Here is a 103,349-nt window from a genome sequence, read left to right on the forward strand (position 1 = left end):
TAAAATAAAATAAAATAAAATAAAATAAAATAAAATAAAATAAAATAAAATAAAATAAAATAAAATAAAATAAAATAAAATAAAATAAAAATTAAGTTTTTATTGTTTTTTATATAAGGGGGCTTTTAGGGGGAAAAGGGGGGGAGGTTTAAAAAAAAAACACGGGTGGGATTCGAACCCACGCTTTTGTATAAAAAGATACGTATTTTGACTTTTTTCTCGAAAGTGGGGAATCTGGTAAGACCCGTTGTTTTGGGAGGATGCACCCAATAAAAACGCTCCAGATCTGCGCACGGACGAACTTCCTATCTCGAAAAATGGCCAGGCAAAAAGATCGTCTGACAATATCCCTCGTAAACTCGGGCATAAGTGGCAATATTATAGCGTCTATGAGCAAGTTCTTTTGTAGCACAACGGTGCTTACTATTTTTTATACATCTATTACCTAAGCCTTTTATTTTTATTTTTATTGCTAACCTGAACAGTGACCTGGCAACAAATCATAACAGATCCATTGCGAAGAGAGAGGACCAATTATTCCTCCAGTGTCGGATGCAGAATCTCGATATGGCCAATGATTTAGTTTCCGTCCACCAGAGTTAATCCATACTTCGTACCGCATATAGGTGGCCAGTCAGTTTGAACCTGAATTCGGTTCTATTTACGAAATCCTAAGTATGCATCATCTGTAGTCCATCCTGTTCAACCGTATACGTTTAACCACGTTGGTCGGCATGAACCTTCTACAATTGTGTGAGGTACATATTACCCCTGATGTAGTGCATAGTCGGTTTCCATCCGGATCGTCCTTATTCGCGTCTTTAGAGCTTAGTACCGACCAGGAGTTCCATGGAACCTCATGACGCGGCATTTGACATCGTTTCGGCCCTGGTCTCCAGGCCGTTCAGCTTTCTAGTAGATGCCCTACTTCTCCGAAGTAGCCGAGTCTCTGACCGCTCAATAATAGTATTGATACCTGTGTGGCAGCTAACCCGAGTCATCGCCATTCCATTGGGTAGCTCGGAGATTTTAGATTTGTAAGATCTTCCGGCCAGGTACCATCATGTTCAGGCAGCCTCTGGGCAGGAGATCTGACCCCTTCGGCATAGAGCTCATGCATGGCTATGACATGCAATCATCAGCTAGGAGGTCGATATACGTAAGAGGCGCCAAATACTTCTAAATACGGAATACGTCAACGCTGTGATTAATACGAGGTACCTGCAGCAAAAGGTAAGCGACTTATCGTACAACAACCGGGGAAACGAGGTTCTACCACGAAGAGGCGTCCTTTGAATCACCCTCCAACACGGCCTTCGTTAACCAATCTTATTTCAGGTACTCATAGCACAGCGAGTAGAATACGGTAGCGAGCATCGACGTGGAGCTACTTATTGGAAGTATAGGCATCGTGTCTACTTCTGATCTCTCATCGTTGTTAAGCTATCACTTCACTTGACTTGGAACAATATACCAGGTCCCAAATTTTCACGGATGAGGGATCGAGCCGATCTTACTTATGCCGAACCGACGGGCAGGAGATCAAGATGCCTTTAGCCTAATGGAGGTCTTACTTCCGGCTCTAGAATCGTAGCGGTTGTGTTACATGTAAGGTACGCGTGATCCGTGATTGGCCAGTATCTTTTGCAAAGGGATAAATAGGGCTTGAGCTACTAGTCCGAAGTCAATCAGTCGAGACCTATCCATGTTTACTCTAGAATGCAACGAATGTGTTGATAAGGCATACTTCCTATGATATCGAATGTAGTAGGGGTGAACCTACAATGTGTTAAAACCGCCCGTGCTAGTACAAGGAGTGTCATATCCCGCTATAAGAAATCTGTTCGCAGAAAATAAAGAATCGAAACCGACGAGACTTGGTATGGAATAGTATATTACGAGGGACGAAAGTATCATGAGTATAGTATAACACCACTATATTAAGACGATAGCAGGGGATAACGGATCCAGAATATGCGCAAAGAGGCCTTCACTATGTAGAAACGCAAGAGCTACCACCAGGGAAATGGCCAGCCATGGACAACTTAGAGAAGTAATGAGAAATGCCGAATAGTATACGTGAATAGGCCACCAAATAAATCGATTTACATCCACTTAGATTATAAAATCCTTTTGTAATTTATTTATTTATCATTACAACACAGACATACTCAGCAATACGCCCACCCCATCAGGTATCTCACCTCATTTTATCATATATCTACCTACCTATCTACCAACTTAGGTATCTCCTACTTAACCTTACCCATAATAGTCTCCGCGCCCCTAACGACATCCATCTGCGCCGCGCGCGCCTTAACCGCATTCAACATGCCCCTCTCGAAGTCGTCGCGGGACCTAAGCACCGCCTCGACCCACGTGATCTGAAGGTCCCAGTACTTGGTCTTGAAGTCCTGGAACACGTCGGGCACGCTCTCCTTCGGGGCGGTGAGCAGGCCTAGGAAGTCCTCGGTTACGCGCCAGCTCTGCGTGATGTCGTTGCTTAGGTCCGCGTTGGGGAGGGAGCGGAAGTACTCGAAGGCCGTGGACACGTCGTTGAAGATCTTGTCTTGGAAGGGGTCTGTCCGTCGGAATTTGGCGCCTTTGTTGCGCACGCTCATTAGGTACTGTGCTAGGAGCTCGTCCGCTAGGATTTGGATGAAGACGTCGACGAGGGAGTGGTGCAGCACTTGTTGGTAGTCCCCGATGTACTCTTCGATTGTGATTATCATTTGTTTCATCGCGGTCGTCTCGTACCATCGCGGCGTGAAGAACGTCGGCATCACGGCCTTGAAGTCGACTGATATGACGAGCTGGGCAAATTTGTTGAGACACCAGGTACTTAGGTCGATGTAACTCTCACTGAGCGAAGCTATCTCGTTCTCGGCACGCTCCATGTATTGCGGCGTGACTAGCGGTTCGAACTTCTGCTTGAAGCTCGAAAGGTAAGCAAACCGGCCCTCTTCTTCGTTATCATCGATACACGCCATCTGGTCGTTGGCAGTTGCGATGAGCCAATCCTGTAATGCCTGGAAACCCTCTAACTCGGGTATCTTGTCTGCCTCGTATATTGCGGCTTCATCCTCGAGCATCTTCTGGAAAGACTGCTGGCGGCCGCGCAGCCGGAGGAACATGGCGTCAATAACACCCTCGGCGACATCTGTTCTCTGCGAGTTCGCAGCCGCGTCGACCTGTTCCCGTAACATGCGCCACATGTCGACCAGATTCTTGGTTCGGAAATAGCCATACTCATCCGTATCCAAGTTCGAGCCCTCCACGTTTCGGTCCGCAAAGTCGCGCCTCTCCTGCGCGAAAATCCGCTCGATCCACTCGTCGAGGAATTTGATGATGAGCTGGCGGAAGTCTTTAACCAACTCTTGCTCCCGGTTGTCGATCACGTGGGGTCTGAGATCGCTCTCCGAGAAACCGAGTTTCCGCATCTTCTTGTAGTACTTCTCGGGCCAGTTGATGATCTCGAGCGTGTTTGCCGAGCTCGATTCGGGGTCGTCTATCATGCCGACCAGGAAGTCGTGCATTAGTTGGTGGTATATATCGCCATACGTCTTGAGTATCTTCCACTTCTTGGGCATCAGGGGCACCATTCCTTGCTTAACGGCATTGAGGTCGTTGAAGAACCACTTCAGTATTTTGTCTAGCTTCGTGGGATCATCCAGGAACTCGCCCCTAGCTTCAGCAAATTGTCCTTCGCAGTTGACAGAAATCGCCTTTAAGAATTTCTCCTTATATCCTCTGACCTTCTTGGCGCCATCCGTAATACTTTGGAATCGCGTGGCCATTTCCTTGTGGTCTTTTAACGCTTCCTGTAAAGCTTCGACTCGTTGATCGCTTTTCTCCTCGGCCTCGACGATGACTGCTAGACGGACCACGAGGCTATTGTTGTCGGCGATCAAGAGGTTGATCATGTTCAACGCAATGAGACCGACGTGCTCGTCGAACCAGTCTATTGCGTCGTCTAACCTCGAAAAGTAGTCTTCTAGTGTGGATTGTAGGCTAGGGTCGTCGGCTCGTTGTATCTGTTCCATAGCATCGTCTCGAATATTTCGTAGCTGCGTTAATTCGTAATGAACTGAAAGGAGATTCGGCATGTTCTCCTTGTCCTCCTCGTCTTCTCTCAACATACTCTCAACCCTATTAAGGCGATCGTTAAATGTCTGGAGATTTTCCACCATGAGTTCTACCGCACCAAAATTCCTATGGGCCTGTGATACTAAATTTATGCTAGTAAAGTCTTTAATCATGTCCTGCGACTCGGAGCAAAGCTTGTCGATCTTCATCATCTCGTCCCTAATCGCTTGTAACGTCTTTTGGCCATCGGTAATGCCACTCATACCAGTTTGTGTCATCTCTAATTGATCCCGCAGTCCTCCCCTTAACTGCGAGTCGACGGCAGCCTTCTTGCGCGTGAATTCCAGCTTCAACGCGGGGATCTTGTCGAGGTCATCTGGATGTCGGAGGAGCTCCGAGAGCTTGACTGGCGGCGCGTCCATGGTGAAGTCGGCGGGGCACCGCTGCGACCGTCATGCGGGTTTTCGTATTTCAGATCATTCCGCAGTAAATCTACGGATTCGCCACGTTAAGAAAATCAGTTGCGTTCGCTGTTGCTGTTGCTGTCGTCGCTTGTGGTATAGAAGGATTCGCTAGATTACGTGGAAAGTAATCGCTAATTGGCTGTGATGCGCCTTCAGCCTGCGAATTGACGTTAAGATGAACCCTGGTATTTTATTGAATAAGCGCATAGCCGTTAGTAATATGCAATAATCCGATTTAAGTACATTACCTAGGTACCTACCCTACTAACCACCACTGGTCATGACGTTTGTCCCCCCCTATTCACAAAAGCATAACAAAGTCAACTTTGCTCTATCCTAGTGAATTGGGTTGTCTCATTATATAGAATATATTATAACAGGTACACGTGGTATATCCTACTTAGGTTGGCAATAGCTTCGTTTCATCAAAATCTCAATTATCCTACTTCGACTAAAAGAATCAAGGCCATGGTCAAACCAGAATGTCCATTCCGGAAGTATCACACTACAATCCCCAACGCCTTGCAAAATTCGTATAGCAATAGATCATTATTTAGATATCATTAAATAAATTAGACGGAGCTATTTTTTGAACGCCGTGACCAACCCATATCACCGCCGCCCTTTAGTAAAGAGTCGCTGCGATCTAGTCTTTCCGTTATACTCCTTAGCTCATCGTGATGCGGCATCAGTGCCTCGTTAAATGCTTTTGTATTCTCCTCCCCATCCTCTACGCGGTGTTTGACTTCCGTCGTGACCGTAATAGCACCCATCTGATCGCTCTTATGCGGGAATATCTCGTCCTGGCTGCCGTTCTCGCTGATCGCGTCCATCCCTGTGGCCGTCACCCGGCTTGTCGTCCCGAACGCTTTCGACCTATGCTGACTTCTCGTCTTCGACTTCTGTGATTGTATGTACTCTTTGCGGCTCCGACTCTTGAGTGGTATCGAGAGGTTCTTATGTCCGGAGTGGCCATGCGAGCCCCCGCCGGATGAGAGCCCGAGGGCGCTGTTGAGCCCAGGGATAAATGCTGCGACTTGTCTGAGCGAGGGGATGCAGGAGCATATTATGAGCGCGCATATCTCCACCATCGACCATATAAGGGGCTCTGCAAGTTGGTCTGTTATACTGTTACTAACCGTCTATCTGCCATAGCTATTGAGGTACTTACATGTATCATCGTCGGCTATGGATGTAACGTAGACAATACGAATTATAGATATGGACGTCACCCTAGACCCATGTTTAGCAGAAGTTTACGAGCGCTCCAAGTTCAGTTACTCACAGTACGCCCAGTGAAAGCATACAGATTAGTCCTAGTCTTTTGACAAGAGGTAGTTGAAGCTTCCACGCCGAGGGTATAGGTTCAAGAAATAGGGTGAGATCAGTGATTAGGTTGAAGATGAACTAATCGGTCGAAGGCATACCTCTCAGCACTTTTAACACAGCGAGTCGGATTTGAACTACTTACAGTAGAATACCAAAGCGGATGAAGACTGAAGCACGAGCCCTCCAGCTTGAAGTCCCATGATTTTCGAACAGGACTGCATTTGAATAGGACAACACACGTTTCCTCGGTGGCCTGCGCAAAGAGAAACGCGATCAAAAACTTGTTAACAACCCTGAACCCGCCTTCGGGGAATATTCTGAGGTATAGCACCGCAAAGCTGGCCTTCGCTGCTACAACACCCCAGCTAAACGTAATCGAGCTAGCGATTTGAAGCTAGAAGGAGTCAGTTTAGGTGTGAGCGACAGGATTATCAATTGGCTTCCCACCTGAAGATATTTGTTATAATCGTCGTCGCCGACTTCATCACGATGGACCCCGAGTCCGTATCGCGTAGCTTTGTTACGGTTAGCCTGAAGCTATATAGAGGAAATAGATCTATGCCATACCAAGCATTACGGAAGAACATATCCCTATTGATAACATCTACAATGGTTAGCTAGTGGTCCATTAAGGAGCCTTGTATATGGTTTAAATCCCCAGGAAGTGACATACCCAACTCAGGAAAATTAGAACTGCGAGAGGTAAGTAGATATCCATCAGAGAATTTTAGAAGTTATAGAAAAACTAACCATCATCCACTCCCATAGTCTTATGAAGCCATCGAGCCGTAATCCTCGAGGCCATAGATACCGCCGTAATCGCAACCAACGCCGCTCCGACGCTGACGATTGAATGTGCCTTGGAAGCGGCCATTATCGCCGATGTCAAACGCGGGTCGTCGCCGGGGAAGGTATCTTCGACCCAGAGTCGTAGGTCGATAGAATAGATGCCACACTTATTATAATACACAGTAGGTAAAACTAAGATCTCCCTGGGTAAATACACTACTTAGAGCACGTTATATTCTCTGTAACAATCCTTCTTTATTATGCGAGCTAGTTAAGTACATGGGAGCACACGCTAGACCCTCGATTGGGCTTTTCGTTCCAGAAGCTTGAGACTAGGGCTGGGGCCTGAGGCTTGGATTATGCTAATATATGCCAGGTACCATGAACAATCCTGCCGGTAGACCGGTGCTAAGTTGTAGCTGAAGACTAGCATTGGTTTAAGGCATAGGATTACTCCTGGGGAAACATGTTCTTCCATGTAATTCGGGGGTGTCTAAGTTAGGTGAGTTCGACTCGGCGGACTCCCTATTTAACATGACGGCGTTCCCACATACTTGTGCACTTGTATGCGCCTCTGTTTTGGCGATGCCTTTAGAGTGAACTCGATCTATTCGGGTCAAGACGGTAATAGGAGACTAGGACGTCCTAGATGGGTTATTTCCCAGCTTGCCACCTACAGTCAGTTACAGAGTAGAACACGTGAGTAACACGTTCAACATAGATGGACCTTGGGGAAAGATCACTAGATTAAGTTATTCGGGTTGCTCAAAGACACTGCCCACATGTATAGACCCAAGAGTATCTCTTAGAGACCCAAACAGGGGCCTGTAAACTAGCGCCGCTCGCTACCAGCTGTTCTATCTGCTTTCTCCATCAAAATTACATATTTCTAAGATTAACCTTCGAACTGGCGACTTATAGAAATAGATCACTTACTATGTAGATCTATATAAAAACGGTTGGTAGCGAACAATGCTAGTTTACAGGCCCCTGTTTGGGTCTCTAAGAGATAGTTAAGCCAAGACGACCCGATCTACCTACATAGACGAGATCGAGGAACAACTAAGTAACTGATCAATTCTGAGGGTTTACCTACATGTCTGACCACATACCATTCCGAACCCCACAGCCTGTCTTTCTCCAAGGGCAACCATATCGTGCATGCAGCCGATGCACCGCAACCTCAACATTCATATCATCTGGACCCAGAGCCATACATAGTAGGCGAGAACCAGGATGCCGCTGACCAGCCAGGGATGAACCGGGGAAGCGTTTAGTCGCTGCGCTAGTGCCTGACTGGCAACCCCGAGTCCCCGACATACACTATGTGATCTGCAGTTGATGTAGTTTCATCATTACCTAATGGCTGACGACTACCTATCTTATGGTCTGGGTATAATTAGCCGGGAGATAGTAATGTAGGTATGGCCCTTTAGCGATGATATAGGGAACCTATTCGCAGTTCTATAATATAGCCTAACACGTGCAATTGCTCTCATGTATAATACAGCTTCGTATACATAGATCCCCATGTGGGCCTCAAATGCACGTTGTATAGCTAGGTAATAATAGGTTATACTAGCTCGAGTGGAAAAAGAAGGAAACCCGAGACTAAAAAAGTGAAGACCGAACTGAATTCTAGTCGCGTACATAGACTACGAACGGCTTCAAGCCAAGAATAGACAGGTACCTTACCCATCCCCATAAATCAAGCTGCTAACTCTCCCACGAACGAACTATCTTCATCCTCGCTTATTTATCTCTAAACACCATACTATTACATAAATGCGTAGTGAGCTGAGCACTCCAGCTAAACTCCAAAGCGCCTAGGCACTTCCATCGCGACAAACCGGCTATCTTCCGCGCCGTCTAAGCGCTCCTCCCAAATTGCCCCTTAAAGCATAGCGCTATGTATTACATATTTCGAAGAGAGATCAGCCTTTCTATACGGATAGTGTATCTTTATTTGGTCAAAGACGAAACTTGTTTGATATTACACTAGGTAGTTGTCATTTGCATCGGCGTAAATAATGTGACGCTTCATTTTCTGGGGTAGATGCCACACAGACGCGAACTAGAGTACCTAGCAGAAGCGAATTTCGAGAAGCGCCGAAGGAGGTCTTATTTTAGAAGCAGGTATGGTTTATGGCGGTGAGTGGATGGCGACGGCAAGCTAGTACCTATGAGATGATAGTAGTTGGCTAGGCCCGTTTCCCAGCTTCAACTAACTACTACGTAAAAGAACTAAAATCAAAATTACAATCACGGCACTTGAACTCATGGATCTAGGAGTACAAGTTTATTGTCTATGGTCAAACGATAGTGTCAAGTTATGTTATTGAAACTAAATACTAGGCTTAGTCAATATCATCTCATCATTATACTATAGGTTACTTCAAGCTGGATCTAGGTAGGTACGGATTACTCTGTTGCAAGTAAGACATCATATTCTACACATCCACCTCTCAATCAGCCTCCAGCCTCGCAACCGGTGCGTTATCATTAACCTGTATCCCACCACGCTTCTTCTCATCCGAGTCCCAAAACGGCAACCTCCACCCCCCTTCGTCCTGCGGCACAGCCAGCCACAGCCTCAGCAGATGCCGTCTCGGCTTGCCACTATCGGGCCCGAAGTCGCGGTACGCCGTTCTAGCGTGCAGCGTGTGCGAGTTAGCCACGAACTGGATATCGCCGACAGCCAGTATCATGTGCAGCTTTACTCGTTCGCACGTCTCCTCGAGAACCCGCGTGGCTTCCTGCTGCGCGGGCGACAGCGGCGGGATAATGCCCTGGTCCGAGAACCGCGTTAGGCTGCGCACGTAGTACGGATCCCACTTGCAGTAGACGCGCTGCTCGCGCTCGGGGTGGGCCGGGTCCGGCGTCTCGAGGTAGAACACGGACGTCCGGATATACGGCTCCTCGCCCTCCGAGACCTCGCCTTTGCGGTCGAAGTACCAGATCGGCTGCGTGAGCAGCTCCGCGACATCTGGGCGCTCCACTTGCAGGATGTTCCAGACGTTGTGGATGGACGCGACGTCTGACTCGCCGCCAAACTCGGCTTTGTGGAGACATAATAAGCCTACGATGTCGCAGTCGTCGGCGTGGAAGAACTGCCGCGCGTTGGTCCGGTATATTCGCACTTTGTCGATCTGTGTGCTGTCTTCGCCGAGATCTTTGACGTGCCCTAGGATGTGGCCGTGGCCGTTTTGCGATACCGGGTAGCCGATGTAGACGCCCAGGCCCATGTAGGCGACGGCTGATTTGGGGATGCCCCATTCGTCGACGGGGAAGCCTTTGTATAGGATGAATCCCTTTCCGTTTAGTAGCTCTCGACGCATAGTCTCTAACGATGGTTCTAAACCTGGAAGTCGGAAGTTTTCTTTCGAGATTCCAGTTAAGGGTAGACCTAATTGGATGAAACTATCCGCGGCCTTGGATATCTCATCGAGTTCATCTTCGGCGAATTGGTGAACCCATCTCTCCGGGTTGTTGGCATAATCCTCTGCCTTCCATTCCGTAGGTCCCTCAATGTGCTTAGGAAAAGCGCTGTAAGGGTAGAGCTTATCATACAGCGGTGGATGTTGACCTATATAGCAATGAGTAACTAACTCGGTATAGAGATTTGGCAAATAGAGATTGCTCTAACCTGTTGTCTTTAGTCCATCTGGAAAGATCGAGTGATCAACTTGCTTAGCCTTGGCCTTTAGGCCCTGAATGACATCAGCCGGTGTCTCAATATCTACGGCGGGAGCCATGACTAGGGAGTCTTTCTCTGGTCTATCCCGATATGTCCAAGGGTGAGGTAGGTCAGGGTGTCTGGGTTGGAGGATGCAGGAGGGTGACTGATTAAGAGATAAGGTATAAATTCATTCCGTGTGGTTAAATAGCTACCTCGGTGTACTACCGTCACCTTTATCATCTACAAGATAGCCGAATAATGGCATCATATATTATCTCTTACCGCCGTCTTAGCCGTAAGGGGGAATCAAGATTAGGTTAAAGGCACTGTAACCTTTTCCTTTCTCCCTATCTTCCCCTCTACGGTCTACCTATCGCGGGGCTTCGATCACGCAATACCTAGCACGCAATCCTAGGCAAGGTTGCACCATTGTGTATCATTCGTATGTGTTTACTATACGCAAGATACAGCAGTGATTGGCCAATTCCTTCTGCTTTCGTGTATGTATTCCGAAGTCCAAGCATCGAAGCATCCATCTACATGCGTGTCGTCGGCCTTGGCATCATCATGTCGAAGATGATTTGCATTTCTCGGAGCGATCCGAGTTATAAAACAAGCAATTTTGCTATTGTCTCGAATTAATAGAGTAATATGTGGCCCGGTTGTTTCTAGAAGTCTTGGAACAATAGAATTCTCCAGCACGCAATCGCGGGCCAAGATAGCAGAAACGCATTAGTAGGAAAATATCTCGATGAAGTCCGACGACATCGGAGTAAGGGGATAATCAATCGGCCACAATACCTTTTTTTTTATAGCTCGAGGCGCTTATTAGCTTTATAGAGTTAAGTGTTATTAAAGATTTCCCCTTGACGTCTCACGATAGCTTCTCATTTCGTAATCAGTCCAGGATTCTATTCGACAATAAATAAGAAGTTAATTATTCTGCAACAATATCTCCAATAACAATACATAGGTTAGGTAGCTTCAGGCACGTAAATCCAATTCGCTCCTCAAAGTCTACTTGATCCGACGTTGCCTTTGTCAAACTAGGTGATATAATGTAAAGCACTAGCATTGCATTCTTCGAAGCTGGCGATATTTAATAACTAAAATGGATTAAAGAAATTCACAAGTCCCCTCCAACCTGTGCTGTCATAGGTATGGATATAATATGTCACTTAGACGTAAGTAAATATTTAATAGATTATGTTATTAGATATAAGTCGCGGGCTCATCATTCCAAGACGGCCCATAAGAGACAAGAAATATAAAATATAAAAGGGGAAACCCGATATTATCTATTCATTCGCGTAAGGGGTATCTCTCATCTCGCTCATCAAGCGTAAAAAATCATATGCCAGCATTCTCATTCTCTCTCCTTTTCTTCTTTCCTTTCCCTTCCCTTTCAGTTCTTCTCTTCTCCTCCCATTCCTCCTATTACTTCTTATGCAAAAGACTCGACACCGACCTCGAAAGCGGACTCGGCTGGAACCCCGGGCATTCCTGGGCCTGCAAATCCGACTTTAACTCCCGCGTCTCCCCTTGTTCTTGCCCCTGCCCCTGCTCCTCCTCATCCAACAACCGACCCTTCCCCTCATCATCTCCATCGCTCTCCGGCGGCGCGCACTTAATCTCGCCCCTTAGGATCTCGACGACCGTCGCCAGCGGCAACAGCAACATGCCCACCGAAAGCAACTGTCCGAAACTCCACTCCCGCTCGCCGCCGTCGCTCAGCCGGATAGGCGTCGAGTGCGCGAACGCATCGGCGAGGTACGCCACGCGGACCGTCGCTCCGACCGCAAACGCCGCCATGAGGACCAAGCCGACCGCTTGCACGGCGGCGTAGAAGCGCCGCGTGCGCGCGTGCAGATACCATATCGCCAGCGCGAAGATAGCCACGTTCCCCGCTATCACGGCCCCGGTGCCTACGTACGAGACCGCCGCGTTGCCGGCCGGTGGCCCGTTCTGCGTCTCGGGCCGCCATGCGCATTCGACGGGGAACGTGGCGTCGTTGATGCCGCGCTGCACGGAGCGCAGGATGAATATCCCGTATGTACACGACAGGACCAGGTTAACAAGCATAAGCAGCTCGCGCATCCAGCGGAGCACCCAGTCGCGGCGGAAGTCGCGCGCGAGAGCGAGCAGGGTGGCGTTATGTACGGCCATAGATAGTAACGAGAGCATCCACACGAGGAAGAAGTGGTACGGGACCAGGCTCGTTCGTTTGGCCAGGCCGACGGATTGGATGCCGATGCCGGTGAGGATCTGCTGGTCCGAGTACGAGTTGAGCAGTTTGCGGCGGAGGATGGAGGGTTTCTGGACGTTGCGCATTTCTTGGAAGACTAGGGAGGCGCTGATGAGGAGGGATATTGCGGCGGTGACTATGAAGGAGAGGAGCACGCCGATGCCTGCGATGCCGGCGTCGCTGGGGACGGCGGCGGGCGCGTTGGTGCAGTTCATTGTGAGTAGTGGACGATTACGAGATGCACTACGGATTCCTATCGAATCGTCGAAACAGGTAGGTATAAAAAAAAAGAAAGAAAGAAAAAGTAACTTCAAAAATCGTAGTAACACTCCCTCGCAACGCAGCGACTTTCGAGGGCGGTGGTAAATATATCAACACCAAGCCCACAAACAATAACCACGTTTCAGAAAGAACCAACAAGAAAGCGAACAAAGAATACTTTCCATTAACCTACCTAACCAATTGTTCTGGAATCCCTCCCGCCCTTTGTAGCTATGTAAATAATGACTTGCGCCCCTCCGTTAGAATGTACAAGCCTCCCCCTCCCCCCTCCCCCCTCCCCTTGTCTTACACAGTGACGTCGCCCTCGATGCCAATATAAGCGCCCCGGATGAAACGTCGCGCAGATCGCTTGGACCCCTGTTTTTGGTTAATCGACTGGATGGGAGAAGTTCGTCGACATGTCTAAGTGCGGCTGTGCTTTTCAGGCTTCAGTTTCGCCTCTGCGGCTATGTATTTCCAGGACAACTTTTTCTTTAACGTTCTGATTACCATCATTAGGTACTTTATCTACCTAACGTGACATAAGTGAGTTGAGTTAGGAATACACATACAAATAGTACATATCAGATATCAAGCGACGAGAACGCATATGTAAGAAAACAAGTCATGGATTCAACCTCCAAGTTGAATCTGTCCAATAACATCAACTATAACTACCTAACCTCCTAGGAAAGTATCGCGAGCCCGCGAGTCTAAAATCTATTAAAATGTCGTAGCTTAGCTCGTGTCATCAATTTCTCCGCCGTATCTGTTCCTCGTATCGACGAGGCCTTTTGTCTTTACGATCAAGAAAAAGGGAAAGACCCGTTGGGATATCAATGAAAATAAACGATTGCTGCCTCCAACTCCGTCCAACTCCGACCACCCCGCGACGCCGAGACCTTGCTTTAAGCAGCAGGGGCGTGCCCTCAAACCTCCGTCCGTGTTAAAGCCTCCCGAAGAGCTGGCTCTGCTAGAGCGTTTTGTTAAAATTGTAAATACTCTAATGCACCCCCTTTTTCTTTTTTTCGCTTGGTTAGACTTTTGTGAATTCGTAACATGCCGTTTGTCCGCCAATGTAGTATCATGCCTTCCTTTGCCTTTTGGCAGCTCGGCCAGGGCTATCGTCTAAATCATTTCGCAATATCTCCTCAGTGCCGCTCGGACTTGGCGACTTGTGGCTTGGCGAGTTTGTCTCTACAACCCGTCCAGTGTTCAGACCATCCGTGACAGGAAACTCGCTGCCGTCGGCATTCCAGTCAAAATTCGTGCCGTCGTTGAAGGTTGTGGTATCAAAGTTGAAGTCGTTTCCGGATGCGTCAGCGGTATATGCATTTGGGTCTAGGTATTGGTTCAGGTCGATGTTATCATCAAAATAGGCACTTGAATCGTCCAGGCCAGGTATCCGGCCTGATGGGCTCAGGGGACCTAGCAGGTGGTTGAGATCATCTAGCTTCTGGGCCTGTTCACTTTGTAGGCGTTGAAGTTGTTCGAGCTCTTCCTCTGTTTGCGATATCTGTTGGATCGACGGTGGAGGGTTTGACGATAAGATAGGGGCTGGTGAATTGCGCCCGTTCACGGCTGGCATACCTCCAGCTAATGGAATTCCTACCGAGGATGGACTTGTGGCTGTCGGTATTGGGGGCGAAGAGGCCGAGGAGAGAGGAGTGGAGGTAGCGCTGTGATGACCGCCAGACATGATGCTTAACATGCGGTTCCGCTGGTCATTTGTCAGAGTTGCTGACGTATGAGCAGCAACATTGGGTAGGTCAACGGAAACATTGCCCGCATTCGTGTTCGCGTCTTGAATGATCTTCATCATGCCCTCCTGAGGATTCGACTCGAGTTCTTGTTTGAGGTAAGCGGGAGTAGACGACTCTATCGGAGTGTCAAGGACTTCCGTGACATGCCCCATCTGTGGTGATTGCTGCTGATTCGAATAGTTTGAAAACGGCGCGGGAGTGCCGGTAGTGGGAGTCACCACTGGGGGTGTTTTAATGCCTTGGTTCTGAGGAATGGGAGGCAAAAGGCGGTGCTGTCTCTTCGGTGTACCCGCCTGTGCCGAGTTGTTGGGCACCTGCTGTTGCACCCAATCTCCTAGATCAACCACACTACCTTGGCCTTGCGCCGTTGGCATCTGAACATTGGGTATGATGCTGGCTAGTAGGTCATTCACATTCTGCACGCCTCCTTGCTCCTCGAGCGACTTTCTAAAGACGTTCGCTAGGAAATTTAGGATGGCATTGATGGAGTTCTCGTGACGATCATGCATGTTCTGGAACATAATTGCTTGTTGATAAAGCTGGTTATGCTCCTGTCGGAGCCGCTGGATAGCTTCGCTAATTTGCTTCTGCCGCGTCTGCAGTGCCGCCATCTGATCTCTGACGACCGCCAACTCCTTCTTTTGGAGGGGCCCTGTCTCTGGCGCTGGCAGTGCTCGGTTCTGCGCACTTTGCTGAGGAAAAGGGTGGCCGATGGCTTCATCTACCACGGTAGCATCCTCGTCGCTCTCACCCTCACCTTCATTTTGTTTCTTGATAGGCTTCTTGGGGCCACCGCTTTTCGGCTTGTTGATTAGCCAGAGCAGATTCGGGTGACCACGCTTGAAGTAAGGGTTGTAGTATTCGCTTGGGCTCTTGTTCTTACGTTCGCTAGCCTTCATAGAATTATCTGAAAGACCAACTTTCTTGTGGAATCCGTACATGTTGAGTTGCCGAACAAAGGATGCGTAGTTATTGTGCTTAAAGAGCTCAGGAATTAAGGACTTAGCAAACTCATCTTCGTCGAGAACAATAAAAGAGTCACCCTTCTCTGACCACCTAATCAGATCTGTATTCTTCGATTCTTCCAAGAAGCTGTTGAGAATGTTAGCAGTGTAAGTATGGCGCTGGGGGGACATCATGCGTACCTGTTCAACTTTTGCACGAAAGGAGGGATCTGCTTCCGCTTCGCCTGAGCCTCCCTCTTTGCCCTCTGGGCCTTCTCCTCAAGTAACTCTATGTTGTCGTGTTCGTCGACAGTCCCACTAGGCTGGCTTGCAATCAAGTTCTCGTCAAAGCCCGGCCATGTGTCGTTCTGTTGCGGGGTGAATGCGCGATTAGTGGCAACGAGAGCATTGTTCATGCCTCGTCTCGCAAGGACGTTCGAAGGGGCAGCTTGAGGGTACTGTGATGGTGTCGAGGGCGGCATAACGCCGTAAGAGTTTACTCCATTCGAAGTGTTATCAACGAAGGTCCCCGGGTTATTCCCATTCCACCTCAACAACTGGTCTGGTGTACTATACGGTGTCGCCATTGGGTGCTGTATCGGTATACTACCGGGTGCTGGCCTTTTTCGAGGATTCGGTGATGACATAGGGTGGTAGTAACTGTACATGAACCACGACCAAGGGAAGTGGTTATGTGAGCGCGGGTAAGTGTAGCTACCGGTCTACTTCGCCAGAAGACGATTATCAGTACCGTATATCCCGTAGACGAGTAGCTCGTAGTACTATATGCCGCTAGATCTAATAAGATTGGAATACAACTATGGCGGGGATGGTCGACGTGGGCCAAAGTTGGGTGTCAAAGAGGGGAAATCGTAAGAGCGGGGAGTTGGAAGTTGGAAGTTGGGAGAGGGCGAAGATTGGGAGAGCGGTGGCAGGACCGTGTATGAAGCCGCAAGGCTATCGAGAGAAGGTAGGCGGTCGGTTTAGGCGACTAGGCTGGGCGCGCAGGTTTTTTTCTGCCGAATAGTTGTCGCCGCGCAAGGCTGTGATATCGTTTCGGTGAAAAGGAACGCGATGGTTAGGTATGGATCAAGGCGACCAATCAGACGTGAAAAGGTTATGCGCGCAGATTTTCAGATTTCGTGGCAGATTTCGTAGCAGATTTCGTAGGCAATGTCAGGTTCTGGCAGATTTCAATTCCGATGGAGTAAAATGGTGGGTTCCAGGCTTTCCTGCGCATTCATAGCTCTGCCTATATACCGGCCGAGCTTCATAAAGAGCTTGAACGACAACAGAAGGAATTGAGACAGCACTAGAAGCTGTAAAGAGCCTTCAAGACCCCCGATTAAGCTGTCTCTAGTAGTTGCGACAGCAATCAAGTGAACAGCCTGAGAGGTGGGAGTCAGTCAAGGGTAGAAAACAAGGGTAAATGGTAAAGCCCGTTGTTCTCGAAGTCGCAAAAGAACAGTTCGATGTCCCAGATTGTCTAAGATAGATTAAATAAATTGCCGGCATGTATCTGGCCTAACATTCTGGAGACGTGTATTCAAGGTGACGTAGCTGGGCGGAGTTGAACAAAGTTGAATGTGCAGACGCCAGCGTGGTCGTGGTCGTGGTCGAGGGGACGGGAATGTAAATGGGAATGTAAAATGGGAATGTAAGTTTTTGATGGGATTTTTAGAATTGACCGGCCTTCCGGCTCACAAGCCGTGACACACCCAAGACAGAAGAATTCGTTCTTTCCGTGTCTTGGCTTAGTTCTTTCTAGGTACTATGCACACTGGCACGGAACCGAACCGAGAATTGAGGAAACGACCTCCTAAGAGCAATTAGCCGTACCGGCGGGACAAGGGAGCAATCGGAAGAAGGTTCAAAACAATTTAAGCCAAGCTTCAATTATAGTAACTGGCATCGATGTTTATTGTACGGAATAGATGCTCAAGTATAACACAAATATAACACGAACTGTATGTAGGTAAAAGGTAAAATATATATTTATGAAATCTCGATATAGCGTCAGCTTACATAGCATATACACTAACTTAGGTACCTAACAGACTTGCGCTAAGTACCGTACCTTTGCTAAAAATTTGATGGATGCATGTGCGTTGTTGTTTAGAAATGGGCTTAACAGAATTAACATGGCCCACTAGCATGTCCCTGGTTAGTAAGTCGACGGGACATGCGCTACAAGCCGACATCGTGGTCTACAAATCGCTACTGCATACGCTAGTACATACATACAGCTATCTGGCCAATCAGTAGTGAAAATGATAAGATATTCTTGTATAAGACTACCATCATCATTCATACGATCGGATGATTCTCTCGTCATAAAGTGTCTAGCTTATACACTATGCATGTTCTATAGATTCATCTTATTGGATATCAGGACCCTCGGCTCTTTATACTTATATCTCTTAAAGACCCAAACAAGGGTCCGGAATCTGACCCATAAAGCTAAGCCTCGCTACCAGCCATATTTATTAAAATCTTATTCGGAAAATGGCATGAGTAGCTTTTTTCTATAGTTGATCTTAAGCATAGACATATTTGATGGAGAAGCTATTAAACATGGCCTTTTAATACGTCCCGCAACACTATAGAGCAGGATAGACGCTAGTCCCGGACCCCTGTTTGGGTCTCTAAGAGATACTATCACGATGTCTATCGCCTTACGGTCTTCAAGTTTATTGATGCTGTTTAGACTGCGGATAATTGTACAACTATAAGGATACCATACATTAGTACGAAGTATGGTACGGAGCATTATGAGCGAAACCATACCCAAAGCTGTCAAACTGTGGAGTTATTAATAAGAACCATGTCCCGAACACAGGTCCGGACCATCATCTCCAGTCGATGCGACGCTGGACGCCAAGCCGAAGTGCTGGAAACTTGCAGGATTCAATCTGACCAATCACAAATGTCCAGACGCACCATAGCTCTCCCCATATTCTACCCAAGTAGGATGAAACTTCGATTCTCAGCGTTATGCACGATTGTATCGCAATATCTAAGAAGCTTAGCAAAACATAGACCTTCACATTTGTACATGTGTTTGTAGGACCCACGCAGCTTGTCAAAATGCAAACCTCCTTTTTTAAACGAAGACCAAGAGGAAAATACCCATGCCAGCTTCAACCTCGGAAGGGGATAGACCTTTCTAAAATCAAGGGGTATCAATGGTCATTTCAAGCCTCAAGAGATACGGGGGAAAGGTTCCTATGGTTAACGTGTTACTTAGCTCCTCTGCCAGCCAGCGCCGATGCTCTCGCTAATTTGGCATTCCTCGCTTGGTCCCATTCCCTTCCGGAGTTTCCAGCCTGTGCCTCTCTTTGCGCCCTCTTCTCCTCCTTAAGCGTCCGGGCCTTTTCTCTCGGATCAATGACAACCAATTCCTCTTCGGCCTTCTTCCGGTATGATAAGTCTTTACCGAGCTTGTCGGCTGCAAAGCTCAAGACGTGGGACATCCAACCCTCATCGTCGCTCTCTTCCTTTTCAGCCTTGTCCCACGAGTTGCAGCTTTGGCAGTTGGCAATAAAGTGTAGATCGCATAGTTCCGCCTCGTCGTCGTGCTCGCCCGAACCTTGCTCAGCGCCGCTCTCCTCCGTAGGCACGTTTGGTTGTTCTTTCTCGGGTCCTGCTTGGCTGAGCTTGGAGCGAAAGGCTTGAAGCTTTAGTAAATCATCGTTTACGGCAGGTCCCTCGCCTCCTCTTCTCCTTTTCCGGCCCCGCGTAGAAGTCTCTGGTATTAATTGCTCCAGTGCTGTTTTCTTAACCTCCTTGATCGGCTCAGAATGAATAGTCCGTTTCATAGATGCCTTCAAGGCTGCGATCTCTTCATTTGCTTGCTCTAGTGCGGATTTCTTTGGCGGCTCTGGCTCTGGAGATGATTCATCCCGAATGGGGATAGGTACGCTCTTCGTAGGTGGTGAGGATGGTTTTGTCTCCAATTTCGAGTCAGTCCGAAGTTCACGAACCGGTATAGAAGACCCAGTCGCCTTGGCCTCCTGCTTACCACTACTCTTCGGCGGCTTGGCGACGGGTGTTGGCTCTTCGTCTACCTCCATGACAATACGCGAGTCGAATTTTGCCTTTTTTAAGACCGGCGCGTCATCATCGCCTTCTTCGTCTCCAAAACTCAATAACTTCTTCCCCGCTTTAGATTTGGGTTTCTTCTTTTTCTCAGTAGCAGGTGCCTCGTGGGTTCGTTTAGCAATCCTTTCTCGCTTTTTCATATCATCGAAAGGATTGACAAGAATCTCCACGCTCGTAATCCTTATAGGGTAGAGAGGCCGCTCGGTTCCTTCTGCTATTTCTGCCTCACCCATGCGGGCCAAGTTGTAAATTGTATCGCCCACTACTCTCCCAAACACTGTATTCTTGTTGTTCAGCTCCTCGGCTTTTTCCAGTGTAAAGAAGAATTGGCTGGCGTTTGTATCCGGTTTGCTCTCGTTGGCCATACCCAACAGTCCCCTTCGGTTGAACTTTAGTCGCGAATGAAACTCGTCTTTGAAGTTTACACCCGTAGGTCCAGCATTCTTCCCACGGCGCTGATCCATGGGCCACGGATCCAGATCGCCGCTATATGCGCCGCCATCATAAATGGATTCTCCCCCGTTTCCTGTCCCAGTGGGATCACCTCCTTGTATGATAAAACCGGGAACTAGGCGATGAAATATCGTATTATCGTAATATCCATCGAGACATAGCTGGAGGAAGTTTCGCGATGTAAGCGGGGTCTGTTTTGCGAATAGCTCGACCGATAAGTCGCCCAGTGTCGTATGGAGAATCAGCGAAGCGGTAGGCTGAGGCTCGAGATTGTAGATGGAGGACATATTGCGCAGCGACCTCAAATAACGGTCAATGGAGAATTTGAGCTGCTAGAGGAAAAGCAGACTTAAATTTGGCGAAGCTGTTTTTAACGTTGAAATAAAAACATGGAGTCTGGAAGCTTGATTAGATGTAGCCAACGTGCGAGTAACTTCCTCGCCTACTCGATACAGCGCGTTTCTGTTTAGGTAGTAACCTACCTGTAGGTACATACCTTGAACTTTGAAGGTAGGTTCCTTGGCACTTAAGCTCCCGGTCTACTGCTGCCGACAAAATAAACCTTATCTTATCAGGTTCTTGCCTGCAATCTACAAGGTACATGTACATAGGTACCTCTCGTGCGAAAAGAAAGTTCAAACTCTCCACCCGTAGGGCAATCAAACAGGGGTTCTATTATGTACCTAACCTATTCGCCTCAACGTGCCATCGAAAAGGTTTTTAGATGCTAACATAAATACATACATCGGCCATATGGCCCAAATTTATAATAAGTCGTCAAGGGGGAATTATATCTCATCGCACATAAGGCGATTTTATCCAAGGTTGGCTACCAAGCCGTGAGAGTCAACTACTTAACCCTCTGAACGACTTACACCCACAAACCGGTTGGGCTTGGTGTATAGATAATTGTCACTAGACCCTCTAAAAACTAAAAGCTTTCTACTACACAAAGAATACGTGAAAGCGCTACTTGATAATATGGCGGCGCAGGAGCCAAACCCGAATTTACCGCCTTCGGAGGCAACAAACGCTGTTCTTGTTCCATCCGATGAACTACCAGAAGGAGCTCAGAAGGTTGAGGAGATCGATTTTAATGCTTTCAAGGGACGACCGATTACTGTGGATGATGTGCTTGGAGGCATGAAGCATATGGGCTTCCAGGCATCTTCTATGGCCGAGGCAGTACGGATTATCAATGACATGGTTAGCAAAAGGAAAGTATTCATCTCTTGGCATTTAACTGACAAATCTCGAAGCGAGCATGGCGTGACCCGGAGACGGGCGACAAGACGACGATATTTCTTGGCTACACGTCTAATATGATTTCATCTGGACTAAGAGGCATATTTCGGTACCTGGTAGAGAACAAGCACGTCTCATGCATTGTCACGTCTGCAGGTGGTATTGAAGAAGATTTCATCAAGTGCCTCGGCGACACATACATGTCTTCCTTCAGCGCTAGGGGGGCCGAGCTAAGAGCTAAAGGTCTCAACCGAATAGGCAATCTGATGGTTCCCAATGCGAACTACTGTGCATTCGAAGACTGGGTCGTGCCCATTCTAGACAAGATGCTCGAAGAACAAGAAGCAAGCAAGGGAACTGAAAAGGAAATCAACTGGACGCCATCCAAGGTTATTCACCGGCTCGGAAAGGAGATCAACGACGAGAGATCAGTATATTACTGGGCCTACAAGAATGACATTCCCGTGTTCTGTCCAGCTTTGACAGATGGTAGTCTAGGTGATATGCTATACTTCCACACGTTTAAAGCCTCACCACTGCAGCTGAAGATCGATATAGTGGAAGACATTCGACGCATCAACACCATCTCCGTACGGGCAAAGCGGGCTGGAATGATTATATTGGGCGGTGGAGTTATCAAGCATCATATCGCAAACGCCTGCTTGATGAGAAACGGAGCCGAGTCTGCCGTTTATATCAACACTGCCCAAGAGTTTGATGGTAGCGACGCGGGTGCGCGGCCAGATGAAGCGGTCTCCTGGGGAAAGATTAAAGTGGGAGCAGATCACGTCAAGGTAAGGAACTAAATTTCTTGAAAAGCTTTCTTCTAGACTCATCCGGTCTAATATTTGTCCTAGGTCTACCTCGAGGCTTCTGCGTGCTTCCCTTTTATTGTAGCCAGCACTTTTGCCAAGGACGGCTAGGTAGAAGATGTGATACAAGGAGTCAATGATATTGGCATACAGCTAAGAAAGCTCAACTTTATCTAACAATCACATGGCTCGTATCCTCCCAACTATTGTGCTTAAGTGCCTAGTTTGGCAGTAAAGTTTACTGCTAAAAGCAGCCATTGGTAAGAGGCCTCCCAATTTAAGTGTGTCTGAGGGGGTGTCCTTGCGAATAAAAAATTAGGTTAGTCAAAGCATTCTTGTTTCTACTTGATGAAATCGTCCCCGTCGAGGATTGCCAACAGATCGGAATTGAATGCAGCTTTAGTAGTCGAACTTCGGCTTTCAACAGATAGTACAGACTCGGTATACCAAGCAACGCTTTATAGCCCAGGTTCTCCCGCCATTTTTAAAGGACTGCCCTCAGCGTGCATGGGTATTGAAAGATGTTCTGTTGTAATAACCACCAATTCGACTTGAAGTTGGAAACGGATGATATTAGTCACTTTAAGAATCCTAACAGGATCTTCGGACGAGCCCCCTTTCACTACTAACCCTGGCAAGGACATGCTTTGGGCACCTTTCTTTACCATTCTTCATTCAACTTGCCCCCTATACTATTATCCTATACTAGAAGAAGGTCCCGACCGTTCCCTACAGGCCGTCTAGATGTTTCTAGTGAGGATCTCCGGAAAATCTCGCTCCCTGTACGCGACTGCTCCTTTTTAAAGAGCCATCTAACAACATTCTATCTAATGGGATTTCACCATGCTTCCCCTTTTTGATACAGTCCTACAGATGAACAAGGGTGAATTAGGTATAGTACCAGCCTTGTCAAGACATGCACCAAACTCTATAACTATCCCTCCTGGGTTAAATCGTCCCCTATCTCGCCCCGAGTCACCAAATAATCGTATGCACGTCCCGTACCAGTCTATGGAATCAAATAGCGACCCCAACGCGTCCCGTGCAACAACATCAATGCCTGCGTTATCATCTACACAGTCACGGTCGGATCGTCCACATATTTGTCGGGTCCAATTTCGGGCTGCACAAACTCTCCTCCGCTTAAAACATGCAAAGACTGAGGAAGGTGCTCGGGCGGTAATGCCTTGCCTGGAAAGCGCAGCCAATATTAACGTAGCTGTGAATGACAATTTCAAACCATCTCTTTCCTCTTCTTCAGGTAACAACGTCTCCCAGTAAGTTGAAATTTCCTATACTAAAGTCCTCATTATAATGCACTTTCATCGTAACATCACAACCTTTTTATAGTAAGTGTTTTACTGCTGTTGTTGAATTCCTTAAACTTCATACCGTGATTAAGTTTAACAATAACTATCGCATTGTTCAACTAAACTGAATAAAATCCATAGAACTCTCGGCTTTGTTCCTATTGGCAAGAAAACAAGCTTGTTTCGTCGGCAAGTAGGTCGACGGAGTAGACAAGAATACGCCGCAGGCTTGGAATTTGAAGCCTCGATAGTCACCATGAGTCCACGCAATGACCAAGTAGACTTACCAAAGCCGAGAGCCAGAAACAGGAGCGATGCCAGGTCATCAGTAGATAAGCTTATGGACGAAGTTAACGATACAGTGGGAGGTGAGCCAGCTGACGATGCTACGAAGGAGGAATGGGATCGCTACTTGAGCACTTACATAAATGAACTGGATCGGAGAGCGGGGTCGAGCTCATGGCCTCAACTTGAAAAGGCTGAACGGTTTGTCAAGAGAATGGAACAAGCACCTTTTAGAAGGATGGACTATAGCAGTGACGAAGACGACGCGCCCAAAGCTGGCGGATCGACAGCACTAGGCCAACAGAAAGTTCAGACTGGAAAAAGCCATCATAGGGCCACGGCTACGAATGGCAAGCCTCGGGAAAGACGTCGCGAGACAACAGAGTCGAGAAAGAACGAGGTGCAGGCAGCTTCCGCGGGAAAGCAAGCAGCAAAGGATCTTCATGAGTTGGAAGGCGCAGAACAGTCAAGCAGCGGCAATGGAGTGAAGGCTTCCACACCAAACATTATTCCACCAGGCCCGAGCCCGATGACGGATCAGGATAGTCCGCAACATAAAAAAAGATGCCGGAGAGCAGTAGAATCCCTAATGTCGGAATTGGGCAAGAACTGGCAACCTCATGCTGACGAACAAGGACGTAGGCCAGTCAGGGGGAGAGCTAACAAGAATTGATTAGTTACCTCTTAGATATGTTCACGAAGTACATTTATATTATCTAGCAGAGCTCTAGGGTACGGGGACCTATCATGACGGGGAAAGGTGTATTCTGTGCATAGCGAAGGTTATCTTACGTACTGAGATATGTTCATGTACGTTGAGCAGCTATTTCTAGCAACTATTTCCAGTGATAAAATGGAAAAAGTTCGGAGTAACCAGAGTTCTGAAAACAGGTACCTAGGTACTTTATTTCAGCATCTAGCAACATGTATTTCTAGCCGGCATTGAGTTTCGCTGTTCTCGAAAGAGCTAGCGCAAAGACTATTTACAGGCTTAGTTTTAGTTTGTATTACAACTGCTCTAATCCGTATGTACATGTAAATACTAAATACAAACACCAAATTATGTATCCATTGTGCCCTAAAGTTTTAAACTGGATTATCCATAAAAGTACCCGCAGAGACTTCCAGTCAATCGCATTATTGATATGAATTGAATTATGGAAATTGCCGCACGTTGTACTATACTATACTATATCAACCTTAGTGTACGTAACCCTCCGTACATAGTACAAGGACAATTAATTTTTTTTGTTTATTGAATAGTGCGTTTTGACTGTTTGTACATATACGAGAGTTGCACGCGGAGGATCTTCGTGCTACATATATACATGTACATAGGTAGTACAGATAAACTTGATCATGCATGTCTGTAGCTGGTTAACTTGGCAGTCTCAAAATGCGCGGGTAGTCATGATGGGAACAGGTGATTGGATGTTTAAGAGGCAGGTGCAAGGCTTGGGACAAGTTGTAGATTGAAGATGGACCCCGATTGGGTCTTCATGGGGGGGGCCTAGCATCTTTAATGCCAAATGCTTAACAGGCGTTGCAGGCCTACATTAACTAGCGGCTTATGAGTTCCGGGCGTCCTGCATCCCTGCTCGGGGTTCGGTTTAGTCTAGCCTGTCCTGGATTTCTCTGGTCATCGTCCCAGCAGGTGCCACGCGAAGTTTGTGTTTTCGAGGGTCTCCAATTTCAGCCTCTTCAACCCTTCTCGTCTTCAACGTTCCTATCGAATACAGCGTTTCAACTCATCTGTCATCCTAAGCATTTGACACGCGCCTGTCGCATAGCAACATCCGAGTTTACAGGGCTCTAGACAACCAATCAAATTTAAGTTAAGAGCACAAGGGAGGGGCTGTGGTTGTAGCGTCTTCTAATTCAGAGTGCCGTCTGTCCGCATCCTATCCTCGCCAAAACTCCAACCGTATTGAAATCCCGTGCTTGCTAAGCTCTCATGATCATCCGAGCCCATTTCCAGCCTATGACTCTATGACAAGTTCATAGACTACTTAAAGGCGGGCCTGTTCTGCCTCGTGCCAGACATGTAAGTCGAATTTCTCTCTCCAGCGACCCGTCGAATATTCGATATCGACACAAATTCCGTTAAGAAAATTCCGTTAAGCACTCATCTCGCACTAAATACTAAGAATCTACCACTTCTGCTTTACACGGCACGAAAAATACGGTAGAGGTGCCGCAAGATTACAACATGTTTAAAATGTTATGCAATTTCGTTATAGACCTAAGAGTGATGGGGGAGGTTGTCCTAAACCTATGGCGACCTCCGAATTTTCCGATAATTATCTAATTCCTTCGCGTAGGGCTTCCCGCTATAATGGATCGCGGTATGATGGCGATTCGCGCCGCTCTAGGTCTCGAGATCGCTCGCCAGATCGGAGATCATTGTATAGTGACGGCGGACCGCGACGCTCTTCTGCCGAATCTCGAGTGAATACCTCTGCGTTTCAGACCAACCGGGATAATTTTCGCGATGCCCCCCTATCAAGAGACCCCCCTCGGGGCCCGAAAGCCTTACTCGATGCGCCTAGCGGGCCTCGCGGAGGGGGATACTCTGGAGATTTCCGCGGTAGAGGTCGCGGAAGGGGTAGAGGTTGGCGAGATGATAGCCGGGACCGCGGGAGGGATAGAGATATTGATTTCAGAGATCGGAGAGACAACTCTTACCGTGATGAACGCAGCCGAGAACGTGATCGCGGTGATTGGCGGGATCGTGATCGAGACAGCTTCAGAGGACGGCGACCATCACCCCGTGGACGATCGCCCCCCGGCAGGGATTTTCGGGATTCGAGAGACTTAAGAGATGCTCCACTAGGCGTCGATGCGGAGCGCGCTCGACGTGGATCGAGGGACGGACCACTTTCGGCTGGATCATCTTCATCTGATCCTCCTTTTGGGCCTTCGTCCTATCGCGGTGGATACAGTAATCGGGGTCGCGGGAGAGGTCGTGGCGACTGGGATAGAGGCCGCGGACGGGGGTTTTACGACGATCGTGATAGATACGGCCCGGCTTTTAGGTCGCGTTCTCAAGAGGGACGATACCGAGATCGAGACGACCGCGATCGCGATAATAGATATCTCGATCCCGACTTGCGCCCACGTGATCATCGAGATGACCGCGATGTACGAGACCGCGAGGTTCGGCCCAAACTCGAGAGAGCATCGCACGAGCCGCCCCCATTACCGCCAAAAGACGTTTCGCCCCCTCCAGTCGCTCCAGCCGCGCCATCCTTTGGATCGGTACCTAACAGAACTGCATCAACGACTGAGGTCGGACCGGCCACGGGCAAGGCGCCGCCAACAGGACCAAGAGCACTCAAAGAAGAGCGACCAACAGCGCCTGGCCCTGTGCCTAATACAGATTCAAGACTACCACCTATCGGTCCATCTAGATCGTCCTTCCTGGAAATGAGCCCTACTACTATTCCTTCTGGTCCACGCTCCCAAACACGGCCGGGACCCTCGAGCAAGCAATGGATCAACCCTAATATTAAGAATCGGGTCCCTGAGTCGCCGAAGCTAAGTAGATCTCAGAGTTTAGCTCAACCGCGACCTGCCGGATTCCGTCCGGACGGAACGCATTCGGATCAACCGGTGGATAATGACCAACGACCGCCCAGTGGCGATGCAAAAGCAGACCCACAGCCGGCCTCGGTAGACAAACATGTTCATGACTCCCATACCGCCGACCTAGGTGAGGCGGCTGTTAGACATGACCAGCCACCTCGGTCTGATAGGTCGTCTTTAGACCGAGAACGTCCGTCTCAGGAGCGACCTGGTAGCAGAGGCAAGAATGAAGACGGCGAGATAGACGAGAGCGGTCGCTCTGTGGAAGAGGCGCCCACTGTGGAACTGAAGGCCATACCGGTGACAGACGTGGCAAAGCCAAAACCAGAGCGAAAGCCTATCCTCAAGGTCTCCTTGAGACACGTTTCCTTACCTCAGAAGGAAGTGAAGTTGCCCATTTTAGATCAGTCGTCGGAGTCAGACGATGAGGAGTTTGGCGATGTCATTGAATCGCAAATGGCTGAAGTAGAAGCGAAGTTAAAGCGGCTTGAGGGGATTGAGGAATCTATACCAATGACCGCTATAATGCGACATGCGGTGGTGTCACTCGAGGCTATTACGAAAATTCTGAACGAACCTGAAAGCTTAGGAGAGATGGTTGGCCGTGTTCCGGATGATGTTTCTCCGCCTGGTAAAATATCTGCGGAACCAGAACCCCAGGTTGAGAAGGCTCCGGTGGTCGAAGATACTAAGGATGTTAGTGATGCTAAGGAAGTTGTTAAGGAGAAGACGCCTCAGCCGGCAGTGGAAGAACCGACCCCAGCGATTGCAGCTCCAAGCGCAGAGCTTCCTCAGCCATCTATCGAGCACGATATCGATGTACCCACGACTCAGGAGGCGTCCCTCGACGAACACAGACCAAGGAATGACGATGGAGATGTACCTATGGAAGATGTATCAGACGTCGCCCAGGTCGATTCTGAATTACAGGCCCCGCTCCGAACTCAACTATCAGTTCCTCATAAGCAATCTATTGAACCGCCGTTCGAGGAAGTTCATATACAATCGCAAGAAATCAGCAAAAGGGGCTCTAGCACGCCATCTCCAGGGGAGGACGAAGACGAAACGGATATCGAGGATGTCGACCTTCAGACGATCGAGATTGTCCGTGAGCATATGGCAACTCCTCCAATTGAGAGTCTACCCTACTTTGATGAGAAACCGTGGTTTAAGGACGCGGCTTTTCTAAAGTCGATGGACGCTCAGCAGTCAAGCCTCGATTCATTCATCTTGGAAAGGCTAAGAGACCAAGCACAGCACCGGTTCGTAGAGGAGACGCGGATGAAGTCGATCTACGACGTAAACTACAACAACTATCTACGATTCACCATGTCTAATGATCCTGTTGCTGTTAAGAGCCGGGAGAAGTTTACTTGCATCACTGGAGTGGAGACCAATGGCCACAAGCCTGGTTTCCACGAGTCGAAGCCTGAAGGGACAAGGCGTAGCAGATACGCATCAGAACGTGATCTGGAACGAATCTTGGAGGAGTCGCGACGCGTAGAGGATGAAAAAAGGGAACGGCAAATGCAGGCAGAAAGAGAAAGATACAGGACTGAGAAGGAAGCAGTATTGCCTCGTCAGTATCAGGCACCTACAGAGCGAGAGAACGATTTCTACCGAGATGTGACTGGGTTTATTCAACCCGAGAAAATCGTAGCAGCTTGGCAAACTTTACCCCCTGTGGATAATTTCACCGAGGAAGAAACCGCAATATTCGAAAAGGCTTATCTTGAGTTTCCTAAGCAGTGGGGTCGCGTCTCTGACCCGTTAGCGAATAGGGACTTTGGAACTAGTATCCAGTTCTATTACCTCAAGAAGGAGAAGAATGAACTCAACCTAAAGGAGAAGTTGAAGAAGCGTCCGAGGCAGCGTAAGAAGGGCGGACGCGGCAAACAACGGTCTAGTGCACTGGTCTCCGAACTTGGTAATGGTGATAACGAGAACGAAGAAAACCAGGAGACGGGCGAAAATGGCGAGCGGCGCAGACCTAGGCGTGCGGCCGCTCCTACTTTTAACTCAGAGGCCACACCGGCCACGGACGGCGAAGGAACACCGGTCGGTACTCCTGGACGCAGAGGGGCTGGCTCTAAGGGAGACGGAAGCTCCGAGAAGCCAGAACGCAAGCCTAGAGGGCGCCGGGCTGCTAAGGACAGAGAAGCGAAACAACCCCGGGTCAACCAGACACTTGCAGCAGCTCCGCCTGCGGTGGTTAAAGGTAACCGCTCGCGATCCAGCTCTCGGGTTCATGGTCCGGAATGGACCTCTCAGCAAGTACCGAACGAAGCAGGTAGGGTTCCAACTCAGTACGAGTTGGCTCCAAGCACTACGGCCGTTCCACCGGTTACCATTCCCGCGCCATTCCCACACGCGCAGCCGATACTCAGTCCCGAAAGGGGTATTCCTCCTCCGCCTCCACCACCAGTCTCGATGTCGATGGACGCGATGGGTCCTCCGCCTTTGCGCCCCGAGCCGCCGCAACAACCCTCAGTTGCTATGCTTGACCTTGGCACTCCTACAGTATCCGATCGTAGAACCGGCACGCAGGCATCTAGTTACTGGAGCGTACCTGAAGCGACTGATTTCCCCCAGTTGCTTCGTTCCTTCGGAAGCGATTGGGCAGCTATTGCCACGCACATGCGGACCAAGACTCCAGTCATGGTGAGCTCCCAATCAATATCTGACTTGGTACCATTACTAACTCCGACAGGTAAAAAACTTTTATACTCGAAAGAAAGACACTAACGATTGGCAAGACATCGTTAAGGAGGCGGATGCTAAGAAACAGCGAGGAGAGAAGAGGCCCGCGCCTCCAGCACCTAGCTCTGGTGTCAAGAAGCGCTACGAAACGTCTAGCAATCGACCACTCGCGGCCGCTGATGCGGTCATGGAAGATAGTCCTGGTGCAAAAGTCGAGCATCCTCAACCTCCACAGCCGACGACAGGTCGTTTCAACGTTCCAATCGCAGCCCAACCGCAGCCCACGCTCTTGCAGGCATCGTTCGTGCCGCCTCAGCCTTCGATGGCTCAGAGCCACGGCGCTACCCCGCCTGGATCCCAGCCTCTAGCTCAGCCAGTAACGCAGACCATGTCTCCTCGGCCTATGAGGGCACCTTTTTCATTCGCCGAAAGAGAACGGGAAATGCCGCCTCAGCAGACTCCTCGCGTTCCATTAATTCAGAAGACGGCCCAGCAAGGGCCTCCGGCGGCACCCGAACCTCCTATGGGGAGGCATCCTTTGCCTACGTCCCTTATCGAGCCTCAGTCGGAACGGCCTAAGGTTGAACATAAAATTCCAAAGGAACAGCCTCGTCACCAGGATCGCCAACACCTGCGTGTGAAGCAGGAACCGGACCTTATCCACCAATATGACCCGTATGCTTCCCAGGCCCACCAAAGTATTCGAATGGCATCATCTCGTCCGGATAGCGTATCCATGTCTCGTCCTCCAGACCCTCCTCGTGCCGTAGCGCCAGCACCAGCGCCGGCCCCACAGGCGCCTTTTGCCACCATTCTTCAGCATCACGGCCGAGCATTATCAGGCGAGGGTATTCCATCTCCACGCTCTCGTCCTATGCCAAACCTTTCACGGCCGACATCTGGGGCTAGCAGTGGGACGGAGCCGTTCAGCGCTCCGCCAGCGCAACCTACGCCGTCTGCTGTTGTCTCTGCGCCCACCCGCCCACCAGAGCGTAAGACATCTAGCTTGATGGCACTTCTAAATGACGACCCGCCTCCGCCTCCCCCCAAACGGGTGACCGAGGTACCTGCAGCCGCGAAGCCGTCCTCAACACCTCCACCTCAATCCAGTCTATCGCGCCCTCCTCCTCCTCCGCCGCCGCCGTCTCATGTTCGGAGAGAATCAGAGCAGAGTTACGGATACGGTCGGAATCCGCCACCAGCACCGTCCGCAATGCCCCCTCTCAAGCCATATGCATCCGCGTCGCCTCAAGCGCAGTCCTTAAATGCTCCCCGACATATGCCGTTAGATACGGCAGCGGAGCGAGAGTATTATGGTGGCCGACCGCGATCTTTTCCCACTGGGCACCAGCCTCCAGCGACAAATTCGCCCCAGAACACACATCACTATCCACCTCCGAATCAGCCGCCTCAAATGCAGTACCAACCACAACCATCGTACCAATATGGTGCGCAAGTTCAGCCGCCTAATATAGCATCTCCCCCACCTCAATACGGAGGTCATCCTGCTCCCAGAGGCCACGAGTCACAGTCCAGTCGGGATATGGGTCGGGATATGGGTCGGGATATGGGTCGGGATATGGGTCGAGATATGGGTCGAGATATGGGTCGAGATATGGGCTGGCCCGGAACACATCAAGGCCACCCGCTGCAACAGCAACAGCAGCCGCCGCCGCAGCCGCAGCCAACTTGGGTATCACACCCTCCCCAACCACCAAAGTCCACGCAACCCCCGCCAACCCAGTCGGCATGGGCTGCACAACATGCTCCTACGCCAAAACCGCCTCCGCCTAGCAGTTCCGTTCCACCGCAACCTTCTTGGGCTTCTGCTCCGCCACCGCCGAGAGGTCATGATCCCATGGCTCTGCGTGATGTTCGAGACGTCTACCCGCCGCATAGGATGCAACCTCCCCTACAGCAATATGCACCTGCTTCACGTGCCCCTGAACCACCTCCCCCGCAAGCACCGGCGGCATACCCCCGCTATGCAAATACACCGGTGCCCGGGCGAGATCCTCGCGATCCTGGTCCCCCGAGGAGTTATACACCTGTAAACGCCTACGACAATAGAGGTTATCCACAGCCTTCAGCTCAAGACATCCGCGAAGCGCAGTTGCGCGAGCAGCAACAACAACAACAGTCAATGCTGCAGCAGTCGTTGAGACCTCAGGATAGACATAGTCTATACGACCGCCCACCACCTGCGCCCGATAGGTATGGGAGGTAGGAGTACCCATATTCACGAGAGCTGGCGCTGTTACCCAACCGCGAAGATATAGAAGTAGGTAGGATCCAGCCCGAACAGGGAGGAACCGGAGTCCTTCGTCCCACAGATACTGGAGACCCGAACAAGAACCGTTGAAGGCTGCCAACCTGTTCCTTTTTCTTTCGACGAATTCCAAGGTTTTTGGCTATGCGGACATGCCAATGCTTATTGCAGCGTGGCATATTAGCAGGGTATAGTTCGATGCTCGGGCTTACCTAGTTGTCGCTCAGAGGAAGTCGGCATCTTTTCATGTCGTGCAGACCGCTCGTCTATCTCCTACTAGGTGTTCGTTACCAAAAATATTAAGATTAGACTAGAGCATGTTGGTTGTTTGCTGAAATTTTTTCGTCTTCGGTCCGCATTCGATTCTTCATCTTATCATCACACGACCATCTGACGTAGGCGGGACTTTGTTTTTTTTTTAATGCAATGTGACGATCTGACGTCCACCGGAGGGAATGGATGGCACATGTTTTGTCGGCGGAGGAGGGAACGAGGGAGGAATAGGAAGCTGGCTTGTTCATCGGATCGGTAGGCTGGTCGTGAGAGAGAGCGCGTATAGCATAGGGAGCATCACGAAGGCAGACAGCCCTTTTTTTTACTTTTCTGAGAAAATCACTTGTTAGCTTGTTGTACATATATGAGTTCCCGCGATGTGCGAGCCTGTCTGTATCGATGTGCTGTAGTCGCTGGAGTGGAAGTATATATGCTGAATCCTCTTCGATGAATTGACATCTTGGCTTTTTAAATGTGCGTCGTCTCTGTGATTTGTTAGTTGTTGTAGTGATCCTTAAAGGTGGGCAAGTGATAACGTAGCTATAAATAATAGGTGTGTCCCGATGTGTAAGTGTATATTCGGACATAGATTAGTATATATAGATGGATGGATAGAAAGGAATAGCTATGTGTTGATCAGAATTGTATGTGGTATAGGAAGATTGAAGATTTACAGGTTCGACCTTCGGGTGGCCCGGCTAATTAATGAGTTTATACTCGGACTTCGATTCGAAAGGGCTCGGATCATGGACAAAGTAACAGTGAGTCATTCTAATGTATAGCCACAAACCTCAAACCAGACTATACTCTTCAGGTAGTAACTTGTATAGAAACTAAGGTTATAGGATGTTAGGCACGCGACATATACTAATTTACTCAAACAGTCTAAGATAGAGACTGACCGAGAATCGAATGATGTTTTGTATAGATTCTGAATCCGACTATGTCAAAAGCCCTCTCTATAGAATATCAATTACTCTAGAGATCATATACTATGAAAAGTCAACTCGATAGACACCAGACATAAAAAGCTAGGTGGATAGGTACGTATAGGGGTGGGTATCCATTAAATTCACTCGCAGCATAGGCTTTCCAAGCCCGTCCGTCAAGCTATGACATCTAACCATCTCTTCTGTTTCTTCGACTACCTATTCGACCTATAGAATGTCCATCCAACCCGCTAGGACGACGATGATACCACAACAGCCCTCCCCGCAACCGCCAACACAGCCCCCAAAACACCCACGGCCCCCAGCCCAAGCGCCGCTGCTGTCGGCCTCCACGACCATTTCCGAGGTGCGGCCAGCATTTGTGCCACGATGTCGTCTAGCCGTTTCGCCATGTGCGCTTCGCCGAAATTCTCTTTTACCCGGGAAATGCCCGCCTTTGATAAAGCGGCGAGTTCGCTGGGAGATAGGTGATTGAGCACTTTGTCCATGACCTCGGTCCACGACGCCACGTCGGCAGGCGATCTGAGCCACCCTGTCACGCCCTCGACAACGGTCTCGGTCGGCCCGCCTGTGTCGGCGGCTAGAACTGGGACGCCTGCGAGCATGGCTTCTAGGGGCACGATGCCGAAGTGTTCGTTCGCGGGGGTGTACACGAGTAGACGAGCTGAAGCAAGTAGCGCTGCTTTCAGCAGATTCGGCACTGAGTGTAGGAACAAGACTTCTACGTCGTCGGGGATCTCGAGGGCGGTAACGTGCGTCTTGGCCGTCATGCAGCGCAACCCGAGAGACTCAGATAGCTCAACAAGTTCCTTATGGTAGCCCACGTTCTCCGCAACACGCGGATCATACCCTCCCGCCACAACCAACCGCACATCTTTACGGGCTTGCGGGGACAAGCCAGCGAAAGCGCGTATAGCAAGCGCGATATCCTTCTTGCGCTCGAAGCGGTTTATACTAAGAAGGAATTTCTTGCCGTTCCACAGGGGCTTCCCATGTTCCCGCATATCTTTCTCCTTGGTATCAACACACGGATACACAACCTGCAACTCCATGCCCCCCTCCACCAACGCCGGCCAAGTCCTTCCCACGACGCCCTTCGTAAACGCGGAGTTGACAGCGACCGCGTCGGCAAAGCTCATGCTCCACTGCTCCCACGCGTCGAACGGCACGCGGTACGCGCGCTTCCACCAGCGCCGCCGGCCCTGCGCCAGCAGCAGGTCGGGGAAGTGGCAGTAGAAGAGGACGCGGGCGCGCGGGTACACGAGTTGCAGGAGGGGGACGCCGGCGCTGAGCTGGTCGACGAAGAAGGCGTCGGGGGAGAGGGAGTGCAGCTCGGAGGAGAGGAAGATCTGGATGATGAGGTGGAGTTGTCGCAGGATGGAGCATAGGATGCTGAAGCGCGAGAGGATGGACGGCGGGACGATGGTGTTGCCGCGGACGCGGACGTCGAGGGTTCCTATTTTTGGGGGGGTGGACTGTTAGATTTCATTCTATTTCTCATTCTCCTCTCCTCGACTTCAATACCGTGCGTGGAGAGAGAGTATATAAGCATCTCCTCAAACAAACATACCATCTCTCGCCTCATCAAAGCAATGTTTCGGATCGCAATGACTAGTAAAAATAACCACCTTATGCCCTCGATTCTGCAATCCAACCGCCGCATCAACAACTAATCTCTCCGCGCCGCCAATCCCCAGGTCAGGGTGGAGGAAGACGATAGTCTTAGCCGCCCTTGTCTTTTCCGTCATGTCGGATGATGTTTGTTGACACCATCGGGTGAAGTTGAGGGAAAGTTGCGGCTCTGGGACTTTGTCGATTTTTAAGGGTCGGAGCTTGACATTCCTTCCTGCCGCCGACCCCCAGTACCTACCTCAGCCCTACCAGGTTACGTATGTATGTAATACCCCACTATTTACCCACCTGCCGTCCCCGCAATGACAGTCACTTGCATTGGTCAATATGTCATTTCATGTGATAGAGAAGTACATGCATATTCTCATTTATAGTCGAGTTGATACAGCAGACATCTATTCAAAAATAGACAATCTGCATGAAGAAGCCATGAAGGAGTCGTGAAAAATATACAAGACACAAACACAAAGGACTAAGTCATAAACTCATTATTTATTTTATCTACTACTCTTAATACCATACCATACCATACCATACCAAACCCTCTAAACACAAACCAGCAGCTACATAAAACAAATAACATCGTGGGTAGCGTAAGCCAGCTTTATCTCATTCTCATTCTGATATCAACTCTCCCGAGACCCCATCAACCAACTGACAGCCTTGTTCTTGCTATCATTCAAGGCTGGTGGAAAATTAGCCACTATCAAACCCCTCCCTCCGGCTTTGTCTCCGTTGCTTTTCTCGTATCGCAAGACGCCTCAAACATGCGGGTATGTTAAAAAGTAAAAGTAACAAAAAAGAGGTAAAAATAAAAATAAAATAAAATAAAAACATCATGACTATACTTAGCCCGACCAAAAAAAAAAAAGGCGCCAGTTTGCGGACCGATGACCTAGCACACCGGTGCGCCATTCTAGGAAATCCATCCGAAAACTATAAACAGAGAAGCGAAGTATATGATCGCTAAGTTGTTGATGTGCCCCCCTAGCGGGTTGCATGCAGCATTGCTCGATAATCCACATTCTCACTCGCTAACGGAGTCCTCCTCATAGTCGTCCCTTTCAATTTCGTCTCCGACTTCGCTTTGCCTACGTGGCGTGGCTAATCCCAACTCGTTGCGTACGTCTTTCTGTATCTTTAAGAAGTATTTTCTAAGAGTTTCAAGACCACGGAGAAATCCCCGGTCTGGTTCGTTTGGGTGCTTTGGTGGGCATGGTTTGTTTTCGGCCAGGTCTCCAGCCGTGACGCTGTTGGCAAAGTCGGCCATCTTGAAGTCGATCTCCTTCTTGTTGATCCGACGTTTTCTAGTATCCCACACATCTTCGGTGTCTGTTGGGAAGTCGGTAGTGGACTCGTCAGCACCCGTATCGTAGCCCTCGTCCGAGTTGTCGGCATCATAAAACATTAGTAAGCTAGCTGCGTAGAACCGATAACCACGCAGCCTACGGATGGTCATCTCAAGTTGGTTTAGTTTCTGTAGGATTGCTGGAATATGTTTCAGGACGCTGCTATAATCTACGCCGTCGTAGAGGAACATAGTTAGAGCATTTTGAAACTCTGCACCCGCCTTGAGACTACGTCCGTAGTATTTGTCTTTGAAGACGTAAGTCTGGGATTTGGCGTCCCAAGCCTGTAGTCCACAAACCCTAACGCCCAGCTCTCTGGATGTCGTGTTGGCGCATTTACGCTGCTGCGACTCACGCTTCTTTGGGTTGGCATCTACACCATACTGCCGAGTACCCATCTTCAAATCCATGATGCAGGGCCGTTTCATACCAGCAGTAAGGTCCTCCAATAGTAAGAAATATTCTACCCTCGAGTCGCGCTGCGTCTGCGCTTCTTTGGGGTTGATAGGCCGTGGGATTTTCTTAAGTTCCATCGTTGGGCTCGGAAGAGCTAAAGGTGCATCTGATGAAAGATTTGACTGAAATACAGAGCCATCTCCATTTCCATTCTCGATAGTGTCGACTTCGTGCTTGCGCCCATTTGTTTTATGTACATGATTCCGCAATTCTGCCTGAGGTTCGCTATCCCTCCTATATTCAACTTCGTCTGGGTCTTCGAAGTACTTAAGATGCCCACGCGGGTCTGTGACGTCCTCAGGCTTCCGCCTAAGTTTGCTTCCTGAGTTGCGCCGCTTCCGCCTTTGAGGAAACTTTTCTGACAAAATTTCAGGTTCTGGAGCACTGGTTCCTGTAACATCTTTCATATGGTCCATACCTTCAACTCCCGAACAAACCAAGTCGGCGCTAGCATCACTTCGAGTCTGTACAAGGTGCGGAAGAGGCTTTGGCGGATTTGCTTCGTGAGAATGTCGAGCTTGGCTATTAGTCTTGTCTCGACTAGGTAGAGCACCCTCGGCAGTCATCGGCCGCTCGACTTGCTGTATTGAGCGACGAGGGATCGACCGCTGCTGGGACGCCGGTCTCCGGTGTTTATGTATTGCGATAGGCTGCTTCAAAAAAGCATCGTTAAAGACTTCATTTCGTAATCTCTTATTAACAGTCGTAGCACCCCAGCTGTGAGCATGCCGATCCTCCAGAGATGGCCGGTTCGGTAATATCCCCATTTGGAGATTTTTATCACGCAAATATTGCTGGCCTACGGCGGCGGAAGCGCTCTTTGGGCGACCGTCGTCGCTAGCTGCAGATATTGCAGGTCGGAGTAAACTTCGAGGCAGAATGTGACGGTTATCAACGAAAGTGACTGTTGGTATCGGGTTCTGTGACGATTGGAGGGATTGGCTGACAATCCTGCGATGATGGCGCAGATCTTCTCTATCCGATGCGTCAAATCCCTGCAGGACCCCTAGGCTAGCCGTTCCCTTATGCCCGTTTGGCTGCTCATCTTGCTCGCCCGTTTTCTTTTCTGGTGCATGGTTGTCATCTTTTTTGACCGTCGACTTTCGCCGTGGTTGTTTCTGAAAGGTGACATTAAGAACACCAATATACCTAAAGAAACGTTAGCTTCTCCCAACAAGCTTGCGGTCTGCCCCGTAAAAGCCGTGGTGGATATAGGGCGAGGGCAACAGAAGTGGCAATAACACACCTGGGCAGGAAGGGCAGAAGATCACGATGATATCGCTCAATTTTCTCATAAAACTCGTTCTCTCGGTTGTTTAATTGCTTGCACACAGCTCTCTTGGAAAATCTCCAGATAGTTGTATGACCACCGACCTGATGCTTATAAGGTATAAGTTCAATTGCATCAAGGGGTAATTTTGGTTCATTTTGATGATCTTGCACCATGTCCTCGAAATACTGGGAGGGCGGTCGAGATGGTCTAGTAGATATATCACGAGATTTTTGGGGGGACTCGATCTCATCCTCGATAGCACATTCATCATCTATTCGCGGGAAGTCTTGAACATGAGAGGCTGGCTCATTATTACGGTTGACATTACCACCGTCCGGTCCATCAGCCCTCGTCCCATCTTCAGCTTCAGGCTCATCTGCTTTTACCAACCAAGGGTGAAAATCCTCACCGTGGGTTTTGCGAGAGATAGGCTGCGAGATCTTGAAATCCTTCTGGATAACATCCCTGTTTTCCGGACTCTGGGTCAGGCCCTGATGCGGTAGAAACACAGCCGAAGATATCTTTTCTTCGGATGACTCGTCGCCCTCTTCGGCTGCATCTCCAACTTCCGTCGTGTCACTTGATTCGCGATGAATATCTCCAACGCCCTCATCGGGTATGATAGCAGAGCCGTTGTGTACACTGTAAGTCCGCTGTTTTGCAGTAAGAGGCTCTCGGGAAGATGCTCTGGCAGAGTCGGCAATGTGCTTCGGCGGTAATTGCAGGCCAAAGTAATCGAGTTCGGTAGTTTCACAAGGCACAGGCTTGGCGTCTGAGATACCCCAAGGAAAAGACTGCACACTCGATACATGAGAAGGAGACTGGTCGCCTTCAATAGATTGGGGCGAGGGTACTGGCGACTGAAAGGCATTATTATCATCGGAGCATTTGTGATAATTCGCATCTGCGGCCAAGCCCTTGGCGAGCAACGACTTGTCTCGCTGATGCCCTACTGATTTTGACTCCCTCCGCCTGCCTTTCTCTTCTGGGAGACCCTCCTTGAAGAAGCGTAGACTGTGACTTGCTTTCCGGCTCCGTGTCGGCTCGACACCGGCTAGCACCTCCGTAATAGATTTTTCAACCTGTCCATCTTGGTGGCCGATTATATCGTCGGTGCCAATGGACCAGGCTTTCTCTGGGCCCATGGAGAGCGTACGGTCGACTCTCCAAGCCCTGTATTGGGCCCGCGGGTCAGAAATGAATTCCGGCTTATCGCCAGTAGAAGGTGCGATATCGGTAGCACCGACTGCATGGGAAAACGCAGTGTCCCCAACGTTATCGGAAAACGTTTTAGGGCGGTTCAACAATCTTAAATAAATTTCCCTGTCTGTACGTTCCAATGAGCGCCCCCTACCAATACCCAAATCAAAATCCCTGTTCCCTATAAGCGTCGTAGTTGAGCTTATGGTTCCGGGCATGGCGATAGGTGACGGTGTTGCAGCTTGTCCTAGAGGGGTAATCGAAGAGAGTAACGGTACGGATGTCGCTATGGAGGGCTCAGCAAGCCCCGGTTGGTTAATTGGTGTCAGAAAGCCATGCTCGCTCCGTTCGTGATAGTCATCTTGTGGTGCGACTATGGCGTGTCCAGTAGGTGCATCAGATACGTTTCTCGGCTGGCTAAGTCGGTTCGGTGCATTGGAATATACAGGCTTCTGCTCGGGACGTCGCTGGTCTGTCTGAGTCTGGGAGGCGTGCGAAGGGGGGATTCCACGAGCAGAAGCCAGAGCTTGCGAGAGTAGGGACGGGCCATTGGACCTCTGGGAGACCGAGGGCGGCCGTGATTTATTATTGTTGTGGTCGACATGGTTAGCAGCGAGGGATGAGGGAAAGGTGGATGCGGATGGCACATGGGAACCGGGGGGTGCTGATACGGATGCTGGTGCTGGTGCTGGTGCTGGTGCTGGTGCTGGTGCTGGTACGGCAGGCAAGACACTTGCAGATGGCCGTGCATGGTCAGATACGGAGGGCGAACCAGTCACAGTAACGGAAGAGGAGGATGGGCTGACAGTCGCTGTCCCAGTGGTAGCGGCAGCATTAGCAGCATTGGGACTCCCAGAGGCCACACCTTGGGGGCTCACCGGTGCGGCAGTTGCGGCATTTTCGGGCTTGCGATGCGGGCTGGACATGAGGTAAACATCTGGCGAATACCATGGCAGTGTGGGAGGAATGATTCGCAGGAGATTGAGCGGCAGAGCAGGTGGTATTCGGGATCGTAGGTAGTGGTAAAAGTTGAGTTATGATGAAAAGGTACAAGCCTAGATACAAAGCCTAGAAAGCCTAGAAAGCCTAGAAAGCTACAAGTTTAATTCTGGTGGCGGTTTCGGCCAAAGTGGGGACCAGCCTACCACATAGCCTACCAGCCCGTACCTCCCCTAAAAATGCCCAAAGCCGGGTAACCTTAGGGAGGGGTCCCCCGGATTCCAAGACCTAAATTAACGTATGTAGTGCGTCCAACGCCTCCGATACCTGAGCAGTACCTACCTGTTTGTAGTATATCGCGTACCTAACCCTTAGGTACCTGGTTCTACAGGTTCTAGCACCATGTAAACCTTTCGGTATCTTGCACCTTTAAGTATTCTCTAGGTACCTCTTAATATAGGTACTAAACCATTAAAACCAATACGGCTCCTTTTATATCAATGACGATCCGAACGCTAGAACACCCACGTGCTACCGAACCAGTGACTTTCGAAATATACCAAACCGAATTAAAACCGGCCAAATTCATACCAAAGCATTCCAATCCCCAAGAGCGCCCCAAGAGTCCCCAAGAGTCCCCAAGAAGTCCCCAAGAGCCGTGAATCGATTTTCCTAGATTCTATCGAGCCCATCCTTCGCTTGATACGACCTCGCTACATTAGGAATCGTTCTTTTTAATACCAGAGTCATCACGCCTCACGTCTATTGGACCAGCAAAATAACCACTCGTAGCACTAAAGCTTGGTAGATCGAGATGTCCAATTAATGCCTAGTCTCCGGATGCTATCGACTGACCGCTTGACACCCAAGAAGCAGACCTTCATCGCGATGGGGACGATGATGCAATCTACAAAACTTCGATCCCGAGGTTTCGGCGCTCCTGACCGCTTCAATAGGAGTCGAAGTCAGGCAATCCTATAGAGCTTAGACTTCCGCTTTGACGTGTTGTTGTTACTGTTGTCGGTCGTTAACTTCGGTTATTCTCTAATCCAACACACGTTGTTGCTCTCTCACTTATTACAGGCTATAACAATCTTCTCTATGAGGGATATGAGGGATAATGCTTCACGATGGGCCATGTGCTACTCGCGCTAGGTTGGCACTCTTGAGTCATGCTACGTTTGATTTTACCATAAGCTGCCACGTCGTTCGTCCGACATGCATCGTCTTAAGTTTGCATCGTTGGTATAGAGCAGCTTACTACCTTTAAGGAAGCCTCAGATTGTTGCTTCCAAGACGCATGAAGCCTTGGGGTCAGCATGACTATCTGCATATTTACGTTGTTTGTGTATCACATCAGTCAGAGTAAGGCAAGGTGGCTTGCTTTTTCTTAGGCACACTACACACATGGCTTTCTTACACTTATTACGGCAAAGCATCCGAGGACTCTAAACTTCGAGGGGACGACACGTTAAACGAATGCGTCGATCGTAGACAGAACTGTATCAAGTACGGAACCACATTCCATGTCGTTGAGCTTACAGGCAAAAAGCCTGAGTCTCGGCCTCCTTATTATTCGTGGACTTACAGGCCTCAAGATCCCTTCTCGGCCAATCATTCAACAACGTGCCCTTTTGACAATTCTTCACTCGAAGAAAAGCATCGAGCCTTTGGCTTCTTACACAGCGGACTAACTCAGGAACAGCCGGCCTTGGGATCTAATCATTTCCCCCATCGCTTCGCGGCATTCATAGCATAATTCTGAGTCGCATATCCTTCTCTGCTGCCACACGTGGTTGTGCGACGAGAATAGTTGGGTCATGTAACAGAACAGCGGCACCTCGGCTTCTAATCCAATATGATGAGACGGTGGAGTTTTGCAAGGTCCAGTCATAAGAGTTTATACCTTACATACATGTAGATTGACGTAGCTACTTTGCAGAGCCTCATGATGCTCGTTGTCGTTACAGCTCGCGTATGGACAGATTCACTATCAGTGTCCTTTATATTCTCTATTAATGGCAGTATTCTATAAATAAATAATAAATAAATAAATAAATACAACATATAATGAAGGTCTTACCCAAGTATACTCAACTTTGACTATTCGTCCACCCCCCGGTCTCTTCTCCATCTATCAATCCATGTCCATCTCATCACCCCCTCCCTCAGGCGATGCGGAATATATACTATCCGAATACTCGTCATCACCCGATGTTTCAGGCTGAAAGAATATTCTCAATACCCAAGCCTCGATTGCGTCGTCATGCTCGCCTGGAAACATCTTTTTCGTGCCGAACCCCGCCTGGCGTGACAACTCTAGCAGGGTCGGACGATCTTGGGGGTCATGTCTCATACATGCTGCAATCGTTGTTCGAAGTTCCCTATCAATATTTCCGAAGTCGAAGTCGTTGAGTATTACCGGACAATAATGGAGCGGCTCAACCGGGTTTTGTGTCATTGGTGGTTGCCTTTGAGGTGCATCTGGCACCCTGCACCCCGTGATGAGCTGCCACATACTCTGTATAAATATTAGATTAGATTATCTCAAATTCTTGCTGTTTAACTCGGGAGTGTTACCCATGCAATTCCCCACACGTTCGTCGCCGACGAGTAGTTACCAGCAACCGGTTGTTCGGAAAGCTCCCAACCATTAGGATCCGTAGGTGCGAGATGTTCCCATTCCACACCGAATTGTTCAGGGGCAAAGTATCCTTGTTTGGCCATTCGACGTCTCTCGAGGTAATATACGTTCTTCTTGTTTTGCTTTATAACGCGGGCACATCCAAAGTCTGCAAGCTATCGATTACTCTTGTTAGCACAGGAAAACTTGTCTGATACGAATAGAATACCTTCAATCTAGGGATTAAATCATGCTCGCCGTCTCTGGCACCGAAGTCAGGAGGGGCGATGAATACTTGGAGGTCGTTAGTCACCGGAACCTACTGATAAGACAGCTTTCGTTACTCACTATTGCTGGGATCAATATCGAAATGGACCAAATTCTTGCGAGCCCATCTGCGTTTCTCGACAGGGATTTCTTCGAAAAGATCATTGCCCAAGGTTTTCCCTACGACAACATCTTCGCCAAGTTCTTTTCTCCTTGCTAGATCATCAATCTCGGCCTCATCTGCATGATCCTGGGGTCTCCCACGGCGCCTAGGGTGGAATTTCCGTGGGGGATACCTACAATAACGCGTCAGCTTTATGCTATGTGTATTATATGTGCCTACTATATGAAATGACCCGACGAATTCGACGGCTTTATGGCGTATGTAAATATCTGGGGATTCCTTACTCCATAGCGATACAGGCTTTAACCACTAATAATTTAATTAGCCAACAATTCGCAAAAGAAGGAGAAGACAAGCTCTTCACATACGACAATTCCAGAATGACCAAAGAACACGGTTAGGAATCCCCGCGGACATTCGGTGTATTTTAGAAATAGCGTGAGCAAGATCACCAAGTTGCATAAACTCGAGAAGGAGGAAATCCTTATAATCTAGGCGCCACGACCTGATAAATTCAGGATCGACTTTTTTCCCTTGCCCTATCACTTTAGATACTACCCTAAAGTTATGTTCCCAGGTTTCGATTTCACCGCGCCTTCTAGCCCGTCTCTCTTCGTGTAGTCTGAATTTCTCTAGCATCTGTTCGGGCTCGTTTTCCATTCGCCACCTCCGAGAGGGTTCCTCTGGAGGTGTGTCACTAGGGCTCTCATCGCCGCTGGATTCTCCCTCAGAACTTGAATCAAATCGGGGTACCTCCGCTAATTCAAATTTTGTTTTTGGAGGCATTCCTATCTCTACGGGGTCGATGGCCTGGATAGTGTGGGCCGCTCGAGACGTGTGCTAAGAGGTAGTTAGATAAAGCTTGTAATAGTGAGTAGCAGTGGATATAAGTTACCCTCATCATTTCCTCTTCTTGACGGATATCCAAACTAATCCATCCCTTAAGGCCTATTTTCAATACGATATCTCGGTCCTCACGCCCAACTTCTGCACCCCGCCACTTGAATTGAGCAGTTAGTCCCAAACCACCATAGCCTAGGTGTCTTATATAATCGAATCTTCCCTGCTGGAGAAAATAGTTTTTGGCCTGCTCGAGTCTTGTTCGTGCCCGTTCGTTAAGTTCCCTAACTCCCTCAATAATGTAAGGATTCTCATAATATGACGGAAAGGTTCCTTCTCGGAGCTGAGGTGAACCTCCTCTTGGAAATGGGTGTGCCAACCACCTCGCCCTGTTTCGGGCAAATTCCTGGGGGCTAGGTTCTCCGTAGCCCCATTGTCGGTATCGAGAGAACCTCCAATTCTGCGCTCGATACTTTTCCTCGAAAATACTGGGATCATAACTGACCTCATCTGGACCAGCCAAGCCTCCGTGTGCTGCCATTGTAGTTGTAGCTTATAATATAGAAGCTCTGACTAGCCTGTCAAAAGACATATCAAGAGTAGGTTCTACTGGATACTTATTGTTATGGCACTAAATAGATCTGGATAATATACGAACAAAGAAGGGGTTGCTTACAGGTGACATATCCAGCGGTTGCTGCCATACTGCTTGCGGGAAAATGCTTTGATCAGGGATGTGTAAAACAAAGCGTTGATAGAATTACATAGCAGTCCAGGGTGTGGCGTCTAGGATCTTTCATACTATAAGATATTTTAGGTAGCTATTCATATATAGTTAAACTTATCCGGTTGAATTTTTGATCCATCAAGAGCATCTTTGATACTAAACCTCATGTTAAGATTCCTCATTAGCCGGTTATTTAGAATCGTTGGCATCGTTAGTAGACTCCCATTGGACCATGGACGATTCCTACATGCGAACCTTGAAAGCTTAGCGCTGTTGTTGAGCCTCACGAGCTAGGGTCACATCACACGGTGAATGCGGCTGATTCCAGACTCAGCTGAGACCTACAGCTCTAATATGGTCCTGGGTCCTTGCTATCTGTCGTAGCGCGCATTGAATAATGACCAAAATCGCCCACATGCGAAACGAGGAGAGCATAGGCGTGTTTGCTACATGCTTGTTAGTCCCCTGATAATTTAATATGATGTTGCAAACGTCAGATGGATATCTAGATGTAGGTATATCTGATCAGCGTGATGCTATCTTTAGCGCATTCGAGCATTGATTCAAGTATTGATAACGACCCTTCAAAACCTGGGATAACACTAGTAAAATCACGGGGGTTCATGTTACATGTAGGTATCTAGGTTACCTAAGGCATGCATGTGCAGATATGATACTCCATCATGTCGGATCTTTTAACTCTTCGATGAGAAACGGAAGCGGAGTGGTGGAAACGGAAAGAACGTACTGGCGTCCCCGCTTACTAAAGGCACCTAACTGGTATGTAGAATACAAGAAGGGTTAGTCAAAGATGCAACAGATTCTATTCTCCTAACCGAATATGTTGTACTCACATGCTCTGTAATCCGTACTTATGTACCTACACACTTCATGCAGGTTTCGCCGTTTCATTTGGGTGGACTAGCTGGAACTGGGGACACTGGAAACCTCTGAGACGACCGGCTGCGGCTGGCCCTCTCAGTTGCAATCCTTTCGTCATCTGTCATAATTGCATTTTGATTGTACCGCGTACCGATGTTCCATGTTCCATGTTCCATGTCCAATGTCCAATGTCCAATGTTCCAGCCCGAAGTTTTCCAAGTTATTTACTGCACTTACGCCAAACCTCTTCTTCTGGTTGCGTTTTTAACTTATTATACACTACTTCTTCTTCTTTTTCCCATTCCGTCAACTCGGAAGTTTGCAGTAGGAATCCTGCAATTTTTCGCCCTCGTTGCGACTCGTTTACTATTGTATTCTTCATATCTCTTCCATCTTCTGTTTGTTTCTTTTTCTTCTAAGCTTGTATTTCACTTGTGGTTCTTGTGGCGACCACCTATCATCTCAAAATCCCATCGTTCCCACTTTACTGTTAGCTGCGTTACTTTCGTTGTTGGCCTGTGGTTCGAGAACGCCACACCAAACGAACAGTGACAACGAGCATAATTGAGACTCGATTGCTTTACACGAATTATACAAGGACAAATTACGACCCATAACATACCCTGCTGGTGCTGCAGACAGTCAACTAATTTTCGTCATTTTTGTTGTGCCGCACCCCCTCTCATTTCTTACGTGCATCAAAGTTGACCGTTGACCGTTGACTATTGACCCCGGATAAGCGCGTTTATACATAACGCCCCTCCTAACCCAACGGTCCGTCGTCACAATGCGTCGCGCTTCCGTAGACTTGACCGACCCCTCTCGAAATATCGAGGAATCAATAGGCACTCCAGACCCGACATCCATAGATTCTGATCTAGACATGACTTTGACAACAGATGATGAGGGCGCTAGAATATACACCCCGCCTCCTCACATAGCCGCACGATTTTATCGACCTAGTCAGAATCGTCGAAAAGACTCGGCCGCCTCGTCGCGTCGTAATTCGATCTCCTCTGCGCATTCGCGGTCTTCGCATGGCTTCAACCACCATGGCGGCCCGCAGAGCAAATACATTGCCCAGCAGATGCGTCGTGCCTCGATCCTCGAAGATCGCAAGGCCCGTCTTGCCGATAGGGCAGCGCACGCTGAGAAGGTGCGCTTGAGAGCGGCCATGGCAAAGGCAGCCCACCACAAGACTTCCAACTTGGAAGAGCGTGCGTTGGCTGCTGCTCAGGCTAGAGAGAAGAACCTAGCCGAAATCGTCGCTGCGTGCGCCGAAGAAGTAAAGCGGGCCAAAGCAGTGGCTGAGAGCATGAAAGAAAAAAGGGAACAGGAGCTGCGCAAGCTCAAGTCCCAGATGGAGGAGCGATTGGCTGAGGCGGAGAAGAGGAGGGAGGAATTACGCAGTCGCCATATAGCCAAACGTTCTAGAGGCCAGAGCATAATGACGAAGAGATCTGACACGAGTAGTTTGCCAGAGGAGGAGGAACATGAATCCTCAAGCATGAGTGATGTCGTGCTCATGAGCGAGGATGTAGCAGTGTCTAAGATCCAATGGTGGTGGAGAGGAGTACTGAGAAGGATGGCGGTACGCCAATTTTCCGAGCTCGGCTTGAACATTGATAGCGTCAGAGATACCTCATTTGAGCAAGTAACCGAACTTCTTGCTCAAGAGAGGGTCCTTCTGCTCACTTCGAGAGTCTTGCGCATCTGCGGCTTACAAGAGGGCGAACCAGGTTCAGTGGATGAGATGACCGCTGTTCGCACGTTCCTGAGCGCTTTCTTAATTTTAGGCCATCCTACACAGGTCCTTAGCAATAAGGATCATAGGGGAGAACAGGAGCAGGTTGGATCTTCTCAAGGGCAACCCATTCCTCACGATGATCTGGCTAATCCACAGTTACAGGATCTCGTCGGCAAGGCACGAGATTTGTTGATCTCCTTCGAGAACATACTTTCTCGACTGACCTTGATGAACAATTATACGGTTCCACCAGCGTTACGGGCGGCTTTACCGGAATCGTATGCGACATTCCACAATGCATTCATAGCATGGAAGGCTCGTGATTCAAATGCGTTGGTCGAAGTCATGGTCCTACAATTCGTAGAACTTGACGCAATACTCGAAACTGTTAAAGATGGCACCGAAGAAGCCGTTGCTGATTCCTACCGACAGAGCATCAAGGACAACCAGCTGATGCTGATGGTCCGAATAAAGAGGCTTGCCGGCGCCGAGCGAGGGAAGAAAATGATTTTTGATGCCGTCAAGCAAGCAAGGAAGGCTAGGGCTGCGAAAAGACCTGCGGGCGACATGAAACCACGAGCCACCGAACATGATCTTAGCAATGATAACTCGGTCGGAAGCAACGCAACAGCCGATCATGTTATTTCGTCTCAATTACAGACGCTCACGCCACCTCCTTCTCCACTCCGGGAGAAAGAGTTGAAATTCAACATAAGCCAGCCGACTTATCCCCCGATCCTCCCGGACAATCGAGTAATTGTCCACGAGTTGGCTATCAATCGGGAGTATCGCATTGAGTACCAGCATTTCCAAGAGCAGCATAAGCTTCGCATGGACCCCCTTTTTCAGGACCTAAAAACCGGCCCGAGGAACGAAGAGAAAGAATTTCATTATCTCATGATAATGGCCAACTACATCAGAGATAGACTTCAGCATCTAGTCAAGCCTGGCTCATCTATGCACACTTTTATCGGCGAAATCCTCGACACCGAGGTCTCACAACAGCAATTCTTAGCCGGTAGCTTTTCGTATGAGCGATTCTTCTCGTCTATGGGGTCTCTTCTCCCAAAGCTTTGCGCTCCGGTTCGTGACGACGAGGTAAAAGATTTAGTTGAGAACAAACTTAGTCAAGGACACGTTGTCGACCGCCTCGAGGCGCTCCTTTCATTTATCGATACTATGCTTTATGATTACGCGAACTACATGTTACAAGTTGCAGCACCAAGTCTCGTGGAGCACGCTTCTGCATACGAAACAAAGAGATTTGCCGAGGACCTGGAGGATGGCACGATCACGCTTCATCGCGCGGAGGCTTCTTGGCGAACTGCGCGCAATAAAGTGCATGCGGAAGTCTCGCGCCGTGACCCCGAGGGCATCAATCACCCACGTTCGCGGCTCACTCCGGACAAGATCTATTGGCAGATGCTATTAGACGAATTTACACAACCATCACCATCAGATGAAACTGTGCCGGAACCGCTCGCCCTCGATGCAAAACGTCGTGCTCGTATAGGCCGTCAAACGATACGCATCGTTACAGCGGGTGCCATCCTCCTTCAGTGCAAGAATATGCTCAAGCGCGATGTCCGAGCCCCTTGGAGGACAGAAGCCGGCCGCATCTTGACGGTCCTTGAGTCTATGGATGATGATTCGAAGCCACTCCCTCAGTCTACGGCTACGCACGGCATCATGGCGGCGCTCGAAGCAGGGCGATCGATGCCAACAGCCACTAAGACACACTTGCAAGCTCTTGTAACAAAGGTACTTGCTGCTAGCATGGATGCAAAACGCGACAACACGGACCCTGGAGAACCTGTATTAAGGCTGCTCTTAACACGAATCAGAGGCCACATCCTAGCTAGGTTGCAAGCCGGTTCCGCGAGCGAAAAGGTCAAGGCCACTAGTACAGCTGGGGAGAAACTCGCAAGCCTCGGGCTACCCGAGTTTGGGGAGAAAGTGCGAGAGATCGTCGATGAGATTGTTAAAGTAGGAGTTGTAGATCGAGAAGCTCATGGAGTATGGTGGGAAGAGGTAGCTGAGAAGGTGAGCAGAGAGGATTCAGTCCCTACGCCAGCAGCCGCGTAAGTGTGAAGAGTAGCAGCAGTTGGGAAATGCATTCGTCGTCACATGCGTGAGACGCGGAGTATACATTATCGAATAAGTCTTACTTATTGGCTCGGGTTTGGGTCTCTGGTTTCGGTTCAATTTCTGGACTGGCGTTTTCTTCGGGTATGCATTCAAATACGTTTTCAAGACGGATGATGTATTGTATTTTGGAACTGGATGGAACACCTTTTTGGAAGGATACCTTTTGCACCTTTTGCGTCAGCGCACATTTCGGGCTTGTGATATTGATTTAGCATTGCTTGAGAGCCTTAGAAACACAGTTCAAGCTTATTATGGTATAATGATGCTAGCGAAGAATATCCATACAGTCTGTACAATTACATTATGTATGCGGATTCGGGGGTTAGCAAGATACGCGTGTAGTATACGAAGGTATGGACTATAGAGATATGTATTTTCAGTATGATTATGTACCTCCTAGAGTCTTTAAGAGGTGATGATTTATAATACGTCGCTACCTCCTGAGAAAGTGATTACCTTATAATTCGTACTTGCCTCAGATAGGTATTAATAGGTACGTACGATAGGCACGTGACAGCGAGACAGCGGGGCAAACGCGAGGCGCGTATTCGGTTTGTCCCTTAAGGTTTATTCCTTAAGTACCTAACCTTAGATAATTAAAGTCACTTCTCATGCTCAAAAGCGCTCAGAGACTACAAATAACGTCTAAAGAAACTGCCCTTCTAACGACCTAGATGGCATTTCTAGTTAATTCTATATTTATATTCGTCGCCTTGTAACTCACCATTAACGACATTCAGAATTATGGCACAATCACAATTAACCGGTGAGTTTCTATAGGCAGCATCTCCTTAGCAATTCTAAGTGTAAGTTAATCATATACGGAATGCAGATGCGGATACCATCCGTATCCTCGTCGCCACTGATAATCATGTGGGTTACGAGGAACGAGATCCGATCCGTGGCGATGACAGCTGGAAGTCATTCGATGAGATTATGAATTTAGCCCGGAAAGAAGATGTAAGCAAGTCTTGTGTCTTAGAGTCCTGCTTATAGTTGCTTACAAAGTAGGTTGATATGGTACTACTAGCTGGAGACTTATTCCACGATAACAAGCCGTCCAGGAAGGCCATGTTCCAGGTTATGCGATCATTGAGGAAGAACTGTCTTGGCCTGAAGCCGTGTGAAATACAGTTCCTGAGCGATGCGAACGAAGTCTTTCAGGGTGCCTTTGGACATGTCAACTATGAAGATCCCGACATCAATATCTCCATCCCCGTCTTCTCCATCCATGGCAACCATGACGATCCTAGCGGCGAGGGTAACTTTTGTTCTTTGGATCTGCTTCAGGTCGCCGGACTCGTCAACTATTTCGGACGTGTGCCCCGAGCAGACGATATCGAAGCTAAACCAGTTCTACTTCAGAAAGGCATGACTAAATTAGCACTCTACGGATTAAGCAACGTGCGAGACGAACGCATGTTTCGGACGTTCCGTGATCATAATGTCAAGTGGTTTAGACCGAACCAACAATCAAGCGATTGGTTCAATCTCCTTGCCGTTCACCAGAATCATCATGCTCACACTGCTACCGGCTATCTGCCCGAGAATATGTTACCTGAGTGGCTGGATTTGGTCGTTTGGGGTCACGAACACGAGTGTCTGATTGATCCTTCGCATAATCCAGAGACTGGCTTCCATGTTATGCAACCAGGCTCCTCAGTTGCCACGTCTTTAGTCCCCGGTGAAGCCGTAGCCAAACACGTCGCCGTGGTAAGCATCACAGGGAGAGATTTCAAAGTAGAGAAGCATCGGTTGAAATCAGTCCGCCCTTTCATGACCGCCGAGATTATCCTAGCAAACGATAAGAGATTTAAAGGTCTAGATAAGAAGAAAGAAAACCGCCAGGAGCTCACGCGAAAATTAATGGACGTAGTCGAGGAAATGATCGAAGAAGCTAATGCCGAGTGGGAATCTATTCAGGAGGGTGATTCTCTAGACAGTGAACGACCTCTACCCTTAATTCGTCTAAAGGTAGAGTACACTGCTCCAGAAGGAGGCCATTACGATATCGAAAATCCGCAGCGATTCTCCAATCGGTTCCAAGGAAAGGTTGCAAATACCAACGATGTTGTGTACTTCTATCGGAAAAAGACGGCGCAGAGTAAGTGAAGTAACGGATTTTCCAATTAGAAATATTACTAATACGTAGTAGGGAGATCGGCAAAAGATACAGAATTGTCAGAAGAGCTATTGGCAGCCTTGGACGATATAGAGGACATTAAAGTCGGCAAGCTAGTTGAAGAATTCTTGTCTGCCCAAGCACAATCCCTGAAAATTCTTCCACAAGCACCATTCGGTGACGCAGTCAACCAGTTCGTCGACAAAGACGACAAGCATGCTATGGAATCGTTTGTGAGCGAGTCGCTCTCGGAGCAAGTGAGACAGATGCTACTATTAGAGGGCAACGAAGCCGACCCTGAAAACATGTATACAGCAATGGGGCACATTAAACAGATCCTCGAGACGCAGTATACTGCAGGCAACCTAAAACAGGCAAGACGACGTAAATATAAACCAAAGCCGGACCTTTGGGACTCTGATCTCGACGGTCATTGGGAAGATCAACCCCAGGCAATCGACCACGAGACAACTACCACTAAGACAACGCCCCAGATAAGCCAGCCCAAAGGCCGCGGGAGAAAAGCGGCGCAAGTTATAGAGGATGAGGACGACGATATGGAGGACGTCGAGCCGCAACCGCCAGCGCCGAAAACAAGGGCAAGAGGTAGGCCAGCAGCAGCAGCAGCAGCTAAACCTAAGGCAACCCCAGCGAAGAAAGCACCCGCCAAAGGCCGAGGTCGTAAAGCGCAGTTGTTCGAACAGTCGGAAGAAGAGGAGGAGGAAGACGTCGTAATGGATGACGATGATTTTGATCCCCCGCCACCACCGAAACGCACTACGACGAGAACCACGACGGCGAGGGCGACATCTACTAGGTCATCGCAGGCTTCGAAGGCTGCGTCTACTGCTGTCGCGTCCAAGGCGGCCCCGAAGCCACGCCAGACAAAGTTGAATTTTTCGCAGAAGGCGTCGCAGCAGGAGCCGTTGGAGATTAGTGATGATGAGATTTCGGATGATTTTGAGTCTGTGCCGGAGACTAGGACTCGGAGGCGTTGAGGGGATGTGCTAAGTAGAATGTGAAAACTTATTAATATTGTAGTTAAGCCAGATCCATGGCATATCTATCTAGTTGGCTACACGATGTGGCTATCTGAGATTACCACGATGTTGACGATGAAATCATCGGTTAGTTAGGTAATTATACTTGACGTGTCTAAGTCAGATATTAGATGGCACATCTTGAGGCTAGGTGATGGTAGGCGTTAGGGGCATCGCTTATTAGAGTCATAGTTCAGCTACGGAAGAGTAGGTACCTAAGGTATTTAGGTGGCCGCTAAATCGAGAAAAGTATTCCCAACAATAGCGCTACTACATATCCCCTTGGACACAACCCTATATATCATCGGGATCTCCAACACTATGAGTACCTAAGGCAGAATTACCTCAAGCAGTTCATAAGTACTAACATAGCTCAGCTATCATGGGGATATATCAAGCGCTTCGAGGGATCAGTTTCTACTTTACTTGAATAGGCGATGTTGGATGAGAAAGCTCATTTAGAAGTCATGAGGATTATTTGAAGTTTTTACTTTGCCATCGCAATTCGAGGCTCGCTTCTTTAGATGGAGATCCCCATCCTTAGTGTTGGGAATCCTGGCCGCCTGTAGGTAGTTCTACGTCCGTAGATATCGTTTTAGCAGATATTCGGAATTTTGACTTCGCTCGACTATACTAGGGCTGCGCTGCGTTGACGGTTTAAGGGGCCGAGCCGCGATTACTAAGGAGGCTAGTTGGCCTTACATCCGTGCGGTATATGGATTTAGATGGCCTGGTATGATATCACAGCTCTTGTTCTCTTCATTGCTGAATATAATCCCTTGGGGTTTATGTCTCTTTAGAATAGAATAAGCTATCGGGGGCGCGTTACAGTGATCATAGTGTCTGTCTATTTCCCTGTCTGTAGACCGGCTTAGAAATGCATTATGTACGACTAGGCTATAGAATTAAAGTTCCTTTAGGAGGCGCTCTAGAGTTCGCGGCTCATACGTTCGACCGTTTATCGTAGTGGTGTCCTGCGTATCTAGGCCATATAAACTCGGCAATACGTCGATGCTCAAAGCACCAGAATAAGGGGCTGCATATAATGCTCCGGGGGCGAGAATTGGAGTGGGATATCCCCAATATGTGGCATGAACGCCAGGGGTGAAAGGGAGCATGTCATTGTCATGTTTCTATTGTGCTTTAGCTTAGGGAGCTTGCATTGGGGATTCTCTCGCGAGGTTGGTTTCTATCCTAGGTTAGGACCTACGCTATGCTCCCAGACACCCACGTGTTGAATAGGTAGGTAGGTAGCCTTTACTATAAAAGTTTTGTCCCTTGCACCCCTGAGTACCAGCTGGGGGCCAATTAATATCCTGTAATACTAAAACTTCACATTTATTCATCCTTGAAGAATATTGTACCATCTAGCCTCTTGCTAATGTCACTTGAGTTATTAAATACCCCTCGTACGAATAATATGTCATTAATACGCCCCTTAACACCTCATCCAGCAGCATTTCTACGGTGGTGTAGGGAACCTAACCACCACTAGGTCTCGGTATACACTTATAGTTGGTTTCAAACCACCCACACACCCTACCAAATCCGCACACTTAAAGAAGACAACGAGACTACGCAGTCACTGGAGGTGTGGTGTAAGCCTGCAGTCTCATATGTCCGTAGACTAACAGTTAAAGTGCCCGCTGGATGCCACTTGAACACGCAATATGACGAAGATTTGGTTCAAGACGAGATCCGTTTTCATTGAGCACCGTCCCCTTTGAATATCACCTAGGGGTAGAAGACAACAGCATCTAAATGCTGCTTAGCAGAAAAGATGTGTCCCGTCACTGATATCTCCCAATGAACCCGCCGCAGAATCTCCAGGTCATCTAGGGATGTCTGTTCCCCCTTTCCAAGATGCACTTCACACTCCCGATCCTCCTATTCTCCCTAACCGCATCCACCGTCGCTCTCCCCGACAAGCTCCCCTCCCACCACAAGTCCAACACCGCGCACAAAAAACCCCCCCCCAGCAAATCCAAGCCCGACTCCCAGCACCAACCCAAGTACTTCCACGAAGCAGGCGCCACGCTCGAGCTGGGACACTACGACGCGCGGTTCTTCCGGGGCGTCGTGCCGTACGCGGAGCACGGCCCGGCGCTGCAGCGGCTCATCCGGTCGTGGCTCACGACGACGCGCGAGCTCGGCGTGGACACCTGGCTCGCGCACGGGACCCTGCTGGGCTGGTGGTGGAACGGCCGCGTCATGCCCTGGGACTACGATCTCGACGTGCAGATGCCGACGGCTACGCTGTCGTATCTCGGGCGCCATTTCAATCGCACGTTGCACGATTATCAGTTTATCGTTGAGGGGGATGGGAGGGGCGGGGAGACGATTATTGCTGCTGGTGGGAGTGTTGATGCTGGGGATGGGAGGGGTAATAGGGAGGACAGCGATCGCGGTGAGGACATCGTATATATCAACAAAACGTACCTCCTAGACGTAAACCCGCACCACGCGGACCTGACACGCGGCAACGGCGCCAACATAATCGACGCGCGGTGGATCGATACGGGAACGGGGCTGTTCGTCGACATCACGGGGCTGGCGGAGCGGGACGCGGTAGGGTCGCCGGGGGTCTGGAGCTGCAAGAACGCGCACCGGTACCGCACGCGCGAGATCTACCCCGTGCGGCGCACCGAGTTCGAGGGCGTGCCTGCGCGGGTGCCGTACGCGTTCGATAAGATACTCACGGACGAGTATGGCGAGAAGAGCCTTGTTAATACGGAGTGGGCTGGGTGAGTAAACCGTACAGCTTGTAATTTTGGAGTGGTAGATCCGTGTTTTATCACCTAGCTCCTTTCCGATATCCTGTGAAGGTAAACACTAGAGTAGAGATGCTGACCGGCATGACAGACATCGCTGGGTGCCGGAGCTCAAGGAGTGGGTTAAGAACCCGGAGCCGCCGCCGGGTGACAAGGGGAATGGGAATGGGAAGGAAGGCAAGACGGTTACGAAGCAGCAGCAGGATGGGAAGGCTGTTGTGGTGGTTGTGGAGAAGACGGTTGTAAAGGGGGCTCAGTAAAAGCTGCTATGCTGACGAGAATGCGTAGAGCTCTTGCTTATAGCAGATCTTCCCCTGAGTTTGGGTACTGGGAACGGATTTGGCTTATGGTGGGAACATATGGGTAAGGTATTAGATGTTGTAATTCCTATATATAAATGGACTTTCTCTTGTAAGTAGAACGGGATAGATATAATCTACGGTGCGCGTCAGCACTTATTAAAGACAGGTACTTATAAGCAGGAATATCTTGAAGAATATGTGTAGATCGATTACCACCATATTCGTCTTGAGGATGATGCGCACCTTGCTCCTTGCTGAGTTCATCGTAGTTTTCAGGGGTAATTAAGGGCAAAAGTTATACCACGAGTAAAAGCATCCCACACCCCTTGAGAAATATTTGTTATATTGTTCAAACAGCTCGTAGCTCGTGAAATATACGCTTATCCGCTTGTCTATAGATCAATCCAACTTAGACCATCCCTAAACGCCATAGCCATGCATAAATCGTGAAGCCCTCCCCCCTATATCGTCCAGCTTAGGAAAACCCGTAAGATAGGTACTTAGTAGAATCGTATACCCGCATCGTCTCAACACATCACCGATTCCTCTTCGCCTCCTCCTCAGCCTGTTTCTGCTTCTTCATACGTTCCTCCGCCGCCTTGGCCACGATCTCACGTCTACTCAACGCGCCCTGCCCCGCCGCAGCAGCTCCCGAACCTCCCCCTCCAAGCACAAACTCCCCGCCCGTCCACCCGCCATGATCATACGCCACCTCCTCTTCCGCCCCAGGCTCGTAAAACTCCTCGCCTCCCACATTCCGTCCCCCGCGAGTCCAATCCGCGCGCGCAACCTCCCTCTCGATCTGATGCGTCAGGTCCCAGAACGCGCGGTCGTGGTTCTGGTGCACGTTGTGCGCGAGCTCGTGACACAGCGTATTCCGAATAGTTTTGTAGTCGCGGTACCCGTCGTACGCATCCGTACGCAGACGAAGCTCGATGACCTCGCCCGCGTTGCGGTTCAGTCCCAGGATCCGCGTCGTGCCCTCGTGCGAAGACTCCGTGTATGATAATGGGTCCATTTCCGTGAGCAGGCCGACGCTGAATTTGTGCGTGCGCATTGCGGCGCGGATCCCCGGGTCGGCTCTCAGCCGCTCGAGGAAGGCGAGGGAGCGCTCTGGGTGAGGCAGGTTGGGGAGAGGGCGCAAAGTCGCGAAGGTGTATGTGCTGTCTTCGAGAACGCGCTGCGAGTCCCGCCGCGAGTATGCCTTGGGTAGATTGCGCCGCGCGGCGGCTAGGTGTGCTTGTCGCTGCGCTGCGCTTTGAGAGGCCGATGCTAGGGAGGCGATCTCCTCGGTCGATGTGCCGATTAGGGTTATCTTCTTGTCCTGGAGATCGGTGACGGGGCGCTCGGCGAAGGGGGCTCTGAGGAGGCCGAGTTTTGAGACCATGAGCTTCTGGTTGCTGACGGGGATGCGCAGTCCATCCTGGATTTGGGCGGCAAGGTCGGCGACGGTGGCGGTTGGGTTTATGGTAAAGTTGTGTGGTTTTCCGTGATGTGTGAGACTGATAGTGATCTCGCCGGATTCGGGAGACGTCTCATCTTGGTCTGCCATGTTTGTAGTTGCGTGATATTGGATGGAGGTTGGATCGGAGAAAAAGGTATTCTTTGTATTTGTATAGGGATACAGAAGGATGTTGATAGGCAAATCTACCGATGATAGACAGAGCTATACGTATAGGAAATGAAAAAATGTTAAAGAAAAACCAGCCTTACCTATTGGCTTCGAGGAATTTTATGATTTCTTTCTCGCCATTCCTATAGAAGATTCTACAAAGTATGGTTCACTTAACTACATTGTATGTGTTGTAACAGTAGCTTTGTAATCCGTCGGTACGTCAGAAGTCGGATGCCTCAAGTTGCCAAGAGATTCGATGGACCGTTTCCCACGTTTGTACGAAGTATCAGGTACGAGTCGATGCCGAGTCCCCGTTAGAGTTGACTCCACCATATAAATTCCAGCCAATAGGGAGATAATACATCGTGTGACATCATCCAAAGTGTGGCTAGTAATCTAATCTTGGATATTTTCGTTCTTGACAAGCCACAATTAAAAGACCAGGTAGCACAAGGCACTAGCAATTCTCTAGGGATCCAATCATACGTCAATCGCGTCGCAGGTGTAATTGTGTCCTTTCAAGAAACATTCTTAACAATAGTCTAAGTCGTTTCTGGCCTCTGCCGGTCAACATAACAGCAGCATAACAAGCTACCTTTAGTGAATCCCTTGTATAGGCTCAGTTCCTACATGATTATTTAAGGTCTATCCGTTGACGCGATTACGCCCCATTCGTTTGAAAAGCCTTAGGAGCTTTGCTCCCTCCAAGCAACCATGCCGTTAAACATCTTCCGAGTCCTGGGTAGGCACCAATGCGACTAGGTATTTCTCGTAAATATTATATTCTAACAATTATGTTTAGGAGACTTCTCCCATTTAGCGTCCATCGGGATCCTCTTACACAAGATGATCGAGCTCAATGTTAGTTGCGTCCCGCGGTTTGGAGAGTTTCGGGGTAATATCTAACAGGTAGCTATTTTAGGGCGCTTCTGGTATCTCGTTCAAATCACAAGCCTTGTATCTAATTGTTTACGTTACCCGATATCTAGGTATGTTGTTCTATGACAAGGCAGAAGGGTAGGGCTAACGAATTATCGGTAGATCTCTTCAGCACGTCGAGCATCTACAACATCATCTTCAAGATCCTCTTCATCAGCAGCCAGGGCTACATCATCTACCTAATGACCACCAAGTACAAGCCGACCATCGATCCGAGCCAAGATACCTTCCGCGTCCAATATCTTCTGGGTGGTGCTGCCGTCCTCGCGATTCTCCTGCCGTATAAGTATACGTTTTCGGAGATCATGTGGGCGTTCTCGATCTGGCTTGAATCCGTGGCCATCCTTCCCCAACTGTTCATGTTGCAGAGGACCGGCGAGGCTGAGGTCATTACCACCCACTATCTCTTCGCGCTCGGCATCTACCGCACTCTCTACATCCCCAACTGGATCTACAGGTACATCACCGAGCCCGACCACAAGGCTGACTGGATCGCCATCGTCGCCGGTCTCATCCAGACGGTTCTGTACAGCGACTTCTTCTGGATCTACTACAACAAGGTTCTCAAGGGCAGGAAGTTCAAGTTGCCTGTATAAGCGCTTTCGTGCGCATCTTGCTCCCCACTACGGTGGATGAATAACGTCTTTAGTGTCTCGATGTGGTCTGGATATTGCCGTGTCTACAAGATAGTCACAGGTCTAGCCCACAAGCGACGCCGGGCCCGGGCAAGTACCGCCCAGGTCTAACGGGCATGAGGTTGAGGAGGGTGGTTCGGATGATGTCTTAGTATCAGAACATGTCTTCACGGCGTGTCGGTGTGCATGGCTGGCGTTAGGTTAGGCGGGGGTTGACGGTTTCTCGGCCTTAAAGTGCTTGGCCGTAGGGAGTCTTGCTCTAGGCTTGATGTAACTGTACATAAAATTTGCGTTCTAAGGTAATGAACATTATTATGCTGGACTTACTAGTTTCTGAGTACTATAACTGATTTGTTTGGTGTTGAATTACAACTATGACTTTAGAGATAACTTTGTGGACGCTCATAATCTAGGAAATGAGACGCGGTAAAGTTGCTTGTTAGATGGTATAAATGGTATATATGTATATATATATATATATAGTCTCGGACTCATGTTCGAGACCAGGTATTTACAAAGTAGATATCGCAAGCGCCGACAGCTCGGCGGATATAAAGCTCCTAGACGCCAACCAGAGCGCTCTTCTAGCCAGCACGCCCCGTAACAGCGCCAAGATGAGCTCTCACCCCCCCTTATCCCCATCATTATCATATCACCATCCCCAACAACCACCCCGACAATTCCAGTTGCCACATAGTCGCTACTAATAATTATCCCCCTTCTCAAAATAATACGGGCCAACCGGCCTCCTCGGGACCGGCGCCTGGACCTGTAATCCGGGCGAGGAATTGCCGGTATTACTCGAGACCGCGTACTTGACCAGCGGCCGCGGCTGTAGATAACTATAACTTTGCTGCGGCTGCGCATCACCACTGCCCGTCGAATTCCCATTCTCGCTCGTATCCGTCGTAAACGAGTACAACCTAGTCAACCCCTCGCCGTGCCCCTGTCCTTGTCCCGACGCAGCCAAATGCCCACTACTACCGCCGCCATGTCTTTCCCTCTCCAGACTCCGCTGACTGCCCACGCGTACGAGATGCGCCCGTTGTCCACCGTTAAGACTCTGCTGGCGCGCGAGCGATAGCCGCGCTGATGTGGAGCGGGGGACTGTACCGCCCCCGCCCTCGTAGCTTAGTGGCGACGGGCGTCGGTCCGTGCGTGTGCTGCCACTCCTATATGGGCCGTCGCCTTCCGAGCTTAGCGGCGAGACAGGGAAGACGGGGCCGAGACCGTCGTCGACGGAAGGGTCGGAAAGAGGGCGCGGGCGGGAGCGCACGCGCGAGGTGCGTTTTGCGGGGGGTGCGGAGAGCTTTGTGGCGTGCTGTGTGGTTTGCGCCATTGCTGGGTATTCTGTTGCAGGTGGTGCGGTTACCGGTGTTGTTGGAGCTGGAGCGGATCGCTGCTTCATGTCTGGCGTGAAGTCGCCGCTGGAGTTGGCCGCTCGGTTGTGGTTTGTGGGTGTTGGGGAGGTGTATGTCATCTGGAAGATCGAGAGGTCGTTAGAGAGTGAGTGGGAGTGAGAGTGATTCATAAATCCGCGGCTCCCAGAGTTAGGGCTGAGTTGTGGTGGTGGTAGTGAGCTGGGTTCGAATTTGGTTTGAGGCTCTTGTTGTTGTCTCGCGCGCCGGCGCATGAAGAGATATGTGAGTACAGCTGAGAGCAATGATGATGCGATTGCGATTCCTATGACTAGGCCCGCGATGGCTCCTGGGGTGAGTGATGAGCCTTGGGTTGGGGCGTTACTTCCGCTGGCCTTGAAGCATTGTTAGTTATGTACATAGTTTAATCGCTAAGCTCTTTTTAACAGAAGAAGTAGGCTTATACGTACCGTAGCAGCGCTCTCTTGGGAATTCGCGACACCCGCCGTCGTAGCGGCCACTGCTGGTAATTCATCGATAGAGATACTAGCCGCTTGCGACGAAGTAACGAGGACATCAGTTGTCACTGGTGTACCAGCCTCTGTTGCGGGTGATATCGGTCCTAGAGTGCGCGCTGCCTCACGCGCGGATGAGATGGCACTGGATGCCGATTCTGAGACTTGCGCAAGCGATGTCGAAAAAGCAGCAGAAACGCTGGCTGCCACGCTGCTCGATACGCTGGTTGACACCCTGCTGGATATGAGACTGCTTACAACGTCGGCAGGTGACTTGGGAGTTTTGTCATCATCATCATCGCCCTCTTTACTCTTATCATCATTCCCACCGACCTGGCGATGTTGGAGGTGGCGGTCTCCTAATGCGGTTGCTGTCGGCAGAGAAAGGGCCACTGTAGTCGGGGTAAGCAATGCCGGTTGGTATTGTCTTCTTCGATCTTTGCCATTTTCATCATTCTGTATTATAGACCATTCCGATCTCATCAGCCTCTCTAATCGGTCCTCCTGCTCTCTCCTGTTGAGCGTCTCTGTATTAGTCGTGGCATCGCCGAGTCCTGCTCCCACCATCGACCAAAGCGACCACAGCAATAGGAGCGCAGCTCCAGATTTATTCATTTTAATACCCTATTATGTACTCGATGCCATTCTATGGGAGGGCGAGAAGTGAAAAGAACAGTCGTCTCCCCGTCTATAGGTAGTTGGCCTGTACTTGAGGTACTTGAGGGTTGTGTAAGACGCTTCCGGGCGCCCTATGGAAATGGCTGATCAAGTCATCTCAGCCCAAATTTTCGCGAGGGCATAGGTAGGTAATTGTTTCCGACCCAACAACCTAGGATAGATAATCCCCAACGGCAAGGCTACGAGAAGCGCTCCTTCGCGTCTTAGCCTTACCCAATCAGGTTACATTATATAAGAGTTGAAGAGAAAATCCGATGTTCTAATTCGCTATGACCCTGGTATCCAAACGTACAGGAAACAAATAAACGAGTCTGTTTTGGGTAGAGAAGATGGTGGAGGTGGCGTGAGCGATATTGTTTCTTACCACCCATTATCATGGGGTTGTTCGCGGGCTAAACTCGTTTCTTGTCAGCTCAAGGATTTCCCACAAGGGTAGGCTGATGAGGGTTAATGAGGATTGGGTAAGACTACGTGATCCTAGTAATTTCATCAGCTTAGCTTACCTGCTGCGACAACTAGTGTAGCAGATCAGTAAGCCCTACCAATATTTATGTGTCAATCACACGTGCTCACTTAAGATGATCTGCTGGGGAAGAATAATACTATGTAAGATCTACTTTTGTATGGAAGGTGTGGAAGGTGTGAAAGTTGGATAATACCATTGAAAGAAGGTGGATACAAAATGTGATTGGAAGTCACTCTTAGTCATACCTCCGAGTGTCCCCACTTATCCGGCCTGTGCACCTCCGGAGTTCAACTACACTGGAAGGAACCCAGCTCCGAATTGACTAATATGCTCCGCTTTTATCGCGGAGCTCCGTTCTTATTAGTCCAGAAGCATATGTACCAAGTTTCTTTAGGAAGGGAATAAGATAAACTCAGGCAAGAGCATTAGGTAGTTGTACAATGACAAAGTTGCAGCTTCAGGTTGAAATCATTCTCAAGATTCCAAGTTCCCTTACTATATAAACATTCCTACTTCCACTCTTTCTCCTAGGAAGTATTTTTTTCCCTTTCCTCACAACATCATCCTCAGCACATCTTGTCATCAGTCTATTAATAACTAGACACTGGTAAGTATAATTTCTATTACTATATATCTCTGTTTCTTATATGTTGCCTTTACATCTCAAGAATCCTTCTAACATTATAAATACCAGTGCCAAGATGGATGCTCCTACCGGAATCTGGTGCTCGAAGTGCCAGCATCCTATCCCGACGGAGGTTATCAAGACTGCCACGCCTGGCATTCTCTGCTTCGGCTGCACCTTGCAGAGCGAGGTAAGTAACCAGGTTTAGTTCATCGTCGGCTCTGCCTAAAGTGTATACTAAACCACTAATTTCGTAGGATGAACGCAGCTCCGTCAAGGGATCTCAATGGAGTTACCTTCTGAACCACTGGCATGCCGAGGGTGCACGTGTTCTTCACTGGCTTCGCAACGACTTCCATTCCAGCGAGCTCTTGACTTGTCTCTGTGCCTTGGCCAAGTACTACAACTTCAACGACGTAGTCCCCATGGTGAACAGCATGGCCTTGGAGCGCCTTCGCCACAAGTCGGCTCCGGGCATCTATGTCCGCCACGTCATCGAGTCCGACTTCCATGACGCCCTTGCCCTAGCCAAGAAGTGGAAGTTCAGACCTATGGGTGCCGAGTCCATCACGTGTGTGGAGTTGATGTGCTTCCACATGTCCATCGACCAGTACGGCTTCATCCAGGACAACTACGAGGTCCCCCGCTACGGATACAACGTAGGCGCTTGCAAGGATGGCCGGGACTGCAAGAACGTGCTGCCCCTCGAGGACCGCATCGTGGTCACCGAAGCCTACCGACTTCGCAAGGGTTGCAACATGGTCTACGCATAGTAGGAAGGGCCGAAATAGTCTAGGATTCTCTAGTACTTTAGCACAGTTCACGGTATCATGTCTCTGAAGTTTGTTCTTACTGGCAAAGATAAGTCTATCCCGGATAGACGTCTCAGCAAAATCAGGGATTGCTCCATTACACTGATCGATGAACCAACCCATTCACATGATCGAATAGCTATTATTATAGACCAAAGCAGCAGTTTCGCTTGCTTCTGTAGCACTGCCATCGCGGTGATTTGAGGTACCTACTCCAGTTCAATGACTACAGTTAAGCACTATTATCACAATGGTTCATGCGCGTGAAATATTCCTAGCCCTAACTTCACTTTCTAATTCAAATGCGCTGAATGGCGCCGTAGCAAACTTCGTGAACCAGTGACCTAAGGAACTTACTTGTTAAACATGACCCCATTCTGATCGTAATTGTTAGCTCCATGTTTGTGTAAAGGCTGGGGAAGTAGAAGCTGCAACGCCGGGGACGTGGTGGCAGTCTATTTCTCGTGATAGCTTCATGCGTTTTTACACCCACGCCTGCTTGTTTTCGGCAGTACCTAACAAACCTGTAGAAACAGTCTCGAGCTACTTCCCTACTATCTATCATCCTTGAAGAGAAAAACACTAATCATTTAGTCGTAGATTCGACTCTGGAAGTGCTGAATAAATCTGAGGCATTAACTCCCAGGTATGTACGGGATCAAAAACAAAACGAAAAGGGAGGTCACGGATGAGCGTCGGGAAGGTCAAATATACCGTTAGGTAGATGAAAAATAAACTGGGTGTAGTGATCAACTAAAAAAAAGATTGTCTGAACCCATCTGATCTGTGGTAGGAGATTAAACTGTATTACATACCGGTAACAAGTCGCCTGTAGGCCTTTGGTGAGAAACACACAACAATATCCAAGAAAGCTTCGAATTTGAACATTACGGGTTGTAATGTTCGTTATGGATGAGGTCATCCGGGGTTGCTTAGCATGTCCAGTCAGTAGTAGGGGACTAGATATACCTTGCGAGAAGCCTGCTGATGGCCGACCGTGCAGGGAACGCGAAAGACAACTTGAACTGTAATTTGCGTTAGCATTTTTTGCTCGTGCGAAGGCATCGCACCACTAGACCAAATGGGCTCGCTTTGGGGTGATGGTACGAGCTGCTATTTCGCATCATCAGTTGTCTAGCAGCTCCTCGGCAGATAGGAGAGGGAGGGGGGTTGCTCCGAGAGGCTGAGGTAAGCTTATTAGCTATTGCCTACACTATTCCTTATACACATCCTGCCAATGTATTACTTAGGTAGATTATCTGACCGGCTTGCCTGATATCCTCTCCTACCATCCTCATGTTGAGTTCCTTGGTGTACAAACTGGCAGGTGGGAAGTATAATCGGCGGCGGCCAGGTCTGCCGTCGTCGTTGGTACCTGGAGGGGAAGTGAGATAATGGGACGCGACAGTCACACGGCGAAGCATCTAAAGCACCGGTAAGTAAAGAAGAGATACAAATAAACTGCATGTGCTTTAATAAAAGCAAAGCTTGGTGCCTTTATACGTGAAGCATATTGCTGTTAATTTTAGGATTTTAGATAAGACATCCAGAACAATAAAGTTGTTTCCATACTTCCTAGCTCTCTGCCTCGTATTATTTAATAAATGCCAAATACTTGATAATGTAAGGAACTGACTACTACATTAGCTTTAGATAATATATTGTTATATGTTAATATTTATCGCTTGTAAGGCTATAAGTAGAGTACTCGAGTCATCTATAAGTTAGTAGATCACTTGAACCTAGCCCCTGAACTTTGCCGGGAGAAACTCAAGATTTGGTATAACTAGTGATATGTACTTTCTCAAGCACTTAACGCCACACCAACATCAAATCGTGTACAGATTGACCCAAAACTATATTATTTAATACATTGACCAATCTCCAATACAGTACCACTTAGGGTCACTACGGGTTTGCTTACTTTTCGATTATGTTAATTAGATAATATGTGTATTTACTATATAGCCTCCTTTACTAGTTTGTCTTTCTTCTAAGTGGATTTAAAAAGATAAAGGTTAAACTGATTGCCCCTTTAAGGCAAGCAAGGAGGCTGACCTTTGTTTATCGCTCCGTCACGTCATAGAAAATCCCCAAACGCTAGTTGTAATGTAGGTAGAAATATGATGGCTACACCTAAGCAAATGAGTTTATATTAAATAAACACTCAAAGGGTTAGTTAATATACGAAGGACCTTAATAAACAGGCTAAGGGGTGATTAACTAAGGCAGAAAGAAACAACTGAGCATCATCTACCAACCGGGTTCAAAAATCAAAAAAGAAAGTAAAAAATATTGCCAGGGGCTGGATTCGAACCAACAGCTCTCCCTTCAAGGATACTGCCCTTCCTCCGGTCAGCTTAGCAGGCACGAATAATTTAATTTTGCCACTTTCTCGATGTTAGGCCCGCAGGAATCCTCAAACAGTCATTGAAAGTGCTAGTGCTTAAACCACTAAGCCAAACGTCAAGATAGACCCGTTCAAGGAGAGTGCGCCTCGCCCTGGCTTGTGTTGGGTCGTCTGTTATTATGCTATATAGCTATTACTTTGGCAGGTGTTTGGTCGGTAACGCGTAGCAACAAATACTGTCGTGACGTCTGTCACTGCTCAGCCGGCTGATGACCCACATCTGGTTCGAAGGTACGTAACAGTCACTCGAGGATAATGCAGAAGTTTAACTACTTTGTACCTATGTATGTTTCTTTTCTTAGGAACATTCGTGTGTACCTTAGGTATTTCTCAAACCCTTGGCCTATGTTTCATATCGCTATGGCCAAGGTGTTGAAATCGCTAGTTTCGGTGCCCGCGATAAAACTACATGTTATGATATGAAGAAATGGTTAAATCATTGGCTCTATGAAGCTTATTATAGAGTATGTCTATAAGTTACCGGTTAGAACAAAATTACCTACGAAAGTAGCTAGTGACGTAATATAACAGAGCAAGGTTGACTAAACGATAAAGCGCATTTGCTTAATCAAGTTAAGTCTAGTTCTGATGTCTTTAAACTCCGGTACATCGAATAGAAGCAAACTTGGTTTGCCATAAGAGATTATATAACTCTGGATGGATGCGTTAGTTATGGTGCCTTATGAATCAAACAGCTTTTTCTTTAAGCTATGTCTCAATTAGCTTAGTTCATGTAGAATCGTATATGAGTAGAGTCTTACAATAACGTAATATATGTCTTATGAGGATAAGAGCTTTCAAGTTGAGTTGTCTAATTGTCTGAAGCAGGGTATAAGGTTAAGAGTATAAGAAGCTTTGACAACTTAAATGAAGACATATACCCATACCCCATGCGGGCTAGCTTCCAAAATTAAGTTAAGCTAGAAAACGCCTAATTTAGCGCGGAATCAAAAACAGACTTTTTACTTTTTCCCTTGTCTTGGTATTCCGAGCGATCTAAATGGCTTAAAAGACCTAAGGTTTTTCGCTACATATGCCGTGCAGCAGTTGACGAAATCTAGAACCCTCTTTATCCCATTTGCCAAACCCCAAGTTTTCCAAATATTTCTTTCGATCCTTCCGAAAATCTCTTCCTCTGCCGTGCTACCAAGCCTCTCGAGAACTTCCCGATTACCCACGTGTGCGCGCGACCTTTTTCTCGCCGAAAGAAAATACTTACCTATTTAATAAATACACCAGCCACAGCATATCACTTGCAGCAAAAAAATTAAAGCTTGCGAAAAGACCCCTCGGTCCAATTCGTCCAACCATAACAGCTCGAGACGACCCCGCGATTCCTCCCGATTGGACTGTGGCTCGGACTTTGATCGGTGGCACCGCATCAGCGCCATTGTCTCAAAGATTTTTTTCTTTCCCTTGCTTGTGACGCTGCAGGATCGAAAACTTTATTATTATTAAGTAACTAGAGCATCCAGCATCGTCTGGCCTCTTCCCCCCCTTTCTCTAATCAACATGGGCGACATGGCGAACGAAATCAAGCTGCTCTCGGGCAACAGCCACCCGAGCTTGGCCAAGGCCGTAGCCGATCGGTATGTTTCTTTTTTTTTTTTCCTTGAATCCTTCCTTACCTTTGGACGACGCAACCATATCAATTGGAGTTTCTCGGTTATTGGTGGCTTTCCTTCGGACGATCAAATGACGAAATTGGAGATCAGTACCGGGCCAAGAAGCAACCAGATATGGAATTGGCTAACGATAAGTACTTCGCGACTTTAGGCTCGGCGTTGAGATCGCAAAGACGATGAGTTTGAATTATTCAAACCAAGAAACGAGCGTCACAGTCGGCGAGTCAGTTAGAGACGAAGATGGTACGACCTCACCTTATCACAGATCCACGCGATTAATTCGGCCATGAGCTCACCACTTTTCTAGTCTTCATCTTGCAATCCACCGCACCGGGCGACATTAACGATGGCCTGATGGAGCTCCTCATCATGATCCACGCCTGTCGTACGGCCTCCGCCCGGCGCATCACCGCCGTCATACCTAATTTCCCCTACGCCCGGCAGGATAAGAAGGACAAGAGTCGGGCGCCTATCTCGGCCAAGCTTATCGCCAATATGCTGCAGACCGCCGGTTGCAACCACGTCATCACGATGGATCTCCACGCCTCCCAGATCCAAGGCTTTTTCAATGTCCCCGTGGACAATCTATACGCCGAACCCAGCGTCTTGCGATGGATTCGGGAGAACCTTGCCGGTCAAGATACGGTTATTGTCAGCCCGGACGCTGGTGGTGCAAAGAGGTAGGTCGATTATTATGCGCGCGCCGCTGACGACATGGATGAGGAGAAGCTGACATGATGCGATAGGGCTACATCCATAGCCGACCGTCTCGACCGTGGCTTTGCGCTCATCCACAAGGAGCGCCCGCGTCCCAATGTCGTGGGTAGGATGGTACTCGTCGGTGACGTAGTAGACAAAGTTGCAATTCTAGTTGACGACATGGCCGATACTTGCGGTACTTTGGCGTAAGTACCTCTATCCCCCAGTCTCTTCAAACGAATGATAATATTAAGATTACCCCTTTACAGCAAAGCAGCAGCCACTGTCAAAGACCACGGCGCCCGCGAAGTCATCGCCGTCGTCACTCACGGCATCCTAAGCGGCGACGCTATCGCCACCCTCAACAACAGCTGTCTGAGCCAGGTCGTCGTCACGAATACCGTGCCCCTCGGCGACAAGGTCCAACGGTGCAAGAAGCTCCGGGTCATCGACGTGAGCCCTACGATAGCCGAAGCTATCCGACGAACTCACAACGGAGAGAGTGTCAGGTACGTCTTCACACACAAATATTTATCTATATACTTAGCTTATTTCCCTTACTACGAGGGCTTTTCATGCTGACAAATCTCAAAGTTTCTTATTCACACACGCTCCGGTATAATGTGTATTTGCTCGTACGAGCACTTGTCGAGGAGAAGAAGAGGAAGAATGTGGCAGGTAACAATCCTGCTAAAATACGCGTGCGTTATTAGGGTGGACTCCATGGTTTCGGGAGTTTGAGATTGCATTTGGGAACCGCTTATGCGAAGAGCCAAGACTGGGACGCCGTAGAGCACAAAATCGAGGTCATATACGTACGGAGTTTATTATTTATTATACTGCATTTCACTACGGGATATACATGCATCATGTAATGCAATTCTGGCTATTTCTAGCCTGGGTCACGGCGAATTTGAAAGAACATGGTTGGGATAAGGAAGCATTATGTCACATAGCATCATGAGTACCCATACGGGGTTATAGCATAAACAACTCTGGATAAAACGGCGGTTTGGGAATCTTCATCCTAATTTTTTGTGTTCCGGGAATACATTTCATGTGAGGCTTTTGCCTATCTCATGACCAGCCACCGATCACCCCTGCAAAAGCCATTGCCACGATTTATGCCCTAATGCAAGAACCAGAAGACACCGACCAAACGCCTGTAGGTATTTACTTGCGCATAGAGCTTGCGCGACGCTTGCGAGCGTCAGCCTTGTGGGCACGGGCCTCGGCGACACGCTTGGCCAGAATCTGGGCGTACTCGTTCTATAGATTATTGTTAGTATACGCAGCAAAGGAATATTTAGAATAGTTAACTTACGGCCTCCTCCCTGACCTTCTCGGCCTGTCTTCGCTTGAGCGCAATGCGGTGACGCTTGTGCTGGAGACGCTGGGGAGTAACCAGGCGCTGGATCTTGGGGGCCTTGGTGTAAGGCTTCTTGCCCTCCTTCTTGGGCTGGATCTCTCGTCGAATGACGTACTTGCGGACCTATATAGCGGGAAAAACCAGAGTATTAGCCATCTTTTGGGTGTCCTTACAACACGATATTCCTCTCAGGCTCTGCTCGGTGGTATTCATTGCAAGGGATTCTTCTCTCTCATCCCGCAGAAGCAACGACCGAGCAGGCGATGACGAATGAAGGTATACTTACATCGTCATCCTTGCTGAGACCGAAGAAGCGGCGGATCTTGGTGGCACGCTTGGGGCCGAGGCGCTTGGGGTGGACGGTGTCGGTCAGACCGGGGATCTCGTTCTCGCCTTGCTTGACGACGGAAAGGGCGAGGACGGACAGGTCCATGGCGGTGATGCAGCCACGGACGGACTTTCGCTTGCGCTCACCGGTGCGGCGGGGGCGGTAGCAGGAGTGGCCTTCGGAGAGTAGGAGACGGACACGGGTGGGGTGCATGACACCCTGCTTCATCGGGAAACCTTGCTTGTCGTTACCGCCGGTGATGCGGAAGATGTAGCCCTTGAACTCATCGCCGAGGTTGTCGCCGGGGACTTCAGCGCCCATCTAAAGTAATATACATGTTAGTTTTCCCAAGATTGAAAAAGTTGCTGCGAAAAATGTTGAAGAAGCCCCTTGATGCTTGCACATAGTATATCGAAGGGGGATTAAAGGCTTTTCGAGAATTCGTACGAGTGGTAACGAAGGGTTTAGGTGTGACATACGCGCTTCTCCATGAAGTCACGGATCTTTCGCTCATCTTCGATCTCAATGAGCTTCTGGCTGCCATTGGCAGGGTAAGAGATGTTCAGCTTCATCTCGTCGGTGGTTGTCGCGGGTCGACTGTGGTTGGGTGTTGTTGGATGAAGTCGAGTCGTGAGAACACACCGAAAAATTAATGGGAATTGGAAAAAAGGTTCAAACTTGTTGTGTGGATTTACTTCGCCTAATCCGATTTTTCCGATTTTTCCTGCGTGCGAGAAGAGTGGAGACGCGCTAGGGCTACTGGTGCATGGACCACTGCGATTGATCTCTGATAAGGATAAAGGATACATATTAACTTTCCGAAGAAATCCCATTAACGCGACTGGATCCACTTAATCTTTTAATTCTTTATGAACTGCCCTTCATCTCATTGCTTCCATTTGGTGAGATGCTACTAAGGTACCTACCTAGATAGTCTTCTTAAAATGACATCTTCTATCAAATTGTACCCTAGGAAGAACGGTACTGGAACTCCTGGCCAAAGTCCACTCCCCCAGCTTCTACAGACACCTTCCGGTTTAGCTATCCTAGAGCTTCAAGGCACTATCAACGTCCCAGAAGACAATGAGGGCAATACCCAAGTAGCCATTGGACGGCTCGTATTTCCAGACTATCACCCAGAAACTCAAGACCCCTCTAGCACTGCTTGGATGAAACAGATTTATCTTTACGTGGGCGAGCATCAGAGACTTACTGGAGAAGCCAAGAAGCTACCGAAAGCTATGGCCATTATTAGAAAACGGACTAAGTCGGAGGAAGACGTAGAGATGGCTGACGAGCCATCGAACTCTTCTACGGTTGAGGAGCTGGAGGTGGTTGAGATTGTCAAGTACAAGCTTGTATTTTCTCAACGCCCAGAGCCCGTGGGAACTGGATGAAGACATACCAACGTATTGCCACGAGACTACGAACTAAAGCATATCCCCATTATATATATGTGGCTCCTGAGTCCGATCGGTTGCGTAGGTCGAGAAGTCTATCTCTATACCTTACGGTATCAAAGCCCTGAGCACAAGAAAATTCGGGAGCCGCATGCAAAATATAGAATAACAACCTACTAGCATCAACCGAACTAGGCGAGGGATATATTAAGTGAGCCTAAGCATTTATATTGATGATTATTGGAAGGATCCCTACGCTTAACAAGATGTGCATTGGGTACATTGAGTTTCTATCCGGAATACCCATGGTCCCATCTTACTATATATCTTACTATATACATCCCGGGGTTTCTCTGCTTGAGCTGCTAGAAAAGGAAATTGCACCAAATGCAACTTAGAAGCACTAACTCTAGAATTAAAGAGAATGTGGTGGTGAGATTTCTTAGGAGAAATGCAAAGAGTTGAGTTGCCACAAGATCCTCGTAGCTCTTCTAAATGCCTTTTGACTTACGAAGTATACTATATATCCGTACACAACAAATAGGCTCAATTAGTTTTTGATACACAATTCACCCGGATTACCTCCTGCATCTCTACCTTCAACATGCCACATGATATTTAGATGTACTTTGAACGTGATCTGTACATTGATGGAAAGGTACAAAAGTACATCATACTTAGGTAATCGAGCCTTAAATCTTGGCATGCTGGGGGATAAGCTGATAAGAAATGAGGCTAATCAAGAGACCCACATGAAATCGACCTTGCATATCGCGAACGGACCGCGAAGCTGTCAACTTCATTAAACTTTGACTTCATCCAGCCTTTTCAACCTTCCCAAGTTCATCTATAAACAGCTACCTGCGATTCCTTCTAGATAAGCGACACAGGATAGGCACGTTAATTTTGAAACTAGTTTTTTTGAGATTGGTCTATTTCGCCAAGTCAAAGTCGGTTTTCGTTCACGCAGGCTACGACGTCATCTCAACGTCGCGAGACGTACGAGCTACCCGCCGTTACAATCATTCGAACAACTCAGTCGAAGGTGGCTGCTGGAACTCGAGATTATACCGACTTGGTAACTAGAGACCCCGCCAAAGCTTAGACCACTATTCTAGGGTTTCTGGACCGTTTTTTGAATTCGTTCGATCGAGTGTTTCTTACGACCTTTGAACAACTTTTTGAAAGAATTTCTCGATTCCTCCAGCATCGATTCCTCCGATCAGTGACCTCCGACTATCTCGACTTCGCAAACATGGCAAGCGCACCTACGGAGAACGAGCAGGCTCCCCCCGTCGCCTCGCAGCAGAACGAGGAAGAGACTATTCTACCTTCGGAGCCGAAGATGCCGACTCGGAAAGATACTTCATTGAAAGAATTCTTAACTAAGATGGATGACTACGCGCCCATCGTGAGCACCCCATGGCCAACTACCGGTCATATAAGATGCGCTAACCATGCTGCAGATCCCCGATGCCGTAACCAACTACTACATGACAAAAGCCGGTCTTCCCCCGCCACCCCACACCGACCCGCGCCTCGCGCGCCTCATCGCTCTTGCGGTCCAGAAGTTCGTCGCCGATATCGCCGCCGACGCCTACCAATACAGCCGCATCCGCGCATCCAACACCAGCGCGAACAACCCGATGGGCAACCTCGGTGCGGCCGCAGGACTCCAGATTCCGGGCCAAGCGCAAGCCAACGCCAAAGATCAAGGACGCGGTGGGCCGCTGGGTATCCAGAGAGCGGGTTACGGTGGTGGCGGCCAGGGCGGTAGTCAGAACCGCACGGTCCTTACTATGGAAGATCTGGGTATGGCCGTTGGTGAATACGGCGTCAACGTCAAGCGAAGCGAGTTCTACCGATAAGCATCTGGGTATGTTGGAAGCTTACCAATCAACATGAATATCCGCCAATGTCATCCGGCTTAGGCGTCTAGAAGCCTCTCTTAATCCTCTCACCACAACGGGGGCGAGGAAATACGTCATCAGTTGAACCTGAAGCCATATCTGGATATTCACAAAGAAACTTTTGACGTTGTACTACACAAGCGGCGGCGCCGGCCCTACTATATTTTTTACGGAACGGCAACAGAATCCACGAAGGTCTACAAATAAGGAATGGAAGGTCACATTCAGGGAAAAGGTGTTTGGCGTTCAGGAATAGGCTTTTTCTTATGTTTTCCCCCCTAGAACCGGCCTAGTCGCGCCCGGAAGTTGTACATGTACAATTAGAAGCCGGGCTGCGGCCCGTCTAATTACTAGCTTTGCGTATAATGCACACGGGATAGATGTTACGAATTGACGTATCTTGCGTGTTCTCTAATGGTATGGTCGTGTGAGCGCGTAGTATACAGTAAACGGTAAACTCGTAAATGACCCCCCCCCTGAAAATGCTAGAACGCTGCGGTATGCCCACACCTCATCGTGCGTTTCCTGGTTTACCGTCGTGACCAGATGAAAGGTTTTCTCGTCCTAGACGGAGTAAAGTTAGTGTTAGTGTTCGCATAGGAAAGTAACCAATGTTTCCCGCGCTAATAATTCCGAGCAGAGAAACGGGGAAAATGGACCGGGACGTACGGAGAGAACTCGCCGAGCTTGTGGCCGACCATCTCCTCGGTGATCTCGAGGTCGTGGTATTCCTTGCCGTTGTACACCTGGAACCTGAGGCCGACGAAACTAGGCAGGATGGTGGCGGCGCGGGCTTGCGTGCGGATCGGCTTGACTTTTTCGCCTGGGAGGTGGCGTACGATGGCGAGGCTGTTGGGTGGGTGGGTGGGTGAGTTAGAGTCGGTCATGGATTGAATGGAACGTTTTGGTGGGATGGATGTCTTACGGTACGATGTGCGGCCCTGGAGGTGGTGATGGTTAGTTATTATTGCGTTTGAGTATAGGGTAGGAATGAGGGAAAGGGGGAAAGGGGGAATGGGGAAAGGCTTACCCTTCCATACGGATCGGCCTTTCAAGAGCCACCTTGTCGGCTGCATTTTGTCTGGATTTGGACAATTGATGCTGGTGATGGAGGAGCTCGTCGCAATAATTTCTATGTAGATGTACTTGGTAAATGCATATCCCCGGGTCGTGAGTAGAAGAGAGCACGATAACGGATTCATATTATTCCGTGATATCAGTTCATCGAGTTCGGTTTTATGGGGCAGCTCTCCTAGTTCGACAGGTACCTCCTACAAAATACTGACATTTAGTCTTCAAAGTTTATTATTCAAAATACATTTGATAGGATACCTAGGTACATATTAAGGTAGGGAGCTACTATTGCTTCATTTGAATCTATAAAATTATCAACAAACGTTATACTATTCAAATTCTATAATTGTTTCCTCGGATCCGACAGAATAAGTAAACGGAAACTTAAGTTGCTGTGTCAAGTGCATCCATCACCTTACTTTATCCAAAGAATACCTCAGAGTATAACTAGTTATGCACAATTAAACCTCGAGGTTCTAATAAGACGAGGACTATCCCTGGTAACATATGAGGACATATGTTGTTTCTAATTAACTACTTGACTCCGTAAGACAATACAGAGAGGTATGTACAGTATAAGTCGCCGTATAAAAGTCTACTCTGATTGGTCACGACAACTCTCTTATAATCCGACTTACTCAATCCAGACTTCCAGACTTCCCACAACCACGCCATCGAAAGTCTCCATAATACTGACACCACCCGACAGACGCGTTCCCAAATACATACGAGTCGGGGGACCTGGCTGCCTTTCCCATTTATCCCTGTGGCTATGTATCCGCCAGTTTAGTATTCGAGTCCCACGTCATTTACTTAATCCCCCTAACTTTTCTTTTTTTGCATCTCTCATGCCCCTGAAGACCTTCCGTCGCTACGCGGGAGGAGCCGTACCTTAGACCTTAGCATGGACCTAATATATGTGCGGAGAGCTAGGCCCCGCCCCCCTGGAAGCAGCAACCAGCTTCACGAGAAGCTCTGCAGCTGCTATCACGTCCTTTCGGCCCTATCTTTTCTGTGTTTTCTTTTTCTTCATGTTTCCACATTAGCACGTCTGTTCGTTTTTATGACATGTCCCAGCTCCATGATAAAAAAGCAAATAGACTAATAGGGCCCATGTTCACACCCTTGCAAGGGTCCGACATCGAAAAAACCCACCCTACCGAAAATTAAACATCATGGCCAAGCTGCCGGTGAACCGCTATGTCCTTCCGATGCAGAGTTCCTTGTTTTGGTCTTTATTGCACCACCCCCCTCCCCCACCAGGTCCTGCGAGGGACGAGTACATAGTTTCAATATGAGCCTCAATGGGCCTACATACATATCCGTAGATCTACGATCCCCTCGTGCCGTAATTACCTTTAGCGCCGGGTGGTGACCCCGGACGTGGTCGTTTATGCTTGCAATCTCCTTTACGTGGCGCGGAGCGTCGGCTTCCGCCCTGGAAGTATAAGAGGCCGAGCAAATCCACCTCTTGTCGTTGGATGTCGAGGTAGCTAGTGTACCTAGCTTTTGTCTCCTACACCCCACGTCGTACGTCTTCGTAGCAGTCTAGATAGATAGATACATATACCTAGACATCATGAGGTTCGCCGATCTGCTCGTGGCTACGGCCGCTATCTCCAGCGCCGTCGCGGTGCCTACCCAGACCAAGAAGCGCGCAAGTCCTTTCCAGTTCACCGGTGTAAGTGAGTCGGGAGCCGAATTCGGTAACTTGGCTCTTCCCGGACAACTCGGCAAGGACTACACTTGGCCCGACCATAATGCCATCTCTACCTTGATCCAGAAGGGTTTCAACACCTTCCGTATCCCGATCATGATGTTAGTTTCTACCCACTACGGAAATGAAATTACAAACGATGCTGAACATAAACTAGGGAGCGTATCATCCCAGACAAGTTAACCGGCTCTGTCAACGAGACCTACGCCGCCGGCCTTGACGACGTAAGTTCCAAACCCACACATATTCCATCCCACGAAACTAACCAACTCCCCAGATCGTCAAATTCATCACCGGCCAGTTAGTCTAACCCCTCTACCCCCTTTACTCCCGTCCCTCCCCCTATCTTCTTCTCCATACTCACAACCCCCCCAGGGGCTCCTACGCCATCGTAGACCCGCACAACTTCGGGCGATACTACAACAATATCATCACGGACGTGTCCGGCTTCGGCGCGTGGTGGACGACCATAGCTAAGCGATACGCGTCCAACGAGAAGGTCATCTTCGACACCAACAACGAGTTCCACGACGAGGACAACGCCCTCGTCGGCCAGCTCAACCAGGCTGCCATCGATGCCATTCGTGGTGCCGGCGCTACTTCGCAGTATATCTTCGTCGAAGGGAACTCGTGGACTGGAGCTTGGCATTGGGTGAGTCCCCCCCCTATTTGTCTCTTCATTATTGCATTATCGAGACGCTGTAATTGTTGTTATTGTTGTTGCTAATATCTGCACAGGTCTCCAGCGGTACCTCTGAAGCCATGGGGAAACTGACCGACCCCCAGGACAAGATCATCTACGAGATGGTACGCTCGCCCCCCCTTTCCCCAATCTCCAATATCTCCCCATTCTCCTCTCCCCCTCCCCCCATTCTCCTCTCCCCCTCCCCCCTTTCTCCCACCAAACTAACCCCCCTCCCCCAGCACCAATACCTCGACTCCGACGGCTCCGGCACATCCGAAGCCTGCGTATCCACCACGATCGGCAAGGAGCGCCTCGCCGACGCCACCGCCTGGCTCAAGGCCAACAACAAGAAGGGATTGATCGGCGAGACCGCCGGCGGCGCCAACGCGCAGTGCATCGAAGCCGTCAAGGGCTTGCTGGCCCACATGCAGGAGAACTCGGACGTCTGGTAAGGAATTATTTCCCCCCCCCCACCTTCTATTCATAATGTTGAACAACAACAACGAACTAATATATATAAACAAATAATAGGACCGGGTGGTTGTGGTGGGGCGCTGGTCCTTGGTGGGCTGACTACATGTACTCGATCGAGCCGCCGTCCGGATCCGCGTTCACGAAGGTGTTGCCGTCTTTGGCGGAATTTATCTAAATAGGGGGTTGTTATTGATGGGTGATGGGCGTGGAGGAACGATTGTGAGTTGAACATGTGAGGTACGCCACAGCTACTCGGGTAAAGAATTGTATATAGCACGACGAGAGCAGGGAGAAAAATCAAGATTATATATTGGCGTGAATTTGCTTCGCTGCCTCGTATCTCAGATATCAGTGCCACACGTGTTATTTTCATATCCCTATCCATATCCATGTCCTACCCCTTTCCACTCCCCTATAACCCAAACAGCTCGTTACCTCGTACCCCGTAACTCCATCATTCATCCAAGCAATTTACTCTGTCTCTCCAAGAACATCACCTTCGGCCTATCTATCTCCTCAAAGCTCAAATCCTTCACCGCAACAGAAATCTCCAAACCCATAGGTCCACCTCTCAAAACCAACTGCTTCTCTTCCGAATCCGCATACACCTGCTCGTACCACAGATGCAGCCCGTATGATTTCTTCAGCGTCTGGATTAGAAGGATCTCCACCGAGCACCACGCTCTACCGTAGTAGAACTCGTCTGCTATACTGATTACAGCGTCGCACTGGGTGAGGATCATGGGCAAGGCGTGAACGCCTGGCATAGGGTTGCTCTGGTTTATACAAGCGCAGTCCTATAGTCAAAGGAAAGTTAGCATCTACACTCAATAGCTAAGATGAAGTAAGGTAGTCCGTTACAGCTTACCAGCCAAATTCCCATTCTTGCCCTATCGATAGAAGGATGCAGCTTCAAAAACTCCTCAGTAGCAGCCAGCATCCGCTTATACTGCGTATTGACCTCGTCATCCGGCGACGAAGCCCCTCTCCATCTATACGAGAAGAAAATAACGAAGTCGGGATTCTTATACTCCTTCGATCCAGACTCGTCCGTAAATTCCTTGACTAGCCCATCAGTATGTTTCGGGAGTCTACCCAGGGAGCAGAACGCAGAGTAAGGCACGAAGGAAAACCCCGAGAACATCGCTTTCGCCTCCTCGTCGGCGCGGATCGATCCGGCGTATGCGCTACGCAGCTTCTGCATGCAGTCGTCGTTATGGCGGCGCGTGATAAGAATAGGTCGGAGTACTTCTTGGAACAGCTTGCGATAACCTTTTCGAAGCCTCGCTCCCATGAGCCACGCTTCGATTTCGTATGTGCTGGCTCCTCGTTGGAGGCCATTAATAACGACCTCTTTGAACTTGTCATTTCCGCAGAACACGGCATAATCCAGTGCCGTGTATCCTTGCTCGTCTATGATTTCCAAGTCCACACCAGCATCCACCAATTCTTTCAAGTACCCTAACTGTTCTTCCGAAGGCTCCTTGCAGAGCGCGATGGCGGGTGTGCATCCGGTGCACGTATTGAACTGTTCCATAGCTTCCTCGAGACGCCCGCTGAGTCGCAGCGCATGTCCATAGAAGAACCGAGTTAGAGCGACCACAGTTGGGTCACCAAATCCCGTCACGAGGACCAGGGCTTGCTGGGCTGTTTTCACTGCCTCCTCCAGGTTATTCCGAGCTGAGAGACAAAGCGAGAGACGAGATAAACCAATGATCTCCCAGTTTTTACCATTTTTCATAGCGCTAGATTCTTTAGACTTGCCTTTTGCAGATAATGACTGCTGGATGTTTCGAGCGAGCTGTACGCGCTCTTGAAGTTGCACAATTGCCAGGTCAAGAGTTTTGTCGTCGTGATCCCGTTGAGATATCTGATAGTTTACCATCCCAAGGTTTCCAACGGCACGACAGGCTTCAGCTTCAAGACCTAGTTGTCTCGCTGTATGGTACTGCATCTCGAACATGCGCATCGCATCTGTGAGGTTGTTCAGATGTCGATAGACGACTCCAAGCTCGCCAACGCAGTCTACACGCAGCACATTCACTTCCATATCAGTTATAACCTTCTCTAGAGCGTCCCTAGCAATTTCATATCTACCGAGACACCGGTTGACACGCCCAATTTTGTATAGAACCTCACGCGTGTGATAAGCCTTGTTAGGGAAGTTGTCGCCGTTATCGCATAGGCTGAGTGCGTTGCTGAAAGCTCGCAGCGCATGTTCCCATTCAGCATTGTGAATGTGCTTTTGCCCCTGACGCATGAATATTTCCCAAGACCTCACGGCATCGACAGTTAACGCCAAGGCCTCTGGTGTCACACCGGCAGGATCGCGAAGCTGCGTGAAGGAATCGCCGTCCTTGGGACCGAGAACACCAGCATCTTGGACAAATCCTCGTCGTGAGTCGAAGACAAAAAGGGTAGCGTGGAACCGATCGGCCGCGATTTCAGACCTGTGATACTGGGCTGCAGGAATCGTGTAACTTATTCCTCGGCCATGAACATTTGTCTCCAGAGGAATAACACGAACTAGTTTCTTGGTGTTGGTGATGGTCGAGAATGCTTGATTTGTTTTATAGTTGGTTCCTAAATTCTTACCATCACTCCATGCTAGGGCATATTCCGAGTGAGTGGCAGTTTCTAGATCTTTAACGTGCTCGACCTTGTATGAGTGGTCTATCCCTTCGCCAGCCAATATCCAACTCTGGGCAAACGCTTGATGAGAATGGATGGAAACGTCATGATTTCCTCTGCACCCATCCGGTAACCACACATGAAGCCGGAATAGCTCGTCTATGTTCCCGTTCTTGATCAAGCTGCAGAGGGCCACAGAGATAAATCCTTGGGCGCTTCGAGAGGCAGTGCAGAGTTGTCTTGTGAGAAACTTACTAGTGAGAGCGCTACGAATTAGTTCCCAGATGAGAACAATGTCAGCCTCGCTTACGGCTTTGCGAGCATCACCTTCTTTGCCTGTATAGAGCTCACGGAGATACGCAATGGCGAGTCCTATGTTAGCAACCTGTCGAGTATCTTCATCGGGAATTTTTGTTTCTATAGCGGTACGCCAGTCACCGAAGGACAGGGCAACACCATCTTCATGATTATTGGCGGCGGTTGGACAGACACTATGTATAATTCGACGCGGGATGTCTTCAGGTGATTTCGTCGCTACAGCCACCCCTTGCAGGATCCTGAGGAGGGATATGCTAGATACTGCAGTTCCTACAATCATTTTAGGTTGGCTCCATAAAAGCTGTTGGGTTTTGGATATTGGCCATGTGTGTGTATAATCAAAGCCTAGCAGCCTAGCAGCCCAATATTCCAAGTTATACTGGTCCAATGTAACCCTTGCTGCCCCTCGAGGTGCAAGAGAGGCGCAAGTATATACTCCACTTATATTAACGAATCATGACTTCAAAAAGGCTTGATAAAGGCTTGATACATGGCCTTTTAAGGATAGTATAAAAGAAGAAGTATAGCTCGGCTAAGCGCTGCTCGCTTAATATACCAAGTTGGCACTAGAGTCGTATAGTCCTACCTATTAGATACAGATAGGATACAGATATACCCTTATATCAGAACTTCTCATTATCTTAGCATTTACTCCTTATAAGACTGAAGACTTTAGACTTTCTAGCATCACGGTGAAGAATCCCGTCTGGGGATTTACTAGGCTAGGTTCTTAATACACTCGATAGCAAGAGCCAGTAACATAAATCAATAATCCATAAGTCATAACACCATTAATGTAAAGCCATGATCATTATTACTAAGTGAATCCTACTCTACACATGCTGCCATGAGAGGGTTTCGGCAAAGTCTCTAGTGGACTAGCTAACGCCAACGGCCTGCACTCCGTTGGCGAGGCTCTCAGAAGAATCTATATGCCGAATGCCACGCGGGAATCTCAATTCACCCAATGCCTCCTAATATCGCCAGGGGAAAAAAAAATCATGCACACCCTTACCCCTTATCCTCCTTCTCTATGCTGTACAAGACTGATGCAATCATGATGCTGGGGTATAACACGGCTATGTCTTGTTGTTGTTTCATGGACTTTGTAATTGGACTTGGTTGTCCTTTAGGCGAAGCCGAAGTAGTCACTACCAGCTGTGATGGCCTTGAGCACCTGCTTACGGAGAATGTCGTAGCTCTCATACTCAGGAATATCGAGCTCTGCGTAGCTGTTAGTAAATCATATCATGCCGAGAACAAACAGGACAATACTTACGGTTAAAGCACGTGTGAGAGCTTGGCAGACGGTCCTTGTTCCCGTAGTCGCGATGGATGTTGAATCGATTGACTCCGTTCATACCCTCGAGCTCCTTGAAGCCATTAAGAGGCACTTTACTGGTTCCCGTGACGAACTGTAGGAGCTTCGCGCGTTCCTCCTTATCGAACGACCGGACTGCGCGCCAGAACCACTGGATCTGCGGGGAGGATGGCGAGTAGTTGTGATATTCCGTGTTGCTCTTCCAGTCATCTATATCAACGTCCGGTAGACCAGAGATCAACAGCTCTAATTCCTGCTCGTTGAAGATAGATATGAGTTCAGCGGGGATGATTTCGTGGAAGCCTGTTCATAGGTTAGTCTAAGTTTCGGAAATGTCGAGGGAATTTGTATCTTACCTTTCAGGAAATTCTCCATCTGGTCCTTGACGGACGTTAGTAGCTTGTGTTCAACTACTAGGCGCACATATTCGTGCTTGTTATCTTCCGTCACAGGCACGTTGCGGCCGTGTTCTATGAGGTCGTGGATCCTGGTAACACCGAACTCATCATCCTCAACCGAGAACGTCTCAGTGATAATATCAGTGATGTCGTTGTTCAGCATCCAGGAGAGTGATTTGTAGTAATCCGGATCAAAGGACTCCATATCCTTGACCGAGACCGGCTTTCCTAGGATTCGTTTGTAGACCGCACGGCTGAAATAGCAATCAAGTAGACGGCCCTCGTATAAGGCCTTGCCGATGATTCTCCCGATGAACTTAAAAAACATGAGATGCTCATCGTTTATGCCACTGAGCTTGTTGGGGTGGAAGGTCGTTCGGTCGCTTGAAACAGGCACGAATAGGGCATAGTTGGCGTCGAACATCTGTCGTGCGAGAACCTGGAACCATTCCCTGGTGACACCGCCGGCATCTACGCCCTCTTCGCCGTGGAATCTAATGCTCAGCTTTCCGAACTTCATCTCCTCGCCTGTCTTGAAGTATAGTGACTTGAAAGAGTCGTGGAAAACGTGCTCTCGGCGAACTTGTAGCTGTAATAACGGATGTGGCCGCTGACTGACGTGCTGTTTATTGTGAACGCTGCGGTTGAACCAACTGCGCTTATTATCGAACTCCAGGACTTTAGGATTCTTGACAAGGTGCGAGAAGGTGCCTTTCATAAGGGATGGATTGTTGCGAACAAGTTCGTTCAGGATCCGACGATGCTCTTCCGTGAATGTGAAGAATAGACCTGCCAAATGCGACTCCGGCTGCGGGCTCGTAAGAACCAGGTCCTTGCTTGCCTGGGACGACTCATTTTGGGTAGTATCCTTGCAGACAACCATGAGGGCCTCAATCAAGGGAAGAAGAATAGTAGCTACGTTGAGCAGGCTATCGCGTTGACGAATTGCGCTCAGGCAGGCGCTCAGCTTCTCCCATAAGGCGTTGAAGGTTGAGTTGCGGTAGAGAGTAGCGAGTAAATCTTGCTTCTTAGTATTATCAGAATCAGAACCTTCTGTTGCATCCGACTTTTTCTGTGCGAATAAGTGATCGAGAGCTGTCAGCACTCGAAGAAGTTTGTTCTGGTCGGAAGCACCAGGAGAGAACTTGGCCAAAGCGACTCCCTGGATCTCAGTGCCTGAAGCAGCGTTCTGAATATGTGGTAATAGCTCGTCTAGGTGAACGACGATCTTCTCGCTTAAGAGCTGGGCCTGACGAGCGAGCTCCTCGCCAAATACCAGCATTGCCCCGGGAATCACGGACAGATTCTTGATAGTTGATAGGGTCTCCTTGAAAGTTTTCGAACTACACTCTCGAGCCACAAAGATCTTAATAATAAGAGTTAGGTTGTGTACTGGGATAACGGGCGGGTGTAGCTGCTTAATTCGCTTAAGCATCGCTTGCTTTTCTAGCGCCTTGGATGATTCGGCATCAGCAGCCGAGGTGGCAGAGGGCTCATTTTCCTCAGTAGGGCTACCTGCGGCATGTTCCCCCGCTTGCTCCGACGTGCTTGCGTTGTTCTGTTCTGTAGCCTCTGTGTTATCGGTTGCCGCGATCGTAGGGTCTACAGGCGCGGTTGTTCCGGGCTCTGCCGCGTTTGCGGCTTGGGTATCGATTTTTTTGATGGCTTCTGCGGCTTCTTTTTGTTTGCGATCCAGGGCGAGTAGTGGGCCCGTCACTCGGCTTAATAGTTGCGACAAGCTATCCATGATAGAAGAACTTTCCATGACAAGATCGCGATCGAGGAGAGCAAGCAACGAGTTGATGGCATACTTGTTAGCTTTCACATCTTTAGCTTTTCCTTTGCGGCTGAGACTACGTTTGATAGCAGTAGTGCTAACCCCTTCGTGCTCGGTGAGGAAGAGAGAAGGCACGTGGATATTCTGATCCGCAAGGTAGCATAATAGATCAAGACATTGCTGGACAATCAAGAGCGGTGATGTCTCCGAGCTCGTCTGGACGGAACCGGCGTTGCTGATATTTGTGAATGTACGTTTTAGACTTTGGGGGGTTTGAGTCTTAGTGTCGACTTCTTTAGGCTGCTTCGCTTTGATAGAGAGCGACGCAAAACTTCGTTCGACGGCGTCTACATCGGTTGAGCCTTCCTGCAAGATCTTAAGTAAATTGCTAACGACATCAAATCGGGTTTGTCGGTTTTCGCAGACATCCTTAAACAATGATTTCAAAGAAGTCTCTAGAGACCCGCCCTTCATATTGATGAACATTAGACGAAGTAAAGTATAAACGCCTGGTTTATCTAGCATTTGCACTACTGTTCTTCGGTGAGGCTTGTCTCCTTCAGTTGTTCCACTGGGTTGAGCACCATCTCGTGGCCGGCTGGTGCCAGAAGACGGTCTATCATGGTGGGCAATAGGGTTGGAAGACCGGACTAGTCGGCGTGCTTGAGCTGCGAGATCGGGCGGCAAAGAGTCGATAATATCTGCGCCTTGATCCATGAGAACTTGCTCTCGAAGCGCGGGTGGGAACGTCATCAATATACTGGCGGTATCCATGTCCTGAGCTTCGGCCGTTTGGCCAGAAATGGCTGTCTGGCGTCGCATCTCCTCTCGTTCTCGTCGGCGCTGTTCTGCCCGCTCCTGCTGAACAATCTCGATGCGGAGGTCATCTGGTAGAGCATCCAAGAACTCCTGGAATACCTCGGTCTGCTCCCCTGATCCTCCAGGTGCCTCTCGAGCTTCGGCTCTGCGTGAGCTAACTGTCTGAGCAATGACTTCTTCTCTGAATTCTTCAGGAAGTGCCTCCAGATAGTCGGGGTCAATACCCAACTCTGTAACATCCACTTGCTCGCCTCTAATTGTAGTGAATGCGCGCGGTTGGGTGGCGGCCGGTTCGTCTTCTGTTACAGCCGCTGGTACGTCAGATATCTCTACGCCTTCCATGGCTTCCGGCTCTTCGTGACCACCCTGCTCACCTTCCTGGGTAGTAGTCGTCTGGGATTGAGCTTGTGCAAATTCAGCCGCTGCTCGTTCACGTTCTTCGGCCTCCTGCTTCTCCCGAGCAGCTTTTTCCTCGGCCTCTTTAGCTTCCCGCGCTTTTCTCTCTTCCTCCTCACGCTTTTTGCGTTCCTCCTCTTGCTGTCGTTGACGCTCCGCTTCCTTGGCTTTGAGCTCCACCTCGTGTTGAATGGCTGGTGGTACAATATAGTAAAGAAGTGCTGGTACAAGGCGGTGAGACTTCTCCGTATATTGCATCCCGAAGATCATTTTGACTTCTTCCGTCCATCGGGTCATTGTTGATTCGGATGTGAACGAGGTTGCGTGGGTAGGCTCTTGGTACGTCTCCCTGCGATTGTCCGAGCGTGATTCGCGTGGTGTGCTAAATGGGAAATGTATGTCGTGTATGTCGCCACGTGGTCCCTGTGTTATCTGAAAATGAAAAGCTTGTCCATGGCGGTGTATCGAAGCGGGAAGGGACGCCACAAGGTCGTTGATGAGGGACATCGGACTGTCAATGTTACTACCTCCAAATAGACCTCCAGGGAATCCTAGTCGGACTAGGCCACCAAGGTGAGGCGGACGAGGAGATCCGTCTCTACCAGTCTCGTTGCCCCGGCGAAGTAGAGGATTTAACCCATCCTCGTTACTAGCAGGTCGTGGATCGTGTCGATTACGAAGAAAACCTCGCGGATCTATGTATGCGTTAGCGTATCAATACAATCTCAAAGGCGAAGGGAAGATAAGCTGTAGGGATGCGATATATGTATATGAGATGAGTTCTCGACGTACCACCGAAAGCCATTTCTCGAGATCCCATCATAAACGGGATAGGAGGGAAGGGACTGCGGGTGCCGTGTCGATGCCGATGATGGTGACCGAGAATAGCTCCATGTGGTTCTACCACAAGGGTATCCCAGCCCAAACTAGGGGGTCCAGCATCGCGAGGCGGTGCATCATCTTTGAAGAAAGGCAAATATTATCAGCCTCTTCTGGCTCTAGACTCATAGTGGGAATTGGGGAGAGGGGCAAATAACTTACTGGGGAAGTCATCCTCATATGCGTATTCATCCTCCATATCGTCTTCTTCTTCTTCGTCCTCTAGATTTAGGGTTAGTACATGATGTCGCAAATAGTATGGAACACCTACCATCTTCGTCGTCATCTTCCATGTAGCGTTCGTTGAGGGCATTAATCTCATCGGGATGCTCAAAGTTCTCCTCCTCGATAGCACGCATAATATTACCGAATCGGCCTAATCCATCGACATCGTCCAAGTCTCTCAGCTCAGCAGCTTCTTGGAGATCTTGAGCTTCTGCGTCGTAGTCAATCTCTTCTATGTCGTCGTCGTCATCGTCTTCTTCCTCATCATCTGTATCGCTCTCCCATCCTGAAACGCCATCATCCTCGAGCGGATTGCCCTCATCGTCAACAATTTCGATGCGGTCCTCTGTTTCATCCATGTCTTCAGAATCGAGATCATCGTCCTCGCTACCATCTTCATCATCTTCATCCATGTCATCATCTTCGTCGTCGTCATCGTCCATTGTGACTTCAATGACGCCATGGTCTCCTGATAGCCCCTCGATAGGACCCATGCCTTCGAGTTCCTCGTCGTCTCTTTCGCTAACGTCCTCTTCGCGATCTTCAGATTCATACCCCATGTCGTCGTCGTACTCGTCGTCGTACATCTCTTCATCGTCATCTACGCAAGTTAGCACAGTCAATTAATAATAAAGGAATATGAGCACATACCATCTTCCGAATCTTCTGAATAGTCCTCGTCTCGATCTCTGCCAGGTTCTAGCATACCAAGAGCTGAGTTTCGATAGAGATCCGGAGTCTCTTCTCGATCATCATCGATATCTGAGAGAGAGCTGGCCGAGAAGGTCTCCTCGTCGACATTCTCCTGGGTCGGTACGGTAGGGATGATGTTAGAGTGACTTAGATGAATAGCGGTGCTGGTCAAGATTCGCAACACGCGAAGAAGATACTTAATAGTTCGCTTCACGGGTGGAAAGGCGAGATCGATGTCGGCAATAGAGGATGTGAGCGCGGTAAGGTAGCCCTTTTCATACATAAGACGTCGAATTTGAGCCTGCGATCTTTCAACAGGATCATGAACATTTCGAGATGACGCGGGGGTATCCTTGTCCTTGTCGCCCATCATCAGATGCATAACTTCTGCTAAAGCTAGCATTTTTGCATATCGACTATCAAATGGTTCATTAGATGTGGCAGCATCCTTGTAGGATCTGAGCACCGTATCCAGTACGAACTTTCGCACAAACAGCAGATCCGGCTCGTCGTCATAATCATATTTGTCTCGGCCCTGCTCAACAGGCTTCTCTCCTGTCTTGCTTACGAGGGCGACTAGGAGGTTCAGTGTCTGTACGGATGTGGCGTATCTCTTCTTATACAAAATCGCATCCGCAGTGCTGTCCATGTGGCTCGAGTAGAGCAGATCATTGAGAAGATAATTCAAAACACTAGATCGAGGTTTGACAGGAGTATTCGCGAAAAGCGGCTGGCTTCTCTTGAAGTTGATAAACTCAACCTTCGTGCGGTTATAGCTCTGAAGTAGCTCTGCCAGACAATGTAAGAGGAAGCAGCGATAGATGAAGATAGGATGTTCTTCAGCCTTAAATGTAGGCTTGGCTTTCTTCTCTTTACTATCGGCCGTGCGACCTTCGGCTTCAGTAATTCCACTGGAGATCCCACCAGAAAGGGAAGCAGATGATGCTTGATCACCTGGCTTCTTGGCATCCTTAGGAGGCTGCACAGGCTCCTTGTCGTCTACTTCCTTGTAGTTTAGTAATTCACATAGTAAGAAATGGACAACGCCATCGGGGTTCTCGAGCACAGGACGTTTAGTATCCGGTTGGTGAGGCTTAGAAGCGTCTACCATCTGCTTATCTTCACCCTCGGTGGACGGTTTCACATCTTGGATAGTCAAATCCTCGGTAGCTCGGACAGTAGGTGCCACATCATCTTTCGGGGTATCCGATTTTGTTTCCTTGAGAACTATCGACTGCCCACGCCCGTGGCCGTTCTCTGAGGGAGACCATCGGCTCAACTTGACCGTCTCATCTGCGACCTGGATAAATAACCTCGGATCACGAAGCGCCAGCTGGGAAAAACTCCTGATAAAACCAGCCGCATCCATGGGTCGTGTATTTCGACCGGCGACAAAGTAAGCTCTGATTTCACTTCTCATTATTTGTTTGATAACTTCCTCGTCTTCAACGATATGCCGGAGAATTGTCAAAATATAAGACGCGATTCGAGTTTCGTTAAGACGCGCCGATCCAACGCCAGAGAGTTGCTTAGCGGTGACAAATAACCGCTGCAGATTCTTCTTGTCGCCAATTAGTCGTGCTATAGAACGATCACGAGTTAAAATGACCAAGATTCGTAGGACCGATACAGCCAACGACTCTTCCTTGCCAATCCGAGGTAATATCTCTAGTACTGAGCTCAGGAGCTTCTGGCGTTTATCTTCTTTCACGTTGAGATCCTTGGGAGTCCATTGTAGTGGTTCAATCGGTTCGGTCTCAGATGCTTGAATCTTCCATTTTATTTCTCCAGGCTGCTCATCGTCACTGAGGAGAATCTCAAAAATAAGGAGGACATAAGGTATCCAAGGGGAAAGTTCATCAGTAGATGGAGAAGTTGGGACTTCAAGGAACCGCAAGAACTCGCCCACATTACCCTTCAGTGTGTCAACGGTCGCTCGGAAGAAACTCTTGTCCTGGAGGAGAAGAGAAAGAAGGTGAGCATAAGCCGCAATGCTTCGCCCGTTATCCTTCAGATCATCGTCCCCTGCGAACGACATAAGAGCATTGATCAAGGTCTCCCCTATTTCTTGCCTCGAAGACAGATCATCGCCGGGGGTTCGTAGAATGATGGAGGAGATCAACTCGGAAACCTCGTATGTTGAGTCGGGGTGCGCTCTTATGACGTCTAGGCATCTATCAATAAGATTCTCGCGTAATTTGGCACGTTCTTCATCCAGATCCTCCTTAGCAACGACACCTCTCTTCGCAAGGTCTGCCTCAGTGTTCGCCTCCGCTGAAGGGCCCTGTGCAGGGGTGGTTGATGACGACGCTGCTCCATCATCATCCCGCGGAATCAGAGGAGGGACGGGTGTATCTCGGCCATTGTTGTTTGACAGAGTCACGACCTGCCCTAAATCGCCCAAGATGTCCTCGTCAAGTAAAATTCCGGACGGTATTTCGGGAGTTTGGTCTAAAACCATTGGGTCATCCTCGTTAGAAGCCTGCTCACTCGCCTGTACGAAGGCAGCGAGCTCATTGGGTACTGCGTTCTCCGGCAAATCCCGCTCAGGTATGGGATTCCGGGTGCCAGCAACGCCTGACTCGTGTACTCTGCAGTACTCGACGGCTAACTGCCGGCTACCATTGGCCCGATAAATGGCCTCTTGAGCAAGTTCTTCTGAACAGGCCGTGTCACTAATGACTTCTCTTACATGATCGGCGACAGTTGGCCAAGAAAATCGGAGCGACTTCGCCTGGAGATATGCTTGAGGGGTGTTCTGCAGAAATTAGCAATCAAATACAACAACAATTATGGAAACCAGTAACAGACCTTGTCCGAACGCTTATACGCATTGCTTTCAGAGTCGGCGAGGGAAATGGACTTCAGGATCAAGATAATCTTCGCAAGGATGGGGGCTGAGCCTTTCTCAACCAACGGCGACTCCCAGAGTTCTCTCATTACCGGCAGTATGGCCATCCGCAACTCAACCACCAAGTTCGGGGCAACTAGAGAATCAGCTCGTCTATCGCTGCTCCCAACGCCCCTTGGAAGGACATTAATCTGGCTCACAGAATCTGTGATGACCTTGCCATTAACTGCCATGATGTACAGATCTAAGATCTTCTTCATGCCGATAACAGCAAGTCGCGACATGGAAGAGTCCTCCCCATCTTTGTCCTCTTTGCAGATCTCATTCTTGAATGTACGCAGCATTGAGTTCAGGAGTTCCAGCCCGCCATATTTCTTGAATGCGATCAGGACGGGCGCGATTATCTGGTTTGCAGATTGCCGCTCCGAACGAGCTAAATAAATTAGTATTAGGCATATCAAGAAATTGAAATACAATGTCACTTACATTCTATCGTACGGTTTACCAGCATTTCATGAACGGCATGCAACATGATGATCCAATAGTGGAAGTCCTTGTAAGTCTTTTCACGATCCGGCAATTCAAATTGCTCCAATATTGCCTGTGCCAACTGCTCTGCTAGTTGCATGTGGTGGACTCGTAAGTATAGATCTCGTTCACGACGAGGTAACAGAGCCTTCCCTAGGGTCTGGAAAAGCGGGAACGTAGCAGGCATCAATGAATGCAACAAAAGACGGAGAGTTCTGTAATTCTGATAGCGCGGACTTGACTGTTCACTCTTGGAGGGGCCATCGTTGGAGCTGGTGGTCTTGGTTGTCGAGAGCTTCCACAGAGCGCTAGATGATAATACGTCTGGTAAGCTCGAGTCATCGGGCTCGGCGGTGATAACATTCCCACTACTCGACGCAGTGCCGCTATTAGATTGACCTTGTCGGTCCACAGAATGGCCTGTCTTTCTGGTCGACCAATGCTCAGGAACGCTGCTAGAAATAGCCTCCTCTTCTAAAATTACCGCGCGCAGTAAGGGGCCAAGAGACTTGATCAGGCGGCCATAGTAGTCGAAAACAACAACCGGTTGGAGTGTGACTGTCTGCGATCGCGAGGAAAAGGGGAAACACTGATAGAGCGTCTTTATGAGAGACTGGGTATTTAAGAGTGCCTTCGCTAGTTGAGTGCCACGAGAAAGCTTATCTGCAACGTCGTTGCTAGCCTGATCCGCTAGGTTCGTGTCTGCTTGAAGGAACGGCAAGAAGTACGAGCCTGGCTCTTGAGCTTGGGTAATCGGCTGAAGCACATCGACCTCGGCCTGAATCCTTTTTAATAGAGAAGGTAACCCGACAATCGGAGTTGCCTCGATCAGCTGGGATACAACCGACTGTAAATTTCGAGATGCTAGAGAATCCCCAAAGTCATGCGGGAGACTCGGTGAAGTACTAAGATCAAGAAGCAACTCTATCCCACCATTGTTGATCAGATTCATCTTGAGGTTCGTGTTACTAATATATTGGGACAAGAAGTTGGAAATTGCATAGATATAAGGCGTGATAGATGTATCAACCGTGGAACTGAATGATGTTGGTTCTTCATTTTCCGCTTGCTGCGCGATTGCATCAGCCATTTCAACATCAGCGTCATCCCCAGTAGTAACAGCCTTGTCTTTGCCTTTATCCAATACGGCCTCTTCAGATTCGCGCAATAGACCTTCATTTGCAATTACTTCTCGGCCTTTCGAATCTTTCACGAGAAGCTTGGCTCCCCATTGAGAATCCCTAGCCTTGACCTTGGCGAGATGGGCGACTCGAGCAACCATATCTAAAACGGCATTTGCTATAGCTGGTCTAAGTGAAGGGTGATGACGGGCAAGCTCATCGAACCCACTACCAACATTAGAGGCCACGCTCTCATCGGCCGCCATCACTCGGACGTGCTCGGGGCTCTCAAATATCTCGAAGTAGCTGTCGAATGCGCGAGACGCGACAACCATCTTCATGCCAACATTATTTAAAGAAATGGCATTCAAAACACCTGGCACGTTCGTGATGGGTTCGGAGTTTGGTAAAATACCACGGGCTAAACCATCCCGAGGGGCTTCTAACTGATCCAACGACGGAGGGTGCGGACGATTGTCGGGTTCAAGGAGATCAGGCGTCGAGCCATCCGAAGGCGATCCGGGGCTCTCATCCCGAGTTTCAGATGGGCCCGAGTCTGTCCCACCGGTTTGTTCTGCCTGCACTGGACGACCTGTCAGAGCTTGTAGATAGCTCTGGATCAAGCCCGCTTCAGAGATAGCGGCGAAGCTCGTAGGATCGTTGTTAAGGAAGTCGCTCAAAATAATGACGGCATTAGTCCACACTATAGACCCGAACTTCGTCATGTTCTCAATGATCTCGCGCATACTGCGAAGTAGTGCAGATTTATCGACGAGGTTCCTCAGTAGTCGATCAGTGTTTCCACCGAATGAAAAGGCATTGGACATCACATGGTGGATGAACTTCAGGATAAATTTTAGGTTCTGTTGCTGATAGAAAGGTATCTCGTAATCAACAACCTGAGAACGATGGGTAGCGGGTGTTCCCTTGCCCTCCGTGATGAGCTTCCCTGCGAGTTCAACTTCATGAGTAACTAGGTTGGTGATAGCATCAAGGCCACCGGCATGTATCAAGGTCTGGAATGAAGTCTGGACGTTGTACACCAGACTGTCTAAGAATCCTACCAAAGTGCCGTATGTGCGTTCTGCTATATTAGACCTAATGTTGAGGACTTCGACCATAATGTCCAGCAATCCAGCCGAGATAATCTCGGGCGTGTTACGGTTAGTATTGTTAGCCATGGCCATTGTGATATGAAGTGTAAGAGAGAACAGGTTGTCACGCCATTCGTCTTCCTCACTATACCGCTCTCCAGAATCGTCATTCTTCATCTCGTCGACGGCCTTCCTAATAACATACAGCAATACGCCGTGGTTCACAGTCGCGTTCAATGCGGAAAATATATCAGGCAGCTTGTTATGGAAACCGGAAATGGCTTCCAGGAGTGATAACGCGATCGACTGTAAATCGATAGGTACTACCGTAGCGCCATCGGCGGCGGGGTGAATCAGTTCCGCGAGCTGGTACACAAGCTGAAACCGTCGCGGCTCATCGTTATCCTGCCTAAGGACTTTCTCGATGAAGGTGGGCTCTATGTGAATATACGCCAGGTTTTGGATAGCCAACAAACGCGCTTTCAGTGCCTGTCGTCGAGATTCGACAGACCCCGTGAGAGCCTTGGCAACCCTGAGACGGTTCAAAAATTCGTACTTGGTCTCTTTCGGAAGGTCTGCTGGAGCCCTAGCGAGAAGTTGATAGATCGATGTCGAGCACACCGAGGCATGAGATATCTCCAAAGACTTCTGTCCAGGCGGAGAATTCTCATCCCGACCTACGGCTGGGGGCCGAGAGGCGGAGGATGGGCTGTCCTCCGATGCTCCCTGACGACTTGTACGGGGTGTAGACTGCGTTGCACCAGTTGTGCTACTTCGCCTCAGAGGCGTCGGCGTTGAAGGCACATTCGAGGTTGTAGCTCGATCAGGTAAGGACGGTTGCGTCGGCGCCTGAGAAACGTCGGAAGTAGGATAGTACGTGAGCTTAACGTCGCCCCAGCCACTCCAACGTGCTTGAGAACCCGAGGATTCGGTAGAATCCGCCTTCGCAAGAGCGCACAGGTCGTTTGCATACATAGTAGCTACATTTTTAGGGCTTCCGCCGTGAGTCTTATCCTTATTCTTGCTGGAACCCGGAGTGGAGAGGAGCGAAGGCTCTAGGGATTTAGAGAGGGGCGTCTTGACAAAGGGTTGTGCAAGTTGTAGCACACGGTCGAGATCTATGTTGTAATGGTTTGAGAGGAGAGATGGGTGTACTTGTCTGGCTGAAATCCCATGGATGCGTTTCACTGACGCCTGATAGCGCTGGGCCAGTTCCACGCCGACACGCAGAGTGGCACAGATGATGGCGAAGTCAGTACTGTTTAGAAGGTCGTTCAAGTGAGGACTGCTGCCGTAGATGCTGCGGTTTCCACAGTGATCCAGGAGCATCTGAGTGAACTTTAGGATAGCCACGATAAGGTCGACATCGCCATCCTTGCCATACCCCAACTCCGTTAACTTTTCTGGGTCGCTCCACTGTTCCTCGCCGTCGACTGAGCTAGATGCCAATAGAACTTCGCAACCAAAGTCTCTACTCTGGGGGCCCTCGTTCAACTTGTAAATGGAACAGAACGATTCCAGGAGCTCGTCGAAGCGATTCAGTAACGGGATCCAGTGATATAAATCACCTCTCGGGAAAGGCCATCGTGAAGGAAATGTCGCAAGGACGCTGGGTAGGAGAGGTAAGGGTGTGGAGGTCGCATTATTAACGAACTCCTGCAACCAAGGAGACTAGAGAAAAATCAGCGGACTGCATGGGAGAACAGATAATATGCAAGAGTACTTACCATAGTCTCCTTGTGCTTAGCTTGCATGGTCTTCGATATCTTTCCCATAGTGAAGGCCGGGGCGGCAGAGCCGCAAAGAATATGTCAGCTCCCCCTCCACTACTAAAATTTAGGTGATCGGCGACGACAATTTGACTCGCAGCGCGGGAGCGTCCAAAATAGCTTGGACGGCTCCTCCAGTATGGTGTCTCGAACTACTCGTCGGTGCACAAGGCGGGGTGACGGAGTGCAGGGCCTTGTGGGGTGTGTAAGTTGCAAGGTTGAGCCTCGTCTCGAATATCAGCCTTGTGGGTATCAAAAAAAGAGATTCGGTTGCAGAAACGGTCCGATGAATTCACGGCTGACTCGGGAGATGGAGAAATCGATGAAAGATAGGCTCCGGGTGTCGCAGAGATGCAGATTAAATAGTTGGATAGCAGGTGGACGGTGCGCGGATGAGGGGCGACTGATGATGGATGATGTGAGGTGTAGAGATATGATGTCCGGCACAGTTCTCAGGAAGCTGAATTTTAGATAGGTCCAAGCGGGTGCAGGCCGCTGTACCACAATTTTTTTCTAAGATCAAGAAGAACGTGCTAAGTCGTGTTAGCTTGGGATGAAGTAATATGATTCGCACCAAGTGCCTGGATATCTACTTGACTTGGTCGACGATGAGATGCAGGTTTGGCGGAGTCGAGTTGATAAAAAAGAAAAAATAGGACTAACTAGCTTAAGAGGTGTTTGAAAGTTCGCGGCTGATCGGCCACTGCCTTTTGCGTAATGATTGCACTTTGTGGGGGGGTGGCGCTTGCCGTAGCAGCAGTGATTGTAGGTAGGTACCTTAGAGGTAGGTGCCTGTGCAAGTGTAAGAGTGGGGTCGCGGCCGGCGGTATGATATTGTACCTTAGGTGTAACTACCTCCTACCTGAGGTCATCAGGTGCTTATAAAATAAGCTCGAGTACGTGCATTGCAAAACGCACTCTCAACCTTCAAGATGTATTATCTAGGTATCTACACGTGTTAGTACATACTGTGTTTACTGATACTCGCTGACAATTGAGAATCTCCATCTCACTACTTTGTTTTTCTCCTCTCTTTGTCATGGACCGCGTTCAGCGACAATTCAAACGAACATCCCCTCATGATCGATATGAGCCTATCAGAAAATGCATAGTCCCTACTATTGAGAGGTAGTATTATAGAGTCTAAAACAAAACCATTGATTCATCGTCAGCAGAATTTTTCAAAGGTCGCAGCCCAACGTCTAACAAGTCATAAGTCAATACTACATGTATTCTACATACTCGCATGTATTATACTGATGGGGACCATTGCTGCCCAGTGCACTCGTGGAGACCTTATTGAGTCCTAGTCGAATCGCCGGGGTAGTTTTTCTGGGTAAGGTATTTATTGCCCCATGTTACATGCACATTGCTTGGATATATTCAATTGAGATGTTGCTTCACAAGATTCCCTGGGTCCAAACCCCCTAGAGCATATTCCTTCCCGTCAGTTTTATCAATGACCGGAATACCTCGAACCAGATTATGAAACTATGAAACAATGCTAACCTAGACAATAGCTATCAACAGTACCTGTGTTATCACCTAGCAATTAGTGACACTCACATCCCGCATACGTAACCTACCCAGGTAGCAATATTAAGGCCATCCTACCTTCAAGAGACGAGTATAGGTAGGTTTATAGACATTATATAATACATATAGATTGGATTATCGACCCCGCCGTAGTCGTACATGGAGATCCGGTCCGGCATTGGTGTTAGAGCTGCTATTATCTGCATGTAAGTAAGATGTCTACACGTTAGCAGTGCCATGGTACAGCGTACAGCGTCAGACTAGATCCCCGCATTGTCCCTTGAGATAAGTTGAAAAAGATTACTGCCAATCACCGGGCTTGTGGTTTAGTGGTATAATACTCCCTTAGCACGTGATATTCAGATCGTGATTTTAAGATCAGTGATTTTGAGATTCTTTGTACAACTTGGGAGTGGTCCGGGGTTCGATTCCCCGCGAGTCCATCTCTGAGAGGTTAAATTCCTCTTGTACCACTCTTTTTTTCAATATTTTTGGTTCTATCCCACTTCCACGAATATAAATCTCACAACTTCATTCCGTCCACAACCTCAAAATTGGTTATAATTATTTGTGAAATACACATGTAATCAAGAACGTCTTATTCTAAAAACTTCGTCGACGACCTCAATTATCAAAACATGCAATGATTACGGACTTCCGAAATATCCGATGCAGGCAGTCAACCAGCCATGCAGTCAGCAAGACAAATAAACATATTATGCGAGTAATGAACCTCACCGCGGTAAAGTCAACGGCATTGATTGAACTACCTAATTCGCTTTGGATTACATAGAATTCGCTTTGGATTACATAGAGAAATGTCGGATTAGCCGAACAGCCAAACTACCTATTGCTTCTTAAATTCTTCATACTGCTCATAGACTGACAGCTCAAACTGCGCCATCAACTCGACAATCTTCGCGTCTCCCACCGGTATCAGGTTTGTGAACAACGCGCCACACAAGCCGCCTTTTCTATCAATCCACCAGATCAAATTCGGCATGCCACCCCAAGACATAGTCCCAGCCTGCCTTCTGCCAACTTCATCTTTAAGGCCGATCGCTCCGCCGAGTCCGTAATCCATCACCTGGTGGTCTATATCAAATGTGTTACTAATAGCTCGTCGGGACTCCTCGTCGGAATGGAGTATGTTGTTCAAGGTCTCCTTGCCCTCGGGTCCCAGCTGCGGCCGGAACATCTCCTCGACGAGTTCCTTGCTCAGGACCCGGCCGTCGTTTGCGCATAGGCTCTGTAGTATGTTCAGATAGCTATCCGCGGATCCCCAGCCCGCTGCTCCGCCGTACGCATCCTCCCTGTCCCCGTATTGGAAAAAGTAGCCCTCTGTCGTCGGATGTAGCTTTCCGTCCTTGTCCCTAAGAGTCATTCCCACCTTGCGCGACTTTGTCTCTGGCCTTGAATCAGGAGCAAAGGTTATATGATGCATGTTAAGCGGACTCCAGATGTTGGCCTTCATGTATTCCTCGAGGGACAGTCCGGAAAATCGCTCAACAAGTTTACCTGCCCAGTCTATGCTTGTGCCGTACTGCCAGCCTTTTCCAGGCTGGAAAACGAGCGGTCGCGAGAACTCGGTTACGATGTCCTTGGGAGGGCTCGCAGGAGGGCCTGTGAATTTCTCCAGCTGTTGGAGCTTGGGGGAAAACATTTCCATGGTAAGTCCACTGGAATGGGAGAGTAGTTTTCTTTATCCAGGAGTTAGTAATTATCAGCTGAGGTAAGGTCATAACACACTCACCTCAAAGTGACTGGCTCTTTTCTGTCTTCAAAAATGGGTTTCCCTTCCGCATCAAAATCCTTCAAAACCTTCAACGCGGCGACTTCCGGGAGCACCTTACCGACATCCTCATCTAAACCAATATGTCCTCGTTGGACTTGTTGCAAAGCTGCTACGGATGTCATGAGTTTCGAACAGGATGCCATCCACACAACACTGTCTGTCTTGAATGGCTCCCCGTGAGCCGTCTTGCCAAATGATTTCTCATATCTAAACTTCCCCGTGGCATCAGCAGCCACAAGGGCCACGCCCGGGATTTCGCCAGCCTGGTAGGCGGCCTCGAAGACAGCCTCGTGGGAGAACTTGGCCATTTGATACTCTATGTGGAGAAAGGGGTTTTATAAGTAGAGCGTATATATTAAGCTATCCTTGTGAGTTATTGAGACTAGTCGTGATCGATCAACGGGTTCCATTTTGGTTTCTATCGCAGCCTTATATATATTCAGAAAAACCAGTGTCTCTGTCTAGTCACCGTAACATCGCCGAGGAGCCACGGCGGCCAGGTGTGGATCCTTTAGGTAGCTATGAGGCTAGGTACAGGATGTGCTTATTAGCTTATCGAGATTTTATCAATTATTATCAATTACTTATTAATTTAGGTACTTAAAATTTTATCGAAACGCCTGCTCGCAAGCTTGCGGGCCGTTTCCACGTGCATGCTCGGTGATGATTCATCTGGCGTAGAATTATAGTGCCGATGCCTGGTGGGATTAGTGATGAACGGGCGAACTGGAGGCCGCGTCTATACTCGAATAGTATAATGGTCACTGGTGCAGCGCTAAGATCGGCCAGCTTTGAACTTCATGAACTCCCGGGAATAACTCACTCCGCAGCCCCTACGGAATATATCCGGTTTCAGATATAAGCAGTAGCCTACATGATTTTATTTATTTAAGCAGGAAGCCCTCTACTCCGGTATATATTATTTAAGCTAAAGCGAGTATTTCCCACTTGCAGTTCTATAGACTTTTTTTCCGAATGCTTAACCCAAAGGTTTTACTACTTCATAACTGTAAATCATTAACATCTTCAATAAGGTAATCTTTGATCCTAATCAGTGAGCATATTATATGTTGAAACCTTATAAAACATTCACCTGAATAGCTTCCTCAACTCAGTGCTAGCTCCGGTAGTTACCTGACATCAAGCGCTATCTAGATTGATCCAACCCATTGCTGAACTGATGCTATACAAGATGCGAGGAAGGACGAGGAAAGCAATTAGGCCGCCACCCGACTGCGAATATAAAGGATACGGGGCAGCTGGCGCATATTCACTAACTCCTTTGTTCTAGGGGTCTTGGTACCTAATGTAATAAGGGCTGTAAAGGATTTAAAATATAATTAAGATTATTAATAATTTTTTAGGGTCTTAAGGTCTTTAATTCTCTTTTTTTTTTTAAAAAGAAATTTTAATTTATTTATAAATAATTTAAAGTATATATTTTTTAGTTTAATTGAATTTTTATTAATATGTTAACTTTATTTATATATAATTATATGGTTTTATAATATTTTTTATTTAATAAATTTTAAAATAATTATTTTATATTTTTTATTAATTATTTTTTTTAATTAATAATTTTTTAATATTATTATTTATGTAATATTATTTCTTTTTTTTTTAAATTTATTTTTAAATTAAAGTTTTAAATAAAAAGTATAATTTTTTTTAATAAAGTTTAAAAGTTTATTAATTTTTTTAAATTTTATTAATAAAATGTTAAAATTATTTATTTAACACTTTTATTATTAAAGTAATTAAAAGGTTTTTAAGTTTAATATTTTTTGGTTAATTAATCTTTTTATTTAATTAAATATTTTATATTTTTTTAAGTTTATATAAAATTTTTAACTTTATTTATATAATATTTTTTAAATTTTATTAAGATTATTTTTTATAAAATTTAATTAAAATTAAATAATGTTTAATTATTAATGCAATAAAATTTAATAAATAAAGTATAAAATAAGTTATAAATTTTTTATTTTTTAAATAAATGAAATTTAATAACGGTAAAAAAAATTATTTTTTAAATTTTAAAAAGGTTTAATATTTTTTTATTTAGTTTTTTAATAAGTTATTTAATTTTAATATTTTTATTATTTAATATAATTAATTAATTTTTTTTAAATTTCGATATTTTTTTTTTTTTATTAATTTAATCTTTTATGTATTAATAATTTTTTTTTAAATATTGTTATATTTTGGTATAAATTTATTTTATTTAATATATATATAATTAATTGTTTAAATTTTAAAAAATATTAATAAATGGATTATAAATTATAAAATAAAAATTATAATTTATATAAAATGGTATTATATATAATAATATTAATTTTAAGTTATTATATATAAATTTTATTATTGGTAATAAATTTTTTTAATTAATTATTTTATAATTAATAAATGTTTAAAAGTAAATTTTAAAAGTTTAATTAAGTTGTTTTATTTAATTGTTAATTTAAAAATAAAAAGTTATATTTATTTATGGTTTAATATTTATAAATTTAAAAAAGTTTTATTATAAATAAATAATAAATTTAAAGTTTTGGTTAAAAATAATATTTAAGGGAATTTTATATAATTTTTAGTAAGATTTAATAAAAATTTTAATTAAATTTATAATTTTTTATTTTTATTTTAAAAAATATAAAATATATTATTTTGGTAAATAGGTTAATTATAATTTAAATAAAATTATAATTATTAAATAAAGGTAAATTAATGATAAAATTTATGGTAATAATATATTATGGTATATAATATAATTTTATAAATTAAAGTAAATTATATGGAATATATTGGTTTATTTTATTATATTAATATTTTAAATATTTTTTTATAAAATTTTATATAATGATTTTAATATTAAATTATTAAAAGTTTTATGTGATAAATTTTAAAGTTTTGTTTATTTTTATATATTTTATTATTAAAATATTATGTTTTAATTTTATAACTTTTTTTTAAAATATTTAAAGTATTTATAAGCATTTTTTTTTATATAAAAAATTATTTTATAATTTAAAATTATTATTTAGATTATTTTTTTTTTTTATATATAATAAGTTATTTTTTTTTATTTTTTTTATTTATTTTATAAATTTAAATAATTATTTTAAAATTAAAAAATTATTTAAATAATTTAATATAAAAATAATTATTATTAAATATATTATATTAAAATTAAATAAATATAAAAAATATTTTTTTTATAATATTAATATAATTAATTAATATTTAATTTTTTTTTTTAAACTAATATTATAATAATTTAAATAAAATATTGGTTTTTTTATTTTATTTTTTAAAATAATAATTAATAATAAATTAATATAATAAAAGTTATTATATTTATTTTACTTATTTTTTATTTAAGATTTTAATAATTATAAAATAAAATAAGTTTTAATAATTAAAAAATATTTTAATTTAATGTTATGTTTTTTTAAAATAATATTTTTATTAATTAAAAAAGTTAATAATTATAAGTAATTTTTTATTATATATTTTATAGTTTATTTTTGTTAAAGTTAATTTTTAAAAATAAAAGGTTATAAGTTAAAATTTTGTTTTTATATTTTTTTAAAAAAAGATAACTTTAATAATAAAGTTTAAAATATTAGTTTTAAAAAAGATTTATAATTTAAGATTAAAATGAATAAAAATTAAAGTTGATATAAATTTAATTTTTAAATCTTTAAAAATTTTATTTATTTTTAATATTTATTTTTAATTTTTTTTATCTTTTTTATTAATTTTTATAATAAATTTAATTATTATTAAAAATCTTTTAATAAATTATTTATAAAAGTTTATAAAATTTATAAATTATTATAATTTTTTAAAATTAATTAACGGTTTTTATTTTATAATATATTTAATTTTGTTTTTAAATATAAAGATATTTTAAAAGTTAATAATATAATTTAAAAATTTTATTTCTTAAATTATTTATTTATATTTATATAAAATAATTATAAAATGGTATATAGTAAATTTTTTTAAAACTTTTTTAATTATTTTATTATATTTTTTTTAAATAATAGTATATATAAATAAATTATTAATATATACCAATAATTTATTATTTATTATATTTTTAAAAATATTATTTATTATAAATTAAAAGGTAATAGGTATATTATTTAATCCGAAAAATATGATAAAATATTTATAAAATTTATATTTATATTTAAATATTATTTTCCATTTATTATTTTATTAAATATAAATTAAATTAAATTTAATTTTTAAATTTATTTTAATAAATTATTATAAAGTTTAAAATTAATTTTATATTTCTAATATAAATAAAATAAAATAATATATAAATATTATTATTATATTTAATTTTTAATAATTTATTATTAAGTAAAATAAATTTTTAAAATTAAATTTTGGTATAAAAAATATTAAAAATATATAAGAAAAAGTAGATTTACAAATATATCCCATATTAAGTATATTTTTTAATTATAGTTTAAAAATATTAAATTTTTTTTTACTTATAGCGTAAAAGGGGCTTTATAAAAATATTTTTTTTTTTATTAAATTAATAATATAATTTTATAATTAATATTTAAAAAAATGTTTTTTAATTTTTTTAATTATTATAAATATAAATTTTTTAAATTTTTTAAATATTTTTAAAAAAAGGTTATTATAATTATATTATATTAATATAATATATTTAATAATAACTTTTTTTATATAATAACGTTAATAGTATTTAAATAAGAAATATATTTTATTAAAATTTAAAAAAATATTTACAAATTAATAAATTTTTAACTATTATTATAAAAAAATAAAATTATATTTGTTATTTATAATATTAAGTTTAAAATTTAAATAAGTATAATATTTTATTTAATATTTAAATATTAAAAAGTTTATATAATAATAATTTTTTTTTTTACATAAATAACATTAAAAAATATAATTATTTTTAACATATTTTTTTTTATTTTAAAAAGATTTTATAATTTAACTTTAAATATAAATATAACAGATATAATTGTTTTTATATTAAATAATATTTTTATAAAAAGTTTTTATTTATTAAATATTAATATTATTTTTATTAAAGGTTTTTTTTTTAAATAAAGTTTCTTTTGTTTTTTTTTTCATAATCCGTTAAATTTTTTAATTAATTATTTAATTATAATAAACCAGTATAGATAAATATTTTATTTTTACTTTAACATTTTATAAAATATAATATAAAAAATTTTTAAAAATTTAAATTATTATTATTAATTTTAATAATAAAATAAAATTAATTAATTTTTTTTATTATTATATTTATTTTAGTTTTTTTTATAAATAAAAAAATTAATTATTTATTATTATTATATTTTTATTTAATTAAAGAAATTTTGCGATTTAAAGGTATTAATAATTTTTTATTATTAATATTTTTTTTAACAAAATAAATAAAAGTATTATAAATATTACGTTTATATTACCAGTATATTTTTTTATTTTTTTTACGTTAATTAATATTTATTTAATTAATTTTTTAAAAAGTTTTTTTATTTAAAACTTATTAATTATTTTTAAAATTAAATTTTAATTTATTAATAAATTTAAACTAATTTTTATTTTTTAAAAATTAATTTTAATTTAAATTAAAACGGGTTTTTTTGCCATAATTTTATTAATTTAATTTTAAATATTTTATTATTAAAGCGGGCTTTTTTTTTGTTGTTAAAAATCTTGGGTTAGTTAATATATTTTTATAAATTTAACCAATTTTTTAAATTACGGCGAAAAATTTTTTATTATTATTTAAAATTTTACTTTATTTAAAATATATTAATTTAATAATTTTATTAAAAAAGGTTTTAATAATATAATTTTAAAAAATAATT

At 47.0% G+C, this 103,349-nt stretch overlaps 29 protein-coding genes and 1 non-coding gene across 30 annotated transcripts; 14 read left to right on the top strand and 16 right to left on the bottom strand.

Moving 5' to 3' along the window:
• Window positions 1–2,252: 2,252 nt before the first annotated feature.
• Window positions 2,253–4,508, bottom strand: F4817DRAFT_321038 (exocyst complex component Sec6; the record flags this gene model as incomplete). Its single annotated transcript, XM_049301240.1, has 1 exon — window positions 2,253–4,508. One exon carries the CDS (start codon window positions 4,506–4,508, stop codon window positions 2,253–2,255), a length of 2,256 nt encoding a protein of 751 aa, XP_049153912.1.
• A 614-nt stretch (window positions 4,509–5,122) lies between these two features.
• On the bottom strand, window positions 5,123–6,753 carry F4817DRAFT_369624 (uncharacterized protein; the record flags this gene model as incomplete). The annotated part of the gene is made up of 7 exons (XM_049307375.1): window positions 5,123–5,670; window positions 5,722–5,783; window positions 5,836–5,957; window positions 6,022–6,273; window positions 6,327–6,394; window positions 6,447–6,470; window positions 6,630–6,753. 7 exons carry the CDS (start codon window positions 6,751–6,753, stop codon window positions 5,123–5,125), a joined length of 1,200 nt encoding a protein of 399 aa, XP_049153913.1.
• Window positions 6,754–8,726: 1,973 nt separating this feature from the next.
• Window positions 8,727–10,649, bottom strand: F4817DRAFT_308595 (Clavaminate synthase-like protein). Its single transcript, XM_049299893.1, has 2 exons — window positions 10,315–10,649; window positions 8,727–10,254 (listed from the first exon to the last, which is right to left on the bottom strand). Exons 1-2 carry the CDS (start codon window positions 10,421–10,423, stop codon window positions 9,134–9,136), a joined length of 1,230 nt encoding a protein of 409 aa, XP_049153914.1. The 5' UTR covers window positions 10,424–10,649; the 3' UTR covers window positions 8,727–9,133.
• Window positions 10,650–11,520: 871 nt separating this feature from the next.
• Window positions 11,521–13,100, bottom strand: F4817DRAFT_353591 (uncharacterized protein). The gene has a single exon (XM_049305391.1). It carries the CDS (start codon window positions 12,805–12,807, stop codon window positions 11,785–11,787), a length of 1,023 nt encoding a protein of 340 aa, XP_049153915.1. The 5' UTR covers window positions 12,808–13,100; the 3' UTR covers window positions 11,521–11,784.
• A 640-nt stretch (window positions 13,101–13,740) lies between these two features.
• F4817DRAFT_308626 (uncharacterized protein) lies at window positions 13,741–16,436 on the bottom strand. The gene is made up of 2 exons (XM_049299894.1): window positions 15,762–16,436; window positions 13,741–15,708 (listed from the first exon to the last, which is right to left on the bottom strand). The coding sequence occupies exons 1-2, from the start codon at window positions 16,226–16,228 to the stop codon at window positions 13,938–13,940; spliced, it is 2,238 nt and encodes a 745-aa protein (XP_049153916.1). The 5' UTR covers window positions 16,229–16,436; the 3' UTR covers window positions 13,741–13,937.
• Window positions 16,437–18,543: 2,107 nt separating this feature from the next.
• Window positions 18,544–20,621, bottom strand: F4817DRAFT_308635 (cyclophilin-like protein). Its single transcript, XM_049299895.1, has 2 exons — window positions 18,635–20,621; window positions 18,544–18,576 (listed from the first exon to the last, which is right to left on the bottom strand). The coding sequence occupies exon 1, from the start codon at window positions 20,399–20,401 to the stop codon at window positions 18,800–18,802; it is 1,602 nt and encodes a 533-aa protein (XP_049153917.1). The 5' UTR covers window positions 20,402–20,621; the 3' UTR covers window positions 18,544–18,576; window positions 18,635–18,799.
• A 474-nt stretch (window positions 20,622–21,095) lies between these two features.
• Window positions 21,096–22,282, top strand: F4817DRAFT_321044 (Deoxyhypusine synthase; the record flags this gene model as incomplete). The annotated part of the gene is made up of 3 exons (XM_049301241.1): window positions 21,096–21,320; window positions 21,374–22,153; window positions 22,217–22,282. 3 exons carry the CDS (start codon window positions 21,096–21,098, stop codon window positions 22,280–22,282), a joined length of 1,071 nt encoding a protein of 356 aa, XP_049153918.1.
• Window positions 22,283–22,687: 405 nt separating this feature from the next.
• F4817DRAFT_308695 (uncharacterized protein) lies at window positions 22,688–24,557 on the top strand. The gene is made up of 2 exons (XM_049299896.1): window positions 22,688–23,448; window positions 23,623–24,557. The coding sequence occupies exons 1-2, from the start codon at window positions 23,015–23,017 to the stop codon at window positions 24,437–24,439; spliced, it is 1,251 nt and encodes a 416-aa protein (XP_049153919.1). The 5' UTR covers window positions 22,688–23,014; the 3' UTR covers window positions 24,440–24,557.
• Window positions 24,558–26,040: 1,483 nt separating this feature from the next.
• Window positions 26,041–32,278, top strand: F4817DRAFT_321046 (uncharacterized protein; the record flags this gene model as incomplete). The annotated part of the gene is made up of 2 exons (XM_049301242.1): window positions 26,041–30,012; window positions 30,062–32,278. 2 exons carry the CDS (start codon window positions 26,041–26,043, stop codon window positions 32,276–32,278), a joined length of 6,189 nt encoding a protein of 2,062 aa, XP_049153920.1.
• Window positions 32,279–33,494: 1,216 nt separating this feature from the next.
• On the bottom strand, window positions 33,495–35,467 carry F4817DRAFT_353608 (glycosyltransferase family 4 protein). The gene is made up of 2 exons (XM_049305392.1): window positions 35,114–35,467; window positions 33,495–34,999 (listed from the first exon to the last, which is right to left on the bottom strand). The coding sequence occupies exons 1-2, from the start codon at window positions 35,289–35,291 to the stop codon at window positions 33,774–33,776; spliced, it is 1,404 nt and encodes a 467-aa protein (XP_049153921.1). The 5' UTR covers window positions 35,292–35,467; the 3' UTR covers window positions 33,495–33,773.
• A 115-nt stretch (window positions 35,468–35,582) lies between these two features.
• Window positions 35,583–40,587, bottom strand: F4817DRAFT_353609 (SAICAR synthase-like protein; the record flags this gene model as incomplete). Its single annotated transcript, XM_049305393.1, has 2 exons — window positions 38,227–40,587; window positions 35,583–38,129 (listed from the first exon to the last, which is right to left on the bottom strand). Coding segments are annotated over exons 1-2 (4,073 nt in total), but the record flags the coding sequence as incomplete, so codon positions are not given.
• A 1,942-nt stretch (window positions 40,588–42,529) lies between these two features.
• F4817DRAFT_321049 (kinase-like protein) lies at window positions 42,530–44,787 on the bottom strand (the record flags this gene model as incomplete). Its single annotated transcript, XM_049301243.1, has 7 exons — window positions 42,530–42,913; window positions 42,973–43,191; window positions 43,245–43,309; window positions 43,364–43,578; window positions 43,691–43,715; window positions 43,775–44,246; window positions 44,302–44,787. The coding sequence occupies 7 exons, from the start codon at window positions 44,785–44,787 to the stop codon at window positions 42,530–42,532; spliced, it is 1,866 nt and encodes a 621-aa protein (XP_049153923.1).
• A 1,186-nt stretch (window positions 44,788–45,973) lies between these two features.
• Window positions 45,974–46,577, top strand: F4817DRAFT_308875 (uncharacterized protein). The gene has a single exon (XM_049299897.1). It carries the CDS (start codon window positions 46,009–46,011, stop codon window positions 46,405–46,407), a length of 399 nt encoding a protein of 132 aa, XP_049153925.1. The 5' UTR covers window positions 45,974–46,008; the 3' UTR covers window positions 46,408–46,577.
• Window positions 45,974–50,280, top strand: F4817DRAFT_353619 (T-complex protein 11-domain-containing protein). Its single transcript, XM_049305394.1, has one exon. It carries the CDS (start codon window positions 46,643–46,645, stop codon window positions 49,685–49,687), a length of 3,045 nt encoding a protein of 1,014 aa, XP_049153924.1. The 5' UTR covers window positions 45,974–46,642; the 3' UTR covers window positions 49,688–50,280.
• A 51-nt stretch (window positions 50,281–50,331) lies between these two features.
• On the top strand, window positions 50,332–53,174 carry F4817DRAFT_353621 (DNA repair exonuclease). Its single transcript, XM_049305395.1, has 4 exons — window positions 50,332–50,516; window positions 50,583–50,710; window positions 50,762–51,854; window positions 51,906–53,174. The coding sequence occupies exons 1-4, from the start codon at window positions 50,495–50,497 to the stop codon at window positions 52,868–52,870; spliced, it is 2,208 nt and encodes a 735-aa protein (XP_049153926.1). The 5' UTR covers window positions 50,332–50,494; the 3' UTR covers window positions 52,871–53,174.
• A 1,601-nt stretch (window positions 53,175–54,775) lies between these two features.
• F4817DRAFT_321052 (LicD family-domain-containing protein) lies at window positions 54,776–55,943 on the top strand (the record flags this gene model as incomplete). The annotated part of the gene is made up of 2 exons (XM_049301244.1): window positions 54,776–55,656; window positions 55,775–55,943. 2 exons carry the CDS (start codon window positions 54,776–54,778, stop codon window positions 55,941–55,943), a joined length of 1,050 nt encoding a protein of 349 aa, XP_049153927.1.
• Window positions 55,944–56,311: 368 nt separating this feature from the next.
• F4817DRAFT_353623 (WLM-domain-containing protein) lies at window positions 56,312–57,838 on the bottom strand. The gene has a single exon (XM_049305396.1). The coding sequence runs from the start codon at window positions 57,535–57,537 to the stop codon at window positions 56,521–56,523; it is 1,017 nt and encodes a 338-aa protein (XP_049153928.1). The 5' UTR covers window positions 57,538–57,838; the 3' UTR covers window positions 56,312–56,520.
• Window positions 57,839–58,048: 210 nt separating this feature from the next.
• Window positions 58,049–59,626, top strand: F4817DRAFT_353625 (ER lumen protein retaining receptor). Its single transcript, XM_049305397.1, has 4 exons — window positions 58,049–58,342; window positions 58,403–58,461; window positions 58,523–58,589; window positions 58,642–59,626. Exons 1-4 carry the CDS (start codon window positions 58,315–58,317, stop codon window positions 59,133–59,135), a joined length of 648 nt encoding a protein of 215 aa, XP_049153929.1. The 5' UTR covers window positions 58,049–58,314; the 3' UTR covers window positions 59,136–59,626.
• A 40-nt stretch (window positions 59,627–59,666) lies between these two features.
• F4817DRAFT_353627 (uncharacterized protein) lies at window positions 59,667–62,387 on the bottom strand. Its single transcript, XM_049305398.1, has 2 exons — window positions 61,003–62,387; window positions 59,667–60,927 (listed from the first exon to the last, which is right to left on the bottom strand). The coding sequence occupies exons 1-2, from the start codon at window positions 61,660–61,662 to the stop codon at window positions 59,878–59,880; spliced, it is 1,710 nt and encodes a 569-aa protein (XP_049153930.1). The 5' UTR covers window positions 61,663–62,387; the 3' UTR covers window positions 59,667–59,877.
• A 36-nt stretch (window positions 62,388–62,423) lies between these two features.
• F4817DRAFT_308914 (uncharacterized protein) lies at window positions 62,424–63,613 on the top strand. The gene is made up of 3 exons (XM_049299898.1): window positions 62,424–62,798; window positions 62,886–63,006; window positions 63,074–63,613. The coding sequence occupies exons 2-3, from the start codon at window positions 62,893–62,895 to the stop codon at window positions 63,587–63,589; spliced, it is 630 nt and encodes a 209-aa protein (XP_049153931.1). The 5' UTR covers window positions 62,424–62,798; window positions 62,886–62,892; the 3' UTR covers window positions 63,590–63,613.
• Window positions 63,614–67,605: 3,992 nt separating this feature from the next.
• Window positions 67,606–69,338, top strand: F4817DRAFT_353630 (ribose-phosphate pyrophosphokinase 3). The gene is made up of 5 exons (XM_049305399.1): window positions 67,606–67,906; window positions 67,971–68,343; window positions 68,410–68,568; window positions 68,632–68,871; window positions 68,957–69,338. The coding sequence occupies exons 1-5, from the start codon at window positions 67,840–67,842 to the stop codon at window positions 68,982–68,984; spliced, it is 867 nt and encodes a 288-aa protein (XP_049153932.1). The 5' UTR covers window positions 67,606–67,839; the 3' UTR covers window positions 68,985–69,338.
• F4817DRAFT_353631 (ribosomal protein S6e) lies at window positions 69,339–70,765 on the bottom strand. Its single transcript, XM_049305400.1, has 4 exons — window positions 70,539–70,765; window positions 70,018–70,380; window positions 69,687–69,854; window positions 69,339–69,631 (listed from the first exon to the last, which is right to left on the bottom strand). Exons 1-4 carry the CDS (start codon window positions 70,629–70,631, stop codon window positions 69,536–69,538), a joined length of 720 nt encoding a protein of 239 aa, XP_049153933.1. The 5' UTR covers window positions 70,632–70,765; the 3' UTR covers window positions 69,339–69,535.
• Window positions 70,766–70,889: 124 nt separating this feature from the next.
• Window positions 70,890–72,027, top strand: F4817DRAFT_353634 (uncharacterized protein). The gene has a single exon (XM_049305401.1). It carries the CDS (start codon window positions 71,004–71,006, stop codon window positions 71,454–71,456), a length of 453 nt encoding a protein of 150 aa, XP_049153934.1. The 5' UTR covers window positions 70,890–71,003; the 3' UTR covers window positions 71,457–72,027.
• Window positions 72,028–72,714: 687 nt separating this feature from the next.
• F4817DRAFT_321060 (transcription initiation factor IID, TAF10 subunit) lies at window positions 72,715–73,327 on the top strand (the record flags this gene model as incomplete). Its single annotated transcript, XM_049301245.1, has 2 exons — window positions 72,715–72,870; window positions 72,926–73,327. The coding sequence occupies 2 exons, from the start codon at window positions 72,715–72,717 to the stop codon at window positions 73,325–73,327; spliced, it is 558 nt and encodes a 185-aa protein (XP_049153935.1).
• Window positions 73,328–73,899: 572 nt separating this feature from the next.
• On the bottom strand, window positions 73,900–74,256 carry F4817DRAFT_321061 (ribosomal protein S19; the record flags this gene model as incomplete). Its single annotated transcript, XM_049301246.1, has 2 exons — window positions 73,900–73,933; window positions 74,039–74,256. The coding sequence occupies 2 exons, from the start codon at window positions 74,254–74,256 to the stop codon at window positions 73,900–73,902; spliced, it is 252 nt and encodes an 83-aa protein (XP_049153936.1).
• Window positions 74,257–76,022: 1,766 nt separating this feature from the next.
• On the top strand, window positions 76,023–77,494 carry F4817DRAFT_321062 (glycoside hydrolase family 5 protein; the record flags this gene model as incomplete). Its single annotated transcript, XM_049301247.1, has 7 exons — window positions 76,023–76,261; window positions 76,318–76,384; window positions 76,438–76,460; window positions 76,536–76,812; window positions 76,899–76,967; window positions 77,085–77,293; window positions 77,377–77,494. The coding sequence occupies 7 exons, from the start codon at window positions 76,023–76,025 to the stop codon at window positions 77,492–77,494; spliced, it is 1,002 nt and encodes a 333-aa protein (XP_049153937.1).
• Window positions 77,190–80,548, bottom strand: F4817DRAFT_369631 (uncharacterized protein; the record flags this gene model as incomplete). The annotated part of the gene is made up of 2 exons (XM_049307376.1): window positions 77,190–78,116; window positions 78,188–80,548. The coding sequence occupies 2 exons, from the start codon at window positions 80,546–80,548 to the stop codon at window positions 77,778–77,780; spliced, it is 2,700 nt and encodes an 899-aa protein (XP_049153938.1). The 3' UTR covers window positions 77,190–77,777.
• An 849-nt stretch (window positions 80,549–81,397) lies between these two features.
• On the bottom strand, window positions 81,398–94,145 carry F4817DRAFT_321064 (uncharacterized protein; the record flags this gene model as incomplete). Its single annotated transcript, XM_049301248.1, has 10 exons — window positions 81,398–81,492; window positions 81,548–81,892; window positions 81,946–85,674; window positions 85,772–85,939; window positions 86,021–86,080; window positions 86,130–86,684; window positions 86,735–89,534; window positions 89,588–90,060; window positions 90,114–94,041; window positions 94,098–94,145. 10 exons carry the CDS (start codon window positions 94,143–94,145, stop codon window positions 81,398–81,400), a joined length of 12,201 nt encoding a protein of 4,066 aa, XP_049153939.1.
• A 1,845-nt stretch (window positions 94,146–95,990) lies between these two features.
• Window positions 95,991–96,118, top strand: F4817DRAFT_t152. Its single transcript has one exon. It is a non-coding gene; the product is annotated as a tRNA-Ala (tRNA).
• A 40-nt stretch (window positions 96,119–96,158) lies between these two features.
• F4817DRAFT_353646 (beta-lactamase/transpeptidase-like protein) lies at window positions 96,159–98,226 on the bottom strand. The gene is made up of 2 exons (XM_049305402.1): window positions 97,429–98,226; window positions 96,159–97,375 (listed from the first exon to the last, which is right to left on the bottom strand). Exons 1-2 carry the CDS (start codon window positions 97,776–97,778, stop codon window positions 96,523–96,525), a joined length of 1,203 nt encoding a protein of 400 aa, XP_049153940.1. The 5' UTR covers window positions 97,779–98,226; the 3' UTR covers window positions 96,159–96,522.
• Between the last annotated feature and the right edge of the window lie 5,123 nt (window positions 98,227–103,349).

Source organism: Daldinia loculata (assembly GCF_022478755.1).
Source record: "Daldinia loculata strain CBS 113971 unplaced genomic scaffold F4817scaffold_96, whole genome shotgun sequence".
Classification (NCBI taxonomy): domain Eukaryota; kingdom Fungi; phylum Ascomycota; class Sordariomycetes; order Xylariales; family Hypoxylaceae; genus Daldinia; species Daldinia loculata.

What these genes read in the sequence shown, in the direction of transcription:
- F4817DRAFT_353646 (XM_049305402.1), bottom strand. Translation starts at nt 97,778, where the DNA reads ATGGCCAAGTTCTCCCACGAGGCTGTCTTCGAGGCCGCCTACCAGGCT. An exon ending in AAAGAGCCAGTCACTTTGAG is followed by an intron (nt 97,376 to 97,428) that starts GTGAGTGTGTTA and finishes TCCTGGATAAAG; the next exon opens with AAAACTACTCTCCCATTCCA.
- F4817DRAFT_353608 (XM_049305392.1), bottom strand. Translation starts at nt 35,291, where the DNA reads ATGACGGAAAAGACAAGGGCGGCTAAGACTATCGTCTTCCTCCACCCT. An exon ending in CTTTGATGAGGCGAGAGATG is followed by an intron (nt 35,000 to 35,113) that starts GTATGTTTGTTT and finishes CCCCAAAAATAG; the next exon opens with GAACCCTCGACGTCCGCGTC.
- F4817DRAFT_353630 (XM_049305399.1), top strand. Translation starts at nt 67,840, where the DNA reads ATGAGTTTGAATTATTCAAACCAAGAAACGAGCGTCACAGTCGGCGAG. An exon ending in GATACTTGCGGTACTTTGGC is followed by an intron (nt 68,569 to 68,631) that starts GTAAGTACCTCT and finishes ACCCCTTTACAG; the next exon opens with CAAAGCAGCAGCCACTGTCA. An exon ending in CACAACGGAGAGAGTGTCAG is followed by an intron (nt 68,872 to 68,956) that starts GTACGTCTTCAC and finishes CAAATCTCAAAG; the next exon opens with TTTCTTATTCACACACGCTC.
- F4817DRAFT_353627 (XM_049305398.1), bottom strand. Translation starts at nt 61,662, where the DNA reads ATGAATAAATCTGGAGCTGCGCTCCTATTGCTGTGGTCGCTTTGGTCG. An exon ending in CCCAAGAGAGCGCTGCTACG is followed by an intron (nt 60,928 to 61,002) that starts GTACGTATAAGC and finishes CAATGCTTCAAG; the next exon opens with GCCAGCGGAAGTAACGCCCC.
- F4817DRAFT_308695 (XM_049299896.1), top strand. Translation starts at nt 23,015, where the DNA reads ATGCTTCCCCTTTTTGATACAGTCCTACAGATGAACAAGGGTGAATTA. An exon ending in TCAGGTAACAACGTCTCCCA is followed by an intron (nt 23,449 to 23,622) that starts GTAAGTTGAAAT and finishes TAAAATCCATAG; the next exon opens with AACTCTCGGCTTTGTTCCTA.
- F4817DRAFT_353623 (XM_049305396.1), bottom strand. Translation starts at nt 57,537, where the DNA reads ATGGCAGACCAAGATGAGACGTCTCCCGAATCCGGCGAGATCACTATC.
- F4817DRAFT_308595 (XM_049299893.1), bottom strand. Translation starts at nt 10,423, where the DNA reads ATGGCTCCCGCCGTAGATATTGAGACACCGGCTGATGTCATTCAGGGC. An exon ending in AGATGGACTAAAGACAACAG is followed by an intron (nt 10,255 to 10,314) that starts GTTAGAGCAATC and finishes ATTGCTATATAG; the next exon opens with GTCAACATCCACCGCTGTAT.
- F4817DRAFT_308626 (XM_049299894.1), bottom strand. Translation starts at nt 16,228, where the DNA reads ATGTACAGTTACTACCACCCTATGTCATCACCGAATCCTCGAAAAAGG. An exon ending in TTCGTGCAAAAGTTGAACAG is followed by an intron (nt 15,709 to 15,761) that starts GTACGCATGATG and finishes CATTCTCAACAG; the next exon opens with CTTCTTGGAAGAATCGAAGA.
- F4817DRAFT_353631 (XM_049305400.1), bottom strand. Translation starts at nt 70,631, where the DNA reads ATGAAGCTGAACATCTCTTACCCTGCCAATGGCAGCCAGAAGCTCATT. An exon ending in GTGACTTCATGGAGAAGCGC is followed by an intron (nt 70,381 to 70,538) that starts GTATGTCACACC and finishes ATATTACTTTAG; the next exon opens with ATGGGCGCTGAAGTCCCCGG. An exon ending in AGAAGGTCAGGGAGGAGGCC is followed by an intron (nt 69,632 to 69,686) that starts GTAAGTTAACTA and finishes AATAATCTATAG; the next exon opens with AACGAGTACGCCCAGATTCT.
- F4817DRAFT_308635 (XM_049299895.1), bottom strand. Translation starts at nt 20,401, where the DNA reads ATGTCCTCCATCTACAATCTCGAGCCTCAGCCTACCGCTTCGCTGATT.
- F4817DRAFT_353619 (XM_049305394.1), top strand. Translation starts at nt 46,643, where the DNA reads ATGCGTCGCGCTTCCGTAGACTTGACCGACCCCTCTCGAAATATCGAG.
- F4817DRAFT_353625 (XM_049305397.1), top strand. Translation starts at nt 58,315, where the DNA reads ATGCCGTTAAACATCTTCCGAGTCCTGG. An exon ending in AAACATCTTCCGAGTCCTGG is followed by an intron (nt 58,343 to 58,402) that starts GTAGGCACCAAT and finishes AATTATGTTTAG; the next exon opens with GAGACTTCTCCCATTTAGCG. An exon ending in TTACGTTACCCGATATCTAG is followed by an intron (nt 58,590 to 58,641) that starts GTATGTTGTTCT and finishes AATTATCGGTAG; the next exon opens with ATCTCTTCAGCACGTCGAGC.
- F4817DRAFT_353621 (XM_049305395.1), top strand. Translation starts at nt 50,495, where the DNA reads ATGGCACAATCACAATTAACCG. An exon ending in GGCACAATCACAATTAACCG is followed by an intron (nt 50,517 to 50,582) that starts GTGAGTTTCTAT and finishes TACGGAATGCAG; the next exon opens with ATGCGGATACCATCCGTATC. An exon ending in TCGGAAAAAGACGGCGCAGA is followed by an intron (nt 51,855 to 51,905) that starts GTAAGTGAAGTA and finishes AATACGTAGTAG; the next exon opens with GGAGATCGGCAAAAGATACA.
- F4817DRAFT_353591 (XM_049305391.1), bottom strand. Translation starts at nt 12,807, where the DNA reads ATGAACTGCACCAACGCGCCCGCCGCCGTCCCCAGCGACGCCGGCATC.
- F4817DRAFT_308875 (XM_049299897.1), top strand. Translation starts at nt 46,009, where the DNA reads ATGTTCCATGTTCCATGTTCCATGTCCAATGTCCAATGTCCAATGTTC.
- F4817DRAFT_308914 (XM_049299898.1), top strand. Translation starts at nt 62,893, where the DNA reads ATGGATGCTCCTACCGGAATCTGGTGCTCGAAGTGCCAGCATCCTATC. An exon ending in GCTGCACCTTGCAGAGCGAG is followed by an intron (nt 63,007 to 63,073) that starts GTAAGTAACCAG and finishes CTAATTTCGTAG; the next exon opens with GATGAACGCAGCTCCGTCAA.
- F4817DRAFT_353634 (XM_049305401.1), top strand. Translation starts at nt 71,004, where the DNA reads ATGACATCTTCTATCAAATTGTACCCTAGGAAGAACGGTACTGGAACT.